The sequence below is a fragment of the Rhinolophus ferrumequinum genome, chromosome X (genome assembly GCF_004115265.2).
Source record: "Rhinolophus ferrumequinum isolate MPI-CBG mRhiFer1 chromosome X, mRhiFer1_v1.p, whole genome shotgun sequence".
Classification (NCBI taxonomy): domain Eukaryota; kingdom Metazoa; phylum Chordata; class Mammalia; order Chiroptera; family Rhinolophidae; genus Rhinolophus; species Rhinolophus ferrumequinum.
Window position 1 is genome coordinate 96090125 of NC_046284.1, and position 144179 is coordinate 96234303.

Sequence of the window (144179 nt, forward strand, 5' to 3'; positions counted from 1 at the left end):
TGACAATGGTTAGTAAAGTTACATAGTTTTCAGGTGTGCAATTCTGTAATACATCATCTATATATCATATTGTGTGTTCACCACCCAGAATCAGTTCTCCTTCCATCATCATATATTTGATCTGGATGCCTTTTATTTCTTTCTCTTGCCTGACTGCTCTGGCTAAGACTTCCAGTACAATGTTGAATAACAGTAATGAGAGGGGGAATTCTTGTCTTGTTCCTGACCTTAGAGAATAGCTTTCAATTTTTCACCATTGAGTATGATATTAGCTGAAAGTTTGTTATATATGGCCTTTATTTTGTTGAGGTACTTTTCTTCTATATGCATTTCATTAAGTATTTTAATAATAAATGGATGTTGTATCTTGTTAAATGCTTTTCCTGCCTCTATTGATATGACCATATGATAGTTACCCATTATTTTATTTATGTGGTGTATCACATTGATCAATTTGCATATGTTGAACCAGCCTTGCAACCCTGGAATGAACCCCATTTGATTGTGATGGATGTTTTAAAAGTATTATTGTATTCGATTTGCCAGTATTTTGTTTAGGATTTTTGCATCTGTATTCATCAGAGATACTGGTCTGCAGTTTTCTCTTTTTTTGTGTTGCCTTTACCAGGTTTTGGTATCATGGTAATGTTGGCCTCACAAAATGAGTTAGAGAGTATTGCCTCTTATTCAGTTTTTTTGGACAAGTTTGAGAAGGGCAGGATTTAAATCATCTTTGAATGTTTGGTAGAATTCACTAGTGAAGCCAAAAAAAGGTTTTCATCCTGCTTTCATTTCTGAAGGACAGCTTTGATGGGTATAGATTTCTTGGCTGAATTTTTTTCTTTCAATAGTTTGAATATATCATCCCATTCTCTCCTGGCTTGAAACATTTCTGTTGAGAAACCTGCCCATGTTTTTATGGGGAATCCCTTGTATGTAATTTCTCTCTTTTCTCTTGCTGCTTTCAAAATTATTTCTTTGTCTTTGACTTTTGACAATTTAATTATAACGTGTCTTGTTGTAGCCCGATTCAAATTCAACCTATTTGGGATTCTTTGGACCTCCTGGATCTAGATATCTATTAATTTCTCTCCTCTAGTTTGGGAAGTTTTCAGCCATTAGTGCTTTAAATATACTTTCTGTCCCTTTGTCTTTCTCTTATCCTTTTGGAACTCCCATAATGCAGATACTGTTTCTTATGGTTGTGTCCCATATATCCTGTAGGTTTTATTTACTGGTTTTCATTCTTTTTTCTTTTTTTGTCCTCTGACTAATTTCAAATGTCCTCTCTTCTAGATCATTTATTTTTTCTTCTGCTTTTGAAGATCTCTTGAATTTTTCAGTTCAGTCACTGTATTTTTCAGCTATATTTGTTTTTTAATTGTTTTTATTTCTTTGTTGAACTTCTCATTTTGTTCATGCATTGTTTTCCTAATTTCATTGTCTGTGTGTCCTTATAATTCACTAATCATTTATAAAAGGATTTTCTGAATTATTTTTCTGACAGTTCATAGATCTCCATTTCTTTAGGATCAGTTATTGGAGCTTTATTAGTGTCATTAGGTGGTGCCATATTTACCTGCTTTTTCATGATCCTTCATTCCTTAGGTTAGTGTGTGTGCATTTGAGTAAGTGGTGTCCTCTTCCAGACTTTATAGGTTTTGCTTTGGCAGAGACAGTTCTTCACTAGTCAGCTCAGTTTGGGGTTCTGGATGTGTCTGCTGGTAATGTCCTTGGGCAGATGGGGCTTACTATCAGGGTCTATTTTTAGGTGAGTCCACTACCTGAGCTCTGAGGTTGGGGTGTTTGTGCTGCTGGCTGTATACAGTTGAATAGGACTGCTTGCATGGCTCCTTGCTCCAGTGAAGGTTGTAGGATGGGCGATGTGGTTGTTTGGGTTCTCTGATCAAGCTTCCTATATGGTCAGGATTGGGAACTAAACAGTAGGTGGGGCTATTTATTAACATTATAGAATGGCAACTCTAGAAATCAGATTTTCCCTTCTTGGGGTTTGTTTTTGCCACTTGTTTTGGTTGTTGTTTATTGTTTTTAACTCATTTTTGTAGTCTGTATTCTTTGTCATTTGTGGCCAATGAAGTAATGTTTCTGTTATAGTGGTCAGCTAGTGATTTGACAGAATTCCTTAAACTAACCGCACCACCCTCTCCATCATCACCAAAACAGTGGTATCCTAGTTTTTGCTGATGGGCTTTGTGTGTTGGGGAAAACCTTCAACTTCCAACCAGAAAATATGCAACTCTACCATAATCTTTACTTCCTATTTATGGGGAACCTGAAGGTCAGAGAAAGCTGAGAGTTTAGAGCCTTCTCAGAATTTTTTAGAGCATGCGGCCAGCTCTGGCTATGTGCTTGGCCTTCTCGATTCTTAAGACTTTGTTGGATCTTTTCAAAGTCCTTATTCTCTTTATTTCCCAGCATTTCTTCTTAAGCTTTTCAATTCGTCTATTATTTACCCCAACTGTTATCCCTTGTCTAGCAGCTAATGCATTTAACTCTTAGTATTTTAGTATTTTAGACCCCTTGTAGCTGCCTCCAACTTGGGAGAGTTCCAAGTAAGGCAAAATAAAGGCAAGCCCTTTGAGCTGGTACTTCAGAAAACTGAAATACAGGGCTAAACAACCAACCTCAATTCTTTGAGATTGAGGTCCACTTTGATTCTTCTACAATACTACTAGAAACCTTTACCTGGAACGTGGGCTGTTGTCTTCCAAGATGCTACTGAGAAGTAAGCAGGGAATACAACCAGGGTAAGTTAAGGTTTTTTTCTTGCCTGGTTGCTATAAACTTTATTTACTTTCCAGAGTTCTGATAAAGTTGATTCTGATAGTTTTGCCAGTTTATTTGCTACTTTTGTGGAAGAACATGCCTTGGGAATTCCCTGCTTCACACTATTTTCATTGACATCACTCTATGCTTATTTTAATATGATTTATGAATATATTAAAACCATGTCCTACAAATGCAAAAAGATTTGAGTATTGAAAATATAGAAGTATGGTAATGGTGGAGATGATATAAACAAAGAATCAGAACTATTAACATTCCAAGGTTCTCTCTTCAAACATAATTTTAATAGATAGCATATGTTGGTGGCCAGTATGGTGTACATGTGAGTTAGGCATATTGGACTAAAAAGAACATTTTCAACCCTAAGCATTCTGTTACTGGAAGATTCTGTAGAATATTTTTTTTTTTTGGTGGAAAGGTGAGGGACTATGAAATTGGACAATAGGAGATGTTATATTACAGTAGTTTTCCAATTATGTTCATCAAATTCTGTTTGCAGAGGTGACTTGGACTAAGAGGGATTGACTTGAAAGATCACAGATGGTGAGGTTCCAAGCTTCCCACTTCTGTAGTCAACCAAAACTGTCTCATCTGCTTAATGTATTAGAGATCTATGAAAAGTTTTGAAAGTAGGTTTCCATTGCTATAAACTTATAAAAACCACAACACAGTGACTGATTGTCACTGTGGGACTTTGGACAAAAAGAACCTCTGTGAGCTGGACTGGAATTAGGGTTACACTAAATTAGGTAAGGTTGTCCCAGTTTTAATCTGATTGCAAAATCCCCAGGGATAAGGGCTACAGGTACCACTACTTTCAAATCCCCTTAGTATTGCACACAAGGTAAACACTTTGTAAATATCTATCATTTGAGCTTTGGAAGGAAATAAGGTTAGATAAGCCCATGGGACCAGATTATAGTGAGTTTTGAAGTCTGAAAAAACATAGTTGATAAAGTGAACATAGTTATTGAGAACAAAATGTCATCATACCAAATTTAAGGAAATAGCAAGTGGTAAGAATTGCAGCAGAAAGCCAAGCATTAAGGAAACCAGCCAGAAAGCCATTGATGTTTTGGTCAATTCAATCTTAAAAAAAAAAGCTCTCACTTTTAGGCATTTGATATGTTTGGGGAAAGGAGTTAAAAGGATTAAACACAATTCTTGCCCTCAAAGAGCTTCAGGAATGTACAAAAGGCTTAGAGAGAATGAAAAGGTGATTTCAAGGAGGGCCAAGAGATAGACGAGCAGCTCTAACCCTTCTAGCTTGAACTTTTCTGAAATACCTTAAGAATTTAAAAAAGGAAAAGAGGCAAGTCTATATGGTTACAGCGAAGTATGAAATTTTAAAAGTTTAGTTACAATATATGTGAGAATAGTGTTATCTTTAAGGAGTGAGGTATGAGGGAGCCTTCTTGAGGTGCTGGCAATGTCTTCATCTAGGTGTTGGGTTTCATGGATGTGTTAATCAATCTGTAATTTACGTAAGATTTAGAAATTGCTATATATTTTAAAAAGTGCCTTGTTATATTTTGAACAACTCTCTGGGTACTTATGCTTATAAAGTGGATACTTAGACTTATAATTAATACTTAAAATTCCTCCTTGAATATAAGTAAATAATTTTAATTTTTTTATACCATAAATATCAGGTCATATTTACGTTTGCTTGGTTAATGGCATGTCGCATCAGCTTTTAGTTTTTGAGGTAACTACACTTAAGCTTCCCTGTGGCCACAAATGTTTCTATCTTGTGCTTTCCTTTCTCATCTTCTAAATGTCAAATGTAAGCTGTTCTTCTAAGGAGGAAAAAAAGTTTCTTGGTAGCTGCAGACAACACTATTCCCAGTTCTTGACAGACTACATTACAGCAGGGAGCTCAGTCAGTCTATCCTTTTGGAGCAAGTGTTCCCATTTTGTATCATACCAGCATCATTCAAAAGTAGTACAGAAATTTCTTTCTTGCTGAGAATACCGAGGTTTTCAGCAGATAATTTCTGATTTCTTTACTGAGCAATAGTCCCTAAATTAGTAAGAAAAAATATATTTTACCTTGTTTAAAAAACCACATAATTAATAAAAACTTATGCAGCATGTTTATCACCTAACCGTAATATAATTAACACATGGTAGAAGAAATCTCGTGGGTTTAAAAATAGCTTTATTTAGCATACCCAAAATATGGAAACATAAGAAAAACCTTACCTAGTATAAACATAAAAATAGTTAAATATCATAATTTAATGTAAACCAAGTGTTTAAAAATGTGAAATATTAAAATACATGCTATTTACACAGAACCAAGTTAAAGCTATCTCCATAGTTATCATGTCAGATCGTCAATCTTGAAGTCATCTTTAACAATGAATTAAACACAGCATCTGTATTTGTACCGGTCAATAGGAAAGGAAGAAATCATTTAATTTAAACAGATATAATTCATCATGACATTCAAAGTAGGGAGGCAGAAAGTGCCAGTTCTAGGATTCCAGACACAACCGCTGCATGTGGAGGTTTGGAAACCATTCCACTGGAACACCAGTAAGCCATTCTTTCATTTAAATGCAAACTGGTCGATTCAATTTAGTTATAGCTTAAAAAAGGTACTAAATATATCTGCAAAAATAAAGCTTTATTAAAAACGATCAAAGTGAATGTAATATCAATCAGGTAAGAAAGGCAAAAACATAAAAAATATATGTTATTCCAGACAAACCCCTTTAATTATAACAAATGTTAAGAAACTCAGTTTATAAAACTAGATGGGGTAGCAAAAGAGTTTTTAAAAATGTAAAACCCAAACCAGAATCCAACCAAACCAAACAAACAAACCTAAGAGAATGCTTCTTGAAGAAAGTGGTATTTTGTTTATCCTGTCATCATGATACGGATGCTGCCAGGAGACCTGTGGTTGATGCCAGTTATCACTACGGGGTAGAGTGTTTTCTTTGACCAACACTCTAAAAAGCTGTAGTCATTGATCAGTTTAAGCTTTTGGCTTTGTTTTATAGATCAATATTCATTCTTATACTGCAATTCAGGTGTCTCTAAGAGGCAGTAGTAATTCCAACATCAGGAATTTAAAATATAAAGTTGCAAGAATATATACTTAGTAATAGCACATTCTACTCCTTTGTCTAATCCTGTAATTCTCAAGCTTTTGATCTTCAGACCCCTTTATACTCTTAAAATTTATTGGGGATCTGGATGCCAAAGAGCTTTTGTTTATGGAGCTGACATCTATCAATATTTGCCATATCAGAAAATAAAACTTAAAGTATTTATTCATCTAAAAATTAAAAAGACCATTTACATGCTAACATAAATAACATTTTAAAGAAAATAGCTATATTTTCTAAAATAGAAAAGGATCTGTGGGAAGATGGCATTGTTTTACATTTTCAACTCCTTTTTGAGAGAAGAATTACAGCGAAAAGACAATTCTTTGTAGTATTATGAAAATAGTTTTGATCTCACAGCAGGACTCCCAGGAGTTCATGGGACACACGTTTGAAAACTGCTGGTTTAATTTAAGGCTTGATATTAATGACCTAAAAAACTCACACAAAAGAAGCCTTAATTTTCATTTAAAAATAAACCAAAATATCCACACATACACAAGTCATTGGATCAAACATTCCCGCTTTCAGCGTTAACTAGAAGCCAACGATCACCATCTACTCATGGCCAAATTCAGAACAATATTGTCATTTATGTTGAGGCCAGGGCCAAGATTTATTCATTTTTAGCCCACGAAAGCTACAAAACCTATTAACTAAACACACACATCTTAGTTCCTTTTCTAGTATCTGCTTACTCCTGTTTGTACTGAGCTGGCTGTTGTCTTTAAGTTGGCACAGCCTTGGTACAGACCAGAGAATGACATGACTTTACTAATAACCCACACATTCATGTTAGGAACATGTTAGCCATGTATGGAGCAGCCTACCCTATTTCTCACTATGTGAAAGCTCTGATAAATTTTAGGGAAACGGTAGGAGAAAATTCTCCCTGAAGCACAATAAGAACAATGGTATGACCTTCCCATAGATAACTCTTCACATCTTGCAAGTTACTTTAGTGCACACCATCTCATTCGATCCTTTGAAGCAGCTGGAGAAGGGCAGGACAAAGAATCTTATCGCCGTTTCAGAGTTGAGGAATTTGAGGGTCAGTTATGGGTCTTTCCCCAGGTACCATGGCAAGTATGTTGCAGAACGGGATTGGAGTTCACGACATCTAACTCCTGGTTCAGGATTCTCCCCAGTATTTCTCCTTCCTTGGGTTCCAGGGCAAGACTGAGGGAGGGATTGGAGGGGATAGAGATGAGGCAGCAGGGTATGAAATCTTCTGAAATCTGCATTCTGTCTGCCTCATCAACCATTGTATCCAACACTAAGGAGGCTTGGGAGTAGCATAGACATTTCCCTGACTGACATAATGAATTTTCCATTGGTGCATACATTATGGAACTTCATAGGAAAACAACTGTGTTTCTTTCTGAGACAGTTTATTTATGTTGTCAGTTCATTCATAGCCTGTTCCCTCTGCGCCAAGGGAAAAGTAAAAATCCTGCAGTTAAAAAAAAATCTGATGAGAATACAAAAATGAAATAGCAACAATAACGAGATCTGTGTGAAGCTAATATAACTAGACTTATTGTGTAGTGGTAAAGTGCTGGCACAACACAGACTTTGCAATCTTCCTCCACCAATTGGAGAGCAATATAAAAATCACAGTTCTTCACTTAATGGAAAATTGCCTCCTAATCATCTTGATGCAAAGACTTCAATCTATACAAAAACATTAAGAAAATAATTTCAAGAATTTTATTTTAATTAAATTCTTAGGTGCTTGAAGATTCTGTGGTGGTAGGTGAGGGAACAGAGTAAAAGGCCATGGAACAGCGAGAAGAAAATAATTATTGTCACTAATGAGCAAAGGAGAAATCTTTATTCCCTGTCATTAATACATATATCTACTTTTGAAATTATTCTGTTGCCAGGAAATCATCTCCACCAAGATGTCAATACAAATAGCACGAGACATTCAAAGATAGTAAGCAAACACTGTTTAATTTCGCTGGGGGGAGGCAGTCAACAACAACAACAAAAAAATCCCTCCTACAAAACTCTCCAAATGCTACTAACGACCGTTGATTTCCTTGCTATATACTATAGGCAAGTTATTGTTTACTGTGCCTTCCCTCTGTCTTTCTGAGACATTTCGAAAATCAAGATGGACTGCATGCATTTTTTTTAAGGTAGATGAAGAAAAAGAAGGTAAACAGAAGCCAGTAATAATGAGAAAACATGCTAATTTCATCTTATTTTCAAAATTTAACAGCATGTTGCTATCTATTACACAAAACGTTGGTGCCGTTTTCCCCCCAATTTTGGTGAGTAAGGTTCTCTTTGCAGGATATTTAAACAGAAGTTAATGGCTTAAGACAGTTGCACATATGGTGGACTGATGTACACATACATACATATACATATATATATACGTGAATACATGTGTATACACACACAGACATATATATGTATAGCTCATCATATCACTTGAAGAACTCTTCATGTTTTTCCCTCTTCATGTATTTCCATTAGTAAAAATGAGCAGGGATAATGATTTTATAGTAGGAAACAAAACAAATAAAAATCAAATCAGAAAATGTGAAGTGGTACACTGTCAGAGTCCAATACAATAAGTCAATACACATTTATGTAGTGGTAAAGTGCTAGAAAGTTCTTTCATTAGTATTTTAAAAACGATTATAGTAAAAAGAAGTCTGCAGTTTCATTTGATGGTGGTGACCACAGGCACCATAGCAATGGCACTGGCTGAGCTGGCGTTGATGATGTCCTCATACTCTGGGGGTGGGTCTAAATGAGGTTCCGTTTCACTCCTCTGAGGGTTCACCTGGCCAGTGGCTTCCTCATAGGTTGGTGGAGGATCGCAGTTGGACAGGCGAGTCGAGACAGAATCGGAGCGCCCAACTACATATTCCAGAAAGCCTGGCGACAATCCACTGCTATCAAACACTTCATCTGGTGGGGGGGGCGGAGTGATAATATTAAGGTGCTGAGGGAAAGGGATGTGGCCTTCAGTCACTGTCTGTCTGCGAGTTTTGTTTCTGAGGAAGCATCTCCAGATTAGGAAAATGACAAGGAGGATTATGAAGAGGCCAAAGATTAATGGAAAGGTAAGGTAAAACTGAAACCAGTCACTTCCTCTGTTACTCTCTCCTTGTTTGGCTTTTGTGTAGGTGTTCCAAAACTCTTTCTGAAAATGAAAGACAAAATACATTGAAGATCAGTATGATCAAAAGATGTGAAATACCACATGAAAAAATGTCTAGGTTCTATTAACATGGACACAAACCCAAAACCAGATTTGTTGGTTTAAATGACCTACAGCCTATATTATCTGTGGCAAGAGATTACATGTAAAATCATGGCCGTCACTCTGCATCCTTCCTAAAATAGTCACAAGTCTTTCTCAAGACTTGGAGTTATTTATATTTTCAGCAATGACATTTTTTCCCCCTTATATAAATTTTTTAGTTTTCAATTACAGCTAACAAACAATATATTAGTTTCAGGTGTACAACATAGTGATTAGACATTTATATAACTTATGAAGTGATCACCCCAATATGTCTAGTACCCACCTGACACCATACATAGTTACTACAATATTACTGACTATATTCCCTATGCTGTACTTTACATCTCCATGACTGTTTGGTAACTCCCAATTTGTACTTCTAAACTCCTTCCCCTTTTTCACCCAGCCCCAAACCCCTTCCCCTCTGGCAACCATCAATTTGTTCTCTGTATCTATGAGTTTCTTTTTGTTCATTTATTTTGTTTTTTAGATTCCACATGTAAGTGAAATCATATGGTACCTGTCTTTCTCTGACTTATTTCACTTAGCATAATACCCGTTAGGGTATTATGTTGTTGTAATACCCGTTAGGGTATTATGTTGTTGTTGCAAATGGTAATATTTCATCTTTTTTATGGCCAAAAAATATTCCATTGTATATATGTACCACATCTTCTTTATCCATTCGTCCATCAATGGACATTTAGGTTGCTTCCATATCGTGGCTATTGTAAGCAATGCTGCAATGAATATAGGGGTGCATATATCTTTTAAAATTAGTTTTGGATTTCTTTGGGTAAATATCCAGGAGTGGAATTGCTGGGTCATAAGGTAGTTTTACTCTTAACTTTTTGAAGACTCTCCATACTGTTTTCCATAGCGGCTGCATACAATTCTGCCAACAGTGCATGAGGGCTCCCTTTTCTCTGTATCTTTGCCAACACTTGTCCTTTCTTGTTGTTTTGATGATAGCCATTCAAACAGTGTGAAGTGCTATCACATTGTATTTTTCATTTGCATTTCCTAGTAATTGGTGATACTGAATATCTTTTCACCTGCCTGTTGGCCATCTGTATGTCTTCTTTGTAAAAATGTCTATTCAGATCCTCTGCCCGTTTTGTTTTATTGTTGTTGCTGTTGAAATGTATGACTTCTTTATATGTTTTGGATATTAACCCCTTATTGGATGTATGATTTGCAAATTATCTTTCCCATTCACTAAGCTGCCTTTTCATTTTACTGATGGTTTCCTTTGTTGTGCAGAAGCTTTTTAATTTGATGTAGTCCTATTTATTTTTGCTTTTGTTTCCTTTGCCATTGTAATCAAATCCACAAAAATATCGCTGAGACCAATGTCAAGAAGCTTACTATGTTTGCTTCTATGTATTTTATGGTTTCCAGTCTTATGTTCAAGTCAACACCATTTACTGAAGAGACTTTGCTTTCTCCATTGTATATTCTTGCCTCTTTTGTCATAGATTAAATGACCATATAGGCGTGGGTTTATTTCTGGGTTCTCAATTCTGTTTCATTGATCACTGTGTCTGGTTTTCTGTTAATACCATACTGTTTTTTTTTACTGTAGCTTTGTAGTATAGTTTGAAATGAGGGAGTGTGAGACCTCTGGCTTTTTTCTTTCTTTTTTTAATCTCAGGATTGCTTTGGTTATTTGAGGTCTTTTATAGTTCCATAATATTTTAGGATGTTTTGATTCTATTTCTGTGAAAATGACATTGGGATTTTGATAGGGATTGCTTTAGATATAATATGGACATTTTAACAATGTTAATTTTTCCAATCCATGAGTACTGAGTATCTTTGCATTTCTTTGTGTCTTCCTCAATTTCTTTCAACAATGTCTTATGGTTTTCAGTGTACAGATCTTTCACCTCCTTGGTTAAATTTATTCCTAGGTATTTTTTTTCTTTTTGATGCAGTTGTAAATGTTAATAGTTGCTTTATATACTTTGGTGCTCCTATGTTAGGTATATACATATTGATAAATGTTGTATGTTATTGATGGATTGTCTGCTTTATTATTATAGAATGTCCATCTTTGGCTCTTGTTGCCTTTTTTGGTTGAAGTCTGTTCTATCTGTTGGCTACCATTTGCTTTGAGTATCATCTTCCACTTCTTTGTTTTGAGCCTATGTTTGACTTTAGAGCTCAGAGGAGTCTCCTGCAGACAGCATATAGTTGCATCTTGTTTTTTAATCCATACAGTCCCTCTATGACTTTTGATTGGGATAATCAAAAAAATAATATAATACCAGGTATTATATTATATTATTATATTAAATAAGACCGGGTCTTATATTAATTTTTTTGCTCCAAAAGACGCATTAGAGCTGATGGTCCAGCTAGGTCTTATTTTCAGGGAAACATGGTATTGCCATTTTATCTTTTGTTTTGTTTGTTCTATATTGTCATTGTTTATTTTCTCTTGTGTGTCTGTCTGCCATTTTAGTTTGGTGATTTTCTATGATTTTTTTTCTCTGTTTTCTCTTTTTTGTCTCTGCTCTACATTTTTGTTTTGTGGTTACCATGTAGTTTGTATAAAATGTCTCATAGATAAAATAGTCCTTTTTCTGCTGATAGCATTTTATCTTCATTTGCCTATACAGGTTCTGTCCTTTTCTTTATGTTTTTGTTGGGACAAATTGTCCTTTTTTCTGTTGTGAGTTTGTTAACAAGTTGAAGTAGCTATAGTTATTTTTAACGTGTTTTTTTCTTTTAACTTTTATGTTAAACTTTAGTGATTAAATTGTATTCTTGAAATATCTTTGCAATTTTCTGATTCTTTCCATTCCATTACTCAAAGTTTTGTATACGTTTGCTTTTTCATTTCACGTAGAAGAGCTCCTTTCAACATTTCTCGTAGGGCAGGTCTAATAGTAGTGAACTCCCTCAGCTTCTGTTTGTCATAGAAAGCCTTTATTTTTCCTTCATATCTGAAAGATAACTTTGCTGGATATTCTTAGCTGGTGGTTTTTATCTTTTCAATATTTTGAATATGTAACTCCTTTCTCTCCTGGCCTATAGAGTTTCTGTGGAGAAATCTGCTGATAACCTAACGGGAGTACCTTTGTAGGTGACTTCCCGCCTCCCCAGCTGCCTTTAAAATTCTTAAACTTTTTTTTTAAGGAGGGTGCAGCTCACAGTGGCCCATGCAGGGATCGAACTGGCAAACTTGGTGCTACCAGCCTCACGCTCTAACAAACTGAGCTAATCAGCCACCCTTTAAAATTCTTTATTATTAACTTTTGACAATTTTAATATAATGCATCTTGGAGAAGGTCTTTTTGCATTGAAGTAATTAGGTGTTCTGTTAGCTATTATTTCTTTAATTAAGCTCTCTGCTCCCTTCTCCCTCCCTTCTCCTCCTGGGATACCCATTATCCTTATGTTGCTTTTCCCAGTGGAGTTGGATAGTTCTTTTAGAGTTTCTTCGTATTTTTAGGATCTTAGTTCTCTCTCTTCTTCCACCTGAATCATTTCTAGATTTCTGTCTTTGAGCTCACTAATTCTCTCTTCCATCTCTATTTCCATTGCTTTCTAATTCATTCTTCATCTGATTTCCTGAGTTCTTCAGCTCCATAACTTCTGTTTGGTTCTTTTTTAGAGTTTCAATCTCTTTGGTAAAGTACTCCTTGTGCAGATTAATTTTATTCCTGAGCTTACTGAACTGTCTTTCTGAATTTTCTAGTAGCTTGTTGAGTTTCTTCATGAAAACCATTTTGAGTTCTCCATCAGATCGCAAACTTCCAAGACTTTAAATTTAGTTTCTGGAGAATTGGTGATACCATATTACTGTACCTTTTTCATGGTGCTTGATGAATTATTCCTCTTCTGGCACATCTGAAGTAGTGAACACCTTTCTGAGTTGATTCTATATTTCAGAGCTAGCACTTTGCACCCGCCACTAACAATTGGCATCACTGGTGCCTTGCTGTAGTGTCACAGGGTTGTGGGTGTGAACACTGTCCCTGGAGCCTCAGGTCTTGGGCACTGCTGTGGTTCCAAGAGCCTCAGGGCATAAGCACAATTGCGGCTGTGGGCACTGGGGGCTTAGGTGCCGCCTACAGCTGGAACAGCTGAGGTTGCAGGCGCTGCCACCATGAGGTGGTACCTGGGTTGCAGGTGCTGCCACCATTCTTGGAACCTCAGGTCGCAGGTGTTGCTGCTGCTGTACCAGATTCTTGGCTGCAGCCCCCACTGCTGTGTGGGCTGAAGTTGCAGTCACTACCACTGGTGGGGGGCCTGGATCTCGGGTGCTGCCATGGTTCCTGGAGCCTCTGGCCATAGGCTCTGTCACTTCTGCTCCTCTGGTTCTGCCCTGTCCAAAAGGTCCAATCTGCCCACCTGAAGATGTATGGACATCTCGGGCATCCTGGTGCGTTGTGTAAAGTATCCTATGTTGGGCTATGGATGTTCTACTGGTTGTAATTTAAAGTGGAAAGACAAAGGGAATGACTCACTTCTCCATGATGCTGACATCACTCCAGGGAATAACATTTTTAAGCATGTTTTTATGGAGACCTACCAAGTGTCTCATGTTTACTCAATTTTCTTTCATCTGCAGATGAGGAGTTCCCCTCTCACTTTTTAATCTCTCAGATCTCCATTTCCTTTCCCACCATTTAATCTTATCCACAAAAATGAACAAATATCTGATTCCAAATAATTACATAATGCTAACCTTGGATAAATACATTGAAAAGTGGCTCTTTTATATTATCCATATCACGTTGGGATAATCAAGCATCAATAATGCACATGAAAATGATTTTTTCATGGCTGGCTGGTATAATTCAATTTCTGTTTCACATGCTGGAAACAAAAAATTTGCAGACTAAAAGAAAATCAGGATTTTATTTTGAATGGTTAAAACCAAAGCTTAGACAAAAAGAATTTGGAATTTCAAAACCAGATTTTTACTTTACCTATAGCAACTCAATTAATCCTCAACTCAATTCACACCCAATAATGAAGGTATAATTCATCCCTACTTGCAGATGAGGAAATGGAGGCTCAAAGAGGTTACCTAATAATAAATCCAAGGTCATTTAACACGTAAATGTTGGAGCTGGGATTTGAATCCAAGAGGCCTGGTATCAGAGCAAACAAAAAAGTAATCTGCCTTGATGTATAAGACATTTTGAACGGGTCTGGCTACTTGCCTAGAAAATTCAATCTTCCCGTCATGTTAAATATGTAGTCAAAAGTGAGCTGGCTCATTTTATAAATTAAATGTTTTCAATTAAAGTAACAGTGATCTGATAGAAAGGTATTTACTGAGAAAGGTACTTACTGACAGATTTCTTTGGGAACTAGACTTATTTTATTCTCTAGGCCAGAGAATCAAATGAAAATTCACTTGAAATCAAGACTAATATAACTGTCATTCAAACAAATAAACCAAGTTTATGTCTCTAAAAACTAGTTCAATAGTTTTTTTTAATCTTTTTTTTTAAATTTATTGGGGTGACAATTGTTAGTAAAATTACATAGATTTCAGGTGTACAATTCTGTATTACATCATCTGTAAATCTCATTGTGTGTTCACCACCCAGAGTCAGTTCTCCTCCATGACCATATATTTGATCCCCCTTACCCTCATCTCCCACTTTTTTTATCTTATTGAAAGCAGCCAAAAGATACTCAAAGATAATCAAGCCAAATGATTCTAAAACTTGGTAAAGCACTGTTTTAGAAGGAATGAAAATTTGTTTAATGATGAAAAATTTCATTAAAGGGTCTTAGTAGTTTTAGATCAGGCTAAAATTATACAAATAATAAATGTAATCTGAATGTGCCAGAGAGGTCTGAAGCATTTCGGAAGGAAGAACCCCAAGAGGTAGATGTTTCATCACAGTAGGTGAGTTTTAGAACAAAATTCAGTACATGCAACATTCCATCAAATAATATTAGTTGCTCTTTTATAAAATATGTTTTTCTGTTTTGAATTTTCTCACTGCCATTTTTTTTATTAGAACTTGAGTGACTCAACGCCTGATGGACTCTATTCATAATTCAGAGCAGAGCTGAAAATGTTTTACAATCTTTGATTAATTAGCTCAGAACCTAACTAGTGAAGCTGGAAAATGGTTAATGTTTCCAGTGAGTATGTGTTACTGAGGAGGACCCAGCAGCATTTCTATCCAGTACTCACATGGCTTCTCCTTTTCCTTGAATAAGTATGAAGGGAAGACTATCAGAGATGAAGGACAAAAACCAGAGCCCTAATCTGAAACGTTGCCTAACTGAGAACAAGATGGGACATTCCAACAAGAGGTTGTCCAAAATTTTGAAGATTCTTTATCAAGATGGACGTTCTGGGGAAAATGGGTGGAGTGACACAAGTCACTTAACATCTTTGTGTTAATTACTTTGTCCACAGGGTAAGAATATGTGGAGATAACTTTGAGAGAATAGATAAAATGTTTGTAAATAACAATACAAAATGTAAGGCATTATCTTGAAAACTGTCACTAGGGTATAGACATGTTGCCAAGAAACAAAATTATGCTGAGTATAGCGTCAATTCAACTTATTTTACAATAAGTTGAAAACAGTATAGCTGGGGAATGAAGAAGAGAATATGATTTTGTTGGTGTGTCTTTTTACAAATAATTATGAAGATTATTATTTTGCAAGGTGACACACAGCTTACATAAAGTAAACCTCTATAATTTAGATATAATTATTTAAAAACTGTTAAGGTTTGGATTCAGCATACTTGATGGGGGATTTGATAGCTGTACTGCTGTATGAGGCAGCAGGAGGAATCTCAAGTCCCAAAATATCCCTTATGACCACTATTAAAAACTGAATGCTAAAAATTCATTCTTGAAGGATTCTGGTATAAGACAGCAACATACAAAGAACCTGAACTTAACTCCTCTCACAGATACACCGAATCTACAGCTACATATGGAACAAATTCCTGTGGAAAAAACCTAAGAAATACCTGAGCAACTCCTACACATTGGGTGAAAAGAAACAAACAAAACCAAAAACAACAAAACATTGAAGCAGGTAGGAGAGGCTGACATAAGATCTCTCTATAAACCCAATCCCCGGCACAGGGCAGTGACCCATCATCAGGTGGAAACTCAAAACCACAAGCTTCTCCCTGAATAGCAAAGCGTTCGAATCCCATATAAGGAACCCCAACTTTTTAGATCTGCACCTGAGAGATTAGCCCCCAAAACGTCTAGCTTTGAAAGCCAATGGGGCTCATGTCCAGGAGACCCACAGGCTATAGCAAACTAAGAAATGGTTCTTAAATGGTTCATGTGAGCAGACTTGCCTAGCACCAGAAGCCAACTGAAAGGCACCCAGATTTTGTATGAAAGAGGCTTACTTGTATACTTTAAAGCATTGGCCTGAAGGGCAGGCATTTAATTTAACATACATATAGGGGCCTACTGAAGACTCTCCAGGAACAGAGACCAGTGGATGCCATCTTGGCGCCCTTTCTCTGCTTTGCTCCAGATTGCTGGTATCTCTCAGAAAGGAACTGGTACGTACCCTTTTGTGGTGCCCTGACTTTTGCAGCTGCTACAGGGGAAACCTCTATATCACCTGCTTCCGGTGGCCAGTGGGATTTGCAAGGTGGTCCCACAGGGCACTGCATATTTGCATACTTTTTAAAAAACTGCAGCATAAGGCTCTGAATTCCAATCAGCCTGAATCTAGGTGCTGATTGACATCTTCTCCTTGAAGACACTGACACATCTTGGCACACCCTCAACTATTAGGAGGCAGTCAAAATAAAACAGGCTTCTCGGACAATCACAAAGATTTGACAGAAAACCAAGAGCTAGGGCAGGATTGAATGATAAGGTTTATTTCCTACAGGAGGCCACACCTTCAAGACTGGGAGAAGTGGCTGTTTTATCTAATGCACAGATACCAACACAGAGAGTCAAATGAAATGAAGAAACAGGAATTTATTACAAATGAAAGAACAAGATTAAACCTTAGAAAAAGACTCTTATGAAATGACTTACCTGATGAAGAGTTCAAAATAATGTTCATAAAGATACTCACTACTACTACTAAAAAAAAAAAATAGTGAAAAAAAAAGATACTCACTGAGCTTGGGAAGAGAATGGATAAACAAAGTGAGAACTTCAACAAAGGAAATATAAGAAAGTACCAAATAGAAGCCACAGAGCTGAAGAATACAATAACTGCACTGAAAAACATACTAGAGGAGTTCAACAACAGATAGATGAAACAAAGAAAGGATCAGGAAACTGTCACACAGGGCAGAGTAACTCACCCAATCAGAGCAGCAAAAAGAAAAAAAAGAATTGAAAAAAGTGAAGATAGCTTAAATGACTTATAGGACAATATCAAGCAGAACAACATTTGCATTATAGGAGTCTCAGAAGAAGAGAGAGAGAAAGGGACTTCTTTCTCACAGTAAACCTCTTTCACAGAAAACTTATTTGAAGAAATAATGGCTACCTATGTAACTTTACTAACCATTGTCACCCCAATAAACTTTAATTTAAAAAAAAAAGAAATAATGCATGAAAACTTCTCTGACCTGTGGAAGGAAACAGACATCGAGATGCAGAAAGATCAGGTGACAAATAAGATGAACCTGTGGGTAAAAAAGGGGTTCTATGGAAGGTGACCTCGTAGGGTGATCTGATCATAAATTCCTCACTGGGTAGGTCACGGTGGGTAGTCACACCCAGGCATATAGCTTCTTTAGTAAAAGGCTTATCTTTGCTTTAAACAAGCCCTGTCTATTGCTTCTGTGCATCTAGGTTAACACACCTTTGAAATGCCCCCTCTTTCAGACCTCTCCATCTAACGCATGACTACCCTTTCAGATGCCCTCCTGCTATAACTGTGACCTCCCTCAGGAGAATATATAATCTTGTTAACTATCCTGTAATCTGATCCCAGCCTTGCTTTCTCCCACCTTCATGTCTCCTTCCTTACATTCCCTCCTTAATTCCAAATGCATAAAAGAAGCTGCAAATTGCCCTTTGTTGGAAGCATTTTTCTCAATCTGGTGAGATCTGGCTTCTAGGCATATACTGGTTTTGGCTCAAATAAATTATTATGAAAATTCTCTACAGGTTTGGATATTCTTACGTTGACATGTCCACACCACCCAAAGCAATCTACAGACTCAATGCAATCCCTATTAAAATTCCAATGACATTTTTCACAGAAATAGATCAAACAATTCTAACGTGTATGGAACCACAAAAGACTCCAAATAGAAAAAGCAATCTTGAGAAAGAATAACAAAGCTGAACGTATCATGTTCCCTGACACTACAAAGCTATAGTAATCAAAACAGTATGGCAGTGGCATAAAAACAGACACATACCACAGATCAATGGAACAGATTGAGCCCAGAAATAAACCCACACATACATGGTCAATTAATTTACAACAAAGGAGTCAAGACTACATAGTGGGGAAAGGATGGTCTGTTCAATAACTGATACTGGATAAACTGGATAGCAACATGTGAAAGAATGAAACTGGATGACTATCTTACACCATACACAAAAATCAACTCAAAACAGATTTAAAATGTGAATATAAGACCCGAAACCATAAAACTCCTGGAAGAAAACATAGGCAGTAAGCTACTTAACATGGGTCCTGGCAATGGTGTTTTGGATTTGACACCAAAAGCCAAGGAAACAAAAGCAAAAATAAACAAGTGGGACTACATCAAACTAAAAAGCTCTGCACAGCAAAGGAAACCATCAACAAAATGAAAAGGCGACCTATTGAATGCGAGAAAATATTTGCAAATCATAAGCTGACAAAGGGTTACTATCCAAAATATATGAAGAACTCAGCTCAATAAGAAAAAGAAACAATCCAATTAAAAAGTAGGTGAAGGATATGAACAGACATTTTTCCAAAGAAGACATACTGATGGCCAATAGGTACATGAAAGGTGCTCAGCATCACTAATCATCAGGGAAATGCAACTCAAAACCACGATGAGATACCACGTCACCCTAGTCAAAATGGCTATTATAAAAAAAGACAAGAAATATGAAGTGTTGGCAAGGATGGGGAGAAAAGGGAACCCTCGTGCACTGTTGGTGGGAATGAAAATTGGTGCAGCCATTATGGAAAACAGTACAAATGTTCCTCAAAAAATGAAAAACAGAACTACTATATGATCCAGCACTCCCTCTTCTGGGTATTTACCTGAAAGAAATAAAAGCAGGATCTCAAAGAGATATCTGCGTTACTATGTTCATTTGCAACGTTAGTTATAACACAATAGCCCAAATATGAAAACAACTTAAGTGTCCATCAACGGATGAATGGATAAAAAAGATGTGGTGTATATATAGACAAAACAGTATTATTTTGCCTCGTGAAAGAAGAAAATCCTGCCTTTTGCAACAACTTAGATGAAACTTGAAGGCATTATGCTAAGTGAAATAAGCAAACAGAGAAAGACAATACTATATCACTTATATGCGGAATGTAAAAAAGCCAAACTCATAGAAACAGAGTAGAATAGTAGTTACCAGAGGCTGGGGGATGGGGGAAATGGGGAGATGTTGGCCCAAGGGTACAAACTTTGGGGATCTAATGTCCAGCATAGTCATTATCATTAACAATATTGTATTATATACTTGAATGTTGCTGAGAGTAGATCTTAAATGTTCTTGCCGTCGAAAAGAAATGGTAACTACGTGAGGTGATAGAAGTTTTAGCTAATGCTTTGGTGGCAATCATATATAAGTGTACTGAATCAACATATTGCACACCTTAGAATTACACAATGTTATATCTCAAAAAAATTCTAGAAAAACAAATCAACAGTGACCAAATGAGTTTCATTCCCCCAAAAAATTCCACGTAGGGAAATGTATTAATATAATTCAGAACATTATTAAGGGAGAAATATATATATGATAATAGTATTTGGATTGTAATTATTATTTTTGTAAGTATTTCTAGATTATTGTCTCCCCCCCTTTACAGAACCCCTTGTTTTCTCCTGGACTTTCTACTGAGTGGTTATTGGTTATCCTAGGAGGTCCATCTATGACTTAATTATTTCTCACAGGGAGCTTCAATCTACTATTATATTCATTATCAAAAATTTGACTTCAGGGGCCGGCCCGGTGGCTCAGGCGGTTAGAGCTCCGTGCTCCTAACTCCGAAGGCTGCCAGTTCGATTCCCACATGGGCCAGTGGGCTCTCAACCACAAGGTTACCAGTTCAACTCCTTGAGTCCAGCAAGGGATGGTGGACTCTGCCCTCTGCAACTAAGATTGAACACGGCACCTTGAGCTGAGCTGCCTCCCGGATGGCTCAGTTGGTTGGAGCGTGTCCTCTCAACCACAAGGTTGCTGGTTCGACTCCCACAAGGGATGGTGGGCTGAGCCCCCTGCAGCTAACAACAGCAACTGACCCTGGAGCTGAGCTATGCCCTCCACAACTAAGACTGAAAGGACAACAACCTGACTTGGAAAAAAGTCCTGGAAGTACTGTCCCCAATAGTCCTGTTCCTCTTCCCCAATAAAATCTTATAAAAAAAAATTGACTTCAGGAACTGTTACATTTTCAACACTTATATTGAGTACGGATTTCTTTTTATACCAAATTATTGGTAGAAATTGTACAAAAAAGGAAAACATAAGTAGAGCTTTTATAATTGGAGCATGCATGCCTGGCACTGGTGAGCATGTGAAGTCACACCTGTGTCTATGGAGAAGCCAGCCTAAGGCACAGTTCCTATACTGACTGACAAGGGTTAGCCTGCCAAACAGGTACTCCACTACGCCAGTTTCCAGGGCTCCAAGCTGTTACTGAGAAACCATAAACATTAACATTTGCATAATTTAAGGAGCTGACATATTTCAGATAAAGTTTGAAGACTCCATTTATTGTAATCCCTGCCCAATCCCATTTTTCATTTCTTCCATAGAGGCAACCACTATGATGAATTTTAGACCATGTTTTTTCTATACTTTTATCATACACATGCACCCACAGACACCAGGCCCCCAAATCACCAATCTCACACCACCCCACATAACCACATTGTGTATAAGGGGAAGTAAAGGTGTTTTAAGGACAGCACGCATGTTCTGAATGAGGAACCACAGGAAGCCACGCTCATGTCTATGGGGAAGCCAGCCTACCCTAAGGCTCCATTTTCCCTTATCACTGTTGCCCACAGTGAGCTTGTTAAAGAGATACTCTGCCAGATGGCTTCCCGGGTTCCCTTCTTGCTATCTTGAATCAACAAATGTTGATATTTACGTATTATAATAAATTAAATTCTCAGGTAAAGTTGAACACCCCTTTATTTTAATCTGTGCCCAATCCCTTTCCCTTCACTTCTTCCCTAGAAGCAACTGAAATCCTGATGCACCCACATTCACCAGGGCCCCACTTCACCCCACCTCCACATACCACTGTGCTTATAAGGGGAAGATTTGTTTTCTAGGGTCCCACGCAATACCTTCTCCCTCCATCTACAGAGCCAGAGCTGCATGTGGATGGGGCATGGGTGGCTGGAGAGACTCCTAGATGCTTGTTTTAAAACTCAGAAGGTGAGGGTTTAGCAAAAGAATCAACCAGAGACATTTGTTTATTTAGGAACCAAATAACTTTATTGGAAGAAATGGCAAAACCAGAAGATAATAATTTAAGTGAACGCTTTTCAAAGGCAATAAATACTGCAATGTGCCTGATCAGCATGGTGACCAGGGGAAGTCACCCAGTGGCTATAGGGCAGGCAGTCCAAACTCAGTTCTTTTCCTCACTGTCGCCCAGGGTGAGCTTGTCAAAGAGGTAGTCTGCCAAGCCGGATTCCGGGGCTCCCATCTTGCGCAGCTTGGTGATGTGGTCCCCCAGCTCTTTGATGAACTCCACCTGCCCCTGCAGGCAGTGACTGCTCAGGAAGGCGCACAGGTGGGCGTCCTTCATCTCGGTGGCCAGCTGGTGCAGGTTGAGCAGGCTCTGGTTCACGCTCCACTCCAGGTGCAAGGCGCACTCCATGGCCTTCAGGCCATTCTCCCAGCGGTTGCGGTCAGGCCTGCTGATGTCGCGCAGGCGGAGGTGGCCCCCGCGCTGGTTCTGCAGCTCCATCAGCCTCTCCGCGTGCTTCCTCTCCTGGCTGGACTGCTGCAGGAAGAACTGGGCGAAGTGCTTCAAGGCCACCTCGTGGCTGCTGAAATAGGAGGCCATGGACTCATACACGTAGGAGGCGTAGAGCTCCAGGGAGATCTGGTAGTTGATGGCGGCCTCGCATTTGAGGTGGTAGTTTTCGCTGACAAACGGGGGCGGCGTGGTCGTCATGGCTGGAGGTGCGGGCCGAGGCGAGGGCGAACGCGGCGGCTGGGCCTTGGAGTGTCGCAGGAGCAGGCGACCAGGGCAGCCAGAAGCTGAGTCAGGGGCGGTTTTCCCAGGTACCTCAGCAAACTCCCAAGATGGACCAGGAGGACGCCCTCTGCTGGGCTGGGTGGAAGGTGTGGGTGGGGACCTGAAATGAGTTCCCTTGAGGGCTGGGGGGCGGGATGGTGGCCTTTACACTACAAGGCCAGTGCAGGGAGGGGAGAGAGCTCACTGTTCCAGGGTCCATCCCAGCCTTGTGAGCGCAAAAGACTCTGTGCCGAGCACTTGGCATCGAAAAGTTTTTAGTTTAATAAATTTTTAATTTTCCAAGCACTTTCTATTATTCTGGTTATTCTCTTTAATAGCACCATGTTCTCATTTTAAAGAAATTACTAAAAATTGTGAGAATATTATTATAATTTGGATTTTTGATAAAGTTCTCTTTCCTGGTATATGTAGGTCAGATATTATATATATATATATATATATATATATATTATTCACACACATATATGTATATATACATACACACACACACACACACACACACACACGTGTAGATATACAGAGGGTGCCAAATAAATGTATACAGTTTGCGGAAGGGAAAATCTGTACTAAAATTGTAACACCCAGTATATACCGATAACAAAAGATTAGTACAAGTCACGTTTGTCTTCTACAGTTACAAGAGTTGTTCAAAATGGTTACCATCAGTGTACTTTTATTTTATTTTTTTCATCACTGTAAATTTAAAACAGTTCTTTCCAATCTTAAGATGTGTATACTTTTTTTTGGCAGCCATATATATATATATATATATATATATATATATATATATATATGATTAAGTTGGTGCAAAAGTAATTGCGGTTTAAAAGGTTAAATATAATTTTAAAAACAGCTATTACCTTTGCATCAACCATATATAGATATAGATACAGCAATATAGGTATAGACATAGATATTTTTTACTCCTGAAATAGCTCAGTTTGTTCATCCTGATCTCTTACACTTTCCTCAAATATCTTGCAAGCATCTGTGGTTTCCTATTTGGGAGTAATGGGCCCATTTGATTAGTATAAGTAATTGGCATGGATGTGATCTACAGTGGTAATGTCCATTTGTCTGGTAGGCTGGTCCTCCGAATGGAATTTGAAGTGTGTGAGTTATGCAGTGGTTTCCTTTGGTGGTGCATTTTATGGAGCTTGCAGGTAGGAGAGGGACCCTCCCAAATGCCAAAAGCATGGCATTTCACTAACATTGGAAGACTTCTGGGGATCTGTCTTGTAGGTGGTAGGTGTGCCCTTCTGTTTTCTTTCCTTTTTGCTAGGCAAGTTGGCATTGTCTCTGATTTGTTCTATTTTGGTTTCCTTCTTCCTCAAATAATTCAGTGTCTCTGGAGTGTAGTTTGGGGATTAAAGCAGATCCAATGCCAAATGGTTTTGTCCAATGTAAGTAAGGTTGGGGTAGGGTCAGAGCAGGACAGCAGCAAACAGATCAGTTATTCAAGTGGTAGCTCTTGAATGTCACAGTCCACCCAGGACCCTCTACAGTCTTTTGAATTCACAGACTCTGTTCTTGAACTTTCCTTGTATGTGCTTGCCTTTCTATTGCAGGTATTTTAAATTCTCTGGTTTTGTTGGTTTGTAAGTGTCCCGTTTCTATCGCCAAGATTTCCTCATAATGGCTGGTTAGCTATCTCTATCTTTGCCAGTTAGTATGTTGAGATCATTGTTTCTGTGTCCAAACCACCACCATAGTTCAGTTATATCATTTTTCCCTTTTTAGAAATACAAATACTCATTTTTTAAATAGTTAAGCATTCACATGACTCAAAAGCCACATACTTCTACCCTCTGTAGCCAACCAATGAACTATTATGGTTATAATCAGGAGAAGAAAGGAAGAAAAAAAAGAAACAATCCTCATGTTAAGAAAAAGTACAGAGTCATAAGAGAGGAATGTTTAGAAACATTGGTTTAGAAGCATATGATTTTCGAGGGCACATGGAACAATTACCAAGACTGACTTTATTTTTGGACCATGCAACAGGTCTAAAAAATTTTAAATGGATTTAAATCATTTTTCAGTAAGTTTCAGGTGTACAAAACAATGTACTAGTTAGACATTGACAGCCCTCCCAAAGTGATAACCCCCCCATCTACTACCCCTCTGACACTGTATATAGTTGTTACAATTCCATTGACGATATTCCCAAGGTGTACTCCGCATTCTGTGAAAATATCTACGTCTATCTATGTATGTATCTGTATACACACACACACACACACACACACACACACACACACACGGTGCTAAAAAGTGTATGCACAATTTAAGGAAGGAAAAACCTATTAAAATTGTAGTATTCAATATATACCGATAACAAAAGATGAAGATAACTCAGGTTTGACTTCTGCAATTACAAGAGGTGCTCAAAATGGTTACCGTCAGCATCCAGACACTTCTAATTATGGCAAACTACTTCTTGAGCAACACTGACCAAAGTGTGCAGTTGTATACATTTTTTGGCACCCCTGGTGTGTGTGTGTGTGTGTGTGTGTGTGTGTGTGTGTGTGTGTAATTATAGTTGACATTCAGTATTCTTAAACTTCAGCTGCAGGTTTATATCACAGTGGTGAGACACCTACATAGTCTGTGAAGTGGTCTCCCTAGTAAGTCCAGTGACCATCTGGCACCCTACATAATCTTTAAAACATTATTTATTTTATTCTCCAAAATGCATTTCCTATCTCCATGGCTATATTGTGATGAGAATTTGTACTTTCTAATCCCTTTACCTTCTCCCACATCCCCACTCTCCTTCCATCTACGAACCATCAATTTTTTCCCTATATCTCTGAGTCTATTTCTCTCTTTTTTTGGTCACGTATTCTGTTCTTAGATTCCACATATAAGTATGATCCTATGGCATTTGTCTTTCCCCGTCTGACTTATTTCACTTAGCATAATATTCTCTACGTCCATCCATGTCGTTGCACACGGTAAGATTTCATTCTTCTTTATTGCTGACTAATACTTCAGATGGGTCATGAGGTAGTTCCATTTTATTTTATTTTATTAAATTTTCTTTTTATTGGGGAATGTTGGTGAACAGTGTGTTTTTCCATGGCCTATCAGCTCCAAGTCAAGTCGTCGTCCTTCAATCTAGTTGTGGAGGGCGCAGCTCAGCTCCACGTCTAGTCGTCTAGTCGCTGTTTTCAATCTTTAGTTACAAGGGGCACAGCCCACCATCCCATGCGGGGATTGAACTGGCAACCTTGTTGTTAAGAGCTTGCACTCTAACCAACTGAGCCATCCGGCCAGCCCTCCTGCAGCTCAGCAGAGGCTCGTTGTCTTCAATCTAGTTGTGGTGGGCGCAGTTCATTGGCCCATGTGGGAATTGAACCAGCAACCCTGTAGTTAACAGCTCATGCTCTCACCAAATGAACCATCTGGCCACCCCCAAGGTCGTTCCATTTCCAATTTTTTGAGGTACCTAGATACTGTTTTTTCCATAGTTGCACCAATTTGCAATCCCACCAACAGTGCACGAGGGTTCCCTTTTCTCCACTTCCTCGCTAGCACTTGTTTTTGATTTATCGATGATGATAGGCTTTCTGACTGGAGTGAGGTGGTATCTCATTGTGGGTTTTATTTGCATGTCTCTAGTGATTAATGAGATTGAACGTTTTTTCATGTCTGTTGGCCATCTGTGTGTCCTCTTTAGAGAAAGGTCTCTTGATGTCCTTTGCCCATTTTTTTTTAGTGTTGTTTGTTTTTTGGTATTGAGTTATATGAGTTTTTTATAAATTTTGGATATTAACCCCCTCGTGGCTGCTGAAATAGGAGGCCATGGACTCATACACGTAGGAGGCGTAGAGCTCCAGGACGATCTGGTTGTTGATGGCAGCTTCGCATTCGGGGTAGTAGTTCTGGCACACGTACGAGGGCGGCGCGGTTGTCATGGCTGGAGGCGCAGGTGCAGCGGGTGCCAAGGCCAAGGTGGCTCGGAAGGGGGGTATGGGGTCCAGCGGCAGTAGGGGTGCAGGCAGTGGCAGCACAGCCTCGGAGCATTCCCAAGATGGTTGACCCGGGCTTTCTCAAGTGGGCTCTGGGGCCTGATGACAGCTTTGAGATGGGACTGGAAATGGGGTCCATAATGGGTAAAGAGGGTGAGGGAGGTTCCAGTGCTGGTGGGTGGGCAAGTATGCGAGTGCTGTGTTTAAGTTCCAACTGAGGCTGCATGAGGCAGGGCGAACTGGCCAAACACCTGGCATCTATTAAGTTTTTAATTTTGCAATAATATTTTTGTTGTTCAAATACTTTATCTTGTTCTCTAATTGATTTCTTCTACTGCAGCCTGTTCTTATTTTTATAGTCCCATCATCTCTTAAAATTCTCAGAATATGAATTTGAAATTTTTTGGTAAAGTTGTTTTCTGTTTCCTGTATTTTTTTAAATTAAATTTATTAGGGTGTCAATAGTAAAATTACATAGATTTCAGGTGTACAATTCTGTATTACATCATCTATAAATCCCATTGTGTGTTCACCACCCAGAGTCAGTTCTCCTTCCATCACCATATATTTGGCCCCCTTTTCCATCTTCTACCATCCCCCTGCCCCCTTACCCTCTGGTAACCACTAAACTATTGTCTGTGTCTATGAGTTTTTGTTTCTTTGTTTGTCTTGTTCCTTTGTTGCTTTCAGTTTTATATCCCACATACGAGTGAAGTCATATGGTTCTTGACTTTTTCTGTCTGACGTGTTTCACTTAGCATAATAATGACAATATCCATCCAGGTTGTCGCAAATGGTACTATTTCATCTTTTCTTATGGCAGAGTAGTATTCCATTGTGTATATGTAGCACATCTTCTTTATCCAATCATCTATCGAAGGACACTTTGGTTGTTTCCATGTCTTGGTCACTGTAAATAATGCTGCAATGAACAACTTTCCAGAAACAGTTCTGTTTGTTCATCATGATATTCTTTCACTTTACTCAAGTATTTTGCAAACCTTTGTCCATTAATATTTAGGAGTAAAGGGTGCATTTAGTCAGCCTAGATAATTAGCATGGATATGATCTACAGTTGTGATGTTCATTTCACTAATATGCGTAGGCTTCTCCTCAGAGTCTGAGGGTACAGGTAGGAGTGTGTAGGGAAGGCAGAGTGTGTCAATTAGGGAGTGGTGTTCTCCTTTGGGGGTACATGGCATGGTGCTTGCAGGTAACATAGGGACCCTCCCCATTGCCAAAACAAACATGACATTCCTGCAGTGGAAGACTAGTGTTTTCCCTTCTAGGTAGATGTGTCCTATTGTTTCCCTTTTGTGCAAGCTCATTCCCTGTCTTTGGAGTGTAGTTTGGGAATTTAAAGGGGTCAAATAATACAACTACTTATTGACCTCTTTAAGTAGGGGTCCGGGAAGGTCAGAGCAGGGTAGGGTAAAACAAATCTTCTGTTCACAGAGTATCTCTTTAATCTCATAGTTGACCTAGGAGCCTCCACAGTACTGTGATTTTGTTGACTGTTCTTGAAGTTTCTCCAAATGTGCTGGTGTTTTCTACTGCAGGTGTTTCAAGTTCTCTGAATTAACTAATCTAATGGCATCTTGCTTTTGCTATCTTCCAATAATTCCTTATAATTTCTGGTCTGCTAATGATCTTTGTGTGTGTGTGTATGTGTGTGTGTGTGTATAAAATATTTTTTGTGTGTTTAGCCACTACCATAATTCAATTATCATTTTGTATTTCTAAAAATGTAAATAATTTTCTGAATAGGTAATATACTCACTTGGTTCAAAGCCACACAGCTCTCCTCTTTGTAGACAACTAGTGTGGTATTAGTTGTTATAATCAGGAGAAGAATGAGGAAGAAAAGGAAGAAATAATGTTCAAGAGACAGAAGAGATTTTAAAATACAGTTGACCCTGAACATCATAGGTTTGAACTATGTGGGTCTACTTATACACGGATTTTTTCCAATAAATACTGTAAATGTATTTTCTCTTTCTTATGATTTTCTTAATAACATTTTCTCTAGCTTTATTGTAAGAATACAGTATATAATACATATAACACAAAATACGTGTTAATCGGCTGATTATGTTATCGGTAAGGGTTCTGGCTAACAGTAGGCTATTAGTAGTTAAGTTTTTGGGAAGTCAAAGTTTATATGGGAATTTTCAACTGCATGGGGTTTGGCGCCCCTAACCCCCATGTTCGTCAAGGGTCAACTGTATATTCTTTAGAAGCACATTGTTCTCAAGTGCACACTGAATATTTACCAAGATTAATAATATTCTGGGCCATAACCAAGTCTCAATACATTTCAAAGGATTCAAATCATACCAGATTAGAAAATAAAAACTATCTCAAATAAAAAAATCTAACTATCTTCCTTAAGGAACTAAATTAAAAAAAAAGTGATATATACCCAAATCAAGCAGAAGGCAGGAAATTATAAAGAAAGGAGAATTCAGTAAAATAGAAAATAAACAAAAAAAATAGAGAAAATAAATTAAACCAAACATAGATTCTTTGAGGTTAAAAATCAGATAACTCTCTAGGCAGGCTGATCAAGAAACAAAGAGAGAAGACATAAATTACCCCTATCAATCATGAGAGAGAAGAGATTACTATAGGTTATGAAAAGGGAATAATATTGCCATAACTAACTTAGATTAATTATGATTCACCTCTAGCAACTGGGTGTATTACAACTGGGCATATTATTACAAAATTGGGGATCTCTTAGCAAGAAGGGAGTAAAATGGTTTTTAGATCAGTAATCAACAGTGTCTGTATTCTCTTCATTAGCAACTTAGAATACATTAATTCAAGCAATTACTTTATTTTCTCTCCAAGAATATTGGTGGTAGGGCAACCCATAATCAAACTGCAATAAGCACTGGATTTCTAGGATAATGGAAGTAATATAAGAGGTGGTAGAGTAGAGAAAGCAAACAGAATGCTGTATGCTGGAACAAAGTATCTTTCTGCAGTAAGTTAAGGGATACTAAAATCCCTAGTAGATAATTATTTATCTCTGTTTTGTCTACAGTTTGCCCTGAAATTTAATATTTTAAAATAGAAAACAGCAAAGTGGAATGTAGCAGTTTTAATGAAAAACTAATATAAATTCTGTTTATGGGGAAATATTATTTTTATTAGTTTATCTCATTTTAGTTATTAGTACACACCTGGATCTTTATAATGTAATTTGTCTTTCTAAGTAGCAAGAATGAATCTCTGTAAGATTGAAAAGTTTCATTAACTTTAAATAGAACTAATTCTTTATCATCTCCTCAACCTCTGCAGACGACATAATGAAACCATATCAGTTTATTTGGCTTAAAGACAGCTCCCTTAAAAATGATCTCACCATGAAACCAAATAATTTCAAAATTGTCTAAAAGTTCAGGTTGCCCCTTCTCAGGTAACAACAAGAAATCTCAGCCTATCCCTATATTCCTTCCTAATTGGCCCAATTATATTGCAAGTTCTATGAGGTTTTCTTCTCTTCTAGATATCCTGCCTTGTGCTCCAAGTGTGTCAGCTACAAGGTATGATGCTCTTGAGTACTAGATTCAGAATGAAAAGCCAGGAGTTTCAACTCTAGTCAGAAATCTGGCATATCATCGGTCTTTTTTGGCACTCACAATATTGGTCTAAATATGGAAAGAATATTAACTGCTTTGACTGTCCCAATTGGTGTTGTTCTAAAGCGTTTTAAACAGTAAAAATAAAAATACAGCTGAGAGTAGGTACCAGCCACCAGTTTTTCCATTTCAATCATATCAGGGCTTGAATAAGTATACGGTGATGTGCCTTTATTAATAGCCTAATAAAAAACAGCAGAAGCAACCTGGAGGTAAATTGTTCCATTGCAAAAACCCTGGCATAACTATCACCAGTTAAATTAGGAGGGAACTGTGTTCAATGCAGAGGGAGGGGAGGGAAAACACTGAAATAGGAGACTGGGTCCCATTTGGGGCTGCACCAATCAGTATCTTACTATGAGAAAATGAGCAAATCGACAATTTATCTGTTATTTCCTTATTTGTGAAATGAAGAGCTTGACTTACTTGCTTTTCGTGGACCGTATTAGTTATAAAGATGATTGGAGCCTATTCCATCACTCTTTCTTCAACAATGAAATGGAAAGATAAATCAGCTTTTAGTCTATTCATGATGAGCAATAACGTGTATCAAATATTAGATTTGGGAATGAGATAGTATCTTAACATTCAAATAATAATGCTATTTTAAATTATGACATTAGTGTGATCCTCTAAAGCAGGGGTGTCCAAACTTTTTTCAACGGTTTTCACCAAGGGCCATATGCGGTAAAATACACAAACAGCCCGGCCACTCACTCGAGGTGAAGGACGTATTGCCTCACCTGGTTTATTTAAGTAAACGAAATATATTTTTGGAATTTGCTGCGGGCCAATTGAAAATGGATTGCAGGCCGCAGTTGGCCCGCGGGCCGCAGTTTGGATACCCCTGCTCCAAAGCATACAATTTAAGAAAAGGCAGAGCCCTCTTCGCTCTGCTGGTTGCTGTATGTGCAGTGGGAGAACAGATCCCCTGTTTCAGCTTAATGGTACCCAAGACCTAGGGTGGACAATATATGGCTATTGCAAAGTTCCAATTTCCTTTGCCACTGATTTTATTGTATTTTGGAAGTGGATAAACTGAATCTTATTTCTATGGTTACTGGTATGCCAACCATGAGAGCCATCCATGCTCAGAAGCCTTGCTCTGGGGGGACAGTGCCCTAGCACTGGGGCAAAGAACCAGTGACAGCTCCCAATATTGAAGGAATCAGCAGCAACCCACTGTAACACCAATTGATTTACAGTAGTGGTCCCACCCAGACAGGATTCTCTGAGGAGTGGGCAGGGGTGGTGACTGGTTGCTATATTTTATCAAATACGCCAGTGATTGAATAGCACACTATTTTTTTATGCATTAAAAAGAGGGAAAAAACATTCTTTCAACTAATCCACGGCATATCAGTGATTGCAAACTGTACCTCAATTTCAGAGAAGTTAAAATTGAATTAATGATCCGAGAATTAATGAAATATGGTAATATTTATTTGGTTTTGCCATCCACTTGCCTGAATACATTTATCAAAGTAGCTACTTTTTTTTTTTAGTATTCCTAATTATTTATACTTTTTGGTAATCTATTTGTGGTCCTGACTAATAGTCTACAGTACTATGTACGATGATAGAAAACATTAATAAAGAAAAAAAATTGGCATTTTCTGTTGGATCCTGTGTTATTTTACAACACCCCAGCCTCATCTTAAAATGGACGTTTTCTGACTTTCTTATTTTCCTTTTTTTGGAGGAAGAGGTTTAGTGTATTAGGATAAAGAATGCAATTCCCTGGGTAACAGGTAAGCAAACCCCTGTTCTCTGAATTCATAACTAACCTCCTCTTAGCATGCTATGGGAGGCATATGATATCATCTTTCAGATGAAATAACAGATGCAGTAAACATTTCCCAAGCAAAGTTGCTGATCTAGGGTTCTACTCAAACCCCAACTTGAATATGAAGGTTTTATTCTCCTCAGTCCCACTGGCTAACTGTAGCTCACTGTTGGGTAATGCAAACCATTTATAACAATGACGGTACTGCCTACGAAGCAGTCCAGCAGTCCGCAGCAGCAGCATGGCGGCCGACACGGCCACTAGGACCACTGATGCACATGCCAGGTTGGCTGCTCATACTTGCAGAGATTCAAATTTACCATTTCAACCCCAAGACTTTGAACTACTGGGGGGAGCTCCAAAAGAGCCAGTGGTAGGGTACCTGCAAGAAAACAACACTGCCATTTCATTCCCCGAGTTGACATCATCCACTTCAGCAGTGGACTGGCTGATGTGCGCCACTTCTGCCCCTGTCCCCATAGTAAGGGCAGGGGAGACATGAGGAAAAGCAATGGGGTCAGCAATGGAACAGACCCTTTCCAATGATTAAAATAAGGTATGAGAATCTCCAATAGGTTAGATAGATACTGTGGAAAGCTTGAGCCATGTTGCTGCTACTCTGCCCCAGGGGGCTGTTTGCCAGGCAAAGGGCCCCAACAACAAGAAAGTGAGCTGTGCATAGCAGGGTGGGAGCCAGCTGGGGAAGAAGGCACAAGAGGCCAACAGAGTCATAGCTCCTATTCCTGGAACTGTGCTGTGGAAGGCTTCTTCTAGGACCCCTTGAGGAACACAGTACACCTCCCACTCAACTTATAAGGAGGCCCACCAAAAAATTAGCGACAGTCAAGAAGGGGCCACAAATACTATTCGGCAGTAAGAAATGATGAAATACAACCATTTGTGACAACATGGATGGATCTTGAGATATAATGCTAAGCGAAATAAGTCAGACAGAAAAAGCAGAGAACCATACGATTTCACTGATATGTGGGATATAAACCAAAAACAACAAAAGAACAAGACAAACAAATGAGAAACAAAAACTCATAGACACAAACAACAGTTTAGTGGTTACCAGAGGGTAAGGGGGGTGGGGGGTGGGAGATGAGGGTAAGGGGGATCAAATATATGGTGATGGAAGGAGAACTGACTCTGGGTGGTGAACACACAATGGGATTTATAGATGATGTAATACAGAATTGTACACCTGAAATCTATGTAACTTTACTAACAACTGTCACCCCAATAAACTTTAACTAAAAAAAAGAAGGGGCCACAGCAATACCAGTTCAGTTAGAGACATCTAACCCCTTTCTCTTCCCTCCTCCTCAGACCTCAAGATACCAGAGGGAAGAGAAATGGGAAGAGGTAAGGGTTAAAGAGCAGGTCATGCCCCTCTCCTCACTCCTTGATCTTAAGGTCAAGGACTAGCAGGAGCTGGAGGAGCGGAGGAGGAAAAGGTAAGCATGAAATAAATCCAACGCTGAAGTTTTAAATGGAAGAGAGTGGATAGGAGTTTCTGTGCCCACAGTGCCTAGAAAGGTATGAGATCTGCCTGTCTCTAAGGAACAGAAGTTTAGAGTCTTAAACTAGAATGGCTACACAAGCCAAGGTCTTTTTTAAGCACATGACTCATCATTTATGTGACTGTAAACTCTGGGGCAATATGGCCATGGAACTTTTGGGATTCCACCAGATCCATTAGAAGAACTCATTCTTGCAAATTAATTCTAATGAGCAGCACTGATGAGTTCTGAAATTCTATATGTGCCCTCAGTGCAATCGTGGGTGAACAGCAGCATATTTAGAGGTTAAACAGAGCATCACTAAAACTAGACATTCTGACCAGAATGTGCAGAGTTATATTAAAACTATGGTGTAGATGATTATACAAGTGACCAAATATAGACCTGTCAGCCCCACCAGTACCCCATCTCTGAGGGCAAGTCTGAAAAAGATCACCTGGCACTGGGAGAGGAAACCTGCTGAGGTAACTTCAGGTCAAGGTTAACAGACAGCTGGCATGGGCAGGAGAGACCCACACTGGAGCCAAGTCCATTGCTTTGGGAATATACAGCCTGAAACCCTCCAAATTAAGTTACTACCATAAACCTGAAAAGAGTAACTGAGACTACATAGGACTTATAATCTACAAAAGAGCTCAACTGCCAGAGAATAAAGTTCACCATTAATTAAAACATAACATCAACAATATAATCAATAAAAATTTACTTTAAGTGATCACATAATGGACAAAATGATGCCTGCTGTAAACGTCAGACCTTCTTCATCTCTCCAGTAGCTCAGAATACCAACTGCACAAAATAATACACTTTGTCCTGTTTAACTTAAGAGATCCCAAAGAAGTAGTGAGGAAGCCTGTGGGAGCCCCAGGAAACCACCCCCATGTGGCTGAAGGGAAACTTCATATTTGACTACAGCAGGAGGATCTGCGATGGGTCTAGGGAAGATGTGGGAAGATGCGGACGGACATGCATAGAGTATGGCTGGAAGATGACCACAGTGCTGCCCCGTGTTTGCCCCCTATATGTCTATGCCCAGACTCAACTCCCACCTCCCTTCCTTCTTGAATTCCCTCATTTCTCAAAGGGCAAAGTTCTGAATCACTGGCTCCAGTGCCATTTCTAATACCATTCCACAGTCAAAGAAACAGGACTCTTGGAGGAAATGGCTGAATGTAGGCCTGGGGCAAGGAGAATACAAGATGAGCTGGAGCATATTGTAGTGGCAGAAAGTAGGGAAGTATTAAAAAAAGAAAGAATGGGAGCATGTCAAAGGGACACAGGAGCCAGTCTGAAGGAGATGTCAATAGCCAAAGCTGAAAACAGTTTGGGCAAAAGAATAAATAATGTAGAACTGGATCACAACCCAAAGCATACGATAAATATGCAAGTCCATAATGATATAAATAAAAGAATAAATAAATAGGTGAGTGCCATCAATGGATCATGAGAGGTTATGTGAAATAGGAGTTTCCCTACCAATGCCGCAGAATTCTGAGTTTCTGCCTGCAAGAGAGATGAGTAATCTCCAGAAAACTAATGGCCAACTCTTGAGTACGGGAGACGCTGAGCAGCTCTTGGAATCACTATGTCTCCCCACAAGTGACTACATGCTACCTCCGGCCATTGGCTCTGAATTCTGAGATTTCCAATGCAGTTTTGGTAACATATCCTAGTATGAAGGGGCACTGCATATCTCTTTATTCAATTTCTCTTTCAACAATTTCTACGCAAAACGAATTTAAATGGCAACACTTCGGAATGAGGGAGAGGTATGTATTATCGAAAAAGTAATCTCTGGACTTAGATCTAAAACCCTTGGATACCACTAACTCAGTTTCTAAAATGCAACCACAACTTGGGAGTGGAGCATGGAGTGCACAGGGAATAGGACAAAGACTTGGGGTGATGCACCCAGACAGGACAGTCATCCACACCCCCAAAAATACCACCGAATACCAGCAAAGCTTTTTGAGTATTCCAAATAAGCGGTTTTAGTTAAGACCACTTGCTTTACAATCTAACAAAATGTTATCTGCTGATCACCTACATTAAAATCCCAAGACTACTCATTAAGGCAGGTTCCCTGGCCCCACGGAGATCTGTGGACCCTGGACTGTGCATTTTTAAAATAATTCTTTTTATTTTGGAATAATTAAGATTTACAGCAAAGTTGCAAAGATAGTACAGAGAATTCCCTTGTAGCCCTCGCCCAGTATTTTCTAATGTTAGCATCTTACGTCGGTGTGGTATAGTTATTATAATTAATGAATTAATATTGGTTCATTACTATTAGCAACGAATTTGGATTTCACTAGTTTTCCCACTAATAACCTTTTGTTCCAGAATCTAATCCACCTTGCATTTAATCACCATGTCTCTTTAGTGTCCTCTGGTCTGTGACAGTTTCTCAGCCTTTTCTTCTTTTTCATGACCTTGACAGTTTTGAGGAATCAGATAATTTGAAGAGTGTCTCTCAATTTGGATGTCTTGGGTAATTTTCTCATGATCCCACTGGAGTCATGTTACGGGTTTGGGGGGAAAAGAAGAAAACACAGAAGCGAAGTCCCTTCTCATCACATGATATACATACTGATGCTGCTGCTAACCATAGTCACCAGGTCGAGGCAATGTTTGCCGGTTTTCTCCACTGTAACGTATTTCCTCCCACTTTCCATACTCTATTCTTTGGAAGCAGATTATTATGTCCACGCCACACTCACGAGAAGCAGAGAATTAAGCTCTGCCTTCTGGGAAGGGGAGTATTTACATACATAATTTGGAATTCTTGTGTAGTGTAGATCTGTTTCTCCTCACCTATTTATTTATGTATCCTTTTATTGATATCATTACGAACTTGCATATTTATCGTATGCTTTGGGTTGTGATCCAATACTACATTATTTATTCTTTTGCCCAAATTGTTTCAGCTTTGGCTACTGACAGCTCCTTCACGCTGGCTCCTGTGTCCCTTTGACACGCTCCCATTCTTTCTTTTTTTTTAATACCTCCCTACTTTCTGCTGCTACAATATGATCCAGCTCATCTTGTATTCTGTTGCCCCAGGCCTACAGTCAGCCATTTCCTCAAAGAGTCCTGCTTCTTTGACTGTGGAATGGTATTAGAAACACAGGTCTGCACACTCAGTGGGATTATGCAGTTTTGGTACGCAGTCAAGCTGATTCTTATGTACTTGAGAAGTTTGAGGACAGCCATTTTGGAAAGTCAAGCACAAATAAACTAGAAATAATTTGTGAAGAAAATTTCTGAAACAGTTGTTTTAAAAAATTACTACTACTGGGGGGCAGCCCAGTGGCTCAGGCGGTTCGAGCTCCATGCTCCTAACTCCGAAGGCTGCCAGTTCGATTCCCACATGGGCCAGTGGGCTCTCAACCACAAGGTTGCGGTTTGACTCCCACAAGGGATGGTGGGCTACACCCCCTGCAACTAGCAACGGCAACTGGACCGGGAGCTGAGCTACGCCCTCCACAACTAAGACTGAAAGGACAACAACTTGAAGCTGAACGGCACCCTCCACAACTAAGATTGAAAGGACAACAACTTGACTTGGAAAAAAGGCCTGGAAGTACACACTGTTCCCCAATAAAGTCCTGTTCCCCTTCCCCAATAAAATCTTTTTTAAAAAAATTACTACTATTTTCTTCATGTTAGCTCAAGATTAAAAGTTCCAAAATGCAAAGAACCCTCATGGTCCATAAAGAGGAAAAGAGAAAACAATGGTAGAGATAAAAAATTCATCCCTAAATTAAGTGGCCCTAATTCAGCACCTAAAAACTAGAATAAAACATGTTTATTGGTGGCCTTCTCTGTGCTAAGCACTAAGCTAAGTGCACATTCCCAAACCTAATGCTGTAGGTATAATTTCTCCCCTTTACAAGATATAGAAATTGAGCCCTAGAAAGGTGAAATATTTCACAAGCAATAGTCAGTAGGTGGCAGAGCTGAGACAACAAATTAGGTACTCACATGTGATTCCCCAAGCAGAGGATTTTGCTATGACATTCTGATAATTCCTGCGTATGTGAGTCTGTGTATGTCTGCTGTGTCTACCAGATCTCAAATGTCATGAGGGAGGGTCAGCTTATTCACTGTTGTATGTCTCATGTCTGCTACCCAGTAGGCACTCAGCAGATAACATCTGAAATCTGACCAAATTTCTACGTGGTGAAAATAAAAACTGCAAAGTACCATACATTTTCTCCCACTGTAGCTATAATTAGACCTGTGTTACAAATTAGGTAAAAAATTATAAGAAAAACCCCACATTACACTGAAAGCAGAGTTCTAAATTCACACAGTCCAGATTTAGGGAAGATGAAAAAAATGTATGAGTAAATCTGTTCTGAGTGATGAATTTTAGTAAACAAAAAGATAGTTAATAAATAGTCTAAGAGGTGAAAGAAAATCCCCAAAGCCCATCATTTTCTTTACTGGCAGAATTAATCAATCATGAACTTCAAAGATGAAATTGTTGTTCGATGCTTCTGAACACAGAGCAGATCCTTCTTAACATATAACAAACACTATTCTGAAATAGTTGTGCTGACATAGATCAAGGATCAGAATGTCATTTCTGTTACAATTATTAAACCAAAAGCCCTTGGGCGCATCTTATTGTAAATGGTATGGATTTAATGGGATAAGCAAACTCAGATGATAGACTTTAAACCAAAGCCCAACACCAACATAATAAAAATATTTTTAAATTAAGTCCACATCTATCAGTGAACAAGTTTGAAATCATTTCTTCCTATGAATTAAATGTACTTTGTAATATGTCTATTCGTTCATTCCTTCATTCATTTATCAAATATATTTATTTAATTCCTATTATGTACCAGCACTGTTTTACATGCTAAGGACCACAGCTATGAACAAAACAGACGAGAAATGGCTGCTGCCGTAGAGCTAACAGTTCTGGGGTGGGGGGGGAGAAACAATAAACAAATACAGCAAGCAGATGTCAGGTGGTGGTAAGTGCTGGGAAGAAAAGGAATTCACAGAAGCGGCAAAGGTTGCAATTTAAGGTAGGATACCTCCTCACTGAGAAAATGAACTTGACCTGAGTGTGGTGAGGGAAGTCGGCTATATCCACTGGGAAGAGGAAAGAGCAAGTGTCAAAGCCACGAGGCAGGACACGCGCTGTGTGTCAGGAGCCACAAGCCACAGCAAAGTGAACGGGTGGAGTGTCACAGGAGATGTGGTAAAGAAGTAACTGCAGCTGTGGTGAAGTGTGGGGTGGAGAGGCATGGGGGCCGATAGTGTAGTTCCTTGCGGGTGATTCTGGGCACTTTGGCTTTTACTGAGGGAGACGGGTAGCCATTACAGACAGGAGACTTGAAAGGATCACTCTAGCCTGCTGTTTTGGGAATCCACTATGAGAAGGGGGCCCAGAAATCATACAGTTGGCAAAGTGATGGTGGCTGAGATGTAAAGTGGTAACAAGTAGAGAGACCAGCAGGTGGCTCGATCCTCAATATATTTTCATGTTAGAACCAACAGTATTGGCAGATGGGGTGTGGGATACTAAAAAGAGAAGAGTCAGGGATGACAATAGGTTTAGGGCTTAGCAAAGACATCGATAGACGGAGTTACTACTTACTGAGATCAGAATCTGCTGTGGTAGGAGCAGATCTTTTGGGAAGGGGCCCAAATTTGTCTATGTATAGTCTGAGAACTGCGTTCAATTCAAAGAGGTGATGTTGAGTAGGCAGTCAGTCATACATGTCTGCAGTTCAGGGTAGCCCCCCAGGATATAAATAAATTTGGGGAGTCATTAGCATTTCAAGCCCCTAGACTAGTAAAACTCACTGGGGAATGAGTATAGAGAGAACAGAGAAGAGTTTCAAGAAATGAGATGATTGTTGGAGGGGGATATGGAGTGAAGATATTTTTTTTCTAGAAGGTGTGTAGGCTAATGAGAATGAGTCTGTAGAGAGGAACAGGTGATGCTGGAGAGCACAGAGAATTGCTTGAGCAATTGCTGAAGGACTAGTTCTTCTGTTTGTATCAAAGATTGATGAAATGTAGCATCCTGTCTCTGCCAGCAGGAAAGGATACATAGAAGCATTGAGATGCATAAAGGCCAGAGAGGTAAGCATTGAAAACATTGTTCACCTTGAGAGTCAATAATAAAACTAACTCAAACAACAAAAGAGGTCAGTAAGGTAGTAAGATATACAATCAACACATAAAAGCCAACGGCCTACAAAACACATATGTGATAGTGGATTTGTATTTAGAACATAAAGAACTCGCAGAACTCTAGTAAAAAAAAAAAATTCCACACAATCCAATTAGAAAATAATGAAAAGAGTGGTTGCCAGAGGTGGGGAGGGGGTGGAGTTGGCAAAATGGATGAGGGGGGTCAAAAGGTACAAACTTTCAGTTATAAAATAAGTAAGTCCTGGGGATGTAATGTACAGTATGGTGACTACACTTAACAATACTGCATTGTATATTTGAAAGTTGCTAAGAGAGTAAATCTTAAAAGTTCTTATCACAAGGAAAAAATGTAACTGTATGGTGATGGATGTTAACTAAACTTACTGAGGCAATCATTTTGCAATGCATACATATACTGAATCATTATGTTGTACACCTGAAACAAATACAATGTATGGCAATTATTTCTCAATTTAAAAAAAAAAATGTAAAAGAAAGAAAAGCAAAAGACATGAAGGGAGATTTCACAGAAAAGAATATGTAATTGTAAAATAAGCACATGATAAGTTGTTCAACATCATTAGCCATTAAGGAAATGGAAATTAAAACCACAATATGATATTCCTACATACCTATCAGAATGACTAAAATAAAACACAGTAACACCACCAAGTGCTGACGAATATGCAGAGAAACTGGATCCCTCAAACACTGCTGGCAGGAATGTAAAATGGTAATTTGTACAATGACAAATTCGATTGTCAGTGTCTTAAATAGCTACTTATATACTTATCATACAACCCAACAATTATATTCCCGGGGAACTTACCCCAGAAAAGTAAAAACTTATGTCGACACAAAAACCTGTATACAAATATTCATAGCAACTTTATTTATAATCCCTGTATACAAATATTCATAGCAACTTTATTTATAATCCCTGTATACAAATATTCATAGCAACTTTATTTATAATAGCCCCAAACTGGAAAAAGCCAGATATTCCTCAAGGAGTGAATGGTTCAACAAACTGTACTACATCCATACCATGGAATACTACTCAGTAATAAAACGGAATGAACTACTGATATATACAACAAGTTTGATGAATCTCAAGAACGTTATGCTGAGTGTAAAAAGCCGATATCAAAAGGTTCCATATTGTATGATTCCATTTATGTAACTCTTGCAATGACAGAATTACACAGAGGTGGGGAACAGATTAGTGACTACCAGAGGTTAGTAATGGTGGCAGGGGAAGGTGGGGTATGAATATTAAGAAAGCCTTTTGTGAAAATGAAAGAATTCTGCATTTTAATAGTAGTGGTAGTTACAAGAATCCACACAAGTGATAAAATGGCATAGAACTATACACACAGATTGTACCAATGTCAGTTTAGGCTACAAGGGGCCTCTGTGCATTATCTTTGCAATCTTCTGTTAATCTATCATTATCTCAAAATAAAAAGTATGAAAACACATAATGCAACCTTGAAGGTATAACTTTGACCATAGGATTTCTTAGAACTCAAATCAAAATAAATATATAGTTCTCTAATTAAAAAAAATTCAATAGCCTAGTACGTAAGTGTTCATAGCAGCTTTATGTGTAATAGCCCCAAATTGGAAACAACCCCAATGCCCATATACATACAATGACACACTACTCAGCAATAAAAACTAATGAACTATTGGTGCATGCAATATGGATACATCTGAACATAGTTTTGCTGAGTGAAAGAAGTCAGACAAAAAAGAGTGCATAATGTATGAATTCATTTATAGAAAATGCTAGAAAATATAAACTATAGTGACAGAAATTAGATCGATCATTGCCTGGGGTGGGGTGGTGTTTGTGGGGAGAGGTGAGAAGAAGGAATCATATGGGTCAAGAAGGAACTTTTGGGGATGATAAATTTCTTTACTATCTGATTGTGGTGATGGTTTCATAGGTATATAAATATATATATATATATATATATACACACACACACACATATATATATACATATATACACACACACACACGTCAAAACTTACCCAATTGTATACTTGAAATATGCATGGTTAGTGCATCAATTATAGTATGTCAATTATAACTCAATAAGGTTTTAAAAAAAAACCAATAGCTTACACATACACAAATAATAACAACTTAGAATATACCATGGAAAATAACACCCCATTTATAATAGCAACAGAGCAATACTTAAGAACCAACCTAGGAAGTGTACAAAACCTGGAGGTCTTTAATCTTGAGCTCTTTCCTCTTACCCCTGGGTCCTTCTCTACCTAACCTGAAATCAAACACCCTTTCTTTAAAACTGCCTCAGGTGCTCCTGAGACGTATTCGAGGTGCCTCCAGAACTTCTGACATCCTTTGGTTAGCACCTAGTGTTATTTTCATGGGAATGGATCCTTATGTAATGGCTACCTCTAGTAATGTAATGGACAACAGCAGAGCACTTCCACAGAATTTACACCACGGCCTTGTGTGTTTCCCGTCCCTGCTCTCCTTGAATAGCATGCAGACCACAGTAAAGAGAGGTGAAGGGGACCATTCTGACAGCGTTGGGAGGGGAGTTCAGGTTTTCTTTTCTTTTGTACAAGAAGCAAAACATTTTAAAACAGTGTCAGCATCTATTAGCTTCCTCCACATTTTCTGTCTGATTAGGCAGAGTACAGGGATGATGTCATCTACAACTTTCGCAAACAAAGCCTCCTGTAAAACAAATGCATCCCCTTGCTAAGATGATAAATCTCAGCTCAGCAGAGTCCCATGGAAATAGGACCCACAAAGACAGACCAACATTTACGGACACGAAACTAGTTCTCCTACCCACAAGGTATTCTTTGTTAGATGTCACTTTCAGAGTTCTTCACAAGGGTAATTTTTAATTGCTAGCAATGCACACCATTTGGGAATGCAGATTACAAACATACATCCAAAACATAGGCAAATCTGAAAAACTTTTTAAATTGCCAATATACTTACAGTTTTTTCATCATTTTCAAAAGCTTCTCTTGCTTCTTCAAATGTGCAGACTTCTTCTTTGCATTCACGCTCAATGTTACCCTGTCTTATTTCTTCAAAAAGTCCATTAGCTCTTCGGTAGCGTTTTAATACTGAATTGGCTTTTTCTCCTGTGAGGAAAACTAAAAGATACAACAATAAGCATAAAATTGTAATAAAAAACCATGTGGGAAATTAATATACAAGATGAAAACTGCTAGATGCTCTTTAGAAAACAAAGCCAACATCCTAAACCTCTCCAAGAAGTAACATTTAGCTCCAAACCACCACATCTGCTATCTTCCTCATCATGTGAGTGTGTCCTTTTAGTAGCAGTTGTCCTGGGCAGGGACAGTGACATAATTAACTATGTTATATTCAGCCAAGCATGGGTGTTTAAGTATAGTAACACTGATACCACTACTTATAGCCATTGCTATAAGTGGATACCCCCAGGCACTCTGCAGTTAGAGAACAGCAAGCTCATGAAAATCCGGTCTCTGCAGTATCGGTCTTTGTCCCTCAAACTAAATGCAAATAAAACTCCAATTAACCTAACAATGTAAACCCAGAGGACCTTTACTTGTATGAAAAAAAGAGGTGACAAAACAATACCAAGAAATTAAGATAAATTTGGCCATAATTCATTCCAAGGAACACTGATAATAATTTTGTTCTAAAGTCAATCACTTAAGTTAAATATATTGTGACACTTTAATATATTCAACCCCATTTCACTGTCCTTCAGAAAAATAAAATTCTGCATGATTTACAGAGGAATTTCATATAAATATTCAAAATGAACATTTATGATACCCAATAAAATAAATAAGGCAATTGTTATATGCATAGTTATGGGGAATTATTTTCATTTTTACATACATATTCATTTTAAATTATACTTCAATTACATTTTCCTTTTTTATTACATTTATTGCAGTGACATTGGTTAATAAAATTATATAGGTTTCAAGTGCACAATTCTATAATACATCACCTGTACTCATATATTGCATTATGTATTCACCACCCAAAGTCAGATCTTCTGTCACCATATATTTGACCCCGTTTACCCTCTTCTACCTTCCCCTTCCCCTCTTACCCTCTGGTAACCACTAAACTGTTGTCTTTGTCTATGAGTTTCTGTTTGTCTTGTTCGTTCACTGCTTTCAGTTTTTTGAGTGAAATCATATGGTTCTCGACTTTTTCTGTCTAACTTATTTTGCCTAGCATGATAGTCTTAAGATCCATGCATTTATTGCAAATGGCAGTATTTCATCATTTCGTATGGCTGAATAATATTCCATTGTGTATACGAGGTCTGACAGTTAAGTTTGCGAACTTGTTGCAATGACGTTAATAACCTTTTTTGATATCAGAGGGATTATTCATTATGAATTTGTACCAACTGAACAAACAGTGAACCAAGTTTACTATTTGGAAGTGCTGAAAATGCTGCGTGAAAAAGTTAGCTGACCTGAACTTTTCACCAACAATTCATGGCTCTTGTATCATGACAGTGCACCAGCTCACACAGCACTGTCTGTGAGGGAGTTTTTAGCCAGTAAACAAATAACTGTATTAAAACACCCTCCCTATTCACCTGGTCTGGCCCCCAATGACTTCTTTCTTCACCCGAAGATAAAGGAAATATTGAAAGGAAGACATTTTGATGACATTCAGGGCATCAAGCGTAATAGGATTATGATGTATGAGGATTTCCTATGACCATTCTATCTTTTGTTTTCTGGTAGCTCGGTGTCTCCATTCTTTCTTCGCCCTTGTATTTCTGTCTGTTATTTTGGTTTGAGGTATTCAATGACTTTTTCCCCCCTTTTCCTCTTTTTTTTATGTTATGTGTCTCGTTCTGGATTTTTGTGTGTGTGTGGTTACCATTTAGTTTATGCAAAAGGTTTCATATATACAGTAGTCCTTTTTCTTCAGCATGCATTTTTATCTCCATTCCCCTTTGCAAATTCAGACCTTTAACCCACCCTTTATATTTTTGTTGTCACAAATTATCCCTATTTATGCTGTCAGTTCATTTTCAAGTTGCAGTAGCTATTGCCTTCTTTTCTTTTATGTTTTTACCTCCTTTAACCTTTATGTTATATTTAAGTGTATAGTACCCTATTCTGAATAAGGGTTGCGATTTCCTGTTTCTGTCTGTCTGTTAGTCATTTACTCATAGATAGTTCTGCATCCTTTTGTTTCTTTTGTTTCAGGTAGAATAATCCCCTTCAGTATTTCCTGCAAATATACACCTTGTGGTGGAAAATTCCCTCAGCTTCTGTATGTCTGGAAAGGTCTTTATTTCTCCTTTATATCTAAAGGATAACTTTGCTGGATATATGAGGTATGATCAAACAATATGGTGAATGCATAAATAAAAAAATTATTACAGTAAAAGACACGTTACCATTAATCCCACTCAAAATACTCCCCTGTGCTTCGAACACACTTATCCCATCGTTATTGCCACTTTCTGAAGCAGTTCTGGAAGTCCTCTTTTGTGAGTGTCTTTAGTTGTGTTCTTGTGGCTGCCTTGATGCCCTGAATCATTTTGACTTTGGGGAAGAGACAGAAGTTGCATGGTGCCAGATAGGATGAATAAGGTAGCTGAGGACACACTGTAATGTTTTTATTTGACAGAAGTTGCCATATACCAGAAGCGATGTGTGACACAGAGCCTTGTCATGATGGAGGATGGTTTATGGCACACTTTTTATTTTATTTATTTATTTTTTATGGAGGGCACAGCTCACAGTGGCCCATGCGCAGATCGAATTGGCAATCTTGGTGTTATTAGCACCATGTTCTAACCAACTGAGCTAACTGGCCACCCCATACGTCACACTTTAAAACACACCATCTCTTAACTGTAGCTCACACCCAACTGACTGCACTGAACAAGCTGAAACTTGTCACACACTGTTACTAAGGTTCGATGTGCCACTTCCCATATTGAAGATCCCTGCCTTTCTGTTGGATGGCACTCGGCAGCAGCATTCACTGTATTTTGTGATCACAATGGAAAGGCTCCATGTTATACATTGCTCCTAGTATGGCAATGTCTGTCAAATAAAAACATTACGGTGTGTCCTCATCCACTTTATTCACCAGATCTGGCACCATGTGACTACTGGCTCTTCCCTAAAGTCAGAATGACCATGAAAGGTAAATGTTTTGAATCAATACAGGATATCCAGGCAGCCACAACAGTGCAAATAAAGACACTCACGAAAGAGGACTTCCAGAACTGCTTCAGAAAGTGTCAAGAACGGGGGCGGCCTCACGGCTCAGTTGTTTGGAGTGTGAGCTGTGAACAGGGTTGCTGGTTCGATTCCCACATGGGCCAGTGAGCTGCGCCCTCCACAACTAGATTGAAGACAACGAGCTGCTGCTGAGCTGCCAGAGGGGTGGCAGGATGGCTCAGTTGGCTAGAGCGCGAGCTCTCAACAAGGTTGCTGCTTCAATTCCTGCATGGGATGGTGGGCTGGGCCCCCTGCAACCAAGATTGAAGTCAGTGACTGGACTTGGAACTGAGCTGCACCCGCCACAACTAGATTGAAGGACAACTACCGTATTTCTCTGAAAATAAGACCTAGCTGGACCATCAACTCTAATGCGTCTTTTGGAGCAAAAATTAATATAAGACCCGGTCTTTACATTATATTATGTTAGATAAGACCCGGTCTTATATTATAGTAAACTAAGACCGGGTCTTATATTAAATTTTGCTCCAAAAGACGCATTAGAACTAATGGTCTGGCTAGGTCTTATTTTCGGGGAAACACGGTACTTGGAGCTGATGGGCCCTGGAGAAACACAATGTCCCCCAATACCCCCTCTCCCCCCAAATAAATAATTTTTAAAAACGTGGCTAGAATGATGGGACAACTGTGTTTGAAAAGAGGGGTGTATTTTGAGGGGGATTAATGGCAATGTGTCTTTTACTGTAATAATTTAAAAAAAAATTAAACAGTCACCATATTTTGTAAATCACATCTCATGTTATTCTTGGCTGGTAATTTCTCTTTTTCAATAATTTTAATAGTTGACTGCACCCCCTCCTAGCTTCTAGAGCTTCTGCTGAAAAATCTGATGATAACCTAATGGGATTTCCATTATAGGTTACCATCTTTTTTTCCCTGGCTGCCTTGAGAATTCTGTCATTAATTTTTGACAGTTTTAATATAATGTACTTTGGAGAAGGACTTTTAGCATTGAAATAATTAGGTGTTCTGTTAGCTTCTTGGATTGAAGATTTAGTTCTTTCCATAGGTTTGGGAAGTACTTGTCAAGTATTTGTTTGAATAGGCTCTCTGTTCCCTTCTCTCTCTCCCTTCTACTTCTGGTATACTCATTAATTCTTATATTGCTCTTTCTAATGGAGTCAGATAGTTTTTGTAGAGTTCTTTCATTTTTTTTTTTTTTTACTCTGAAGTGTCTCTCTTCTGCTATCTGTGTCATTTCCAGATTTCTATCTTTTATATTATTAATTCTTTCCTCCATCTGGTCAGCTCTATTTCCTATGCTGGCTATTTCATTCTTCATCTTTTATTGAGTTCTTCAGTTTCAGAATTTCCATTTGGTTCTTTTCAAAAGTTTCAGTCTCTGGTAAAGTATTCCTTTTGTTTGTCAATTTTATTTCTGAGTTCATTAAACTACCTGAGTTTTCTTGTGTCTCACTGAGTTTTTTCAGAACTGCGATATTGAATTCTCTGTCATTTAAATCACAGATTTCCATCTTTGTTTATTTTCTGGAGCTTTTTCATTTTCTTTTTGGGCTGCCTTGTTACTTTGGTTGTTCATGGATTATTTCTCTCCCTCGGCATTTATGGGAATGAACTCTACTTTTTTTTTTTTTTTTTTTAAGGAGTGATAACTCTTTAGCAGGTTGATAAGAAGAGGTCTTTCCTTTGTTTTCTAGTAGGTGGCTCTGGAGCATAAGAGATTCATTTTCTCTTGCACTGCTCCAGCTTCTGGGATCTCTGCTGGGCAGTCAAAAATGCCTTGTATTCCTCAGGGAGGTGGGTCTCTCCTGTTACCAGGTCACCTTGGTCTCAGGGCACCAATCCCATGAGAAAATGTGGTGGGCAATGAGGTTATAAGCCTGTGAAAATCCCAACGCTGCCCCTGCAGCCAGAGGCAGTGCTGCACTGCCCAAGACGTCCTAGATGCCCTTGCTGGGATCAGCTGTGATGGCTGGGGACCGAGTGCATTGGGAGAGTCTGCTTGTGCATTTGTGGCTTTGCTCTCTTCCCAGTAATGGCAACTGACAAACTTCAGCTGCCTCAGCCCTGTATCTCCACCCCTTCACTGGGATTAGCCTAGTGTGATAGTGTGTGTCTGCCACTTGGGAACTGTCTCTCCAGTTCTAAGGGCTGTAGATGATCTGCTCTGTAACCCGACACTTACTGCTAGTTTCTTCTGGGGCCTGCTGTTATCTCTGGGAAGGTGTGGGGAGGTGGCCAGGCTTCCTGGCTTTGTTTTCTGCCTGGCAATGGAGGCTACTAGAACATAGCTGTCGCATTTCTGTGTTCTGTCTCCGCACAGATCATTGGATTCAGCCATATCATATGCTGATCACTCAGGCAGGAATGCTCAGGGGCACAGACAGGGCACTTGCAGCCCGATTCCTCCCCTCTCCTGGGGCTGCAGTGAGCTCTTGGCTGCATCTGCGGCACCCATCTCTGCTCTTTCCCTTCCCCCCCTCCCGTTTGCTCTGATTAGCCCACCTTCAGATGTTACGATGTGTGGATCTCTCAGACATATTTGTGTGTGTATAATCTCTGAATTATAGCTGTTCAACTTGTTGTAACTTCAAGGGGAGAGATCAGGGGGACCTCTCATGCTGCCAGGCTTCCAATTACATTTTTTCTAAAAGTATCATGATTGTTTGGAGAGATAAATACAATGGTACCAGAAATTAATCTCTGCTAATGCAAAGAAATTAGAAAATTCCCTAATCTTACAGACTTCTGACTAGAAGAAGGCACATTACAGATCCTCCAAGATGTTTTGAAAACGTCTGTATTTGCAAAGAACATTTTGAAGTAAATGAAAAACAGTAAATGCTCTTTTTAAAATGGCAACAATAGCAATGAATTTAAGGTTTACCTCATTATAGAAATGTGTATTTCACCTTATAGAAGATAATGGATTTATTACTGAGGATTCTTTAAAGTATCCAAATTGATACCAGCTAGATGGCACCTATACTAGGTTGAAAACTGTAATAGGCCTTCCATAAGTGTTTCCTTCCTTCTGTACCTCAGAAGGGTAACCATCTATAAAAATTAATCATAGAGTGATAAAACATCATTAGAAAAAACCTTACCAAAAAAAATTATGGTAAATGCTATGAAGGAAACTAAAAGGAAACTACTGAGTTGGAGAATACCAGTAGAATTTTCTAGCAGTGCTTCTCACAGTTTAGCACCATCAGAATCCCCAGAGGACTTATTATCAAAAGATTGCTGGGCTCAGCTCCCAGAATTTCTGATTCCATATGTCTGGGTGGGGCCAAGAAGTTGCATTTCTAATAAGTTCCCAGGTAAGTCTGGTGCTGCTGGTCCCTCTACTACAGTTTGAGAACCACCCAAATGTGAGTTCCTTAGAAAACTAGTTTTGAGAAGGCGTTTATGGAATGCTGGGATTAATATATTTAAAAAAGATCTTTTACTGTATGACTTTTTAGGGACCTTAATATATTTAATATATATCTATAAATCTCCAGAAAAGGAACATGACACATGCATTTGTCATATTTATTTGAGTACAGCACACTTTTTTGAGGGACAGTTCACTGAATTAACAACTAACTAGCTACTGATTTTATTTATGCCCTCTAAAATGGCATATGAGTCTCTTCTATATAACAAGGCCAACTAACACATGAAGACAGTAACTAATTTTGCTGGAGGCTTCTCTTTTCAAGGATAAACATGTCTGGTCCCTTCATCTGTTGGTCATGTAAAATGTATAGGAGTCTCTGCACCATCTTTAGCTCATAAAATACAATGTCCTACACTGAGTGCAATATTCTATGTGTGGTCTCACAAGTGCAAAACTGATCAAGACTGTCTGCTTCTTTGTTTTAAAATACAATAGATATGTTAATGCAGTCTAAGATATCCCTGTCTTTTGGGACAGCTTTTTTGAAGATAAACCAAACAAGTAACACTAATATATTTTTTGGAAGTTATAGTTTATTTTTTAAATTATTTTTTTCAGTTACAGTTGACATTTAATATTATTTTATATTAATTTCAGGTGTACACATGGCCAATAAACATATGAAAAGACGTTCAATGTTACTAATCATCAGAGAAATGCAAATTAAAACCATAATGAGGTATTATTTCACACCTGTTAGAATGGCCATCATCAATAAATCAACAAACAAGTGTCCGCAAGGATGTGGAGAAAAGGGAACCCTCGTGCACTGTTGGTGGGCTTGCAAATTGGTGCAGCCACTATGGAAAAACGGTTTGGAGGTTCCTTAAAAATTAAAAATAGAACTACCTTATGACCCAGCAATCCTACTACTGGATATTTATTCAAAGGAATCCAAAACACTAATTTGACAAGGTATATGTACCCCTATGTTCATTGTAGCACTATACACAATAGCCAAGATATGGAAACAACCCAAGTACCTGTCAGTAGACAGTTGGATAAAAGAGATGGTACATATATACAATGGAATATTACTTAGCCATAACAAAGAATGAAATCTTAACAATAATGTATTTTGAGCTTTTAAGAGAAAAAAACGAAATTCTCCCAAGACAAAATAATTTTCTTATACGCTTTCTACATGGAAAAGGGGGAGTGTCAAGGACTGCAGCTAACTCTTGTAACCAGAAAGCAGGCTAATTCAGAAGGTTAAGCAACTATGAGGTAATGTAACAGGACTCAAATCTTCTAATCCCAGCCTAATCAATATCCCAAGAGCATTCCACAAACATCTACTGTATATTTCTTACAATGAGAGGCAAGGTAAAATAACAGTGAGGAATGCAGATGGAATAAGCTGGCAAGTAGAATTTATCTCACTTGTCAAATCTGGTCAATTAGAAGATACCACCTGGAGTAAGAATCTGACCAGTAGGGAAGATAGTGTTATAGATTAGTTATACCTGCCATATAGCAGGGAACAGGAAGTTGTGGCAGAGTATTTGCCAGTCCTCACCAAAGTCATTTGGAAATCTAATGGACGATAACAGAATTAGGATATTTTCAATGTGGAAACAAAATAAAGGGGAAAGTGGCAGCTTGGATCTATAGGATTAGATTAGACTATCTCTTCCTGAAACACTGGGCAATTTCCATGATGCAAGGGCTTTCCATGTGTTTGGACTTCTAAAATAAAGCAATGATGTTTGAAACTGAAGTTGATCACTTCCCTCTGCCTCCTTCTCATCAAATTGTGTGAGTTAGCCAACAGCTGTCAGGAATCATGTGTATGCCTTCATCAGAGCTTACATGATGTGACAAGTATACAGAATGTAAATGTACTTTGAGAACACATCACTGAGGTGTTATTCAAAACATGTACTTTTCTCATTAAAAAGAGTAAAGACAAACCTAAACTGTTTTCTTTAGATTCAGTTAGGAAACATCCATACTAAAGAAAATATTTAAAATCTCAGACTGATACACAAATATCCAAAACATAAGTATATTTACTCAAAAACATAACTACTTTTACATAATTTCAAAATAAATAGCTGTCACCCATGCTTTCTCTTCAAAACAAAAGAATAAAAATAGATGAAATAAGATGGCTTCTCAAGGAACTCCCCAAATTACTGCCTTAAACCAGAGTATACAATTGTGTAATATATTTCTTAATGCACTGCAGGATACTAAGACTCATATTTTAATGCCAAAAATCTTTAGCCAAGTAAAATCATGCCCATACGTTTGCGAAAAACAGTAGATGATAAGGTCTGAAAATTAACACCCACTTGGAAAAATCTCTACTTTAATTCTCTGATTTTCTCACATTGGGTCTTATTTCAATAAAGGAGTCACTATTTAAAGTTGCAAATGTTTACATTTTTCTTTTAAGTGAACAAAACTCTTTTCTTAGGACTTATTTGCTAAACACAGGCTATGTACAATGACAACATGACAAGTCACAAAGATGAGTAGCAGATGGCCTCTGCCCTCAAGGTTCTTCAGTGCAAGAGATAATGAAGATAAAAGAGATACAAAGAGCTCTAAAGCAAGACTGAACATGGTAGATGTTTTTTGAGATCAAAAGGCAGGCATATTTCTACTGGGTAGGTGTGTTTGGGGGTGGGGAAGAGACGTGGAGAAGGACCCCTGAAAAATGTATTTGAGCTGGCCTTTTAAAGATTGGGTCATGCAAAGATGACAAGGAAAGACATTCTAGGAAAACAAAACAGTGAGTGAGGACTTGGAATTGAATAAAACAAGGGTCAAAATGAGGAACAGTGAGCTGGTCAGTAGGGCCGGAATATAAGATTCAAAATAGGAAGAGTAGGAAATGAATCCAGAAACAGGCTAATAGCCATGTCATGACACTTACTGTTTTGGTTAAAAATAGTTAAACTATTTGATAACATTCAAGATTTTAGACCAATACTTTAGGGAGAATAACCTAGAAAACTGTTATATATAAAACAGATTCGGGGGTAGGATGAGAAGAAAATGGAAGGCAAAAGGCCAGGTAAAAGGCTACTTACAACGGACCAGGTTAAGAAATAATGAGATCATGCATTAGAAAGGTGGCAATTGGAATGAAAAGAAAGGGACAGACGTGAGATACAGATATTTGGTGATTTCTTTGGCAACTACATCCACCACGCACCTTATTCCTCGGTCAAACCAAATCTTACCATTTTCCAAATAGGCTTTTAGAAACACCGTCCCCAGGTTCTACTCCCCACTTCATTAGACAGAGCTTATAGACTCTCAGTATTTATGTATACTTAATTAATTAAACTGTATTATACTTTTTGGTATACCTATCTGGTTCCCCCTCAAGACTAGGCTTCTTGAGGGCAGGACCCACGTATTATTAATATTTTGATCCAACCTCTACCTTTCGTAACATCTACTAAAGAACTTGATATAGAATAGGATTCAATAAGCGTGGAACAAATGAAAGGTAGAATGGAGAATCTTGAAGGCTGAGTGACTAGAAGGTGGGAAGCTATGGACCATGCCTCTAATTATGAAATAGCACCACAAAATTAATATATGATTATGAAATAAATACACTGACAGCAAAGTTTCTAGCGAGACAGCACTTGAACATCCTTTTTTAATGCAAGAGAAACTACCTTTTGAAATTTGTAGAATACCTTTATTTGTGTTCCCCTTGGAGCAGACATTTTTTTTTTTTTGTTCTGTAAGAACCATTTGATTTCCCCTAATAGTTGTGCAGAGGTAGAGTAACTGAACACCTACTGTTCTGGGAAGAGGACATAGCCAGCTTTTTGGCTTAGCAAGGAACTAGCACCTTGATTCCCAAAGTGAATACCAAAGCCCCCCAGGGTGCTGCAGCAAATTCATAAAGAATGAGCAGGATATTTTACATTTTTGAAGGAAATGTATTGATACTAAATATCTGTTGGGCACCACACAAACTACTAGCTTAAGGTAGCTCACAGTGTAAAAGAAAAACAGCAAAATGGAAGTGGATACTGTCAAGAGAGCAACGTAAAATGGAGCCGGGAGGACTCCGGGAAGCTGAGCTAACTCACTGCCTTTTCCATGTGAAACTAAACTTTTAAACTGTGCTAAACCAAACAGCTACATCCTGATACTGTTCCTGGAACTGGCTTTGCATCACTGATCTCTCTATAAAAAAATAAATTTTTCACTTAGCAATAGACATAAGCAATTAATCATGTATAGCACAGTGTTAGTCTGCTTGCCAGCACCAATCAAGCCTTTTCAAACCAACTTATGTAATCCTTTCAAAAGCCTCCATTTTTTTGTCTTTATAAACTGTCTTTTTCTTTCCTCTTTGGAACACAGTTGGGGTTTCCACCCCAAATCGGTGTCTCTCGGATTGCAACTCCTAAAAAAAAAACCCCAAATAAAGCTTTTGTTTGCCTTGAAGTTCTTGGTCAAAATTCATTGACAACAGTTTCATTAGATAATTCTACATCCTTTGTGAAGCTGGAGTTTGGGCTGTGATAAAAAAAAAAGTGCTGTGTGAAAAATCAATGTGGAATAGGAAATGGAGGTAGTATCCTCCTATATCTATTATCCTCCACTATCCAATCTGAATCCAAGGTCTGAGAAGTTGTGCAGTGCCCAACACGCACATATATCCCATGAGTAAGTAACTGCAGGGCTACTTAAAATTTAAATAAAAACATTGTTTTCTTTCAATTTATGTCTATTATTTTTCAAATGGCTACTAAGCTGTCAGGATATAAATATTTATTAAGTTGTTTGGACCTAACTACTTAATACATAGAACTATTGAGTATTTCTTTCAGTCTACGGCTGCTATGAAAATCACTGTGACAACTAAAGGCACTGTAAACTCAGAAAATTTGGGAACCTTTGACCTAGAGATACTGGAGACAGATGGAGTCTTGCCACTCTCTCCCAAATCCATTTGGTACACCAAACTTGAGTGGGCTGGGAAGTTCCTTCTGTGAGAAAGGAGACCAAGATCCCTTTTGAAAGTTCAAAATTACTGAAACTTGCCAGATGGATTATTGCTGTCCTGATAAGAGTTACAAACAGCTGGGACATTGGGAAATCAGCTACGATATACTGTATTATGGAGTGAGCACAGCTGAGTGAAATGCTGGGTCGAAAGGTGCTCAGCTGGGGCAAACTGCCTCAGTTACTGTAGTGATTCCCTGGAACCTGAAAGCCTGGTTTGGGTGCCCTGCTTTTGATGTGAGACTATATACCAGCAACAGTGGCAAGAACATCAAGAGCAAGAGAGAATGGGGACTTTCTACACATGAACCTAGTACTCCATTATGTTTTCTTTAATGCAAGAGTCAGGGCCTATTCTTCTAGACCTAACAGAGTTCTGGAATTTCTCATAGGAACAGAGTGGGGCACGGAAGGAAGACAAACATTCTTGCATCACCACGGGATGTGGTTGTTTAATTTGAGTAACGAATGGGATCTTATTGGTATCCCACGCTTGTTAAGTGGTACACATCAGTTACACATTTCAAAACTAAGAGAAAGAGTTGTTAGAGCAAATAGCTATGTGAGGCAAGCAAAAACCCTAAGCTTCCCTTCTTCACCTGTAAAACTGTAGTAACAGTCCCAAACTCGTAATTATAAATGAGGTCATGTAAATAAAATACTTGGTTCAGGACCTGGCAAAGAATGCATGCTCAATAAATGGTAGCATGACTTGTTGTCACTGTTATGGCTACAGTTCTTCCGTGAAAGGGAAAATGAGATTTACCAAGCTGAGAATAAGAATGCCCTTAGAAAATATAAAATAAATGAGTAAGGAGAGGGTTAATTGGCAGCGAGTCTGTATGCTTCACTCCAAGGATGCCAGGCAGTTTGGTCCACTCGGTCAAGCTTGAGATGAAATGTACTAGAGCTTTATAAAGTGCTGTTTAAAGTCTGAAACGCCCGTGGAGGCACTCGGTACTAGCTTGTTTACACTGTTTTGAAAATGTATAGACTGAGGTTTGCATCTGCTTTAATTGCATATGCAGCCTATTTTCAGCTACATGACCAGTGGGGTATCAAAGATTCTCAGTGATCATGGCCGTGGCTTCCCTGAAACCAAGGTTATCTTGCACATAACCTTGGTGGTTCACAATTAGAAGACAAAGTGTGCCCTGTGTGACTAAAAATGGCCTTAGGAGCCATCTTTCTCCTGTTGCATTGTACCTTTAGCCATTATTAAAGCCTTATGAGAGTCTCATATGTCCTTTCAATTATCTAATGTCGTGTAGTGGCTACAATATACTTTGATGATTCATAAACATTTGAGGGAATATCATAAGATTTTAAAATTTCAGAAATTCTTCAGGAAGTAAATTAAGGCCTATTTCTGGTTCTTATTTGTAAGAACCTGATATTTGTAACAAACTCATAAGGAAGCATCCTTTACTGTAACTTATATGCTTACTTTTATTAGCTTCAATTTTGGTCAAATGTATGTTGATAGCCTATCATTATTAGAATTTTAACAAGAGACCACAAAGAAGTTCTTAAGAATAGATTAAGAAATGAAAATTACATATATGACAGATATATATGTTTAAAGAAGCATGAGTAGCTACAACAAAATACACTAAATAATTATTTTCTATTGACTTTTAGGTTATTTGATAGTTCAGCATTTTACAATAATCATTCTGGATATCAATGATAGTAATACATCACTATGCAGAAGTCACTCAAATAAATCCCATCTCAGGAACTTATTAGGTTCGTGCAAAAGTAATTGCGGTTTAAAAGGTTAAAAATTGGGGAAAAAACGCAATTACTTTTGCGCCGACCTAACAGAAACAAACAAGAGATGGCCAAAGTCCTGCATTATAACTTATCTTGTGCTTTTACCTACAGAGGAGCTCCAGCTACCTTAGACTAATCGGGGATCAATTTATTCAACCTTCATCCACAAGCCTGGCTGTGAGACTCCAAAGCCTCAGTGCACATTGTTGCTGAAAAGCAAAAAGGGCAGGGCTAGGCTGAACTATATCAACACATTGACAGTAACAAGAAGTGAAAGCTCATTTAATATGCAGGCAAGGGAAAAAAGAGACAGGCCCTTCCAGAGTTATTTAGAGAAGGCTCTAACCACCCTCACACTAACACCTCCTGAAGCTGTAGGCAAAATGGGGAATCTGAGCCACCAAGAAAGGACCATATGATGTTCAGGATATTGTTTAGGAAGGTAGTACATTATACGATTTTAGAACTATTTCCATAAAATAGAGCTTTTAAAAAGCTTTTAGACACCTATTAAAAAGGTGAACATCAGCAATCTGCAAAATGTATTCATTCAAACGGAAAGTGTGTTCCTAGACATTACTGTGTAAATGTTGGTGTACCAGACTGAATCTTTCACGAACGAGTCCACATGCTAACCAGGAAGCTATTTTTCCCTTCCAATAGAAATCTCTAATATCCTGTTCAGTTGTGAATTTTTCATAAAGACTACAGAACATGGTAAGCTATCCCCTTATTTGAGCCTTCTGTTTGTCACGTGAAAACTGCCTTTGAGACTATCTTGGTGAAGTCTAAGAAAGCCAACATCCGTTCACCACTGTCACCATCCTTGACTGAGACAAATGAAAGCACACGAGAAGAGAACAGGGTGGCATGGTGAAAAGGTCCTGACTTTGGAGTCAGAATATGCAGATTCCTGTTCCAGCTGTGGCACTAAACTGGCTGCATGAGTCTGCATTTGTTGCTTAATTTATCTGGGCCTGTGTCCTAATTTGTGAACTAAGAGGTTGTATGTGATTTCTTAGGTCCTTTCAATTATAACTGTGAAGAGTTTTGTAACTGGAAACATGTTTGTTCAGTGGGAGTATTGTATCATACCCAAATCCTTTGGGGATGTGAACACACTATTTTCCAGCCAAGCAACCAACATCCCCCAAACAACAACAAACAATAAATAAATAAGCAAGAAGAGAAAATAACATGGCACTCTCCCCACCCAACCCTGTGCTCAGATTTATATTTAAAAAAACCTTATGAAGTGTCACACTCATAATTTCTTGTTTTCTTGCTTCTAAGCCATTTTGATACTACTATTTTGATAGTATTATTTACTCAGTTGTGCATACATACAATGCCTTCAGTATTTTTTTCTGCTGAAGTAGGTACTAAATAGTTTGTTTTTTAAATCACAGACTGATGGAAATAACTTTCCTTGGAAAAACAAAGTCTCAAATTTTAGTGACATTTCACTTAGTAAAAAACAAAATCATACAAACTAAAATGATACTATTTGGATCATCCTCCTATTACTTAGGAAGGTAGAAAAAACAGATTATTTCTCAATTGTATTTCACCACGACAACCTATTTGTGGAAATGAAAGGTTAATTTTTTTGATAGCAGGTGGATTTATAATTCAGAATTTGTTGTATGGTGGTGCTCATGTACCCAATCAGGTTGTCACAAACTTGCAGCTTAGTTAGAATGGCATGTAGTGTATGTGTCCACAGCAATAGGGAGCTGAAATCCATTCAAGAACTCAGATATTTAAAAAATAATTTGAAGTTACAGTATTGAGCTAGTGATAGTGAGTAGTCACAGGCTTTGAGAGAAGAAATAATTGTTATTAATAGCTTTCATATCCTGAACCTGCTTCTTAATGACAATGTGGCAGTTATGATCACTACCTAAGACTTTAATAAAAGATATCCTTATGCTACCGGAGTTATGCAATGAAATGGCCAGATGGTAACAGGCAGGTTTCCGGGAATAAGTGTGGAGAAAAGGCCAGAAATGGATTTCTATAAGAGAGAAGACAAAGAGATAATGCACATCTATAAAGTCAATATTCTTTAAAAACAAAACAAATATGGTTCCCTCCAAAGTGAGTCTTACTAAGTCAATATGGTTTGCTTAAAAGCCAAATTTTGGATCGCATATTCAGATGTCTCTTGTCTAATGATTTTATGCTTCATAAGGAACAATGAGATACAGAGAAATGGTCTAATAGTTTCTCCCACAAATTCTCTTTGAAGAAGTCTTACGACTTAGAATTCCTTCTTATCAAAAAGTATGCTTTATGAAATAGGAGATGACAGCAATCAAGCTACTACCAATGACAGCAATTGATTTAAATGTATGGTACTCTAACACATGATATTTATGGGCTGGGGCTGTGTCTTACCCACAAGAAACAAACAAATAATTCAGAATTTATTGTATGGTGGTGCATTAGAAAATCGTCTAATTTGCACAAAATTAAGCATACAATCAGGTGGAACCATGAAAATAGGAGAATTTCAAAGATGGGTATTTCAGTCACTAGTGCCTCAATTATATCAGCAAGAATGTCATTAGTCTCAGTGTTGACAGTTGTTACAACCATAAAACTTTCTTTATAGTTTATGGGCCCTATCTACACTGATTAAAGTTCTGTCTGGAAATAACTATAACTAATAATCACTATTTAATAGGAAAAAGGCAGGTGAATAGAAATCACCAAATATGAAATACAGTTTTAAATACATAACTGTGTTATAGTGAATGCTTTACAACTTGTCAACACAGACAGCGTGATATTATCTATATGATAGCTAAATTAGCTGTGATCTAGACCCTAGGAGTAGATAAATGTCCTGATAGAACACATACTACATATAATCAAAAGGCCACATTCCCGAGGTGGCTATTCTATTCAGACAGCATTCAAAGATAGCATTCAGCTTTCTCTCCTGCCCACAACAGCAGAGTATAATGTATTTAAGAAATGGAGTCTCATTGACAAATTAGTGACTTTGTTAATTAACACATGAATTTCAGAAATGACTTTTCACTGGTGAAATCAATGTTGTTTATATGTGAACTTGTTCTAGAAATGATGGCAGAATTCAAACTTTTGCTTACTCTGTCTGAAGGGGAGGTGCTATTCACCAGAAGCACCTCGTTTTCCTCTCTTCCTTCATGGTGGCTCCTAAGACCCCTATAGAAATCCTAGGGCATCACTGAACACACTGGAAACCACTGATCCACTTCAATCCCTTCATTTTACTAACGAGAAAACTGATTGCAGAGGTTACCTGCCTTAGCCAAGGATATAGCTGCTTGATTATAGGACCAGACTACACCTTGGTTTCCAGAACCATATAATATCCTCCTTTAGACTCAAATTACTTCTATGAAAAACAATGTAATATGTGAATTGCAGCTTATCTCTAAAGATTTCCTTTCCTTTATTCTAAATCAGTGGTTCTCAACCTTGGGCAATCTTGTACCCCAGGGAACATTTGGCAGTATTCCAAATGTTTGGCCAGATACATTTTTGGTTGTCACAACTTGGAGGGGTGGGTGCCAGTGGCATCTGGTGGGGAGAGACCAAGGATGCTGCTAAACATCTTACAATGCACGGGACAACCCCCACAACAAAGAATTACCTGGTCCAAAATGGCAATTCTCACTCCCAGGTATATATCCCAAAGAATTGAAAACAGGTATTTAAAGAAAAACTTGTACATCAATGATCATAGCAGCACTATTTATGATAGCCAAAGGGTGGAAACAACTCAAACGTCTAGCAACGGATACACGGATAATCAAAATGTGGTATAAGCATACCATGGGATATTTTTGAGCCATACAAAGGAATAAGGTACTAATACAACATGGATAAACCTAAAAAAACATTATGCTAAATGAATAAAGGCAGACACAAAAGGTCGCATATTCTATTATTTCATTTAAATGAATATTCAGAATAGGTAAATGTGTAGAGATAGAAAGCAGACTACAGGTTGTCAGGGCCTGGGGAGAGGGAGGAATAGCGACTGACTGCTTAATGGATACGGGGTCTCCTCTGGAGGGGATGAAAATGTTTTGGAACTAGATGGCTGCATAACACTGTAAATTGTACGCTTCAAATGCCACTGAATTGTATGCTTTCACATGGTCAATTCTATGTTATGTGAATTTTGCCTCAATTACAAAAAATGTCAGTAGTGTTGAGGTTGAGAAAACATTCTAAACTTATGTACCGAAGGTTATTTTCCACTTAAATAGAGAAGTCAGAGAGAATTGCACCAAAGACAAAAAGCATCAAGCACTATAATGAGTTAAAAAAAAAAAAGTAGCCTGACCATTAAAGAGTTAGCTCAGTTGTTTTTTGTTTTTTTTTTTCCCCTTGGTGAGAAAGACTTGCCAGGAAAAAATAATGGCTGTTGTCAGCCCCAAGCAGATTTGTATTACTCTTATAAAATTAGGAAGCTAAGGATTTATGATAAATTGGTGACATCATCTAAACTGCAGAGGCATGAATATGCTACGGTAATAAAGAGACTCTCAGATTTAATATAGGCCAGAAAATGAAATAATTGATCGTCTTTAAATGTGTGCCTACACTTGAACTATAAAGCAGGGAACTGTCAAATAAAATTAGGCACTACATTATGAGATAGTCACTTTACAAAGCTTGTCAGTGTGAATATTCATTCCCCGTTTGAAAATATGGAGCTGTATGCTCAGAGTTTAAGTTTAGGATTGGCCTTAACTGAACAGTAGCTTGGCCATGAATCAAAGAGCTTAGAGATTTACTGTGGTAGCTATAAACCATTTTTCCTTCCACGAAGTCTTGATAAGTGACGGGACATGTTTGGGTTTCTTCGGCTAAAGGAACCAGGGACCCAAAGGAATTATGCTGCTACGTTGTTATAAAAAACAAAGACTGTACCTGGCAGCACTGCCACTGTTTCTCTATAGCATGGCACTATGTTCACACATACTAGAACATCAAGGGCATGTTACCATTCAGTATGGAAAATGGAGATGGAAACTGACTTTTCAGATTAAGATTTGATAGACTTGGGATTTTCTTCTAGGCTAAGTAACAGCTATTTCCGAAGACTAAATACTGGAAGAGGAGAAACAGAAAAAATGCTAAAGTATCTTCATCTTTTTATTTTAACTATTCTCCACAAATAAGACCTGTCTGCTTGCTATCATTCAGCTATTCCAGATACTGTTTTCTATCCAACAAAGTAAAATGAATACTTCTGAAGATTCATGGTGAAATTTTATTCGTATTTTGTAAAAAGAGAGTAGGAGCATCATGTGGTTAGCTATCATTGAGACAGCATGATGAATTTTTTCCAGAAGCTCTGTTCCTAAAGTACACAGTGAAATTAGCCATCAATAACTGCGTATTAGGCTAATAAATACCATCAATTGCTGCTATAGCACTTAGAGCATGCAATAAGAGAAGTGTGTTCTGACAAAGGAAAAAATTCAGATGGAAAACAGCTATGTTTTAAAAATTAAATTCTACTCGAACATTGTAACAAATACAATAACCCCAAAAGTTTTCAGCAAGAAAACTCCCAAGAAATTGCTTTGCGGATTACTGCAATTTTTGTCATTTTGTCATGAATATACCAGTTGCTCAGGGGTAAGGGGAGATGAAAAGGTAGAATAAAGTTTTAATTTCCATCTGAAGATGATTAAAGATAAAAACTCAAGTATTACATGTGTAATATGTTGTGGGCCTATACATACTTGGACACATTTGTAAAATCCTCACATTCTCTTTTTGTAAAAATGTTACTTCTCTACTAAAATCTTATATGTAATTTTATTTATGCCGCTCTTTTTTTGTAACAGCATCTCCCCTTGTTGTCTCGTACTATTCTGGTGTTCCATGATGTATTATTATATATATCCTTTGTGTTAAGAAAAACCATAAAGATAGAAATCTATCGATCAAGAAGAGTGACTTTCACCAGGTAAGTGGCGTCTTAGGCCCCTTACTTGAGGTACTTCCCAGTGTGGGCTGTGGACAGCAAGCCTTCTGAGTTGAATTATCTCACTACCTCCCTTGGTGACTGCCAATAAGTACTGCTGCCTCTGCAGCCATTGATCCCCACTGCTCAGAGGATTTTGATATTTGAGGCGCTCCACTATCTGATACACATGTGTTTCAGCTATCACCACAAATGGTGAACACAGCCATTTCTCTTTGCCCTTCTGTCCCGTTCCCTATGCTGTGAAAAATATATGAACATCATCATAAATCTTAGAAAATATTTTCTTCCACTCCTGTCACAGCAACAGATAGCTCCCAGGTTTTTTGTTGTTGTTGTTGTTGTTGGTTGGTTTTTTTAAGGAGAGCGCAGCTCACTGTGGCCCATGCGGGGATCGAACCGGCAACCTTGGTGTTATCAGCACCACACTCTAACCAACTGAGCTAACTGGCCACTCGGGATCCCAACTTTTTCATTGACTTTTATACACTGCTGATGACTAGGACATTAAAACCATGGTTTATTGGAAAATAAAAGCTAGATATGACATAAGTAGGCCTAGGTTTGCATTTTGGCTCTCCATTTACAGGCTGTGGACTTTAGATAAGACTTTCACAACTTTCAGTTTTATAATACACAAATTAAAGATAATAACTCCTATTTACATCACAGGCTTGTCTGACAACTCAAATACAATAATGTAGGGGAAATATCTGTGACTTATGAAGTGCTCTACAGATGCTTGTTAATATCAAAATAATTATATATTCTTAAGAGTCCGAAATAAACACTAAGCCCTCGCTCAGAACTCACACGTAGTAAATGGGATTTCCATGCCACAAACAATGGACACTGGTGGTAGCCTAATAAGAAATTAAATACACAAGTCTGTCCTCATCTCACCCCCCACCATTTTTTAAGACTTTGTCCATAATTTTTTTTCATGTGACATAAATAAAAGAATACTTCATCTAACACATATTTATAAATAATTTCTTCATCTAATATCAAAGAATACCAAGAGAAATTCAACTCAATTTTAATTTCAATGTTTCACCTATACTGTAAGGTTTTCCAGCTGTGTTCTTTGTTTTCATGGCTCCTTAATGAATGAGGCTTAGTGCCATGTCTTTGTGATATTTTCCTCTGCTGCCCCTTTGTATGACACATTGAGCTATGTTTGTGAGAAGCTTTGCCAAATCCAGTAAAAACTTCATTGTACATTGCCAAAAAAGAAAAAAATGAGCTCACAGTAGCATCTTTTCTTTTTTCACTCACAATGTCAGCAATGAACAAGAGTAATCAGGCAAACTGTGTGAAGCGTGGAGAGTAAAGGATAAAGACTTTGAGATCCAGGATGTTAAGGATGCTTTTAAAGTGCTCAAGACAAACAGTTGACCACTTTACAAGCTTCCATGTCTTTGTAAAAGTAGCATTTTTTGAAGCACTTCCCTTATCTCATCTCCAGGCTGGAAACATGCCCATCTTGCAGATTACATTACCAGGCCCTGTCCTTTAGCAAGCACTCTATTAATTGCCTGACCATTTAAACAAAACCTTGCTGAGGTACCTCTGAAAGTCAGTACCTAATGATCTTGCTAATGACCTGATGATCATTCTGAAAAGGAAGAGAGGAAACAAGAAGAAATGTGTTGTCCTGTCTTGGTGCAGCTCTCTTCTCCATATGGCCATGATGAAATCCAACAATCAGAACACTTCTCCAAATCCACCAGAAGCTTGAGATTAGGTGAGGACCAAGCCACGATGAGTTATTTTGGAAGCTTCTGTTGACAACTGACTTGGGGTTAGGACATGGCATGGGTTAGTCCCAAAACTTGGACAAGATTTTTAAAATTTATTCATTGCTTTAAAATTTCTAAACTATCAGAGATTGGTATCTTTTGTGAAGGTTGGGAAAGACTGAGAATCCCTGGGGCTAATCAATCTCCAAGGGAAGCTCTGGAGAAAACAGGCAAAATCTGACTCAACAAGGTTCAGGAAGACAGTTTCTATGATTGATCCATCATCCTTGGGGCTGCCCACCAGGGCCCATACTAAGATGGGGCAAACAAAGTGCCTAGAGCACAAAACATAAGGAGGCACTCTTTGTCACTTGGACAACCCTGGTCCCAGCCCTGCTGATCAAATAACTTCATTTTAACTGTTAAAAGAACGAAGCAATGAAGATATACTTATTCGATATGGACAGCAATGAGCAGATACCACTGCTCTCTTCCATTATACTTAAGAGTTCTCAACACACTTTTCATATGTATTATCACATTATGCCAACCACAACTTCCTGAGGCGAGACGTGCAGAATATATTAATCCCACCTCAGATATGAACAAACACATATAGGGAGCTCTAGGATTTGATCAAGGTTGTAGAGGTAGAAGTTGAATTCAGGCCTCTGACTCTCTACAGTACTCTTCTCTCTATACTACGTAACACCAAGTCTCCCTGTGAGGTCCTTTACAGCATCTGATTTTATGGTCCACATTGATTAGGATTATTTATGAAGCCACTAGTGGTTGGTTAATATTAACTTAACAATGAAATGATGTTAAATTTGTCTATTACCCACTAACTATAAATAGCCTTATGAGAAAGGAAAAATAAACAAAAGAAATTTTAATGGTTTTTGATGCTAGGCTTTAACATTTTAGGGGAAATCGAAAGCATTTATAAATCGACCTCATAGATGAATTTTTTTAACGCTGTCATTTGTTGCATAGTAGAAGCATGTTTTTTGTTTATGCTATTATCAACGAGGCTTAGCAACCACTGGAAGCATATGGGTAACTTTGCTAAGAGTTGTAAAGAAACTGGGATTAGGGCAGGTCTATATACCGTATTAGGTTGGTGCAAAAGTGATTGTGGTTTTTACAATTATTTTTAACCTTTCAAACTGCAATTACTTTTGCACCAACCTCATAGTATCAAGTTTGAGCCTTCTCTCCTTGTACTGGGAGATGTCCAGAAAAGAGTAGCAGTAAATAAAAAGACCCTTGCCAGTAAGCAACATGTAGTCTGTTGGTCTTTCTCTGCACAGCCCTGCTTCAGACAAAAACTTTCTAACATTAACCAGAAATACAATATCGGTGTTCACAAAGAAACCCTTTGAGTTACAAATCTAATTTCCCAGATATAATGGATTAATATGGAGAGAGTCAAATTATTTAAAAGCAAAGAGAAACTTACTCCTTCCCATGTTTGCTTGTGGTCTCCGGCAGGTCCCTAGACGGTGATTCCCTGTAAAAATGCAGCACATACACACAGTCAGTCACAGAGGCTGAGTCCCTACATCAGATAAGTTCCACTGAAGCTGATGAGGTCCACATGAGCATTTCATGTCAGTGCATTCCAATCTTACCCCCTTACATAAATATTTTCTCCACTGCAAACAGATATCTAACCTCAGAGAACAGAAACAGCATTTTGGAAGCATGAGCTCTACATAAACTTACTATGACCTTGTTTATGTAGCATTAGTTTCTGCTCTTGCCAAATAAAAGTCGTCAAATTGGTCCCATGCGTATCTCTTAGGAGAAAGCAGTGATATCAATAAAAAAAAAATGGTGGAATAAAACTCCAAAAGGCCCAATTTTAATAACCAGGCTAGCATGTTATTAGTTTGCCTATCACTGACTTCTCCTCAATGTCATTCTGTGACACATCCATACCCTTTATAGTGTAACATTTCCCTGAATGGTGTCAAACAGCAGTATCCCTAATTAAAGCAGCCCATAGAGTTATTACCAATAAACAGTATGAATCAATAACCATGAACTACTGACAATGGAAACTTTGGAGAACAAAACCCCCACATTGCAAATGCAGGAATGCCTGGAGGAGAGGCAAGTCTGTTTTTAAAAGATGAAAATACATACACAGAAGCTAATTCATACCATACTGCTTCATTTTCTTACAGGGTTGAATCATGGAATCACCACAGATTTATTGTTCACCTGCCACATTCCCAATGTGGAGCTAAGCACCAGAGAGGCAAAATTATAAGAAATAATGTATCAGTCCATTAAAGAATGTATAACCTACTTAAAGCTAAGCACATACAGGAGAGTTATGTCATCAAGATGGCCACATAGATCATTCTGGATTTCAGTCCCTCTCAGAGGAAGATCAACTATCCACAGACAAAACACCATTGTGAAAATCCCACACTAGAAGGGTAAGAGGACTACATACACTCTGACACAGCACCCCTTCTCCATACTGACAGTGCCAACCCGAGAGGGCCCCTTGGGCCTATAGTTTATACAGTGGGAAAAGAGAGGCCCAAGGTGGACATCCAGCTCCCCAAGCTGGGTACGCTTCCCAGGAGGCCCACTCAGGTCTTGCTTCATGGAGGTCACTAGAGGAATCTGCAGGGCTTTGATGGAGAAGGGAGGTGGGGCTTACAGCAAACAGTGCTCAGTCAGGTCTTGGCACGGCATTTCTGCTTGCAGCAGTGCCTGAGCAGAGATCCCAGCCAGCAGCTCTGGCCATCTGCAGAGCTGAGCCACTGGCTCCTCCGGCTAGGGAGCTCAATTGGCAGTTCTGCCTGATTTGGATCCCTAGTCAGTGGGCCATATGGGCAGTGGAGCCTGTTTTACCAAACAGAAAGGGAAGAAAATTCCCAGCACTGCCCAAGTGTTGAGCGTAGCCTTCAGTCCCGCCCACCGAGGAGGCCCAGCGAGAGAACTAGAGCAGCCATGGAGCCCAATCCTATAGCCCTGCTCGGTCAGGGAGCCAAGTTAGCCGCCCCCCTCAACTGTTAAGCATAGCATGGGGCCCAGCATAACCAGGGAGTCTGAACAGTGACCCTGGGCAACACAGAAGCCCAGCCTATGGTACCAGGAGAGGCAGAGCCCAGCCTACAATCCCACCCAGCCAGAGAGCCCAGCCTACGGCCCTAATAAGCAGAGGAGGTCAGCTTATGGCCCTGCCCAATTGCTGAACACAGCCTGCAGCCTTGCCTAGACAGGAAGTCCAGCCAGTAACCCTGGCCCAATCACGGAGCATAGCCTATGGCCCCACACGAGAAGAAAGACCAGCCAGTGACCTTGCCTGCCAGTTGAGCACAGCCAGTAGCTTAGGTGATCACAAAGACTGACATGCAGCCCCGCTCAACTCCAGGGCACAGTCTGTGGCCCTGCCTGATCCCAAAGCACAGCTTGAGGCCAGGTCAGACTACTAACCCCTGCCTGCAGCCCCATCTAAACAGAGTCCAGGCAGTGGCACCATCTGGTTGTGGAGCACAGTCTGAGATCCCACACAACCAGGGGTAAGTGCAGAGCATAGCCCATAGCCTTGCTCAATTACGGAGCTGAACTAGTGGTACCATCCTGCCAGGGAACACAGCCTGAGACTTTACCCAACCAGAGTGATCAGCTAGTGGACCCATCTGACTTGCAAAGCACAATCAATAGCCCCACCCCAAAAATATTATTACTTAGTGGTCCTGCTTGAACATGGAACCCAGCCAACAGGCCAGCCAACTGCACAGCCCAGCCAGAGGCATCCCCCCAACCTCAGAGCATGGGCAGTGGCCTCACCCAACTACAAACCCCAAGAACCAGCCCTGCCTGCCCATGAAGGCTGCCAAATGACCTGTTCAGTATCCCCAAGCTGTAGTGACTGGTGAAGGTCTTTCCCTGATGGAGTGAACGTGCAAAGTTTGAATGAGGAGGCCACTTAAATCAATGGAGATACTAATGCAAGGAATCAAGGATCACAAAGAAACAGGTAAATGTGACACTACCAAAACAAATTAATAAAGCTCCAATAACTGACCCTAAAGAAATGGAGATCTATGAGCTATCTGAAAAGGAATTCAATGCATGAACAAAATGAGAAGTTCAACAAAGAGATAGAAACCATAACAAAAAAAAAGAAATGTTAGAGCTGAAGAGTACAATGACTGAAGAATTCAATGGAACAAAATGGCAATGGTAAGTGCTTATCTACCAATAATTACCTTAAATGTAAATGGATTAAATTTTCCAATCAAAAGAAACAGAATGGGGGGTGGCTGGATGGCTTAGTTGGTTGGAGCGTGAGCTCTTAACAACAGGGTTGCTGGTTCGATTCTCACATGGGCCAGTGAACTTGCAACCTCCACAACTAGATTGAAGACAACGAGCTGCCGCTGAGCTGCATGAGCTCTTAACAACAAGGTTGCTGATTCAATTCCTGCATGAGATGGTGGGCTGCACCCCCTGCAACTAAGATTGAAAACGGTGACTGGACTTGGAGCTGAGCTGCACCCTCCACAACTAGACTGAAGGACAATGACTTGACTTGGAGCTGATGGGCCCTGGAAAAACACACTGTTCCTCAATTAAAAAATTAAAAACAAAAACAAAAAACAGAATGGCTGAATGGATTAAAACAAACAACAAAACCAAGATTCCCAACCATATACTGCCTACAAGAGACTCACTTTAGCTTTAGGGATACATATAGAATAAAGTACAGGGATAGAAACAGATATTCCAAGCAAATGGTAACAAAAAAAAAATCTAAAAAAAGGAATAGTAATAATGACATCAGACAAGATAGACTTTAAGCTAAAAATAGTCAAAAGAGACAAAGAAGGTTATCATACAATGAAAAGGGGTCAATTCATCAAGAAGATAAAACAAATACTAATGCAACTAAAAGGAGAAGTAAACAGCAATACAATAATCATTGGGGATTTTAATACCCTACTATCAACAATGAATAGGTCATTCAGACAGACTTTCAAGAATGAATAGATCATCCAGACAGAGAATCGATCAGGAAATAGTAGATTTAAACAATACTATAGACCAAATGGAAAAAAACAGACAGATGAGGTCAGACAATTAAGTTTGTGAACTCATCCTAGAAAAAGTGCTACACACCTCACTGCTAAATATCACTATGGTCACGTTTGAGGTACTCCCCTTGGGAAGTTATGCACCGATGCCAGTGCCTAGTCCACCCTTCAAAGCAATTTTGGAACTCTTTTTCTGGAATGGCCATCAGAGCTGTTGTCCTATTACCCTTGATGTCCTGAATGTCATGAAAATGTCTTCCTTTCAGTATTTCCTTTATCTTCGGGTAAAGAAAGAAGTCATTCGGGGGCCAGATCAGGTGAGTAGGGAGGGTGTTCCAGTACAGTTATTTGTTTACTGGCTAAAAACTCCCTCACAGACAGTGCCGTGTGAGCTGGTGCATTGTCGTGATGCAAGAGTCATGAATTGTTGGTGATAAGTTCAGGTTGTCTAACTTTGTCATGCAGCCTTTTCAGCACTTCCAAATAGTAAACTTGGTTAACTGTTTGTCTAGTTGGTACAAATTAATAATGAATAATCGCTCTGATATTAAAAAAAAGGTTAGCAACATCATTGCAACAAGTTCGTGAATTTAATTGTCAGACCTCATACAACCCATCAAGATTGAATAAAGAAGAAATAGAAAATCTTAACAGACCAATAACAAGTAGGGGTATGAAATCAGTAATTAAAAACTTTCAACAAAGAAAAACTCAGGACCAGATGCTTTCCCTGGTAAATTCTACCAAACATTTAAAGATATCATCCTTATCAAACTCTTACCAAAAATTGAAGAGGAAGGAACACTTGGAAACTCATTTTCTGAGGCCAGCATTACCCTGATACAAAAGCCAGTTAAGGACACTACAAGAAAACTACAGGCCAATATCCCTGATGAATATAGATGCAAAAATTTGTAACAAACTACTAGCAAAACAAATTCAACAAGACATATACAATATAATAAAGGCCATATAATTGAAGCCCACAGCTAACATACTCAATGAAGAAAGGTTGAATGCTTTCCCTCTAAGATTGGGAACAAGATAAGGGTGCCCACACTCACCACTCCTACTCAACATAATACTGGCAGTTCTAGCCAGAGCAATCAGGAAAAGAAATAAAAGGCATCTAACCTGTAAAGGAAGAAGTTCCCTGTTTGCAGATGACAAAATTTTATATATAGAAAATCCTAAAGACTCCACCAAAAAACTGAATAAAAAAATTCAGTAAAGTTGCAGAATACAAAATCAACATACAGGAATCAGTTGTGTTTCTACACACTAACAATGAATTACCTGAAAAAGAAATAGACAATTCCATTTATAATACCATCCCAAAAAAAATACTTAGGAAAAAAATTTAAGGAGGTGAATGATTTATATACTGAAAACTGTTAAGACACTGATGAAAGAAATTGAAGGAGACACAAATAAATTGAAAGATACCCCATGTTCATGGATTGGAAGAATATTGTTAAAATGTGCATACAACCCAAAGCCATCTATAGAGTCAATGCAATCACTATTAGGATTCCAATGGCAATTTTTACAGAAATAGAAAAGAAAATCCTAAAATTTGTATGCAACCACAAAAGAAAGACCCTGAATACCCAGAGAAATCCTGAGAAAAAGCAAAGCTAGAGGTATCATACTTCCTGAATTCAAACTATATCACAAAGTTATAGTAATCAAAATAGTATGGTACTGACACAAAAACTGACAAATAAACCAAAGGAACAGAATCCAGAACCCAGAAATAAACCTATGCACATAATGTCAACTAATATTTGACAAGGGAGGCAAGAAAACCCAATGGGGAAGAGATAGTCTCTTTAATAAATGATGTTGGGAAAACTAGATATTCACAGTAAAAGAATGAACCTGGACCCCTACCTTATACCACTGACAAAAATGAACTTGAAATGGATTAAAGACTTAAATGTAAGACCTGAAACCATAAAACTCCTAGAAGAAAACAAAGTAAAAAGCTTCTTGACATTGGTCTTGGCAATTATTTTTTGGAAATGACACCAAAAGCACAAGCAACAAAAGCACAAATAAATAAGTGGGACTGCATCGAACTAAAAGCTCTGCACAGTAAAAGATGACCAACAAAATGAAAAGGCAACCGAAGGAATGGGAGAGTATATTTGCAAACCATATATTTGATAAGGGGTTAATATCCAAAATATACAATGAACTTATACAACTCAATAGCAAAAAACCCAAATAACCAAATTTAAAAGTGGGGGATGGTGGAAGAGGGTAAAGGGGGTCAACTAAATATATGGTGATGGAAGGAGAACTGACTCTGGGTGGTGAGCACACAATGTGATATATAGGTGATGTATTGTAGAATTGTACACCTGAAACCTATGTAATTTTACGAACCATTATCACCCTAATAAATTTAATTAACAAAAGAAAAAAAAAAGCAGGAGAAACTTTGAAACAAAAAAAGGGCAATGGATCTGAGTAGACACTTTTCAAAAGAAGACATACAAATGGCCAACAGGTACTTGGAAAGGTGCTTAACATCACCTGATCTGCATCAGGGAAATGCAAATCACAACCATAATTATATATTACCTCACACCTGTTAGGATGTCTATTATCAAAATGACAGACAACAAATGCTAGAGAGGATGTGGAGAAAGGGGAACCCTTGCACTCTGTTGGTGGGAATGTAACCCGCTATAGCCACCACGGAAAACAGTATGGAAGTTTCTCAAGAAATTAAAAACATAGAACTACCATATGATCTAGCAAGTTCACTTTGGGGTATATATCTAAAGGAAATAAAAACCACTATCTGGAAGAGATTTCTGTACTACCATGTTCATTGCAGCATTGTTTGACTATTGTCAAGACAAGGAAACAAATATCTACTGATAGATGAATGGATTAAAAAATGTGATATATATGTGTATACACATGTTTACATACCCACACAATAGACTATTATTCAGCCATAAAAAACGACAGATCTGCCATTTGTGACAACATGGATGCCCCTTGAGGGCGTTATGCTAAGTGAAGTAAGTCAGACATTGAAAGACAAATACTGTATGATCTCACATGTAGAATCCAAAAAACAAACTCATAGAGACTAAACTTGTGGTTGCCAGCAGTGGTGGGAATGGGCAGAATAGGTCAAAAGGTCCAAATTCCCAGTTTTAAGATAGAGAAATTCTCAGGATATAATGTGCAGCATGGTGACTATAGTTATCAATATTGTCTATTTGAAAGATGCTAAGCGAGTAGATCTGAAAAGTTCTCAAGATACACATACAAAATTATAACTATATGAGGTGAAAATCTGTTATCTAACCTTATTGCAGCAGTCATTTCACAATATATACTTGCATCAAATCATTATGTTGTATTTTATATACCTTAAACTTACACAATGTTACATGTCAATTATATTTTAATAAAGTTGGCAAAAAGAGAAGCACATATGAAAGTCAATCAGGGAATAAATATGAGACTAAGAACCGATAACTAGTTGTGTGACAATAGAAAATCATTTTTTATCTCAAATTACTTGCAAAAGAAGGGGGATGAACTCAATGAGTGTTTCCCAAATAGACATCCAGCAGGATATTAAAGGTGTATTAATTAAAAGTAGGGCTCTGATCAAATAAATGTAAGAAATGCTGTCTTAAGGTTAAACAGGTATCTTCATTATAAGACTTTTCAGAGCCTTAAAAATGCTAATTAGCAATGTGACAAAAGTATAGTCTCTCAATGTATTTGACTACATAATCCTTTTTGTGAGCAATCAATATTTCTCAGGAGTCCTAGGAATTGAAGCTCAGTTTGGGGAAACTGGACAAGCTAACTGCCGAAACCCCTTGAGCTCTGAAATTTCATTATTTTCTAACAAGGTATTAATTGTATGGAACAAAGTTAACATAAAGTGAATCAAGAAAGAAGTGAAGGGGGCTGGATTCTCAGAGCATTTTGGAGCCAAAAGGAACTTTTGAAATCATCTAATGATTTCTCATCACCCCACCTTTTATTTAAAGCAGCAGACCACTCTCAAATCTTATGCAGAACACCAATACATAAAATGGGTTAGGGCTGAATTCTTCAGGTTGATTTGAGGTGGAGATTGATTTGAGTCTTCAGGTTGATTTGAGTCCACCCACTGGGAAGCAGAGTTTGAAATCCAGTAGGGACCCCTGACCCTTCAGATGAAGCTATTCTGGGAAGGCTTTATGAAAGACCTGGAAGACTCATACATATTTGTCTTTCACTGTTCCTAAGTATCATCACAATTTTAACTAACCCACCTAAGTCAGATAAATAAAATAAGCAGTATGTAAAGAGAAGTATAAAATCTTTCTCACCCCAGGAAAATTCATAAGAAAGTTAATGTACTAAAAAATAATCCCTTTATAAGTGAGAAGCCATGAAAGAGTTAAACCAAGGGAGGTCATGGCTAAATCTGGATTTTAAGGATATTCTCCCAGCAGTAGGGAAAGGAATTTGACTGGTGAGAGAGAGTACAATGTGATGCAAATTAATCTGGTAGGACTTCTCGTTATTTTGTTTTTTATTTTTAATATTTAATAAAGTCTTTTTGAAAAGAATCAAGCCATTCTCAGTTGTGTCAGGGAACCACAAAGGAAAGGATTGTCAGGTATGGGCCAAAATTTTCAAAAAGGACTTGTCTCTCCAGCGGTCAACATGGTGGAGAGAACAAGCAGCTCTCTTCCAGGGGAAGATGAAATGAAGGAGGCAAAAATCAATATTATCTGTCATCTGCCTCACCCAGTATTCCAGTAGTAAACTTCCAAAGATCAGAATTGTTTTAAAGAAGACAACTTTCTTAGAGACATGGGGTTCACAGCATACTGCTGATATCACCCCCAAACCCTGAATTCCCCACTTCCAGGTTACCTCCCCGCTTCTTCTTCTATTGCCAGGGTTTAGCCTGCTCTTTCCACTCTGATCGTCTGTTGCTCTATTCTCTCTCTTTTTTGCTCAGCTGGTGTGTGTGTGTGTGTGTGTGTGTGTGTGCGCGCGCATGCGTGTTTTCATTCTAGTTTTTAAGAAAAGATTTTTATCAAAAAATAGCTAACATACAATATTATATTAGTTTTAGTAGTATGCAATAGTTATTCAACATTTGCATACCTAAAGTCCAGCAGCCATCTGACACCGTACCACGTTATCACAGTATTATTGACTATATTCCCTATGCTGTACATTACATCCCCATGACTTATTTGTTTTATACCTGGAAATTTGGACCTCTTGTTCCTCTTCATCTTCTCCCCTCACTTTTTAAATTTTTCAATTACAGTTGAAATTCAATATGATTTTATATTAGTTTCAGGTGTACAGCATAATGGTTAGACATTTATATAATTTAAGAAGTGCTACCCCCTGACTAGTCTAGTACCTACCTGGCACTATACATACTTAATACCATATTATTGACTATATTCCTTATGCTATACTTTACATCCCTGTGACTATTTGTAACTACCAATTTGTACTTCTTAATCCCTTCACCTTTTTCACCCTATCCTCCAACTCCCCCATCTATCACCCCAATAAAGCTAGTACACATCTGACACCATACATAGTTATTATTAGAATATTATTGACTATATTCCTTATGCTATATCTTACATCCTCATGACTACTTTGTAACAACCAATTTGTACTTTTTTTTAAAGTTTATTGGGGTGGCAATTGTTAGTAAAATTACATAGATTTCAGGTGTACAATTCTGTAATACATCATCTATAAATCCCATTGTGTGTTCACCACCCAGAGTCAGTTCTCCTTCCATCACCATATATTTGATCCCCTTTACCCTCATCTCCCACCCCCCATCCCCCTTACCCTCTGGTAACCACTAAACTATTGTCTGTGTCTATGAGTTCTTGTTTCTCATTTGTTTGTCTTGTTCTTCAGTTGTTTTTGGTTTATATACCACGTATCAGTGAAATCATATGGTTCTCTGCTTTTTCTGTCTGACTTATTTCGCTTAGCATTATACTCTCAAGATCCATCCATGTTGTCACAAATGTTCCTATATCATCTTTTCTTACAGCCGAATAGTATTCCATTGTGTATATATACCACAACTTCTTTATCCATTCATCTATCGAAGGACATTTTGGTTGTTTCCATGTCTTGGCCACCGTAAACAAAGCTGCAATGAACATTGGAGCACACGTGTCTTTATGTGTAGATGTTTTCAGATTTCTTGGGGTAGATACCCAGGAGAGGGATTGCTGGGTCATATGGTAATTCTATTCGTAATTTTTTGAGGAACCTCCACACTGCTTTCCACAGCAGCTGCACCATCTGCATTCCCACCAACAGTGTATGAGGGTTCCTTTTTCTCCACAGCCTCTCCAACACTTGTTACTATTTGTCTTGTTGATGACAGCCATTCTGCAATTTGTACTTCTTAATCCCTTTCCCTTTTTTACCCATTCCCAGTGCCTCTCCCCCACCCCTGTCTGGTAACCATTAAAATGTTCTCAGTATCTATGAGTTTGTTTATGCTTTGTTTATTTTGTTCTTTAGATTCCACATAATGTGTTTCCCAGAAAATAAGGCCTAGCCAGACAATCAGCTCTAATGCGTCTTTCAGAGCAAAAATTAATATAAGACCTGGTCTTCTTTCACTGTAAGACCCGGTATTTAATATAATATAATGTAATGTAATGTAATATGATATGTAATATAATACTTGGGTCTTATATTAATTTTTGCTCCAAAAGATGCATTACAGCTGACTGTCCGTCTAGGTCTTATTTTGGGGGAAACAGGATATAAGCGAAATGACATTGCATCTGTCTTTCACTCTCTGACATATTTCACTCAGCACAATACTCTCCAGGTCCATCCATGCCATCCCAGATGGCAAGAACCCATTCCCTTTCCTGGCCGAGAAATATCCCATTGTATATATGTACCACTTCCTCTTTATCCATTCATCCACTGACAGACACCCAGGCTGCCTCCAAATCTTGGCCATTGTAAACAATGCTGCAGTGAACACATGGCTGCACACATCCCCTTGAAGTAGCATTTTGGGTTTCTTTGGATAAATACCCAGAAGTGGAATTACTGGATCCTTCTTTGTCTCTTGTCATAGCCTATGTTTTAAAGCCTATTTTGTCTGGTATAAGTATTGCTACCACAGCCTTTTTTTGTTTTTTCACTTCCATTTCCATGAAATATCTTTTTCCCATCCCTTTACTTTCAGTCTGTATATGTCTTTTGATCTGAAGTGAATCTCTTATAGGCAGCATATGTAAGGGTCTTGTTTCACTGCTCTGGATTTATCCAGCCTAGCATTAAACACTCTCTACAACCAGGTTCTACCTTCCGTTTAACAGTTATATAGCACATTCTACTCAAACAGGACTCTACTCATCCTTTAAATATGTTTTAAACTGTTGCAATTCTATGCCTCTGCTCTTTTTCTCTGCATTAATCTACATCTACTAAAATTCCATTCATCCTTCAATATTGGTAGTGAAGCTTTCCTTATTACCCGAACAGGAAGTAACCTCTTTTTCCTTTGAACTTTCATACATGGAACTTAAGTGCTATCCCCATACAGACGTGCATACTTTATAGTATCTCTCACTGCCCAGTTCTCAGAGGGTGAACAATTTGTCTTCCACATTTGTGTCTAGTTTGTGCAGGGCACTAGAACATTCCTAATGAGGGTCCTAGTGGCCTACACAAACCAGAATTAGGGGAAGCTCTCACACCAAATGTGTTCAGGTGTACAATGTTTGCCTATGTTTCCTTTAGTATAGATCAGTGCATCAAACTCCTATCATTTACGTATCACCTTAATCAATTTTATCATTTTTGCTAAATGTATCTGTTGTCTATAGTTACTTAATGTTTATGTTTTTAAATTTCAGTATCTATTTTAGCCTTGTCCTATAAAATAGTATATGAAAGCATGGGCTTGGTATGTTATTAATATATTTTTCTAATGCATATAAAATGCATAACTATTAAAGTCCTAGAATGTTTTCAAGGTTCCCTCCAGTTATTTTGCATATCACAAGAAGTATACTTTGTGGAACACTGTTTATTCCTGTCTTCAGTTAATTCAAAACACTTGGTGAGTGTCTTTTTAGTTGCCGCCCACTGTTCTATTCTTTAGGAACCCTTGTTTTCAACTGGGGGCAATTTTTTTCCCGATGGGACATTTGGCAATGTCTAGAGATATCTTTGTTTGTCACAACTGGTGAGGGATGCTGGTAGCATCTAGTGGGTTTGGGCTAGGGATACCGCTGAAAATTCTATAATGCACAGAACAGACCCTCACAACAAAGAATTATCCACTCCAAAATGTCGACAGTGTCAAGGTTGAGAAACCAGGCTTTAGAGAAACAGTGGCGTACAAGAGAGACAAATTATCTGCTTTTTGGGAGCTTACTCGAGTAACAGAATGTTACAGATGGTGTTCTCTTCCATAATATTCAAGTAAGATTCATCAGAATACAGTTTTCAGGATTTCTTCTCTGTGGATTTCTTACATATGGAAGGCATGCTGGCACTGGGCAAATTTCGCAGTATTATGGCCTCTTAAATAACGGCAGGTTATACACACCCTGACATTAGTTCCACCAACAGGTCAGAGTACGGGCTTTGCCATAAACATAGCAGGGTTTGAGGCCTGCCCTGTCATTACTATCTGACCTTGGTAAGTTATTTAAACTCTTTATGCCTCAGTTTCTTCATCCATAATAGGGTTATCAAAGGTAGCCTTAATTTCACAGGCTTCAAAGGAGAATTAAACGAGAACAGTTAGAACAGTTCTTGATAATGATAAATGCACAAGAAGGACTTACAAGGATATCAAATATTTTCTTTTCCCAAAATGTCTTGCTTCCATCTAGTTCTGGAGGTTTAGTTTCTAGTTGGTCAATCTGGTTCAATACATTAAGTGTAACTATTACTACTTAAGACAAAGGTAGTATAATGCATATTTTTATGAGCTGAATTTTTGAAAATAAAATTTGATTTTAAACTTTTAGCTTCAGCTGCATGTACTATTTAAGTTTGAAATGTGTGCTGTCAGTTCTGTAAGAGCTTCTTTTCCCATTTTTGATGTCCCTTACATGCACTTGCCTAGCCTTCCAGTGACAATTATAGCCTGGAAACTCCTAATCCTGGTAATGATTCTTCTTCCAGTAATTCTCTGAGATTCGATTATATCTAGCTCCTTATTAGTTTTGAAACACTGCAGGCTACGTTTTAATTTGTAGAGAAGCACTTCAATGTCGGCTTTATTTTTCAGCCACACGGCTCTCTCATGGCTGGTTAGGTAGGTCAATCACTTCACTATCCTCCACTCGGCTCACACTGTTACAGTAATTTGCCGGTCTTAGCCTCTTGCTCTTCTCTTCCCCCAAGTCCCTTCTACGTTTTAAGGGTAAGAGGGCCTAAGGGCCTTGTGGCACACTCTAGAGATGAGATGGAGTCCATTCTTCCGTCAATGGGTGTCTCTTATAGCCCTAGCTCTCTTCAGTTGCCTAAGGACACTTCTGTAAAAGATGGGTTTATTTCACTAGGTTTCTGAGTGCCTCCCCTTTGCACCTTCTCTTCTTCTACCTCCTTCAAATAATAAAGATTCACCTGTTCTATGTTGTATGTCTACAACAATAAGGCACTTTCACATACATCATTTTATCAGTGCTTGTAACAGTCTTATGAGGTAGGTACATAATACCTACCGATAAATGATAAAACTAAATTTCAGAGAAATTGACTTATTCATGTTCACATAACTAGTAAGGACATCCCAGGATTGTTTTTGTTCTTTTTTTAATTTATTGGGGTGAAAATTGTTAGTAAAATTACATAGATTTCAGGTGTACAATTCTGTATGACATCATCTATAAATCCCATTGTGTGTTCACCACCCGGAGTCAGTTCTCCTTCCATCACCAGACATTTGATCCCCCTTACCCTCATCTCCCACCCCACCCCCTTACCCTCTGAGGATTGTTGTTTTTAACTTATCAACATATTCCCATCAAAAGTGCTCATGTCATAACTGTAACATCAAAATACCTTCACAGACACACCTGTGTAACTGACATCCAGATCAAGATTCAGAACACATTCCAGGATTTTAACCTAGTGTTTCTGACGCCAAGTCCAGTTCTCTTCCAGTCACGTACGTAGTCATTCAACAAATATTTACTTCCTGCTACATTTCAATAATTTTGCTAAGCACTTGGGGGTTTGACGGTGAATAATACAGATGTGATCCCTGCCCTAATAGAGCTTAGAAACTATAGGGGAGTCGTAATTTTTAAAATTATACATAAAGGATCTTAAGGTATTAGAGGGAATTAAAGAACTTCAGTATGGCTTCAGTATGGCAAGAAAGAGAGAAACGAGAGGTTGGAGACAGACAAATGGTCAAATCCTACAAGGATTTCTTGGGGGGAAAGTTTCGATTTTATTCTAAATGTATTGGGAAACCATTAAACAATACCCCTGCATTCATAAAACAACTTATTCCCAAAGAGCTTGCTTAATTCTTCAATTACTCTAACTTTTAGGTACTTAGTATGTACCATTCATTTTGCTAGGCCCAGTAACCTCAATGTATAAACATAATAACTGAAATAGAGGCTTGAGAAATACGTATCTAAATGTATCAATATTATGTACTAATATTATAAAACAAATTATAGAACCATATGATACCAAATAATTTTTAAAATTAATATATGTATATATAAATATAAATATTTATAGATGCTACAGATGCTGTTCCTCCCAGTGATCTATACAAGGCAGCAGCAGCATATGCAGCGCTGTCATATGAATTCCTTAGATACTCACCTTTTAGAATGTGGAGAGTCAAGTTAAACAAGTTATGCAAAAGAAGAACGTATACTTTGTTTTAATGTGTTGTCCAGTTATGCTCAGATTTGGGTGAAGTAAAATGTAGCAGATTCAGCACAGTTATCTTTTCAATTAAAAAAATATATACCATTCAAATAGACATTGTGTTTCTACTACTGTGTTTCCCCGAAAATAAGACCAGGTCTTATATTAATTTTTGCTCCAAAAGACGCATGAGGGCTTATGTTCAGGGGATGTCATCCTGAAACATCATGCTAGGGCTTATTTTCCGGTTAGGTCTTATTTTCAGGGAAACAGCGTATATACCTAGGTGCTGGGGATATAGCAGTATACAAAAGAGACAAGAGTCCCTGCTCTTATGAAAGTTACAATCTAGATGAGAAGAAACAATTAACCTGTGTTTATTTATTTAAACAAGCAAAATGTCTAGCATGGTAAATCGTGATAAATAGCAGTACATACCAGGGAGAAAAAAATTAAGACAGGAAAGCACAGGAATTATTTAAATGATGATTGTTTAAGACAAGCACTTTAAAAAAAAATACTTGTCTTTTAGTAGTTCATCAATGACACATCTGTTGGTGTATATCAGGAGTTAGCAAACTTTTTCTACAAAGGGCCAGAGAGTAAATATTTTAAGCTTTGTGGGCAATATGGTCACAACCAATCAACTCTGCTGTTGTAGCACAAAAGCAGCCACTGAAATGAATTTGTGTGTGGCTACATTGTAATAAAGCTTTGTTTATGGATACTGAAATTGGAATTTTACATAGTTTTCATTTGTCACAACATTTTCTTTTAAAAATGTTCAGCCATTTAAAAACGTAAAAACCATTCTCAGTTCGTAGGCTATATAATAACAGGCAGCAAGACATTATTTGCCAACCCCTGGAATACTCAGTGAAATGGCTTACTGAATTTTCATTAATCAACAAGTCAAAAGAAATGTAAGTAAGCCTAGGATAAACATTAGTGAAACATAAAGATCCAGCACTATCAATAACAACAGTTAGAAAATTCTCTAATAACTTTAAAGTTAGAGATATTAATTTTATATGATAGTGGGACTTATAGTTCAAGTACACAATAAAATATTAAAGATAATGGGGTAACTATCTAAATAAATCATGCTAAAACTATAGAAGTATTTCAGTGAATAAAAACTAAGCCATTGCAAACTATATAAAATAATCTAGATGCCCTATAAAATCACTTGATGAAGTCACTATATTCCCTAACAGAAATACTTTATTTCACCCAGTTAGGTTTCAATTATCACTTCTATCCCAGTAAAACACAAAGCTATCTATCTGGCCTTGGCCTTTCCCCTAACTTCCACAATTCCAAATGCCTTAGAGAAATCTCCACCTTGATATTGTGTCACCACCTGAAGCATCATGAATCTAAAACCAAATATTTTCTTCATTACACATATAAAGTAGCTTCCCCTCTAAATTCCATAATTATTGGTAATGATATCTTCATTATTTCATTCAACCCAAGTGTTGTGGGATATTTTAAAATATTTAAAGTTTTGTTTCTCCCTAAGAATTCACTTTTTTTTTTGCCTTCTTTCTTTACTCCTTACCTACCACTTCCCCCCAAAGTAGCTAAGCCATTCCATGAGCATTACTTCAAGTGAAAGATAAGCTTGGGTCAAAGAGAAAAAAAAAAAGGTTTCCTAACTTGGTCTTCCAAGGTGCTTGGGGAGAAAACAAAAGGTCTTTTAGCAGAGACATTATGATGGAAGAAAATAATGAGAGCAAGGATCCCCCCTTCAATCCCATCCACTCATTCCCTCTCTCAGGCTAGAAAGGCTCCCTGGGTTAAAGGGAGAAGTCAGTGGGGCCTAGGATAGAAGGCTCAGAGCTGAAGGAACGAAACACATTCAAAACGATGGGCCATTTTTAGTGAGGGGCATTGCTCGAATGCCCAGAAATCCCTTAAAGTGGATTTAGCATTAACAGACCTTAAGAGCAACCATATGGGCAGAACCTTTCCTGGTGGTACATGGTGAGGGCTCCTCTTAGACAGCAGTCATCCCCTTGCTGATGACCGCCCTGCTACTAGAAGGATGCCTATCCACGCCTAAGGCTTTATTCAGTCCCCATCCAATTTGCCCCAGGTAGGAAACCCTCTTTGCAGCTTCCTTGGACCGAAGAACAACAGGGCCCCACACACTCCATGGGGCTGATGGTGATGAAGGCAAGCCCTGTAGTTGGAATTAGCATGATGACGGAGGATAGGTACTAGTAGCTACTAGCCTGATTTCTTACACCATAGATGAGTGCTGTATGTTTTCTGATCTTCATATAAATGGATTCAAAGTGTATACTCTTGGGGTTCGCTTCTGTCGCTCAACTTTGTGAACTTCATCTATATTGTTGCATGTGGATGTGGTGTATTCATTCTCACTGACTCTATATTAGATATATATCCCTATTTATTTATTCATTCTCCCACTCATGGACATTTGGGTTGTTTCCAGGTTAGGGATAGTAAAACACATGCCAATTACATGGGTTTAAAACAGAGGCAGCATCTTCAGCTCAAGCTAACATAACCCATCAGTAAAACCTACTCACTCCTCCCAGTCTTTCAATAGTCACCACTACAAAATCTAATCATGTTTCTTCAAGTTGATAGTAAACTTCCCAAGGACAGGCAATATCTCAATTCTTTGGATTTTTCATAGGATATACACTGAGTACGTATTCCAGGAATAGCTATTTTACATGTATAATCACTACTACCAAAGTGATCACTAGTGACTGTTAACATAGAAATGCAAGTGGCATTCTAACATCTTGACTTATAAGGTCTTGGAATTTTTTAAAGCATCCTATTTTGGGTGTCTCTCAGCATATGAAAAGTCCCTAAGATATTATCTAGGTAATAAAGAACCTAGCCTTAAAAACGTCTCTTTCCTCACCGTTAGCAAGGAGCTCAGAGCAAAGTGATACAGAAGTAGGAGTAAAAGAGGTTAAGTGCTCGTAGGATATTTGAACACAGGGCCCTATCAACTCATAGCTTTACTATCATCAGGAGAGACTGAGAGCCTAGGCTATGAGCATAACAGGCCAGGAAAATTAACACAAAACACACGAAAACACAGTGCTTTGTTATCAGACTATGTATATTAATTCCTTTACACTTTGTAATTTTATGAGTTAGGTATAGGACTATTATTAGCACTAGAGGTACAGATAAGGAATTTGATACAGAATAGTTAAGCAATTTGTCCAAGGTGCTACTGTTTGTAAAGTGGCAGAGCTAAGATTTTTAACCCAGGTAATCTGGCTTGCATATTCTTGACTTGGGGCGGGGGTGAGCGGGAGAGGGCTGTTCTTCTTCCAAATGAGGGAGAGTTCTATAATTTACACAAAAAATTAGATTGAGCTATCTGTGAGCATATGTAATTATGGATTTTGAAGGCATTTGATTATATATATATAAATAAAGCTTTTCAGCCATTTAAAAGGATGAGAAGAGGATTATTATAAAGGAACAGGAGGAAACTTTTTGGAGTGATATTATCTTGATCGTGATGACAATTTCATGGGTATATACACACATAAAAGCCTATCCAATTGTACACTTTAAATATGTGTATGCATGTCAATCGTATGTCGATTACACCTCAATAAAGCTACATGCAGAAAGGATGAAATAGATCTATAGATGAGCCAATCATTAAAAAAAGGATGCCGACAATGTAAGTGGAGAAAAAAATATGACAATATGCTTGATATAATTTGCTAAATACATATATACACACGTAAATACACATAAATGTTATCTGTGGGTTTTTTGTTTTGTTTTAGCCTGTGGTAATACAAGGAGCTTCCACTGAGGCGTCTGTCAACAGGCCCAGCTGACATCTGGATAGCAACCTCATGAGAGACCTTGAGCCAAAAACACCCAGCTTAGCTGCTCCTGGATTGCTGACTCTCTGAAGCTGTGTGAGATAATAAATGTTTATTATTTTAAGCTGCTTGGTTTGGGGTAATTTGTTATGTAGCAGTAGATTGATAGCACTTATTACTCTTTTATATGAAGTATTAAAATATAGCATATATACAGAAAAGTGGACAAATCCTAAGTATATACCTTACTGAATTTTCATAAAGTGGGCACACCCATGATCAGTAGCCAGATCAGGACACCAAACAGAACACTACCAGCACCCCAGAAGCCCCCCTTGTGGCCCCGTCCAGTTACTACCTCTCAAAAAGGGTAGCCAGTAGCCTGATTTCTTACATCATAGATGAATTTTATGTGATTTTGAACTTCATATAAGTGGAATAACAGTGTATACTCTTGGCTCTAGCTTCTTTTGCTCAACCTCATGTTTGTAAGATTCATCCATATTGTTGCATGTGGTTATAGTTCATTCTCACTGTCGATTCCATGTTAGGTACATATGCCTGTTAATGTATTCATTTTATCATTGATGGACATTGGGGTTGTCTCAAGTTTAAGTTTATTATAAACAGTGCTGTGAACGTGCTTGTACATGTCTTTTTAGGAAACTCTGTACCTATTTCTGTTGTGTATGTGCCTAGAAGTGGAATTATTGGGTCATAGGCATGCCTATATTCAGCTCTACTCATTACTTGATAAACAGATTTCCAATGTGGTTGCACCACACACTATCTGAGCAGCCGTAGAGTGGAGTTCCAGTTGCTCCACATCCTTGCATTCCCTTGGTATTGTCTTCTTCATCTTTGCTATTCTGGTGGGTGGTGGTGGTATATTTTCCTCATGAGTAATGACGTTGAACACCTTTTTGTATGTTAATCAGCCATTAGGACATCTTTTGTGAAGTGCCTGTTTTAAATCTTTTGTTCACTTAAGTAAAGATTACTTGTAAGATAAGTAAAATGCCGTGATAACTTTCTAAACTAATGGGTTCTCTGTGATACTATGAAAGCAAGTGCCTTCGAGCAGCAGTCCACAGTCATCAAAAATAAAAAGATAGAACTAATAGCAGGAATATGGTTAGACGCCTCTTCTAAATCTAGAACTGCTTTGAGAAGAGAAACAAGGAAAACAGGCAGAAGGAACCTGCATCGTAGGAAGGAGACAAGAAGGGAGAGGCCATTATGAAGATGATGCACGTGGGTAGGATTTGCATCGTTTTGGTGAATGGTACGTACAACACACACAGGATGTAGCTCAAGAATCATGTTAGACATAATCACTGTCCAGAAAAGCTTTTCTGAGAAAAACAAGAACACAGATCAGATGGGCTTTAACCCTATTATATAGTGCTATATAAATCAGGGCAGTTCAGTGCCAGTAGGAATAACAGTAAATATTCTGCAAATGAAAAAGTATATCACTGATAAGTGTGGTCCCATTACATCACACTTCTCAAGAGAGGAAAATTAGTAATTTATATATATCCTAGAATAGCCAATAAATATATACTCACCTTCCTTTAACCTCACAAGCCTACATTAAGCTTTATTTGTTTTTCTTTTATGAGTTACCAGAATGTACTACAGCATTAGCTACTTATTTTTAGTTTACTGATTAAATTTTAATAAGACTCTTCAGATAGCAGAACAATCTGTTAAAGAAAGTTAATATTACTGGACAAGATCAATGCATAATGGATACCATGTGTGAGTGAAAAAGTAGAAGAAAAAACAAACGTGGCTTTGGTTGTATTATCTTAGGCATACCACAGCACAGAATTTTAGCCCCAAATGTAACAACCTGGTGCTTTAAACGTAATCATATAAGAAGTTCAGGTAGTATAATATTTTTAATTAAATGAAGTCCGATATCCTGAATAACGTTAAGAGCTCAATGTTTACAAGTCTACAAGAAAAAAACAGGTTCTCACATTTTTAATACTCCGAATGTCCTACTGTGCACGCGTATCATAAAAAATGGCATTGAGATATCATCACAAATAGTACATGGAACAAATCTGATACACCTCTCAGGCTTTAGAAGGAAGAGTTCTATGACATGTAATAATGTTGCATCACTACCTAACAAAGCATATCACTGAAGTGAACATGTTTCAAGGATATTATATTAAAGCTACTAGGAGAACCAAAATGTAATGGTCTGACACAGACAATTAAAATATTAACCTCAATTCTAAAGAAGGTATATTTTGCAGGATGAAGTTCTTAAGTAAACAAAATTTATATCTTCTTAAATAAAAACTATTTCTGTGTAAAGGTCCATTTCCTACAAGTATCACTCAAATTTTTTAAAGGAAATTTGTCTCAAGAACGAAATGCTAAGTGAAATAAGTCAGACAGAAAAAGTCGAGCGCCACATGATTCCACTCATATGTGGGATATAAAACTGAAAGCAACAAACAAACAACATAAACAAGCAAAAACTCATAGACACAGACAATAGTTCAGTGGTGACCAGAGGGTAAGGGGGAAGGGAGAGGTAAAGGAGGGTGAGGAAGGTTAAATATATGGTGATGGAAGGAGAACTGACTCTGGGTGATAAACGCACAATGGGATTTATAGATGATGTATTACAGAATTGTACACCTGAAATCTATGTAATTTTACTAATCAATGTTACCCCAATAAATTAAAAGTTATAAATAAAAAAATACAAACACAAAAATGAACAAAGTTAAGGTGATAATGCTACACAAGATCACATTCTATAAAAGCATGAGTATGGATTTGTTTGTAAGGTAAAATAAAAAGGCCCATGCAGAAACACGTTTTTTCCTTTCCAAACTAATATCTTCTAAGAAGAGTCCAGACAAAAGTCATAAGGAAGGATTCCTAGGAGAAGCTATTACACTGATGTTGTTGGGCAACACTGACCACATAGGTCAAAAAAAAAAAAATCTGAAGATAGACAACGCTAGGCTTGTACTGTCGCTATTGTTTTTAAACTCTACTGATCAACATAACTGAACTGGAGAACTATGAATGCTCAGACAAAAAGCAGATGAGAAAGAAACCAAGGTCCTGGAGAGTCCAGAAACCAGAACATGAGTTTAATCATATTTGACTAGGAATCACCCATCCCCAAAGGGAGATTTAATTTCATAATTATGTCCTATTTTGTTTAATGCTGGCAGGGATCATGCTTGATGCTATACCCTAATACTCATCACTATACTTGACACATTCTAGACATGCACAATTTCTTGAATAAAAATTTCTTAAATATTGTATTTTAACAAGTTGAGTTCATATGATATTCCATTTTTTAAAACCTTTTTCATTAATACATTGTAATAATCTTCTTAGGAAATTAAATATTTCATAAACATTTTTCGATTGTTTTTTATTATTTTTACTTTTCAATTACAGTTGACATTCAATATTATTTTATATTAGTTTCAGGTGTACAGCATAGTGGTTAGACATTTATATAATTTACAAAGTGATACCCCCAATTAGTCTAATACCACCTGACACTATACATAGTTATTACAGTATTATAAACATGATTCTTTTTTTTAATTTATTGGGGTGACAATTGTTAGTCAAATTACATAGATTTCAGGTGTACAATTCTGTATGACATCATCTATATATCACGCTGTGTGTTCACCACCCAGAGTCAGTTCTCCTTCCATCACCATATATTTGATCCCCCTTACCCTCATCTCCCACCCCCCAACCCCCTTACCCTCTGGTAACCACTAAACTATTGTCTGTGAGTTTGTGTTTCTTATTTGTTTGTCTTGTTCTTTTGTTGTTTTTTGTTTATATACCACATATCAGTGAGCAGTATATCTTTTTAAATATAAATTATTCTCATGTCTGATTATTTCCTTGGAACAGATAAATGGGAGGCATGAATTTAGACATCTAGAGATAGCGCATTCTTATCCTTTGGGGAAAACAAGTATATATTACTGGGAAAATTATAGGAGGTTAGCAGCTCTTCACACATGTGTAAATTAACTTAATCAGGTTGCTTCTTAATACCTCGCTGAAATAGATGACAAAAACTGGAGTTTTCCTATGGTAAAGAAGGTATAGTTACAAGAAGCAGAGTACAGCATTAGGAATAGAGACAGTGGAAATGTAATGGCTCTGTGAGATATCAGGGGGGTAGTAAATAGGGGGAAGGGAGTTATCATTGTGTGAAGGATATAAATGATAAATGTCTAACTATTACATTGTTTTGTGCACGTGAAACTAATAATATGTATACACACACACACACACACACACACACATATATAAAAGAAGAGATGGTACGGCAGTGAAAGAGATGGATCATATAAGGTGGGTGGTGAGTGTGGGAGAATTGATCCTGACCAGGGAATAGGCACTGGGCTAGTCCTTCATTTTGTTACTTCATCAGCTGTGAGACATTTCTGAGACTGTTCCCTTCCTCTGCTATAAAAGGCTGAAAACAACAGACTCGGACAAGCACGAGAGTAAAGGGCCGAGATATAACTTATGCACACCTTGAGGTATTCATTGGAGGGATTATTGTACGCATATGATCACTTGTTGCTTTACCTCCCATGCTGTCTTATCTAAAATTTCAACAGTTATAGATTTCTGGATATCACCATATTATGCTTATAAGTAGGCCAATGACAACATAGCACAGAAGCAATGTACCCTATATTTGTATAATATATTTAGAAACTGACCCACTAAAATGGTTTCCTAAAACTGCTTAGATACAGTCGAAAACACACCAGGCCCAGTGGAATGCCTGTGCCAAAGGAAACTCACTGCACCCGCCTGATCCAAACAAATATCCTCATGGCCAAACAAAACTTAAAAGATCTGACTCACTCTGCTGGTCCTGCTCCAAAAAAGAGAAGCAGCCCTGAAAGAAATGCTGATAAGCAACCCCATGGACCAAGAGAATTCAGAATATTATTCCATTCTAAATAATTAAGGGTGAGGGACTATAGTTCATCTGGGGGAGCCTTGGCCCCCTAAAAATTACCACTCCCCAGAAGTACATTGTGGAAAGCTTGCCAAGTTAGTTTACCAAATCAGTATAGTTCTGGGATCAATCAGTCAAAACAAAAGAGGATGTTTATTATGATACAGTGATAGCTAAAAAGTAACCTCAAAACCTTATACTGGAGTCCAACTGTCTGGGGACAAAACACTAAAGATTCTGCTACTTGGGTGGCAATAGTCCATTTTTCTGGACTATTGTCACTGCAGTACTCAATTTTCAGGTGGGTTCAAATTTCTCTATAAATTCTTTATTCCCCCCTAATACACAACTATTTATCAGAGTTGAGGTGAGAGAGAAGAGGGTACAGAAGATTTCTTTCTGTTACCCCAGCGCTGCATCAAGAGGGACCTTTACATCATTTTACTTGATCTGCACATTAGGAACCCTGTTGAGTTCAGAAAGGTGAATAATATACTTGTCAAAGCTTGGTTTGGTTACAGAGTGGCTACTTAGTAGAACCTGTAGCACATTCCAGGTCTGATTCTTACTCTAATGCTGTCCCCACTACAGTACGAACCAAGAATGTCCCACATTCTTCATTTCATATTTCCCACAGTGGACTTTCTAATATGAAAATGCCAGTTTTTGCAACTTGCAATTAAAAGCAATAAATACAACTGCATGCAAACCTGAATCAGAGGTCCTAAAACAAGGTTGAAATTCTAGCGTGTATTCTGGCCCCATTTATTTGCTTTTCCACTCCAACAAGAATCCTACAAATCAAGTCAAGCTAGCTCTCCACAAATGCTATGTATTTTCCCAAGCCTTTGTTCACACCATTTCCCTTAATTTAAATATGATGTCCCTTCCTTTTGGCTTCTTTGAATCCGAATGCCATTGTTAATGACGGTATACTCCCCCACCTCCTTAGAAATATATCTCTATCAGCCCTGCAGGACATAATCTCTGGGTCCTTTGCATTTCTATAGCATTCAAATGTGTAGTACTCATTTGTCAAATATTAATCTCTCTTGTTTGCTTACCAATTTTCTAACTGTGTGTGTATTGTCTCTCTCTGACTGCAAGCTTCTTGAGCGATGAGGCCATCACTTGGCCTTTCTACACTGGATAGCATCCAGCACTCAGCTGACACAGAGAAAATACCCAATAACTGATGGCTCAGATACCAAGTTCCCTGAACAGCCTGAACAAACCAGCTGCCTACCTCACTGTCTTTCTTTCGCTATAAACTAAACCAGTCTTTTCATTTTCCATTTTACCCTTTAACTTTCTTTTTTTACTTTAACTGTCCATAACACCAAACTAAATGACATGTTTTAACATTGGACTGACTACAGATTCTTGCATGACATGTATGGGGAATGTTTTCTATTTGCCAAACTGATATATTCTTAAGGCAGACAACTTGGAACACGCATAAATGTTCATTGCTGCTTCATAATCCATTATATAAATATTTATCATTTATTTAACAGTTTTTATTGGCGTTCAATTTCTTTATGATAAATAATGTTGATAAATGTACCTACCTACATTTTTATGCACATCTCATTATTTTCTGATTAAATTTCTAGGGTGATTGATACATATATTGCTAACTTGCCCTCTATAAAGTTTGAAGCAATTTCATTTCACCACCAGTGTACAAAAGTGCTTGTCTACAGAGAGTGGTTGCCTCAGGTTGGTTTTAGGGGGGTTGACAGGGATAGAAGGAGAGAAGAAGGAAGTGAACCAGATTAGGAAGGGTTAGGTCTTTTAAAAAGTGGGCATTCCTAAAATCTATGTAACTTTACTAACAATTGTCACCCCAATAAACTTCAATAAAAAAAAAGTGGACATAGACGTTTTTATTATATTGGCCTCACTACTTTTTGGTATGCCTAATCTTTTACAATTTAATAACAAAGTTTTGAAGACTGCATATTCCCCATACTCGTCAGCAAATATGAGTATTTTGTTTTCCAAATTTGTGAATTCAATCCATAATTTACAACTGCTTGATCACAAGTCAGGTTGAATAGATAACATATGATGTATGGTATGAGCTCGCTATATTCCTTCTCTTGTGAACCTATAGCTTTTGGTTAAAATATTGTGCTCTCTCCTCTTTATGGGTGTGTGCACTCTGTTTTTAACTGCATAAAGAACATTTTTTCTCAAATAAAACTTCTACCGAAAAGCACTACCCTCTAAATAAGATCTTTATATGTGTGGCCCTTATTTGATTTCTTCCTTCTTATACAGTATGTGGCCCTCAAAGGAAAAAGTTTCTCCACTACCTAACTGAATATAAATTTCCTAAAAGCAATGAAAACATAGAGAGGCGTACAGAAAAGTTCCTGCCTTTCCTAGAACAATTAAATGGAAGGCCTGTGGAAGAAAGCTTGATCTCTGAGGAATGGGATTTGTCTAATAGATATGAACTGCAGGGTTTCCCTGTTGCTGTGGTAAGGACAAGGGAATTTATGGCTAAAAACAAATGCTCTCTATTCAGATAAAGAAAGAGACATTAAAATTCACAACTATCTATCTATAGTCATGGGATGTAAAGTACAGCATAGGGAATACAGTCACTGGAATTGTAATAGCTATATACGATGTCAGAGGGGTAACAGACTCAGGGCGGGGGGTTATCGCTTTGTGAGGGGTGTAAGTGTCTAATCATTATCTTGTTTACTACACCTGAAACTAATATAATAAAAAAAGAAAAGAGAAGAAAATTCACAACTATCTCGAGAAAACAGGAAGGAGGATCCTAAGAAAGCTATAGAGAATCAGAGCAGGGAGCAGCAGTAAAGATTAGAGGGTCCTAAGGGTCCCCAGCGGCCCTCAGCTTCATTCCAATCAGCTTAAAGAAGAGGATACCCAGGAACTCTTTGTTGATAAGAAAATTAAATAAACTCACACTACAAATACGGAGACCCATCATGTGCTGTAGCACCTCTCTCTAGCAAATGCAATTCACAAAAGGAGGGAGGAATTGAATGCTGAAGGACATCTAGAAATCACAGAACGCTAGGAAGCAGAAAGATGATTCATGGAGTCCGTCACTTACAGAGTTAAATCGTTTCCATACTGCAGGGGCCAAGTTCCTGGAACCACATTCTCTTGTACTACCGCTGATTTCTATCTCTGACCATATCCTACATCTTAAAAATGGCCAAAGTAAGTTTAATCTGAAACCATGAGCCAGACCACACTTTTAAAATAGATACAAAGAATCTGAAGAAATAGCAAAGAAACGTATTTTTGTCCTTGAGACTTAAGATGGTAAGCCTACTGCTAAAATATGTTCAATGTGTGACATAATTAATTGGACATGTGCTAGGACATTTTTGAGGGAGACCTCAATCATGAACATGACATTGTAGACTACCTACATAAAGGCCATCCACAATACCTTTGCTTCCTGCCTTTTTGTAGCAGAAGGGCTGGAAAAGTTCTCAGACTCCCTTGCAACTAAGGGTGGCCATGGGCCCATTTCTAGCCCAATGTGTGATGTAAGGGGAAAGTCTTTATCAAGGACACACTTCTGGCAAACGCTTCTGCCATTTTCCCTCTTTCTTCCTGTGTGGAATACAGATGCAAGGTGTGCAGTATAGCCATCATACCCTCATGAGAATGAGAGCCACATGCTAAGCTTGGTCAATTGGAAAAGCTGAAAAATATGTGTCCTTGAAGACATCCACCCTGAACTGCCAACCTCCAAACTAACTTTATGAGATAACTACATACTTGTCTAAGCCTCTATTAATTGTATTCCCCACTACTTGCAGCCAAACTCATTCCTAATAATGTACCAGGGATCAACAGACAAATAGTACCGTTTCCCCGAAAATAAGACCTAGCCAGACAATCAGCTCTAATGCATCTTTTGGAGCAAAAATTAATATAAGACCCAGTCTTATATCATATATACCATATCATATCATATCATATCATACCATATTATATTATATAAGACCCGGTCTTATATCATAGTAAAAGAAGACCAGATCTTATACTAATTTTTTGCTCCAAAAGACGCATTAGAGCTGATTGTCTGGCTAGGTCTTATTTTCAGGGAAACACGGTAATTGAGCTCTCAACTGTAGTAAAAAGAGGCATACACATAAAAATGCAGTAAAAATGTCACAGATGCTATAAAAGAAGTAAAGGATACATTAAAGGAAGAGTGGTTAGGTCAGTTGCACCCAGAAAAGATATGAAGGCTTCATAGACAAGGCAACACTTGAGAGTCTAGAAATATGTAGACGTGTTTGCCACGAGCAGTAGGGAAAGAATATCCTGACTTACCCTCTGTCCAACACTGCTATCTCTATTCCCATGCTAAAACAAGAAACCTAGGACATGGCAATACTATGTAATTTCCATCCTTCCAGCAAAAATTTATAAGGATTAACCACAGCCAAGCACTGCGCCAGGATTCAATGATTACTCAAATGACATAAAACCTCCCCTCATGTTGCTTACATTATAATGGAAATTTTCAAGGCTATCTCAATAAAACAAGTAGTCACAACTCAGTGGCTACATAACTCTATCTTAAATATGCTGCTGTATTTGGCCTATCAGAAATCTGATTTTCCAAGTCTTCCAAACTAAAACCTACTTTCGTTCCATATCACGTAGGAATCATCTTCCTTCTAGAGTAAAGGGAAGGACATCATGTTGTCATTTGTGATCCTTAAAAATCTCAGTGCAATTACAAACCTGGCAAAGATCCCAGGAGATCAAATCGTTCTATTTTGTAACTCACAGCTTCAAAGCCTCCAGGGACAATCAGGATCCAAGTACTTAAGAAAATTACCTCACCATCTAATCAGCAGCTTGAAACTGCTTCTGAAAGGTCTAGCTGCAGCTTTAGCTACCAAGAAAGTCAATCTTAGGGAAGGCCCATCCCATATACCAATTTACTTACTAATTTGAAGAGAAAATTCTCTTTGAAAAAAGATTTCACTGAATTTCACATCGGATTTTAACACCTCATGTTGCTTACTCTGAAACAGACTTCCTCCATGTCCATTTTATAACACAGACACTGTGAAACCTGAAAAAAATACCTTGAAAACACAGTTCCTTACCTCCCATTCAATTGAAGCATTCACCTACCTCAGAGATATGAGAGTAAGACAAAGGGTAGTAATGAATGTGGTCTGGTATAGAACCAAAAGGAATGCAACTGGGTGCACAGAAGAATCACACAAATTTGTTAAATTATAAATGAATCTTTCAGAATCATCTGGAAAAAAACTGAATCCTGCTGGCAACATGCATGAATATCCATAAAAACATTCTTTAGCCTTACTTTACCTTGTTATTCTGGTCCATGATTGGTTTCACATTTTTAGTGCGCAATCATGCAATTAAGGCCTCAACAAAGCAGCTTCAGGGCACTGGATTTCAACCCAGGTTACCTGAGTAAGAAAGAGGGGGCATACAGGGGGATTTGCAGCTATGAGTCACTTGAGCTAACAGCAAGATAGGTACCACAGACCCATAGAAGTCCTAAGCCGGTCCACAGCACTAAGTAAATGCAGACCTAGAGCAGAGCACTGAAGGAAGTTTCTGAATTACGATGCTCAATACTGGGATTACTCTCAGCAAAACAATTCCACACTATATCTCTTTTATAATAATCACACTGACAAGTCAGTACCAAATCTTTAACTGTAGGGATAGACCAGCATGGCTGCTTTGATCTCGTTCCCATTTGATAGTGGCTAGCACCTACAGTACAGCCTATGATTTACTGTGATGATATCAAGACCCCATGGAACCTCTTGGATGTGAATTAACAAGACGGTGATGAACCAAAAGTATTGTGAGTTGTATTTAGATGAATTTTACAGTCTGTGTATAGACATACTCTCCAGAACACTTTCACCCTGATATTAGGGGAACTTTCTTTGCTATTCTATAGCCTAAATTCCTTGATGATTTCTATAAACCTCCTAATTACTATATACATACTTACGGTGTTCAAGTTAATAATCTCATTTACTTTGGCTATTGTATGAGGTAGAAAATACAAAATGAACTTTAACTACCTAGCTCACTATTCCCTACGTCCTTCAACAAATGAATTGGACAGTAGTAGGAAATAACCATTACAGGTATTCCCCCCGAACAATTCATTTATATAACACTATATAAAAAAGTATATGTGGGCAAATTAAGCTTTTATTTAAAATGGCTTACAATGTATTAGCTGTGTATCTATTTGGTTGGTGCAAAAGTAATTGCGGTTTAAAAGGTTAAAAATTGCAAAAACCACAATAATTTTAGCACCAGCCTAATACATGAGTACAAGAAGAAAAATACACATTTTTCTTTAATCTTATTTAATCTTATTTCTGAGATAATCAAAATGTTCACTCTTAGCTAATTTATTAATAGTAATTTATTATGGTGAATCCATAATTAATAGTTTCAAATATTTACTAAATACCTACGACAGGCATTGTACTAAGCAAAGTAGAATCTAGGATCTGGCTCAAAACAGTCATAAGTAGGTTTTAAAAAATCTCCAGGCTTTGTGAAAAGTTATTCTATCTTCAACACAACTTGGTGAGGTGGGATCATATAGGCTGCTCATAGCCCCCAAAGGATTCTGCTTATCACTAACATGTCCCCCTCCTCTATTCCCATTTGTATGGAAAACAAGAGGCCAGGACATCACAAGGTTCTATCTTATTAACATTCACTAAAGGCACACATGGTCTTGATTTCTAAGAGGTTACTCAGTAATTTTATTTTTGTTCTCGTGGAAATATTCCTCAAACCTTTCTATTTCTGGCTATGATAAACACAGAACCTATAGGACCTTCTCCCTCCTCTGCACACATACACACAGAAAACAACTATAAAATCTGACTATAATAGAAAGAGAAATTAAATTAAGGTACTGGGCAGTAAACAAAAGCATACAGACTCTCAGAGGGAGCTCAAAATTTTTAGAAGGAATAGAGACAGGAAGCTACACAGACAAGTTTTCATGACCACGGCTTTAACCGGGGGACTAAGTGCAGCATTTGTGGAGAGGGGGCCCACATGGGGAAAAAAAAACCCAAAACATTATTCTAGCCTAAGGAACCAAAAAGTGGAGTTGGTAAAATGCTGAAGGAAGAGGGGGAATCACAGAAGGAAGACAGCTGGAGAGAGAATTCCCAAACTCTGTCTACCCACATCTCTATGTGAACCCTGAACCACGATGGTAAAGAATAAATGAAAAGCAATAGAACAAACTCTGAATTGAGACTACAGCTGCAACCCAGAAGGTGTTTGTGAGTGAAGAGAAGCAGACAGACATCGGTAGAGAGTGTGCGCTCAGTCAGAGAAGGTGAGATGGTGTGCCTTTTACTTTTAGTCCAGGACTACATGCAGTCCAAGTGCTCACAGCAAAAAATATCAAAAACCCAGTCATTCAGGCCTGGAAAACCAGATACAAAGAATTCAGGAAATCATGAGAATTGAAGAGAAAGAGCCAAAGAGAAGATGCCTGAGCACAGATTAGCCACAATGACTAAACTCTGAACAATGCTTGCACAGACTAGACTTTTAGCAACCCATCCAAAAACAACAGATCTGAACAAAGACAAGAGCTACTGCACAAGAAAGAGTTAGCTGTTCAAACCCAGCCAAGAAAACTAGCTGCGAAAACAAAGGAAATAATGCTTATTGGATAAAAATAACATAGTTTAAAATCTCAATTCAACTTTCATAATATTCAAGATATACTCCCAAAGTGCCCAGCATAGAAAGAATCCGGTAACGGGCTAATATCCAAAATATATAGGGAACTCATACAACTCAACAAGAAAAAAACAAACAACCCAATTGAAAAATGGGCAGAGGACCTGAAGAGACATTTCTCCAAAGAGGACATACAAATGGCAAATAGACATATAAAAAAATGTTCAACATCACTAATCATCAGAGAAATGCAAATAAAAACCACAGTGAGATATCACCTCACCCCAGTCAGAATGGCTATCATCAACAAGACAAATAGTAATAAGCGTTGGAGAGGCTGTGGAGAAAAAGGAACCCTCATACACTGTTGGTGGGAATGCAGACTGGTGCAGTTGTTATGGAAGGCAGTGTGGAGGTTCCTCAAAAAATTACGAATAGAATTACCATATGACCCAGCAATCCCTCTCCTGGGTATCTACCCAAAAAATCTGAAAACATTTATCCATAAAGACACGTGTGCTCCAATGTTCACTGCAGCTTTGTTTACAGTGGCCAAGACATGGAAATAACCAAAATGTCCTTCGACAGATTAATAGATAAAGAAGTTGTATATATACACAATGGAATACTATTCGGCGGTAAGAAAAGATGAAATAGGACCATCTGTGACAACATGGATAGATCTTGAGATTATAATCCTAAGCAAAATAAATCAGACAGAAAAAGTAGAGAATCATATGATTTCACTGATGTGTGGTATATAAAACTGAAAACAACAAAAGAACAACAAATGAAGAAACAAAACTCATAGACACAGACAGTAATTTAGTGGTTACCAGAGGGTAAGGGGGATCAAATATATGGTGATGGAAAAAGAACTGACTCCGGGTGGTGAACACACAATGTGATATATAGATGATGTATCACAGAATTGTACACCTGAAATCTATGTAACTTTACTAACAATTGTCACCCCCATAAACTTTAATTTAAAAAGACAAGAAAAAAGGTGAATGAACTGAAAATCAACCAATCTTCCTAGATCCAGCAGAGGACTGAGTTCACAGGGCAAACCACTGCCCCCCAAATTGTAGAGATGACAGGTGGCTACAGAAAATCCAAATTACCAAAGCAGAAGCCCAGGAACAGAAAACTCCAGAACCAGTACCAGGTTATGAAAACCTAAAGTGTAGTTGATTGCTGGAGGCTCAGTGTGGACAAGTTTAAAAGTTAAAAATTCCAGGGGAGACCCATCTTAGGGGGACCTTCACACTTTTGTGAGTTTTATCTCCAGAAGCCCTACCAGATCTCAGTGAAGATCAAAGAAAATTCCCTCAGGCTTTCAGCAGGAAGAAGGGAAAAGTAACCATTTTGTAATATGCCCAGAACATTCTGTTCTTCACAATGCCTGCCCTCAAGAGAAACTATTTACCAGAGCCTAACCAACCTTGGGAAGTGAAATACCCAAATACCCAGTTGGCTCTAAACCCCTCTAGCCTTCTATGTGAGGTAAATATCCAATTCCAGCCCCCCCAGTTAGCCTAAGGGGGGGAAAAACAAAACATACTGAGAAGCAGTTGTGAAGGTCACAGCCCATGGGCACAGGATCCACAGAGACCCAATCTTAGGATTATAGAAGACTTCCTCTCTCCCACACCTTACCACCACACCAATAGGACTCATGTATAGTAACGGGGGGGGGGGGATACAACTGAAAGAACTGCACACCTCAGACCTTAGTTAAGAAATCCCTAGGAGAACCCAAAGACAACAACCCCTAGGGAGTCAAAAACAAAGACACTAGAGGAAATTTTATCCTCAAGGCCTATCTTATTTACCTCAATTTCTTTTACCCAGTATATCATGTCCAGTTTTCCACAAAAATATCAAGGCATAATAAAACAAAACAAACAAAAACCCCAGTGATGGGACAGAGAGAGCATTTAGAACCAGACTCAATGTGGCAGAGATGTTAGAATGATCAATTCATGAAAACCTCAGCAGAGAAATTGGAAGTCTCAGCAGAGAAACAGAAACAATAACATGAAAATTTTAGAATGAAAAAATGTAATTTCTGAAAAAAAGTCACTATATTACCTTAACATCCAAATGGACAAGACAGAGGACTGAGTTAGTGAACTTAAAGATAGATCAATAGAAATTGCAGAAGGTGAAGAATAGAGAGAAAAATTGAAACAAAATGAACAGCAGCTCAGGGACCTGTTAGGTGATATTAAACAGTCATAAAGAAGTGTAATTAGAACAGCAGATGAAGAGGAGAAAGAGAAAATATCTGAAGAAATAATGGATGAAAATTTCTCAAAATTCATGAAAGAGAAATTCATAGATACAAGATACAAAATAAATAAAAAGCAGAATACACACAGAGAAGCCCAGCCAAAGTACATAATAAACCACTGTAAGCTAAAGATAAAAAGCAAATCTTGAAACCAACAAGAAAAATGACATATCACAGTCAAGGGAACAATGATCTAATGATTACCTTCTCATCAGAAACCATGGAGTACAGAAAGACGAACAACATCTTTAAGGCCTTGAAGAAAAAAGAAATGTTAACCCAGAATTCTATAGCCAGCAAAAATATCACTGAAGAATGAAAACAAAGATATTTTCAGATAAAAGAGAATTAAAACCATTAGTCACTGGCAGACCTGCTCTATAAGAAGTACATTTGTTGGCAGCAGACTTACACTGTAAGAAATGCTAGAACTTATTCAGATGGAAGAGAAATGATACCAGATGGAACTGGAATACTGGGTATATGAATGAAAAGCATCAGAAATGGTAAATGGCTGAGTAAATGCAAAAGACTATTTTTTCTTGTTTCTGAGGCAGGATAAGTAGCCTAAGAAATTGACCACTCCCTTCAGGATACAACATGAGGCACCTCACTGGTTACACAAGTAACAAGTGACTATATCTGGCACCTGCAGCTGGAGAAAAACAAGAACCAGTTTCATCCAGCAAGGCTAATCCCTATGACCAGGACCTGACCTTTAGCTAATTTTAATGTCATTATAATCTCATTTACATTGCAGTTAGTACGACTCCCATCATGCATGTAACTCCATGAAAATTCTGGAAGAGCGAAATAAGGAAGAGTGGGAAACTGAGGATCCCACCTACTGGGAGGAAACTGACAGGTCAGGTCAATGGGACGTCATCAGCTTCAGGCCCCTGCAGGTAGAAATACCCGTGCTCAGGACTTCTTCAGGAATGCTCATTCTTTGAGTTTGCCCGCATTTCCCTCTCACGTGTGTACTTTCATTTCAATAAACTCCCTGTGTTTTCCTGCATCTGTCTCACTCTTGAATTCTTTCTTCTGCACAGACAAGAACTTGGTCACTGCTGCTCCGGGTTGAGTCCTCTCTTGGACATCCCTGTGGGCCTCTGGTGACATCTCCTCTAACTTACTTTATAAACTAATAATTGTTTAAAACCAAAATAATAACAGCGTCTTGTGGTGTGTGTGTACATATAACTATAACAAAAAGGACAGAAGTGTGGGCCTATAAGTTTGTAAGATTTCCATGTTTTACTTGAAGTAGTACATTATTAACTAACGTACTCAACAGTAGATTATTAACTAATTGAGTGTACTGTGAAAAGTTATGTTTATATATTGTGACCCCTTGGTCAGCCACTATAAAAGTAATAGATATAGATTTAAAAAGTAGAAGAAATAGATGAAATAATAGAAAAAATAGAATAGAATTATAAAAACATATTCAAATACTCTACAAACAAGGCCAGAAAAAAAAAGAGAGGGAGGAAAAACAGAGATGTGTAGAAAATAAAAAATAAAACCTTAGGCGTAAGCCCAATCACGTCAGTAATTACATGAAAGATTATTGGACTAAACACTCCAGTTACGAAGTAGAGATTGTCAGAAGGCAAAAACAAAATAAATACACACACACATGTATACACTGTTTACAAGACACTCATTTTCAATATGAATACAGGCAAGTTACAAGTGAACAGATGAAAAATATATACTTTGCAAAGAGTAAACAAAAGGCTGGTATGGACATTAATATTACAAGACAAATTTCAAAACCAAATGCATTACCAGAGATAAAAGAGGACTCTTCATAATGTAAAAGGGCCAATTCAATAGGAAGGCATCATCCCAAATGTGTATGTACCCCAAAACAGAGTTTCAAACTATATGAAACAAGAATTGACAGAATTGTAAGGAGAAATAAATAATTCTTTAACCATAGTTGGGGACTTTAATGCTCAGCAATGGACTGTACTGGGGGTAAAAAATCAGCAAAGACAGAAGGAAGATCTGAACATTATCAGCCACTTTACCTAATTGTTGTTCATAGAACAATAGACACAATAATGGCCGAATATACATTCTTTTCAGGTTTACATGGCATACTTTGCAGGAGAGACCATATCTAGAATATAAAATAAGTCTCAATAATGTTTTAAGTAAGAAGGAAATCACACAGAGTATGCTTTCTGACCAAAATAAAATTAAATTAGAAAACAGTTTTAGGGCACATAGGACCACCCTCAATTTGATTCACCAGAAGGATTCAACAGTAGGTTAATATTTATTTATCACAGCAAAGGGTACAAAGTAAAAGCAGCAGGAAAAAGATATGCATTGGGTAGAATTCAGACAGGTCAGACACAGGCTTCTTATACATGCTTTCTCTCTCATAACAAAATACAGGAACATGTACAACATATGTCTGCCCAGGGAAGAGCACAAAAAGCATTTGAATCTCGGTGTTCATGGCTCATATGGAAGGCTGGTCATGTAGGCATATCCTGCTATGGTAACTGAAACTCAGGACCCCAACAATGAAACCAAGTACACATAATCAATCTGGATGTTTGTACAAAGCAATTCTGACAAATGGGTACATCATGGTCTATTGCTCCTGGTGTACAAAACAAAATCAACCATTAACATTAAATCATCCAAAGGGCCACATTCCCAGGGGTTGTCCAAGAGTCAATCATGTTTCCGGGTTCCCTTAGAGACACGAAGGAGTTAGCAACCAGACCTGCTGTGTTAACATTTTCCTCACAGATACCAATATAGAAACCAGGAAAACCATACATATTTGGAAAGTAAACAGTAAAACTCAATAATCATTGGATCAAAAAATAAATTACAGGAGAAATGAGGCAATAGTTGAACTAAATGGTAATGAAAATACAACATTAAAATCTGAAACGTAGTTAAAGTCGTGCTTAGAGTGAAATTTATACCTTTACATGTATATATTAAAAAAGATCATAATACAAAATCAACAAGCAGAAAAATTTTCAAAAATATATAAGTAGAAATTACTCTCCATGTTGTCTTCTATTTTTCCCAGATTTAATACCAGAATAGGAATATTTTATGGATGCTTGTATGGTGAAACATTTATTTCCTTGGGAACCAAAACGCCATACACCGAAGCTCCCACTGGATCTCTGAGCAGAAGGCAACCACCTCCTGAGCAGCAATGCGTCATTTAAAGTACACCATTCTGAGTAGGCCCAAACACTGTGATTTTGCTTTGTTTCCTACCACACTTAGGGGTGTGTGTGTGTTTGGGGGAGAATGGGGAGCTTCAGAATTTGTGTGATCCTTCTTGTTGTATAAATTAAGACTTTCTAAGAAGCAGGTTTTGGCGTTTTCCTTGGCCTGCCGAGGTGAGAAAAAGATAATTCCAATAGAAAGTCCTGGCTTCTGTCCACCTGCAAAATGGGGTCCCCATTCTTCCCAGAGACAAACACAGGTTCCAAGAGTATCCCACGGTACTATATAGCAGCTGAGTGTTTGGCCAGTGGTAGCTCCACTGTGTCACATGGTCAAACATTCCCAAAGCAGCCACACAGTGGCTCATAGGGCCACAAGTCTTACGACTGCTGTTTGGTTGGCTTATCATACTTCCATGGTTTCGGCTGGTAAGGAGACAGCCAGCTCACATGGATTTGGACAGTGTATTATTACGTAGACAGCAAAAGCAAAATCAGCAAGGTGTCAGTGCACTGAGTCTCTAGTCCCACATAGTGATATCAAATAGGAGTGACCGGAGAACAGATGGTCCAAGGGATGTGGCATGGTGCTGTCAGGAGCACTTCGAACTAAACCCAAGCAGTTTTACGGACTTACCCAGATACCTGCTGTTATACCCCACAAGGTACCAGGCAGAGAGTCCTGCACTCAACTGAAACTACGAGACGGGGGGAGACATGGCCTTATGGCAGTATCCCACAAGGTATGGGATAAGAAACTGTCGCATGGCAGCTCTTCACCAGGCCACTTATCTCCCCTTGCTCCAGGAGGAATCACAGGGCATTTTGCCAAGACTTGAGTCAAACTACGGTCAAGCAATGCCCCTGGGCCTGGATGAAAGTGTGCAAGGTTGCCAGGGTGCTGTACAGAGAAGCTTTTCTATAATATGCTGAACTTATCTACTTCTCTGGAAACCAGAAGTACTAGAATGATATTTCATGCCAAGATTTCTGAAGCACTTACTAAAAGGGGACACTGACTATTTCAGCTGGGCCCTGAATTAGGTAAAAGAAAGTGATGGTGGAACAGGGTGAGTGTCAAGTTTTTAACAGAATATCCTCTGTCATCTACCCATACAGGCTAATGGAATTAACCACTCCAAATACAGGCAGCCTTGAAGCAGGAGGCCTATTTGTGGGAAGTATGTTTAGTGTACAATGAAGGACGCGCTGTACCAGCTACAGGACTTCTGTAACCACTCACCTTTGGTTCTACAGAAGGATACTGTCAAGGGTCTGGTAACACCCCCTGGAATTAAGGCTGCTGCTTCTAGTCACACAGAGTAAGGTCAGGTCAAAGGCTATGGTTCTAAAACAACTGTAATCAGAAACATCTACCCCAGACAATACTAGAAGCTTGAGCTGTAAACAAACCCGTATCAGAGCTCTCTGAGACAGTGTGCCTTAGCCCCGGCTAGACAGACAACGAGTGATCGTACAGCAACTAAGATTTTCCTATGCAGAAATGGAAGCTAGAAGCGCACTAACTTTTGGTTAGTTTAATAGAATCGATAGCTTCCATCAATACTACATAAGGAGTTCTATTAAACATTATTAAATAAAAAAATAAAAATAATGAAATACTAGTTATAAACTTCTCTTTCATATCCCTAAACGTACAAAAGGAACACTTAAATTTCTTTGCCAGCATTATACTGGGACAACATCTCACTTAATGAAGGCTGTTTGAAGATAATTCATACACTGTTTTAGACAAATAGGTCCCACCCAGTGTGTGATGAAGGAGAAAAGAGAAGAAAAACCACATGTTATTGTAGTAATGTAACAGGAAAGAACGTAACACTATTAGTTGAAGTCAAGTAACTACAGCACAAAAAGGGGAAAGCATGGATAGTCCTAGAGAAGTAGGTAAGAGTTAACTGTGAGTACTGGACTGGAAGTAACAAGAAAAATAACTCACAATACACCTTATGGTCTATTATCCAGCTACGAAAGAAATGGACAAGGCGGGGGGGATCCATACAAACTTTGAGAGAGTTCTGTAGATGGAAAACCGCAATGAAAATTCAAAATAACAAAATTGTCTTCACTAATTAAGGGCTATAGACAGACATGGGATAAGCTAAACCTATAATGCAGTATAAACTCTCAATGTAATTTACTAAGCCATATGATTATTATAGCCAATTAAATGTTAGACGAAAAGTAATAAAATTTTAATCCCAGGACTTGTATTTTAGGAAAACTTTGGAATGAGACTTGTTATAAATGATAATCAGAGTATTCTCTCCTATGTTATGCTTGAGAAAAGGAGGTAATGAGAAAGAAGCCTCCTTCTCTCTCTTGCCATCCCTGCTTGCATCAGTAAGGAGGAGCGGAAAGCCAACTGGCACTGAAAAGAAAGGAAAGATAAAAATCTTCTTTGGAGGGGGTGATGCAGACTACTGTTAGCCCCTTCATTTAGGGGCCTCAACTCTAGGACAAGCACTATGAATTCTCCAACGAAGTGGTGAGGAGAACCCCGTGTGGTTACATTAGTGCTTATACTTAGGTTGCTTTTTTATCCAAAGGTCTTCATTCTGAATACAGAGCTCCCTTCCCCCTTTACAAATATGGGACACAAAGAAGCAGCAACAGATATATTTGTCGGGTAATAGGCAGGGAGAGAAGTTCTGTTTAAGACATTTTAGTTTAAGGTAGATAGTCTTTTATATGACCCTGGATCTTCAAGGAAAAAATATGACTGGGTAGAGCTATGGGAATTGTCCGTGTGCAGAATGAAACTGAAGTCATGGGAATGGATGGCATTATCCAGGGAAAGGGCAGAAGTCAAGGAAAGATGTTTAGGGAGTAAATGACTGAGAGGTCCAGTAAGATGAAGTAGGTAAAGGAGGTCCTCTTTTGGTAGAAGAATTCATTGTATAATATTAATTACTCGATGGGGGGCGCAAAAGAAAAAGCATGTATTAAAAATCCATCTTTTCTCACCAGAACAGTAGGTCTATGACTCAGATATTTGTATGTATCATCATGTTTGAATAGTACAGTGGATAACCTAATGAATTCAATATTGGAATGGATAATCTCATCAATTCGACAAATATTTTTTGAGAACCTACCATATGCCTGCCACTTTGTTAAGAACAGGGAGATGACGCTTTCTAACTAATTCATATGGTATCCTCTCATTCATTCATTTGTTCAACATTTATTAAGCACTTAATGCTTACTAGACCATGTTTGATGCTTGAAATACACACATAGTAAGTGTTCAATATGTATTTTCTCTTCCTAAACACAGAGTTTCACTGTGTGTTTACTGTATAAAACTGAGAATGGGAAGAGGCAACCCAAAAGCATGCTTCATGCAATAGAGCCTCCTGCTAAAAGTTCCAAGATTTCGTGTCAGAGAGACACAGATTAGAATTCCAGTTCTACCACATGCCCCAAACTGACCTCTCTGAACTGCAGTGTTCTCCCTATAAAGTAGGGATGTTATATACCGTACAGGGTAAAAACTTAATGAAAGAAAAATATCTGGTACTACATAGAAGGGCTATTGTCATTGCTGTGTTATTAAGGAAGATAATCCATGTGTTGTAGTTGCTTGATAGGTGGGAAGAAAAACTAACTCGGGCAATCTTCTGAATCATGCACTCACTACACTCTTGTGAAGGGCAGATCTACCAAGAGTGGGTTTGAGTTTCTGAGAAAAAAACAAAACCCCATTCTACACAGAATTTGCCCCAGTCCTGTTCCTGGTCTTCAGAGGGCCCCTACATCCTCTTCCTCTTATCAGCCCTGTTGAAGTAGACTGAAGTCCACCCACTCTAGTGGCAAGGAGTCTAGGACTACGCAGTATCCTGATGCCTGGTGCTGGAAACCCAGTAGATAAAGACAATATAGATGCTTTGACCCCTGGCTAATGAGGCTGAGAATCTGGCAGAAAGCTATTATAGCTACACTTAAATGGTTAAGAACTGAAACACAAACGAGGAACTCAAAAAAAGTAGACTCCAACTCAGAAAGGTTAGGCACATACAACCTTTGAGAAAGTGAATAGTTGGTCTACGGAGGTAGTTGGGGCTTTCTAGAAGCACTTTGAAGGGTGGTGCTGGCAAGCTGGAGGCTTTTAGTATTTGTAGGTGGGCAGATTTGGCTTAAAGGACTGGTAATTAATTACAAGGGAGACCAGTAAAAAGGACATGATTATAATGTTAGGAAAGAAGTACTAAACCCTAAGCTGGGACAATAGCAGTGGGAATGGACTATTCAAAACTTTGCAAAGGTTAATTCTATAAACCTGGAGAACATTCACAGTTTAGAGAAAGAAATACAAAGTAAATGCTAATAATAAATATTAATGTGTACATTTGCATTGTAAAGAAACTTTAAAATTCAAAGAACATACTGATTTTTGCAATATAGCTCATATTAACGCAACAGAAACATTTGTATTTTTAGAATGACTGCTTATGAGCCTAAAGAAATAAATTGTTTTTTACTTCTATATGTAATAATATTTTCTTGACAAATCTTAGGGAAAAATGAGTGAGATACTGAAGTATGATAAAATTACACAGGAAAGTAAATATATCCTTGTCAAAATCTTTATTCTGATCCCATGAGTAATGCTAACACCGAGAGAAAAAACTAGGAATATATTCCATTAACTTTTTTTTTTTTTGCAGTGACAGCAAATTTTAAAACTAGTCATATGTTTCAAACTTTGCCAGCTTTCTCCCTGAAGCAAACATGTCAGAAAGGATTACTGTGGCAAGTTAGTCATATGGATTTTTTTTACAAAATTGGAATGCGTAACTTTAGAAACCAAACCACAAAGAACAGGCACACTGGAGACGGACTGGAGCAGATACATGGAACATACAGTGCTTTGAATAATAAGGCTTTGTCAGTCAAAAAGGAGGAGTTTCGTTACCTTGGACTCCAGAAAATAACACATGTCTTCTAAAGATGCAGTTTTAAAAGAAGGGAAAAAAATAGAACACAAGGAACTTAGTCCAGGTCAGAAATGTAAAATACAACAGATTTTCCTAAAGAAATCCTAGGCTCTAAATTCTGAGGCACTGAAAAATGTACTTAAGAAGTTCAAATCCTTATTTATATTCTGGCCCATTTAACTGCCCCGCCTTTCAAGACAAAAACGAGTACTATCAAAAAGTCATCATCAGTATGTGAATGACCTTGAAAATAAGTATATCAGTTATCACCACCCAATAATGGAGAAAGTAAAGCAACCATTGAGCATTTTTAAGAGCTCTGATTATCCCTGCTTTGTGGCACTTCATTTGACTCTCACTTCATTGTGCTCAATATCATTCTTGAGAAGTATTTCTTTCTATTTTACAAAGGGTAAAGCTAGTACACACACCCTTTACACAGCAAAGGTGGTCAATAAATGCTGAATTAAAGCTTGACATGTCTCGTATAAAGTCATTTCCTTAGGAGACTCTAAAAGTCAGCTTGCACTGACAATACTATTTCTATGGTCCCCAAGGTTTTCAGGATAATCAAATCACTGTGTTATTTGTGGGAAAGGTGTTGCAATACTAAGAGGTTGTCTTATAAGCCCTATAAATAGGGGAAAAAATCTAAACAAAACACTGTAGCTATTATTTCCTGTCAGAAGCTCTAAAAGAAAGCTTTATATCTTGTCTGCTACTCCCATACATATACAAGTGAGCACACACATACACCAATGTGTCCTTTTTAATCTTGCTATACCTAAAAATTACCTGTACAGAATAAAGTTGACAAAACCTTACCTACAACTAAAGATGCAATGCGCAAACTTTTACTGGACTATGTTGCTAATACATTATTCAAATACTATCTTTAACTTACTATATTGATGGCAATATTCATTGTAAACATGAAATGACTTGTTTCCTCCTAGCTCCCAATTCTGGAAAATGATATTGACAGACAATTAAAGGACGGTTTTCCATATTTTTCCTCATCCAGGAGAAAACCTAGATAGTAAATTACCAACTATTCAAAGCATATTAAGCAGTTGAAAATGGAACAAACGAATGCCTTATCATTACTCCAAGTATTATCTATGGAAGAGAAACATCAGCATCACATGGGAGCTTGTTAGAAAGGCAGAATCTCAGGCTCCACCCCAGACCTCCTAAATCAGAATCTGCATTTAAACAACATCCCCAGGGGATGCATGTGAACATCAATGTTTAGGAAATGTCAAACTAATGGATTTATCCCACAACTGTAATGACAAGCAAAAGAAGTATGTATATATGGATGATCCCATTTATATGAAGTTCCAAACAGGCAAAAATATTTAGGGACAGTTAGGTGGTAAAGTCTCAAGAAAAGCAAAGGAGGACTTAAGGTTCCAATCTGGTGTGTAAGGAGCTTAGAAGTTGCAATTCTCTCCTAACAGCAACAGCAACAAAAAAGGTGACCAAACTTAAAAAACAACTCTTCTGAAATCTATCAGAGATATGAGGACACAGGGTAAACTCTGGCCCCCCAAACTGGAGACAGACAGGCAGATACAGAGAATCACAAACTTCACCAAGCAGAAGACCAGGAGCAGAAACCTCAGAGGGAACCAGTGCCAAGGCAGGAACACCTGAACTGTAATTGATTAGTTGCTGAGGCACAGTATAGACAAGTCAGAAAGTTAAACTCTTAAAGTGGACTCGATCAGTGGGGGGTGGGGTCACACTTTTGTGAGATTTACCTTCAGGAGCTGGACCTGGTTCTCACATTAAATACTGAAGAAAAATCCCCTTGGGCTTCTGACAGCGGGAGGGGGAAATGAACCATTTTGAAATATGCCAGAGCATTCCACCAGAGCATTCCGTTCTTCTTAATAAGGGCTACCCTCAGGAGAACTATTTTACCAGAGCCTAACAAATTAGGGTTTTATCATAGCCTAACCTATCCGGGAGAAATAAAATATACAACTCCAGTGCCCTCTAGCTATCCTGTACCACTTAGAGGGGGGAAAAACTGAGAGGCACTGGTAAACTTCACAGTTCAGGGGCACAAGTTCACCAAACACTGAGACCAAATCACAGGACTAAAGAATGCTTCTCCTACCTGCATATCTTACCACAACATTATTAAAGACCTATTTACTGCAGTTCCTTTTATTCAGTACGTTGTGTTCATTATTCAACAAAAAATTGCAAGACATACAAAAAGGCAAAAAAACAAAAACAAAAACAAAAAAACCCCACACACTTTGAAGAGCCTGAACAAACATCAAAACCAGAGTCAGATATGACAGGAATGTTGAAATTATCACATCAGGAATTTTAAAATACCAGGATTAGTATGCTACGGGCTTTAATGGAAAAAGTAAACAACATGGAAGAACAGATGGATAATATAGGCAGAGGAATAAAAAGTCTAAGAAAGAATCAATCAGAAATGCTACCAATTAAACATACTGTAACAGAAATAAAAATGCCTTTGAGGGGATCATGAGAAGACTGGACATAGATGAGGAAAGAATCTCTAAGCCTGAAGATATACTAGAAACTTCCAAAACTGAAAAGAGAAGACTGAATATCCATGGACTATAGGACAACTACAAAAGCTGTAACATATGTGTAATGAAAATACCAGAAAGAAGAAATAGAGATAGGAAGAGAAGCGATATTTGAAGCAATAATGGCTGAAAATTTTCCCAATAAATGTCAGAAACCAAATCACAGATCCAGGAAGCACAGAGAAGGGAAATAGAATAAATGCTAAACAAACAAATAAACTACGAGGTGTGATCAACAAACACGGTGAATGTTTCAATAAAAAAAAATTATTACAGTAAAAGACACATTGCCATTAATCCCCCTCAAAATACTCCCCCTTGCTTCAAACACACTTATCCCATTGTTCTTGCCACTTTCTAAAGCAGTTCTGGAAGTCCTCTTTCATGAGTGTCTTTAGTTGCGCTGTCCTGGCTTCCTTGATGTCCTGAATCATTTTAACTTTGGGGAAGAGCCAGAAGTCACAAGGTGCCAGATGCAGTGAATAACGTAGATGAGGACGTACTGTAATGTTTTTATTTGACAGAAATTGCTGTACCTGAAGCAATGTGTGACAAAGAGCCTTTCCGTTGTGATCGCAAAATACGAGTGCCATCCAACAGAAAGGCAGGGAGCTTCAATAGGGGAAGCAGTGTGCTGAACCTTAGTAACAGTGCATGACAAGTTTCAAATTGTTCAGTGCAGTCCGTCGGGTGTGCGCTCCGGTAGAGAGAAGGTGTGTTTTAAGGTGTGCCATAAATCATCCTCCCTCATGACAACACTCCGTGTCATACATCATTTCAGGTATACAGCAATTTCTGTCAAATAAAAACATTACAGTGTATCCTCATCTATGTTATTCACCGTATCTGGCACCTTGCGACTTCTGGCTCTTCCCCAAAGTCAAAATGATTCAGGACATCGAGGCAGCCACGACAGCACAATTAAAGACATTCACGAAAGAGGACTTCCAGAACTGCTTCAGAAAGTAGCAAGAATAATGGGATAAGTGTGTTTGAAGCAAGGGGGAGTATTTTGAGTGGGATTAATGGCAATGTGTCTTTTACTGTAATAATTGTTTTTATTTAAACATTCACTGTATTTTTTGATCACACCTCGTACTTCTAGGCATATCATAGTTAATCTGTAGAAAATCAAAGATTAAAAAAATCTTTAAAGAAGCCAGAGGGAAAGCGAACACCTTACCTATAGAGAAATAAAGATAAGAATTACAGCCAACTTTTCTTCAGAAACCACACAAGCAAGACGGGACTGAAGTAAAATATTTATAGTGATGAGAGAAAAAAAAATCTACCAACAGAGAAATTTGTACCCTGAGAAATTATCTTTCAAAAGGGAAGGAGAAATAAAGACTTTCACACACACACACACACACACACACACACACACACACAAATGAGGAAAATTGTTTCCCAGTAAATCTGCTAGCAAGATATGTTAAAAGAAGTTCTTCAAAGAGAAGGAAAATAATATAGGTAAGAAACTTGGATCTACATAAAAGGAAGTACATTGAAGAATGAATAACTAAAGGTAAAATTAAAAAACTTTTATTTTATTTATTCTTACTTGATCTAAAAGATAAGTTTGTTCAAAATAACAAAAACATATTTAACTATGTGTATACACACACACATACATAATATGCTTAAGTATAAGTGAAATGAATGAGAATGATACAAGGAATGGGAGGGAGGTATTTGCAATATTTTGTTATTATGAGGTACTTGCATTTCCTATGAAGTGGGACAGTATTATTTGAAAGTGGAACTTGATTAGTTGCAAAAATATTTTGCGAACACTAGAGCAACCATTAAAAAAAATAAAAAAAAGCATAATTGTATGCTAAGAAATGAGAGAAAATAGAATCATATAAAATGCTCAATTAAAACCACAGAAGGCAGAAAAAGTGTGGAAGACAAAAACAAGAACAAAGAACAAGGGCAATAAATGGAAAACAGTAAACAAATATGGTAGATATTAATCCAGCAATATCAATAATCCCTTTTCATGTCAATGGTCTAAATTCATCAATTAAAAGACAGAGACTGAGTGGGTGAAAAACAAAACCCAATTACATGTTATCTACAAGAAAATGATTTTAAATGTAGACACATATAGATTAAAAGTAAAGGGATGGAGAGAGATATACCATGCTAATCAACAGAAAGCAAGAATGGCTATATTAATATTAGACAGAGCAGACTTCAGGGCAAGGAAATTGATCAGGGATAAAGAGGATCATTACGTAATGATACAGGGGTCGATTCTCCAAGAAGACATAATCCTTAATGTGTATTCAGCTAACAACAAAGCGTTAAAATATATGAGGCAAGAACTGATAGAACTGCAGGGAAAAATAGATGAACCCCTTATTATAGCTGCAGACTACAACACCCCTCTAACAGAAATGGACAGATTCAGTGGCATAAATTCAGTAAGTACACAGCTGAACTCAACAGCACCATCAATTGGATATAACTGATATCTATAGATTACTTCATCCAACAAGAGTAGAATTCACATTTTTCTGTACCTCAATGGAATACTCACAAAGACCACATTCTGGGACATAAAATACACCTTAGCAAATGAAAAAAAATAGAAATCACGTAATGTCTGCTCTCAGACCACAACAGAATTAAACTAGAACTCAATAACAGTAAGATAACTGGAAAATCCCCAAATACACGGCAATTAAACAACTCACTTTTAAAATAACAGGAGTCAAAGAACTCTCAAGAGAAATTTAAAAATATTTTGAACTAAATGAAAATACAACTTATCAAATGCTGATGGATGCAGTGAAAGCAGTGCTTAGAGGGAAATGTATAGCGTTGAATGCATATATTAGAAAAGAAGAAAGATCTAAAATCAACAAAGTTTCCATCTTAGAAAACTAGAAAAAGACAAGCAAATTTAATTCAACATAATCAAAAGAAAAAAATTATAAAAATTAGAGCAGATATCAATGAAATTGAAAATGAGAAATCAATAGAAAAAAATCAACAAAAGCAAAACCTGATTCTTTGAAAAGATCTATAAAATCGATAAACTTCTAGTCAGGCTAAGAAAAAAAGAGCGAAGACCTGAATTAGTTTTTCTCTGCTTCCACTTCCTGCCACGATTGCGCAAAGAAGTGGTTCTTAACTAGGGTGCCCATCAAAATCTCCTAGAATTTTTTCATGCTCAGGTTCCACACTCTGAAATTCTGGTTTGATGGGTTTACATTGGGCGGAGGGACACTAAATATAAGTATGTTGGTGAAAACAGCTCCTTAAGAGAGTCTAACGCATACCCCAGATTAAGAACCACTATCTCAAATACCTGTCATATTTTTCTGGTGATGATAATGACAATTTTCCACCAACTGAAGTATATAATTAAATCAACCCTCTGCACCTGACACACACCAAAAACAAAAAGGCTCCTGGTCACCAAATCCAACTGTGTTCTCTTAGACCTATCCTTTCCAAACTTTACATGATACATGATAAAACCAACTTTAAGCATAGTCCTCTCTTAACTTTGATAACTTTTTGGTCTTTTGGTCTCCCCTCCCTTTCTCTCTGCCAACTTGTCTGAATGCCATCTAGATCAGTGCCACTCAGTGTGACCTGAGAGCAAGCAGCATCACTATCATTTAGAATCTTGTTAGAAATGAAAATCCTCAGGCCCCATCCGACATCAGAAACTCTGGGGGTGGGACCCAGAAATCTGAGAATTCTTGTGATTATTGTGCACACTGATGGTTGAAAACCATCGTGCTAAGCCACCCACTGAAGATACAGGAGAGGAATCTACAAATATAGGACTGGAGCTCCACCAGGGTAGGTGACGTCAATACATCCACATTTTGAAGTTCATTGCTACTGAAATTGTTTCTCATCAGAAACAGCAATTACAAATAAAACTAGTTACTATTTTTAGGGCAATTAATATGTGCTAGATATTATGGTACGCTGTTAATATTCCTGATCTCACTTATCAGATAAGTATTATAATTGTCATATTACAGATGAGGAAACTGACACTTAGAGAAAGAAGTTTAGTATGTTGCCTCCAATGTCATGCCCTTGACCACCATATTATTGTTTCTTGCATAGATTTAGTGGGAAAGAAAGTCTTGGACAGACCCTAAGAAGAGGACTCAGTGGAAATAACTGAGGTTGACTGGTCAAAGAATTCGAAGAAATATGGGAAGGAAGTCTAAGTGAGTCTAAAGACCAAAGAGAATGTAGAACTTTTTTTTTTTTTTTTTTTTTTTTTTTTGCAAAAGTGCTTTAACATTTAGGTGGAGCGGGGATAAATGAAGTGATGGGGAGGAAACAGAAGTTACTAATAGTTATCCGCTTTGTAGGCACAGACACCTGGACTAATTTTTAAACTAACCTATCAATTCCATTCACGTATAAACCCAGTGATCATTTGTTTATAATATTCTATCCAATGGGTAAATCCTTTCAGGGAGTGAAATCTAGGTGTGGGAATGATGAGCTTGAGTGGTAAGGAGCAAGAGGAAGATAATTCTTGTTAAGAGCCAAAGGTGATTGGAAGGCCAGTGATCCTGGTGGAGTTCAGAGAAATGGCAAACACAGGCTGGCAAAAATAGGCCAAGCCTACCAAAGGCACTGTAACATGAAGAGACCCATTAGCCAAATGCACAAACCACCTTAAGATTTAGAAGGACTATAATACAACTGATTAGTCTCTATAATTGGTGTAATAGGTTACAGTTTCTTTTTTTTTTTTCCTCGTGTCCCGGCGTTTGAGGATAGAACCGGCGGACTGGAGGCCGCCGGCATCGAAGACATGACACCGAGGGGGCCGGAGCCCTTTCCGTCTGCCTCCATACATTACGGGGATCGAGACCGCACACCCGATCCCCGCCAAGAAGAGGAGGGTAGTTTCTTTAGTTATACTAGCCTTCAGAGGATACTGTCTACCCAGCTTAATTCACTTTTAAATTCCTTAATTCCAACAGCACCCTATGTGTGTCTTTCTACAAATGACTACTCTGTTTCATGTTACCTTTTCACTAGTTTCAATATGAGAAGTTTACCTTTTTTTTTAAATTTGGTCTTTTTCTGATGCTTATTTTGCCTATATCTGCAAACTTTTGCACCCTTTTTAGACAGATAAACCACAAACTAATACATGGGAACATATTTTCATACTTATTTCTTATCTACACTCCAAAGAGTGTTATTCAAATATTAAATATAATTTCAGCATTCTGAATTTCTTCTATTATCCTATGAACTTTACACGATACATCTTTCTAACAGCACTTGTTAACCTCTAATCATAAGTGCATTTATTAGGCAGTTACTACATACCCAGAAACTCTAGGTATTGGTGTAACAGAGAAGACTGAGGTTCTAGTAGCAAGTGAGAAATAAGGCCAGAAGTATCAGTTTAACAGAAAAGGGTGTGATCAATTCATTCTAGGGAATTTGCCAAATTTTTCCAAGAAGTGAATTTGGCTGAGTCTGAAAGGGTAAATAGGAGTTCATTTGCCACTGGAAAGGGGGAAAGGCATCCCTGACACCTCCTTCTCTGAATTTGGTAATCTTAGAGGCATTTAATGTAAAATAACAGGAAAAGAAAGAGCAACATGACAATAACACAAGAAGAAATCCTGTTCACTTCATGCACGGGTTGGAGAGGAATTGTGCCTTTAAATATATTTCAGATGTGAAAGTAAATGTTTATAAAATGGGATTCACAATCAAGGGAAACGGGTGGAGGAGGAGGAAGTTAAATTTTTGTTGTATTAACTTAAACAAATGAGTAAAAATATCAACATCTATGCTTAAGAACATATATATTACTTTTCATAAAGATCCTAAGTTGTTGAAAATGAAAGCCTTGGAGCCTTATCCAATATTACAATATTTGCCCTAGTGTTTTATATTCCCAGTATCATTTTTAAGGGTTCTAAAATGGGTCTGCCCAAGAATTTGGCAGCGCGCACACGCACGCACACACACACACACACACAAATCCACTCTTGACTGAAACAATCAACAGCACCCTAATCAACTTTTCACTTATCCTGACTTGTGCATCTTCACATCCTTCAAAGGCTGGCTTTATTTATACTATGGCTATCACACGGCATTAATTTAGCTCTAAGTTTTGAAACTCCACCTCTTCACCCTTTCGTTCAATTATTTCCTCTTAAATACCATTAGTTTCGCATTTCTCCTGAAGGAACACTTAAATACATCAAACAGACCAATTACAAAACCAACGGCTGCAGCCAGAGTCTGAACACACACACGCTAATTTCATATCGTATCCCTTTCAAGGCTGTTGCTACCACTGATCAAAAATTCAGTGGACTAAGAAGAAGGAAAAAACTAAGAGAGGAAGGTTGTTCCCTTCCTTCCACTTCCCCCAGGCCTGGCCCCCCTCCCGCCCCGTTCCCCCGCCCCCGGGGCCGCACAGCGATCTCGGACGACACCCCCTCCACCGACCCGCCCCCGCTGTCACCCGCCACTGTCTAGAAAACAGTCCTAGCCTTTGTTAAAATGTCCCTGAGCACAATGGACCAGAAGACGGACACATTCTCTGAGGCCGGGTGAAGGAAGGTCACAAGAACGCCACGCTCTCCTTGGCACTAGCCTGGGGAGGCAGCCCACGTCCCCGAAATCCCCTCACCGGCGACAAGAAACGTTCCTGGCAACTCTATACTCAAGAGACGGTAGCGCGGGGGAAGGGATGGCCCGGGACGACGCTCAGGGGCACCAAGCGGAACGTACTGAACTTGAAGCTGGGACACCCTCCAGCGTCCTAAGCGATCCAAGCCTGAGTACAGACTGCCAGCGTCTTGGAGCCCTTTCCTTCAATTTTTCGTCTTACATATACCCTCACCCGCTCCCGCCACCACGCACTCAGCTCTCCACGCGGCGGGGCCGAACACCCTCAGGCAGCGCGGCGAACACCGCTGCCGCTGCTCTGGCCGGTTTCCTTTTACGGGACCGAAGGCTCCCGGGGCAGTCACCCGCACACACCCCGAGCCCTTCCCGGACGCAAGGCTGGAACCTAGTTCTTCAGCTGCGAGCCCCGCTTGGCCACCTCACTCACCCAGCGCCCGGCGCCGCTATTCCTCTCCCTGCGAGCCGCCAGCCGCGCCTGCGCGCTCCCACCTCCGCCAAGCCGAGTCGGAGCCGGGAGCCAAGAGCGTTGGGGCAGGGCTGTGGGAAGTGGAGGGGCCCGGGCGGGGCCAGGAGAGGAGGGGCGGGGCCATGATGGGTGAGAAACGGAGGGGCGGGGCCTCCGCCGCCTAAGTCCGGAAGACCAAGAACTCGGAGCGACCGGCTGGACCTTTCCACTCTTGAGGTCTGTTTGTAACACTGGCGGAGAAGTCGTCGAGGCTGCTTGGTGCACCCCTACACTCACCCTCGGGAAAGCCCGCTTGGCCCCGCCAAGCTAACCAGCCCCTGGGGCCACCATGCCTTTCCCTGGAGCCACCCTGGATCCTCGCCAGCCTTTCAGTCTTCTGCATGCCTATCTCCCCACACTCACCCGCCCACCCCACATTTCTCCTTATCGCGCGCAGCCGTCAGCCCTCCAGAGGTGAGGGGCTTGTGCAGGGCATCCCACTTAACCTATTTGCTGTGTGGGAGCCCAGAACGTGGCTGGTGCCCACAGTTACAACTCAGCCCTTTCGCTGAGAACAAACTCTATTGCTGCTGTTTCTAGACTCTTAGTAACAACAATTTGCTTTTTCTCTTAAAAAGAGTCTTGTACAAACGTATCGAATATCTTGGGAAGAAGAACACATGTTGTCAAATAAAACCCATCTTTGACCCTGCTATTTAGGCCACCTTAGAATTTGAGCCTTGTAAAAATCCTTCTGAGAAACAGAATATTCAGTCAGTGTTGTGTGGCCTTTGCCCTAATGGTCTCAGGTTTTCTGGCATTTAGCATTTTAAGAAGCCTAACTTGATTATTATTCCATGCTGCATGCGTGCTTAGTTTTAAATTCTGTGATTTTCTATTTAGAATCTGGTCAGCTGTGGGATCTCACATACCTTCAGATCAGCTATTAAAAGAAACACCTGAATGAATCCAAAGTAAATTGGCCTGTGGGCCTGAAATGATTTATTCCAAATTATTTTTCCTTTCTTCTTCTTTTTACTTATGATGGAATCGAGAAACATTTGGCTTATTAAGAATAAAAGAATTGCGACAGAGCCACATCAATAGTCCTTCCCAGCAACTTTTTTGACTGTGACAGGAGCATTTTTGGGAAGAGCCTGGTAATCACCGTTAGAGAGCTTAATATCATGAAATTCTTCCCATTAACTTTTGTGGTTCTTCCATTTGTATATTTTAGAAACCAGACATTCTTCAACTCATTTCTATTTCACATTTGTCAAATAAGCATAGGGGGAGTGTACTGAGGACAGATTGCAAGAGGGTATGTATATTGGTAAATGTAGACACAGACTCTGAAGGATGATGAATCTGTAAGTACCAGGATGTAGGATCTTGTCCTATTCATTTCATTAATAAAATGTTTCAGATACAGAAGATGCTTAAAAAAAAACCCACTGGGTTAATAAAGGTAATTTTTGCATTCATAATAGATGTGTATATGTTTGTTAACTTTCATTTGATTACTGGGTTTATTTATTTTTCTTTTTTAAATTTATTGGGGTGACAATTGTTAGTAAAATTACATAGATTTCAGGTGTACAATTCTGTATTACATCATCTATAAATCCCACTGTGTGTTCACCACCCGGAGTCAGTTCTCCTTCCATCACCATATATTTGATCCCCCTTACCCTCATCTCCCACCCCTCTCCCTCTTACCCTCTGGTAACCACTAAACTATTGTCTGTGTCTATGAGTTCTTGTTTCTCATTTGTTTGTCTTGTTCTTTTGTTGTTTTTGGTTTATATACCACATACCAGTGAAATCATATGGTTCTCTGCTTTTTCTGTCTGACTTATTTCGCTTAGCATTATAAGGGTTTATTTTCTTATTTCATGTTTGAGTTTGTCAGGATATTTTGTTTGAAGTGACTGAAAGTAAATTGAAGTGGCTTAAGCAAAAAGAGAAAGTTATTGTGTAACCCAAGTTGCAAAAGGCTAAATCTATGATTGGCCTTAGGAATAAATGGAAGCAGTAACTGGAATGCTTCAAATTCCAGGTTAGGCTCTCAACCCTGTCTCTCTCAGACAGGGTCATTCTTTCAGAACCTCTGAAAGTCATGTTCTGTAGGCTTAGAACCATGGCTTCTGACGAACTGTGCGTGGGCTCATACCTACCAAGTTGTTACCAGATGGAATGTGCCTCTCTTCCCTCAGTTCTGATTTCTACAACACTAGATAAAGAGCACAGTTGGGTGAGATTGAGTAACATAAACATTCTTGGAGAGAAAGTGCATGTATGATATAAGAATGATAGCCCTTGTGGAACCACATACATGTTGGAAGAAAAAATGAAGAGAAAATTCTAAATGAAAACAGAGGGTAGGGGATATGCTTTTTAGAAAAGTGCTGGACAAAAAAAAAATGTTTGACATGGAGCAACTGTATTTAAGGAATACAGCCTTGGAATTATCTTTTATTTCTCTCTCTCTTATTCAAGTATTAACTAGTCTTCTTAATAATGTCTCTGTAATGGTTTTCTGTGGCTGCTGTAAAAAAAAAATTACCACAAACTTAATGGCTTAATACAATACAAATTTATTATAGCTCTAGAGGTCAGACGTCTGAAAGGGTCATACTGGGCTAAAGTCACGGTGTCAGCAGAGTTGAGTTCCTTTATGGAGGCTCTAAAGGAGAATCCTTTTTCTTGACTATTTCATATTCTAGACACCACCCACTTTCCTTGGTTCATTGCCCCCTTCCATCTTCAAAGCCAGTAATGACATTCACTCTAACACTGACAATTGTGCCTACCTCTACCACATTTGAGGACCCTTGTGATTACATTAGGCCCATCCAGATAATACAAAATAATCTCCTTATTTTAAGGTCAGCTGATTAGCAACCTGTAGCTTTAATTCCTTTGCCATGTAACATAATATGTTCATAGGTTCTAGGTATTAGCACACAGACATTGGGGTAGGGTGCATTATTATCCCTACCACAATCTTTATTTTCATAAAAACAACAGAGTGTAAGGCATTGGTTCCCAAACTGGAGCACTTGTAAAAAATACTGACTGATGTCTAGAAATTACCCCAATATATTATTTAATTGGCCTGGAGTCCATTGGCCATCTAAACACACACACATACACACACACACACGATTAGATCAGGCTGGAGAATCTCACTATGCTGGGCCCATCAGAGAATTTCCCTGGAGATTTAGAATGCGGAGGAGGAATTGGTAACACTGGGTGTCTGGACCTATAACATATCAACTCAGAAGCTATGACATCAGGAGAAGTAAGAATAACAAGCCTGGAGAATATGGAAGAGAGAGGAGACAGAAAGAGAAAAGAGGTAGACAAAGTAGAGCTAAATCTAAATCTTCAATGGCTATCTGCCTCCTGGTTACAGTAGCATTCTTACCCTAGGCTTCTAGGAGGTACCACTGCATTGTTAATAAGTCTCTTATTTTACTGAAGCTAGCTTAAATTGTTTTCTCTTGCACAAACCCCAAAATGTTTTAATACATAACGTGAACTTAATTTTCCCCTAATTAACTTTTTTACAATATGCCTTATTTAAGAAATAAAGCCAAGTTTAAGAACCAAACTGTCAGAGTTGGTATTCCAAATATCCACTTCACTGGCACCCCATCTCCTTGTTATCCCATGTTATTCCACTCCTTTTTCCTCTTAGTAGTTACTCAAAGGCCCAGAAGGGGCCTCACAACTTACCTTAGCCTAATCCTCATTCAATAGTCCAGTCTCCCTAAGGAATACCAGTTGGGGGTAGATCCAGTTCTCTGTTTGACTGATATCAAGGAACTATTAATGACCTGCAAATCAAATCTCTAGTCCTCAACCTTCTCCTAGTCTTTTTTTAAAATTTATTATTATTATTTTATTATTATTATTATTTTTTAATTTATTGGGGTGACAATTGTTAGTAAAATTACATAGATTTCAGGTGTACAATTCTGTATCACATCATCTATAAATTACATTGTGTGTTCACCACCCAGAGTCAGTTCTCCTTCCATCACCATATCTCCTAGTCTTTAGATCTATAGTTACAACTGACTAATGGATCATTCCTCCTCAATTTATAACAAATGAAATTCAACTTTTCCTCGAAATTGTACCTTTCCTCCTGCATTTTCTTTCCCTCCTAATGAAATCATTAAGCACCCCATGACAGATTAGAACTGGTAAAGTCACTCATGACCTCTTCGTTTCAGTCCTGTTGTTCATTCATTCTACCTCATACATGTTTCTCATAATAATTCCTCTTTCCTGCCACACTTCAGATTCATTATCAATCACCTGACCTATAACATGGTCTCCCAACCAGTTTCCCTGTCTTCAGTTTCTCCCAATTCCAATCCACCCTTCTCAATTCTGCCAGATGTATTTATAAACACAAACATGATCAAGCCACTGTCCTTCTTAAAAACATTTCATGACTCCAACCCACTTTAACATAAAATACAAACTCCCTAAGCACAATCAAATTTTCTAATTATCTGGCTCTAGCGCATCTTTGCAAACTCATTCCCTTATCCGTCATATACATCCTAAGCTATTCTCTGTATTTGCCTTTTTCATGCTGCTAGGACTTTTCTATTCTCTCTGTATGGCAGACACATTTTTTTTAGGCCAATTTTTATGTTTTATTCCCACAAAGCAGCCAGGGGTGGGGGTGCTGGGCCGCGCAAGCCAGGCTGGGCTTTGGGGCCTTCCTCCTGCAGGAGTGCACGCCAGGTTCTCGGGTCTGCTCCACCAGCAGGCTGGTTTCCAGGCAGACTGTCATGGGTGCCGGGTGGAAGCCTCCGAGGAGCACAGGCAGTGGACTCAGGCGGGGGCACACACTTGTGGGGTTACAGGTAGCAGGGCAGGTCCTTCTCGATGACCAGAGGCTCTTCCATGGGACCTTACCACTTCACCAAGCAGCCATCCTTGTCAATGAGGAATTTGGTGAAGTTCCATTTGATGGCATTTCCCAGGATGCCCCTCCCCTTGGGCTGGACTTTCATCCACTTCCACTGGTGAGCGTCGTTTGATTCACACAGATCTTGCTGTACTTATTGAATTTGACGTTATAACCTGCGGCAAACTCTTTGATCTCGGAAACAGTCCCTTCCTCCTGCTTCCTGAACTGGTTGCAAGGAAAGGCCAGGATCCGGAAACCAAACTCAGCGTATTGTGTCCAGGAGCTGAATGTAGTTTACTGCAGACACATTCTTAAAGACCCAGCTCAAAAGGCACCCACTGTGTAAGGTCTTCTTAGTGTCACTTCCTGCAAAGTAAATTAGTTATTGCTACTCTCCTGGCTATCCTAGTACTTGCATCCTCTTTATTCTTAAGACTTATGCTTTAATGCATTTATGCCTGAATCTTCCTCTTCACTGAGATCTCTTTGAGGGGAGGGACAGTGTAACTCTAACATTAATCACAAAGCCTAACACATACTAGATCAGGAAAAAACTCTTGTGGGAAAAAAAAGGAAGAAGGAGATTCCATGCTGTCTTCTGCACATGACTTGCCAGATAATTTTTCATTCCCTTGTGTTAACAATCATTTCACTTATTAGTTCTCCAACTTCCAATCCAATTATTTATACACAACACCTGTTTCAAGATCTGGTTCAAACAGTCATGTCCAGAAAGAGTTTAGGGGTGCACACCCTGACTGAGCCCCTACTCTGACAAATCCTTTCCTTTAGGACTTTTCGGCTAAAGCTCTGTGTTTAATTCCTACTGATGATATAATTTTAGTTTATCCTGACTTTTTCATATTGTTCCTTGTGCTTACATTTTTAACTTTTATGTGGTCGGTAAACTGCAAGAAAGAAAGGTTTAATTTTTGCATTTCTTCTGTATCTTCTCAAAAAATCTTGGTAAACATATGGGTAGCATGATAGATTATATGATGTGCCATAAAACCAGGGTCTATAAACTTAAAAGGACTGAAATCATACAGAGAACGTACTCTGACTATAATGAAATTAAATTAGAAATACATTGTATCTAGACAAAATCCATATATTTGGAAGTTAAATAATATAACAATCATGTTTTATATGCTAGCACACAATTGGAAAATATGATTTAAAAACAATTTGATTAACAATAACTTCAGAAAGCATAAAATGATTAGGAAAAAATTTAACAAAAGATAAGTAAACCCTCTTTATTATAAATTAGAAAACACTGCTGATAGGAATTCAGCAAGACCTAACTAAATGGAAAGATATACCATGATCATGGATTAGAAGACTCAAAAATATTGAGATATATTTTCCCCAATTTTGATTTTTAGAACCAACACATTCCCAATCATAATCTCAGCAGACTTTTTAAAATTAAATTTATTGAGGTGACAATGGTTAGTGAAATTACATAGGTTTCAAATGTACAATTCTATAATACATCATCTATATATCACATTGTGTGGTTACCACCCAGAGTCAGTTCTCCTTCCATCACCATATATTTGACCCTCTTTACCCTCTTCTACCACCACCCTTCCCCCCTTACCTCTTGTAACCACCAAAATGTTGTCTGTGTCTATAATTTTTTTGTCAAATTGATTGTAAAATGCATATAGGAAAATAAAGTCATATGGAAATACAAAGGAAGAATCTAGATTATCCAAAGCAATTTTGAAAAGGAAAAACAAACTTAGAGGACTTAGTATAACTGACTTTTAAAACCTACTATAATGTCATAGTAATCAAGACAGTGTGGCATAAAGATCAATAAAAATATCAATAGAATTGAATAGAGAGTCCAGAAATGTCCCCACACTTCTATGGTCACTTAATATTTGAAAAAGTAGCCAAGGCAATCCATTGAGGACAAAAAGGGCTTTTCCATGAATAATGCTGGAACAACTGGGTATTCATATGAAAAGAAATGAAGCTTGATTCCCACCTCTGAGCATAAACAAAAATTAATTTGAGATGGAACCTAAATGTAAAAAAGTAAAACTATAAATCTTTGATGTGAAAATAGAATATAATTGTGACTTGGGGATAGCCAAAGATTTCTAAAACAGACAAAAATTAATAACCATAAATGAAAACAATGGTAAATTAGACTTCATAAATATTTTATAACTTTTGTTCATCAAAAGATATCATTTAGAAAAGTAGTGAACAATCTTCAGGCTGGAAAATTTGCAAAACATATATCTCACAAAATATTGGTACCAACGTATGTACAGAATTCTTGAACCCAACAATAAAAAGAAAAAAGCAATTGAAAAACGAACAAAAAAGTTGAGTAGAACCGTCACAAAGGAAGAGACACAAATGTCCAATGAGCACATGACAACATGTCCAACATGTCCATTAGTCATCAGGGAAATGCAAAATAAAATCACCATTAGCTAGCTAACAAAGCACACCTACCATTTTAGCCAGAATTGAAAAAACTAACACCATCAAATGTTAGCGAAGATAAGGAGCCACTGAAACATTCATCCATTATTGGTGGGAGTGAAACACCATACAACTACTTCAGAGAAAGATCTGGCAGTGTCCTCCAAAACCAGATATATGCCTACTCCATTAGTCATCAGGGAAATGCAAAATAAAATCACCATTAGCTAGCTAACAAAGCACACCTACCATTTTAGCCAGAATTGAAAAGACTAACACCATCAAATGTTAGCGAAGATAAGAAGCCACTGAAACATTCATCCATTATTGGTGGGAGTGAAACACCATACAACTACTTCAGAGAAAGATCTGGCAGTGTCCTCCAAAACCAGATATATGCCTACTCCATAACCAACAATTCCTCTCATCAGTATTTACTCAAGAAAAATGAAAACAAATTTAAACAAAAAAGACTAGTACAAGAAGGTTCAAAGTAGCCTGAAATTGGAAACACGGATGTCCACCAGTAAGGCAATGGATAACAAACTGAGGTATCTTCACACAATGAGATATTACTCAGCAAAAAAAAGGAATGAACTACTGAAACAAGTAACAATGTGGATGAATCTGAAAAAAATATACTGAGTGAAGAAAGCCTTACATGAGTATATATGATTCTATTCACATGAATTTCTAGAGCAAGCACAAGTCATCTATGGTAGGAAAAAAAGAGAATGGTAGTTTCCTGTGGAGTGTTGGGAGACTCGGAAGTGGTAGGAGGGCATGAGATAACTTTATGAGGCGATATTAACATTCTGGATTCTGGTTGTACAGATTTGTGCATTTGTGCAAACTCTTTGAATGGTACAGTTAAACATTTGCATTATATAGAAATTTTACCTCACAAAAAAAAATACAACCCAATATTAAACTTTACTTCTAGTGTATTTTAGGGGAAATATACTGATGTATACAATGTACTTTCAAATGCATTAAAAAACGTTTGGATTGATGCAAGGCTAGAGAAATGAATAGTTGGATAAATATGATAAAGCAAATGAAATTAAATGTTATTTGTAGAATCTAGGTGGCGAGTGTTCACTGTACAATTCTTCCCACTTTTCTGTATCTTTGAAAAATTTTACAGTAAAATGTTGGAAAAATACTCAGTAAAATGTGGCATGTTTAGAATTTAAATAAGTGAACTTTTGTTTTGCTATCCATGTTTTTGGCTGCAGAATACAAGTTAGTTACATAATAACTGCCATTTATGTGGAGATTAACTTATTTAAATCTTTAGATTATCTAGGCAACCAATATTCATATTTCTTAAAAGGTCTTAAGGTGAATTTCAAATTCTACTATATACCTACAAAATTCAGTCTGTCCACAAATCTCTGTAAAAATATACATGAGAGAATATCCTCTGATTTACTGTCATGATGAACAGACTGTGGCTTTACATTTCTTTTTTCAATTAAAATTTATTGGGGTGACAATGGTCAACAAAATTACATAGGTTTCAAGTGCACAGCTCTATAATACATCATTGATATACTGCATTGTGTGTTCACCACCCAGAGACAGTTCTCCTTCCATTACCATATATTTGACCCTCTTTACCTTCTTCTACCATCCCCTTACCCCCTTACGCTCTTGTAACCACTAAACTGTTGTCTGCATCTATGAGTTTTTCTGTCTTGTTTCTCTGTTGTTTTCAGTTTTATAGCCAACATATGTGTAAAGTCATATGGTTCTTGACTTTTTCTGTCTGACTTATTTTGCTTAGCATAATAATCTCACGATCCATCCATGTTGTCACAAATGGCAGTATTTTATCTTTTCTTATGTCAGAGTAGTATTCCATTGTGTGTATATACCACATCCTTTTTATCCAATCATCCATTGAAGGACACCTTGGTTGTTTCCATGTCTTGGCCACCATAAATAATGCTGCAATGAACATGGGAGTACGTATATCTTTATGAATAAATGTTTTCAGTTTTTTGGGTAGATACCCAGGAGAGGGATTGGTGGGACATACGGTAATTCTATTCTTAATTTTTTGAGGGATCTCCATACTGCCTTCCATAGCAGCTGTACCAATGTACATTTCCAACAACAGTGTATGAGGGTTCCTTTTTCTCCACAGCCTCTCCAACACTTGTTATTATTTGTCTTGATGATAGCCATTCTAACTGGTGTGAGGTGATATCTCACTCCATTGTGGTTTCAATCTGCATTTCCCTAATAGCTAGTAAAGTTGAACGTTTTTTAATATCTCTGTTGGCCATTTGTATGTCTTATTGGGAAAAGTTTCTGTTCATGTCCTCTGTCCATTTTTAATTGGATTGTTTGTCTTTTTGTTGTTGAGTTGTATGAGTTCCTTATGTATTTTGGATATTAGCTCCTTATTGGAGGCATTGTTTGCAAATATCTTCTCCCATTTGGTTGGCTGCCACTTTCTTTTGTTGATGGTTTCTTTTGCTGTGCAGAAGCATTTTAGTTTGACATAGTCTCATTCATTTATTTCAGCTTTTACTTCCCTTGCCTTTGAGGTCAAATTCATAAAACCCTCTTTGAGCTCAAGGTCCATAAGTTTAGTACCTATATTTTCTTCTATGCAGTTAATTGTTTCAGGTCTTATGTTTAGGTCTTTGATCCATTTTGAGTTAATTTTGGTACATGGTAACAGATAGCAGTCCAGTTTCATTCTTTTGCATGTGGCTTTCCAATTCTCCCAGCACCATTTATTGAAGTGTCTGTCTTTTCTCCATTGTATGTTTTTGGCTTCTTTGTCTCAAATTATCTGTCCATATTTATGTGGGTTTATTTCTGGGTTTTGAATTTTATTCCATTGGTCTGTGTGTCCGTTTTTCTGTCAATACCATGCTGTTTTGATTATTGTTGCCCTGTAGTACAAGCTAAAGTCAGGGAGTGTGATACCTCCAGCATTGTTCTTTTTTCTTAGGATTGCTTTGGCTGTTTGGGGTCCTTTGTGATTCCATACAAATCAGGTGATTTTTTTGTTCTATTTCTTTAAAAAATGCCATTGGGATATTGATGGTGATTGCATTAAATCTGTATATTGTTTTGGGTAATGTGGCCATTTTAACTATGCTGATTTTTCCAATCCATCAACACAGAATGTCTTTCCATTTCTTTGAGTATTCTTCAATTCCTTTTAAAAATGTCTTATAGTTTTTAGTGTACGGGTCCTTCACATCCTTTGTTAAGTTTATTCCTAGGTATTTTATTCTTTTTGTTACAATTGCAAGTTTATATTTCTAATGTCCATGGCTTGTTTAGATTACAACTTTCATTGTATCACAGAGTAATTAAAAAACATAATCTATCAATCATCCTCATGAATTCAGTAAAAAGGATATGTAAAAAAATTTCATTTGCAATAAATGTTTTATGCATCTCACTGATGTGAAAGGTATATTTTAAATAATCCTTCATCACATTCAAGAAATGTGAAATGAGTCATCATTTATTACAACTGGGCAGTACAGAGCCTCTTGGAATATACTAGGCAATAGGGATATAATGCTTATCCTCAAAGAACCTGAAAACTAATAGAGAATGTTCTTATTGTATCTAATATGTGACTGTAATAACACAAATATGACTTCAAAATCGTGAATTTTAATTCAATGCAAAATATGAGTGAAGTTTTATGGTTAGGTACCTCAGTATTTTCAGTGCCAACTTTATTGTTATATTTGGGAACACAGGAATGAATATTTCCCTTATTGCCTCTAAACATAAAGTAAATCAACTTATCAACTTATACACACACACACACACACACACACACACACACACACATATAAATCCTTTACTATATTTGTAATTTATTTAAAATGAACAACTGAAATTTGGTAATATATATTCAAGAAAATATATAAAAGCTTTAAATTATAAAATTTTAAATTATGTAAGACATGAAAAATAGGAAAAACTCTTATTCTAATAAAATATATCGGGGGTATGTATATTATCATAGCTGTCCTTGGAAGCCATTCAGGTACACTGCTCAGATCTTCCTTCAAGAAAGAAAATTGTTCAGCTATAAGGAGCTACCGTGTTTCCCCGAAAATAAGACCTAGCCAGACTATCAGCTCTAATGCGTCTTTTGGAGCAAAAATTAATATAAGACCGGGTCTTATATAATATAATATAATTAATATTATATGATACAATGTAATATAATACCAGGTCTTACATTAATTTTTGCTCTAAAAGATGCATTAGAGCTGATTGTCCGGCTAGGTCTTATTTTCAGGGAAACAGGATATATCACCTTCAGGATGCATCTCAACTTTGGGTGGTGGTGGTGTGGGGGGCTATGCATGTTTCCTGGGCAACTCCCACCAAGTGATTGGGCATGGGGTACTACTGGCGCCTGGCCATTCCTGCCCAATGTAGGACTCCTTTAAGGAGCAATCTTTGCTCTGGGGCTCCCTCTTGGGTTGCCTGCGACTCTATCAGATCTGCATTTTGGTCTCAGGTTTTCCCTGATCTGCTTCCTCTCTACTTTCTTTTCAAAAGTGTCAAGTCAGCATCTCAAGCTCAAGGTTTCTCTGCTGGATCCTGCTTCCTCCTCCATTTACTTTTCACAGATATTACTTCTCCCTCCCCCCAAACCTCTTGTAATCCAGCTTGTCTCCGAGTCTGCATTCCTGGAGAACCCACAGATGTGCACTCTGCAAGCCCTAGCTTCATTGAATTTGGATAATGTTTTTCGTGAGTAAACAGTTCTCAATAGTTGGGGAAGGACAATCAATATTTATACCATATAGCTAATATTGGAATAAAAGCTAAAATAATTACCATAAATATAAATTATACTTCTGCATATTTTTCTGTTCCCACAGTTACTTGTTTATGATGAGACAGAGTGAGTACTACACACAAGGTATTCACAGACCCTACACTTGTCACGGGAGGACCTAACCCAGAGCAGCACCATACAGGAAAGAATTCAGGAACAAGACAGATACAGCAAAGCTTACTTGAAACGAGGAAAGTGTGGGCAAACTCAGAGAAGAATTGCACTAAGAAAGTCCTGACCTAGGGTATTTATACCGCCTAGAGGCAGGTTTTGGTAACATCCCATTGTAGCAACTACAATGTAAACGAGATTATAATGACATTATAATTAGCTAAAGGTTAGGTTCCTGTCATAGGGATCAGCCTAGCTGGAAGAAGCTGGGTCTTGTTTTTCTCCAGCTGCAGGTACTGGATACATTCACTTTGTTACTAGCACCAAGCACCTCATGTAGCTTGGAGGGGGGTTGTCAATTTCCTAGGCTTCGTGTTCTGCCTCAGATCTTCAGATAAAAGAACAAGATCTGTGATGAGACATTGATTGACTAGGGTGTGATACCTGGGGCTTTGCCCTAATGTACCAACAATTCTTTAGAGGCTGAAAAGTTGTAAATTGTAACTTTTAAAAACAGTTCCCTTTCAATGAGCTAATGCCACCAATTCTGACACTTATTCCTTCCTGCTAGTCTCCCTAACCTCCCCCACAATAAATGAATAAGAAAATTATAGCTAGTATTTGTTGAGCACTTGTATGCCAGATAGTGCTATGTTCTTTACATATGTTATTCCATGTAATCATTACTTCTAACCAAAAGGGTTTGGTTCTGTTTTGCAAATAGCGAATCCAAGGCTAGGAAAAATTAAGCATTGTGCCCGAGGTCATGGCTGGTAAGGCTCAGGGCCTAGATTAGAACCCAGAAAGTGTCTGGTCCCAGTTCACTCTAACAGGTGAAATGTCTTCACTTTAATACATGGTAGAGCTGGAACTAGAATCCAGGCCTTCTGATACCTCTCTTTATGTTCTTTCGTCTAAACCATGAGTATCCCTTTTAATGCTTAAAGTTATGATTCTTAATCTAAGATTATTGATTGAATCCTGAATTTCTTGAGTCAAACAAACATCCAGCTTTCAGACAGAAAAATAGAGGCAACATTTAGTAATTTTTGCTCTCTATTTAGTCTGTATATTTGTTGGCCACTTTGTCTTCAGATCTAATATATCTTTAGTTTCATCACAATCTGAGTGGATTTTCCTAAATCTATTATAGCCGGGAGAAGAGGGGTCAAGTCTCCTTTTAATCCTTGGGAAGTAGTCCAACAGCGTCCCATCTTAATAAATATTACTGTATGATATTTGCCTCCTTCCTATTTAGTCTTCCCTTTTGAAAAACATCAGTAGATTTTGGGGTATTTTTCCCCAATCTGATCCAAAAAATGGGGAACATTTTGTCCCCAAATAATTACAAATTTCCAATATAAGACATTTGAGAAAACCCAATTCCTAATTACTAAAACACTGAGATGATTCTATCAGAAGCAACCTGGGATTCCACTACCTTCTTCACTTCAGCCCTTTATTATCTAACCAGAAGTAATTATTAGGTATTGTAATCCTGAATAAGAAAAAGGTAATTCTGTCTCTTTTGTCAGGAGGTAGTGATTCATTTCCCTCATTTTTGGTGGGTAGGCCCGTCTGGGTGATGCAGGGCAATACAACAGGCTAGGTTTCAGGATAGTGCTGACACTATCTGCTTCAATGTGATCCTGTGATGTAAGATAACAACAGAGATGCAACAGCATTGCAAGGTTTGAAAGCAGAGTCAAACAGAATCCCCCTGTACAAGGTACAGAAGGCAATCTCAATTTGAACAGATCTTGGCTCTTATTATATAAGGTGAATGGTGTGTGGACAGTGAAGGGCAGAGCCAGAGTGGTATAAGATGCCCTGGGCCACAGGCAGATTTTATTGTTTTAGACTCCTAATCTTAAATACATATACATATACATATTCATTCACACACACACACACACACTGAGGATGCCAAAGAAATGTATACACATTTTAAGAGATGTTATCCATGTATTACCTTTCGAAGTTGAATTGAATTACGGTAGCAATATGTAGTATGACGTTTGCTCAAAAGATAGTGTTAATCAAATGAATGCTAGTGTCACCATGCGACTGGCATGACAGCAAAGAAAATGGCAGAAGCACGGTTGTCATTTGAGGAGCACGAGACCATTTTGAAATGGTACTGGAAATTTGAGAACGTTGTGGAAGTACAACGACAGTGGAGGCGTGAGTCTGCAACAGAACCTCCAAATGCCTAACAATTGCACGCATTAGTGGTAAGCTTGAGACGCATGGTACTGTGTGTGATGTGCACAAAGGAAGATCCAGGAGGCCTCCCATGGTAACAAGTCCTGCTTCTGCTGCTGTGGTGTTGGAACAGTTTACACGCTCGCCACAGAAGTCTACCAAACAATATGCACGTGAGACAGGAGTTAGCAGAACAAGCATATGACATTTTTATAAGAGCAAAATGGAAAGTTTTCATCCCAAGATTATTATTCTTAAAATGTGTATACATTTATATATATATACATACATATATATGTGTATATATATATATATATATATATAAATGATTGAGTAAAGTAATACTTATATATTGAATTTTCATAGGATTTGGATCTTATACGTGTGTTTTTAAGCTAATAATTTACAGAAAAATAAACCAGCCTGTAGGAGAATCCCTCATCAGAAGGGATTAAGATTGGAATTAGTTTAATTGGCAAGATTGGCTAAAGTGGAGAATTTAAAATTTTTAACATAAAACTACATTTGCATTTAATTACCAGTCTTTTGACATAAAACCCAGGACACTTCTTTGAATATGGCTCCACCAGTGTATGATCCAGATAGCATTCTTGAATAAACCACATATATAGTAGCAGCAATAGTATTAATAGTAATAGTTGAGCACTTACTCTGTGTCAGGCACTTTTAATGTTGCCAGTATCTCTTTGAGGTAACAATTATAATCATCTTCATTTTACATATGAGGTTAAAAATTTGCCTAAGATTGCACAGTCAGTAAATAGTAGAGATAAGGTTAAAACACAGGTTGTCTAGCTTCCACGTTTATACTCTTAATCAGCCCAATATCATCTCTAATTTCCATTTCTGGGTGTCTTTAGAGAAGGACTTTTAAGAAACTAAAGACATTTGTGAAGCAACCTAAGTAAAGAATCCTTCCAGATTTTTATGATTTTTTTCAGAACTTTTAAGTTGTCTCTCCCATACATACTTTAACATCAATTTTTATTAGTCATTCATTTGCTTTAAATCTTTCCAAAGCATTTTCATCAAAACAACAGGTTTCTTTTCCAATTTACATTTCATCCGTTTATGAAATATCTTGTCAAACTATGGAATTAAAATTATACATATAGAATTACAATATTTGTGAACAAATTATGGATGTATAATTGAAATAAATCAGTTTGGAAACAAACACAACTATTCGTAGAGCAGACAACCTAACTGGTGGGACCAGAAGTAGGCATGAGTAGTATTGCCCACGAGTATTTAATGTGCTGTGGCATCAGTATGATTTACAGTTGAAATAGAGATCTATTAATTCACAATTCCTTCAGGAGGAGGTCAGTTTAAGAGAGTTTCTGCCATCTTGAAATTTCATCTGTGTTTTACCACAATCACAAGAGATAAAAAGTAATCGTGTCTCACAGCCTTTGGGCTAAGACTGAGTGTAGTACAAGTAGTATAGTGACACTGTGTATCTCAACAGTACCTTCAGATGATTCTAGAGAATATGTAGTATTTTCCATTTTTATTAAAAGTCTAACATGTCAGATATTTGACTTCACATATATGTTTTTATATATAGACTTTTATATATGAATATATCAATAGCTTTATATATATATAGCCTTTATATATGCATATATATGAACATGTGTATATATACAGCCCCTTTATTTAGCTTTCAGATCTATCCAAACTGGCTTGCTGTACAAGTTTCCTATAGTTACTGGGAAAAATTGCCACAAATTTACTGACTTAAAACAACATAAAAAGTCTAAAATCATGGTGTTGCAAGGTTGTGTTCTTTCTGGAGACTTCAGTGGAGAATTTATTTCCTTGCCTTTTCTAACATTTGGAGATCACCAGTATTGTTTGTTGAATAGTCCCTTTGATCCCCTTCCTTAAATTACTCTAATCCCATGCTTCTCTCAAACCTTTTGCTTCCATTGTCGCAATTCCTCTTCTGTTGCCAAATCTCCTTGTTCCTTCCTAAGAACCCTTGTGATGACATTTAAGGCCCACTTAAATAACGCAGGCTAATCTTCCCATCTCAAAATCCTTAATCATATGTCCAAAGACCCTTTTACCATGTTAGATAATATATTCACTGGTTCCTGGGATTAGGATATGGATATCTTTGGGGGTCATTATTCAGCCTACCACACTTAGCTTAATTAGAGACTGAAGAACTAATTTCCAAAAGGAAACTGAGAAAACTAATCAAGTCAGTGTTTTAAACAGGGATGCCTAAAGTGTGAGAAATTAAGCAGTAGTTTAACTTTTAAAAGCCATTTAAGAACTTTGGTAATGGAGATTTTCAGATTGAATTCGAGAATTTGTAGCATACATGGCTCATTTCTTTTAAAAACAAAATCTATTTAAAGCTTAAGGGAAAATCCTCCCTCCCACCTACCTTCCTTCTTTCCCTTCTTCGCTCTTATCTTCTTCCCAGTCTCTTCCCTTCCTTCTCTCAGTTATATTCCTCTATAAATTATTTAAAGGTTCTATATAAGTTCTTGATCTTTTACAAGTTATTTCTTATTCGATTTTGAACTCAATAATAAATAAAACCCCAGCTTGAATATGCATCTTTCTGTTATCAATCCTAAATGAAAGGGCAGTACTTATTTGAAAAAAGATGCTAGACTCACATATAAAATATATAACCAAAATAAACAGAATACTTTATTTTTCTTGCATTCAGTGAGGAAATTGCCAGATTGCTCTTTCCCAACTTGGGCCATAAAATTAGATTAGTTTTACCTCATGCTGTTTATTTTCTGTGGGGAAGAACACTCTGACGCACTTTGGCTACTCTGAAGTTCCACAGGTCTCTTAGGGTTAATGTTATCAGTTTTTCTATATTAGGGGCTTATAAGCTATCTCTCGATTTTTTTCTATTGAGGAACTAGCACTAGGGGTTTCTCTTGACCTCAGAGATTTTGCTTGTGGCCTATCATTTCTGTTCTTTCCTCTTAAAATAGTTAGAACAACACACTTTTATAGTATTTTTACTCCTTTTCATTCATTTAGTTGTTCTATGCTCATCTAATGTCAATGTCTCAAATCTTCCATTCTCTCTATTTCTACAGACTGACTCCTCAGCTAACCAGCTGTTCATGACTTTTAGTGGATTTGCTCTTTAGCTACTTACAAACATCATTAAGTTTTCAGTGCAAAAGTTTTCTCAGTTGTGAACAGTAATTGAATGATGAGATGATGAGCGATTTTTTCTTTTGACGTTTTGGGTTATTTTTCATAAATTTTGTATTGTATAAATTCTAGAAAATACTGTATATAATATATAACATAATATATATTAACTAAAGTAATTTACTTATAACACATTACATATAATATATAATTCTAGAAAATACTATATATTACATTAAAAATAAAATAATATTTTGCTAAAATTATCCATTGTGACAGAGATATTGGCTCTTTCAGAAAATAGTTTTTGATAATTTCTGCACAAAAATACTGTCTTGTATATAGAAGTCTCTGTCTATTCCTGTATCTTTTAGTTTCTCTCTCCACTTTTTTCCCTCTCTGTATATATTTCTAAAAGGAGCTAAAAAAATAAAACCCAGTATGTTAAATATTTACTTAGCAAAATTGAGGAAAGAGTTTAAATTTAGATAGTTACAATAATATAAGGAAACCCACCAGATAAACTATGAAAGATCAGCTAAGATATTCTAAGTTTAAAAAAAATTAAAACCCAACTATAACAATAAAAAACCCATGCATAGTAAGTCCAAAATCCATTGCAAGAAATATTTTTAAAGGGAGAATCAATAATCAGTGGAGAATCTTTCAGCCTTTGGGATTCCTGGATGGATTACATGTAGGCTTTTCCCACATGTTAGGGCAGAGCCCCAAGAGAGAAAGTAAAAGCCCAGCCCACTAGCCTCCCTGGGGATAAAGGGCACTCAGCATGAAAGCAGTCCTAGCTGCACAACCCTCAGTGGCAAGTCCCCAGTGCTCCTACCCTCCATCAATGATGTATTATAGATGCCTTCTGGTATGTAAAAGCTACATATACTATATCTCTTATTGTATATCAACCACACATTCTATATTGCCCTTGTAATATACAGAAGGTTATACTGAGAAAAGGGAGAGGAAATAATATTTTCCAAAATACTAGAAACCCCTAAAATATCATTCTGTCTATAAATAAAGATATTACTCTTCATTATAAGTAATCCCCTTTGGTCCCTTTGGATCAACTGCATAAATACCTTTCTGAGGTATTCTTGGTCCTATCAACATTCTTGTAATATGCAAGAAGTAGCAACTGTGGAAAGAAAGTGACATTTTTCTCCTATTTACAAGAGAAATGTGGAGTAAAAACATATCTTTTTTCCCTAATAGCCTTGATTAAAAGCAGAATGTGGCACACACAATGTATGTGTTCACCATACAATTTTTTTTTTTGCTGGACATAGAAAGAAAACATTCCCAAACTCCCTTTCAGATAGATTGGGACCATTTCACTGAGTCATAACCAATGGGATATAGACAGAAGTGGCATGCCATTTCTATGTCTGGCTATAAAAAGCCTGAATGCAAGCAACTCTCTGGCTCTTTCTTTCCTTGTATCAGAGGTTATGCAAGCCACATGTTTACATGGCAACATCACAATATAGTGGGGACCTGGATCGCTGAATCACTAAATGGAAGAGAACCACTGCCAACTCACCTCAGACTTGGAGGGAGGAAACTTGTACTAAGGTCCAATGTCTTTATAATGACTTAGAATCAAGGTCACAGTCTTTGTATTTACTTCTCACCTTATGTCTTCTGTAATGCCACTTATTCTTCCTTCAAATATCCTTAATTTATAATATGAATTTCCAAGTAATTATCTTTGTATTTACTTCTTATTTTTATTTTACAATCTTTTGAACAATTCTATTTTGTTTCATATATAAATAGTTTATAGGAAAGTTATCTTTGGTAAGTTCTACTTTATTAGCTTGATTCTTTTTATTATAACATCCCACTAGTAAAAACCCCATAAAAATTTTACAGTCACAAGCTTACTTTACAGTTATAATATTTGAAATCCCATAGAGCTATAAAGTTTTGCTATTAGAACAATGGAGTAATTCTACTAGAGCCAACCCTGCCACATGAAACAACAGAAAATTCTGGAAAAAATACCAAAAAAAAAAAAAAAAACCCACCACAAAATAGTGACTGAGAGGCAAAGAAGAATAAACAAAAATAGGTAGATCCTGGAGGGGATTTGAAACTTGGAAAAAGGACCAGGGCACAGTACCAGTTTCCACCTTTTAGCCTGAGGACAGAACAAAGATATCTCTTCATGGAGTGGCTAAAACTCTGATAGAAAATCTGCAGTATTTCTGGCCTGAAGAACCAAAGAACAGAGTCTAAGGCAACTACAGCCACTGGGAAGCAAGGGGTGGTTCTAGAAAGGAGACAGAGAAGGAGTGCACCAATTTCTCTCCATAAGCTTTACTCAATTCTGTGGCTGATCCCTGAACTACACATGTATTGGGGTAGGCTGAAATTAATACAGCTAACTGTAACAGAACTGAAGTTTAAGATGTTGAGACCTCAGGAGATTCAGATCATGCAGTTAGAAACCAACCAAATGATGTACCTGATTTAAAAACAAATATACAAACAAAATATAATAATCAACTCTTCAGAATAGCCACAGCAACCTTAAGAAAAAAGAACAAAATTGGAGTTATCACACTACCTGATATGAAACTATACTACAAAGTTACAGTAATCAAAACAGCATGGTACTGGCATAAAAACAGACACATAGATCAATGGAACAGTATAGAGAGCCCAGAAATAAACCCATGCCTATATGGTCAATTAATCTATGACAAAGGAGGCAAGAACATACAATGGTGTAAATTCAGTCTATTTGATGAATGGTGTTGGGAAACCTGGACAGATAGATGCAAAAAAAGATGAACCTAGACCACATTCTTATACCATATATAAGAATAAACTCAAAATACATTAAAAATTTAAATGTAAGACCCAAAACCATAAAACTTCTAGAAAAAAATATAGGCAGTAAACTCTCTGACATTGCTCTTATATTTTTTCTGATATATCTCCTCAGGCAAGGGAAACAAAAGAAAAAAATAAACAAATAGGACCACATCAAACTAAAAAGTTTTCACACAGCAAAGGAAACCATCAACAAAACAAAAAGAAAGCCTACTGAATGGGAGAAGATATTCACCGATGAAACATATAATAAGGAGTTAATATCTAAAACATATGAAGAACTCATATAACTCAACACCAGAAAAACAAACAATCCAATTAAAAAATGGGCAGAGGACCTGAAAAGATATTTCTCCAAAGAGGGCGTACCAGCAGACCCAGGAAAAGATGCTCAACGTCACTAATCATCAGAGAAATACAAATTAAAACCACAATGAGATATCATGTCACACTTGTCAGGACGGCTATCATCAATAAATCAACAAACAATAAGTGTGGAGGAAAGGGAACCCTCATGCACTGTTGGTTGGATTGTAAATTGGTGCAGCCACTATGGAAAAGAGTATGGAGGTTCCTCAAAAAATTAAAAATAGAACTACCTTATGACCCAGCAATTCCACTGCTGGTTATTTACCTGAAGAAATCTAAAACACGAATTCAAAAAGATATATGCACCCCTATGTTCACTGCAGCACTATTTACAATAGCCAAGCTATAGAAGCAACCAACCTAAGTGCTCATCAATAGATGAATGGATAAAAAGAGGTGCTACATATAGACAATGGAATAGTACTCAGTCATAAAAAAGAACGAAATCTTACCATTTGCAACAACATAGATAGACCTAGAGGGTATTATGCTAAGTGAAACAAGTCAGACTGAGAAAGACAAATCCATACGATCTCACTTATACATGGAATCCAAAGAACAAAATAAACTAACAAACAAAACACAAACAGACTCATAGATACAGAGAATAAACTGATGGTTGCCAGAGGGGCGGGGGTTGGAGAGCTAGGTGAAAAAGGTGAAGGAATTAAGAAATACGGGGCCGGCCCGGTGGCTCAGGCCGTTAGAGCTCCGTGCTCCTAACTCCAAAGGCTGCCGGTTGGATTCCCACATGGCCCAGTGGGCTCTCAACCACAAGGTTGCCAGTTCGATTCCTCGACTCCCTCAAGGGATGGTGGGCTCCGCCCCCTGCAACTAAGATTGAACACAGCACCTTGAGCTGAGCTGCCGCTGAGCTCCCCGGATGGTCAGTTGGTTGGAGTGCATCCTCTCAACCACAAGGTTGCCGGTTCAACTCCCTCAAGGGATGGTGGGCTGTGCCCCCTGCAACTAGCAACGGCAACTGGACCTGGAGCTGAGCTGCGCCCGACACAACTAAGACTGAAAGAACAACCACTTGAAGCTGAACGGCACCCTCCACAACTAAGATTGAAAGGACAACAACTTGACTTGGAAAACAGGCCTGGAAGTACACACTGTTCCCCAATAAAGTCCTGTTCCCCTTCCCCAATAAAATCTTTAAAAAAAAAAAAAAAGAAATACAAATTGGCAGTTACAAAATAGTCACGGGGCTGTAAGATACAGCATAGAGAATATAGTCAATCACGTTGCAACAACTATGTATAGTGCCAGTTGGGTGCTGGACTAATCAGGGGGATCACTGTATAAATTATATAAATGTCTAACCACTATGCTGTACACCTGAAACTAATATAAAATAATAGTGAATGTTAATTGTAACTAAAAAAAAAAATAATAATTTTTTTAAAATGGGAACACAACTGAAAAAACATCAGCTCTTCAGGAGACTATAACAGAGTCTAGAGTATCCATGACATAACATGCACAACATCCAGAGTAAAATGCAAAATGATAGAATAAAACAGGAAAACGTGGCCCAATTTTTAGGAGAAAAGCCAATCAACAGAGAATGATGCTAAGATAACCCAGTCGTCTTAATTATTAGGCAAGTATATTAAAGGAGCTATTTTAATTATGTTCGGGGAAGTAAATTAAAAAATACCCTCACAATGAATGAGAAGAGTCTGAGAGTGTGGGGAGAAAAATATAAGTAAGGAGTGACTGATTCACTTCCCTTCCTTAAAGGAGTTTAAAGTCTTAGTAGAGTATTTTGTGAATACTTAGTAAATATACAATAAAATAAATACATATTTATTTTAATATTAAATATTATAATATTTATTAAAAAATAAAATGAAACAAAGGAGTTCAAAGTCTTAGTATTTTGTGAAGCTATATCAACTCACCTTTATTATGAGAAATATGACACAAAATATAAATGTTTCTGTTACAAATGACTTATATATTCTAACTGAACCGAGAGTATTGGAAAATAATCCTTTTTATGACAATAATAAATTCTTTGATAGACCATAATTATTTGTCACATCACTTCTATTTCAATGACAGATCATTTCAATGGGCTTAAACATTACAATTAGAGTAACTCCATGCCAGTGATAAAAATCTATTGTCCTTAAAACTATTTATCATTCTTACTATCTTTCTTCTTTTATTCCTATCTTCCTGCAACTTGCCCTCAAAACCCATTTCCCCTCAGGGCCAGTGTTTTAAATTCTCTTCCATTAAGAAATCATTTTGTTTGCAGGGGAAAAAAAGCTAATTATAAAGTGGTATAAGTGAGTGGCAAAGGCCAAGACAAGGCAGCAGATACTAAGGATGCATAAATGTCACAGGAATCGTAGAGGAAAGGAAAAGAGTTTCGAGCCATACTCTCAATGGATTAAATCTCTTTCTTAAAATATTACTCATTTTCTGGAAACACCCTGTGAAACTATATGAAATGTGTTAAACGCTATCATAACCTTACCTTTGACACATTCTGAAAAATCACATTTCTTTTAAAGGATGAGAAAAAAATATAGTTATGCTTAGAAAATATACATTGCATTACTGTTTTCCAACATTTTGTATTGCATTATAGTTGCTTTTCACAGCATATTTAGGATGCAATTGGCCATTTAATTCTATATGATGTCAGGCATCTTTTCTTTAATGTGATGATCTCAATGAACACTCTCCTTTGTTCTTTTCTTTTGTTTTCAATTCCATTCAAAACATATCATGGGAATATTTTCCTTCCTTTGTTCACAAATATTTAATAGCCCTCCGACACCTAAAAAGAAGAATAGACAAAACACATAGTGATGTTGTAGCGCAGGTAATGTCAGTGTAATTTTAAAAGATGACGTTAATTAATAACATGATCCCTCTCTATCTCTGCCCACTTTCTCCCTCAGCTGATAGTTTTGGAAGAACGCAGGAGATCTTCCTATGGCTTCATAGATTTTTTTTTCCCTCACAATTCTCAGAACAAAGAATAATTGTGCCCAAGGATAAAGGAACAATGACATTTCTGCTTATTTTTCTGCTGTGTTCCTTCCCTGCCTTCCTGCTTCCCTTCCAGAGTTTCTTACTGTGTAATATGTTTGTTGCAAGGTGATATATTGAGATCACAGACTGCAAATATACTTGGAGTTTTATTTACCTTGTCAGAGAACAGGGACGAGACGCCAAGTCTTTCAACAACTTTCTGATGAAATACATTAACTCAGTTATGCTTTTAAAATTAAAGCCTGTGGAGAAAACGCCTGTGGAAAGTGGCTGTGCCATGGGTCTCCAAGACCACCCCCACATTTGGAGATTCACTAGAAAGCCTCATGGGACTCAGCATATAGTTGTACACAGGGCTAAGGTTTATTCACGCTATGTAGCATGGATAGACAGCCAGATCAAGAGGGGTAAAAGACATAAGTAGAATCTGGAGGAATCTTGTGCGGGCTTCCTTTTGCTTTCTTCCTCCCATGTCAGTTAGAGCACACTCTTCCCCTAGCAACAAAAATGCAGCAACACGTGTGTGATGTTTCTGCCTAGGGAAGCCCATTACAGACTCAGCAGCTGGGGTTTTTATTAGGGGGTGGTCATGTAGGTACCCTCTGTCAATCATGCATCAAAATTCCACACTCCCAGATGGAAAGCAAGAGTTTAGCATAAAGCAATTGTTTGCAAAACCAGTTTAGAGACAGTGAGCCACCCTTAACAGTTCTGGGAATGGTGGGAACCCTCCAGAAATCCAAGCTCCCAGATGCCAGCCAAGGTCCAACCTTATGAACAGACCATTCTTAGGATAGCAGTCTCAGATATGGTATTTTAACTCCTTTCTGCACAGTGACTAACCAAGCTAGCCTTCCAAATAGAAAATTCACGAACACCAACAATTTACCTAAAAATAAATGCCCTTTATACTATAGGCTACCTACCTCAGCAAAGTTATTGTAATAGTAATTTATTTTCTGGTCATAAATATAGATTTTCCAATGTAATTTATTAACTTATCTTTATGAAGGGAATGTAAACTGAAAAGCCACAATAAAAAACAATTGATCTCACATTCTTCTGTCAACAGTTTCATTAACCATCTGGTCAAGATATTCAATAAATGGGATGTTGAAATTAATCTGAGTTAAAATATAATTCTTCTCTGATCCTACTGAAAACTAAAAGCCTATTATGACACTTTGGCTACTATACATCTGAAGATTGATGTTTAATAGGTGATTTGGAACTACTATACATTCTTTGCTGCTCATCTCTACATTTAATGAAGAAGCCTTTGACATACCTATCCGTTTAACTCAGTTTTTACAGTTATTTTACCTTTAACATTAAGAATTCAACTGCTTATCTTTAAGCACAACTATTTTTTCATTCTTTCAACCAACAAATCCTGCTACTCACAACTTACATACTCGAAATGGAAATATCATTGTATTAGACTCATTCTTCTAGTGAGTAGATGATAAATGACTCTTTGGGGAAAGTGATACATACCCAGTCTTATCTCAAAACCATCCTATTTCACTTTGTGGGGCTTGGTCAGAGACTGAGTATAGAGTGGTATTCATGAGCACTGACGCTGGTGCCAGGGGCACTGGGATGTAAGCACGCTCTCTGCCATTTACTGTGTGACTCTGGTTAAGTCCCTTAATCTATCCTCACTCTCCAAATGTGTAAAATAGGGAGGAAGTAACAGCCCCTCCTTCTGAGCACTGAAAGGATTAGATAAGTACATAAAACTTAGTATATTAAGGTATTGTTTTTTTAAAGATTTTATTGGGGACGGGGAACAGGACTTTTATTGGGGAACAGTGTGTACTTCCAGGACTTTTTTCCAAGTCAAGTTGTTGTCCTTTCAATCTTAGTTGTGAAGGGTGCTGTTCAGCTTCAAGTTGTTGTCCTTTCAGTCTTAGTTGTGGAGGGCACAGCTCAGCTCCAGGTCCAGTTGCCATTGCTAGTTGCAGGGGGCACAGCCCACCATCCCTTGCGGGACTCGAGGAATTGAACCGGCAACCTGGTGGTTGAGAGAACGCGCTCCAACCAACTGAGCCATCAGGGAGCTCAGTGGCAGCTCAGCTCAAGGTACCATATTCAATCTTAGTTGCAGGGGGCGCTGCCCACCATCCCTTGCGGGACTCGAGGAATTGAACTGGCAATCTTGTGGTTGAAAGCCCACTGGCGCATGTAGGAATCTAACCAGCAGCCTTCGGAGTTAGGAGCACGGAGCTCTAACCGCCTGAGCCACCGGGCCGGCCCCAAGACATTGATTTGATGATGATGATGATGATGATGATGATGATGATGATGATGATGGTGACTATGAATAAGCCAGAATTGACTCGAAATGCAAACATTGACTTGTATAGATAGTATTACCAATGTTAAACTAAAAAATAAAAACAAAAAACTATAGTCGATGATTACAACCTAGTAAACTTTTTTTTTTAATTAAAGTGTATTGAGGTGACAATGGTTAGTAAAGTTGCACAGGTTTCAAGTGTACAATTCTGTAATACATCATCAACCTAGTAAACTTGATAGACCTTCTCAAAAACATACTTCCTAGTCAAAGTACATTTTTAAGGGGTTATTTTGGATTAAAGCAATTTGAATACATATGTGCACACATTTAACACCAGGAACAAAACACATTATAGAAAATGTACTTTAGGTGTTATATATCTATGAATTTGGAATAATACAAACAACTCAAGAAAAAAAATCTCACTTATCTCTCCTTTGTCCTAAGGTGAGAATGAGACTGATTTTTTTATGCCGTTCTTTCCTAGACAATTAAAATATTTGAGAATCATATCATTCTGCTTGTGGTTATGGTTTTGGAAAAGTATACTAATTACATAAACAATAGAAACTGAAAAAATTGAATTTATATAATTTGCAGTTAAAGTTGAGATGATTCATTTTAGGTTGATTTGTGTTTTTACACTGTTAAAAATTAAATAGTTTTAATTATTTCTTTTGAAGCAACAGTTTATAGAGCTTATGGTTTTTAGAATATGGCTTCAAGCCCTGTTAAATTTACGTATAGACATTTGACTTGCTTTAGCCAAAGGAATGTGAGTAGAAGTGGCTCATTTCTGGGATACAGCTTTAAAGAGCCAGTACATGATTTGCCTCATCTCCTTTTTCATGTGTCATGGTAACAGCACAGCAACTCTCCAGATACTGGCTGCTCTATCTGCCTAAGTCATCCAAGAAGAGAGCTATGGTGTAGGGACCCTCCACATGGCAGACATGTTATGTGAGCAAGAGATAAGTCCTTGCTATATGTTGCTATAACACTGGGCTTTGTTACTGCACAACACTTTGCCTAGCCTAACTGATACAGTCTCCACATTGTGTCGGAATGATTTAAAACTTGTTTTTGCTAGTTTCTACTTTTTGCATTTCTGAATGCTAAAAGGCCACATTTCCAGGTCATTAAAGTAACTCTTTGTTATTCTTTCATTTTCCTGGCATTTTGTTAGTGAACCCATGGCCAGTGAGAGAAGACAGGAGGTACTGTACATGCAGATGTGATGTTGCATTTGGAGGAATCTCAATATTTATTTCATCTCCAATAAATAGTCTCTCTCTTCTCCTGTA

At 37.9% G+C, this 144179-nt stretch overlaps 2 protein-coding genes and 2 non-coding genes across 5 annotated transcripts; all 4 read right to left on the bottom strand.

Moving 5' to 3' along the window:
• Positions 1-7864: 7864 nt before the first annotated feature.
• On the bottom strand, positions 7865-116737 carry PRRG1 (proline rich and Gla domain 1). Of its 2 annotated transcripts, none has more exons than XM_033118710.1 (4): positions 116608-116737; positions 65380-65430; positions 42714-42874; positions 7865-9090 (listed from the first exon to the last, which is right to left on the bottom strand). In XM_033118710.1, exons 2-4 carry the CDS (start codon positions 65387-65389, stop codon positions 8605-8607), a joined length of 657 nt encoding a protein of 218 aa, XP_032974601.1. In that variant the 5' UTR covers positions 65390-65430; positions 116608-116737; the 3' UTR covers positions 7865-8604. The 2 variants fall into 2 exon arrangements, with proteins under 2 accessions (XP_032974601.1, XP_032974611.1); XM_033118720.1 differs by lacking the exon at positions 116608-116737 and adding an exon at positions 116415-116597.
• Positions 21967-22536, bottom strand: LOC117029440 (ferritin heavy chain-like). Its single transcript, XM_033118731.1, has one exon. It carries the CDS (start codon positions 22516-22518, stop codon positions 21967-21969), a length of 552 nt encoding a protein of 183 aa, XP_032974622.1. The 5' UTR covers positions 22519-22536.
• TRNAI-GAU (transfer RNA isoleucine (anticodon GAU)) lies at positions 62555-62628 on the bottom strand. The gene has a single exon. It is a non-coding gene; the product is annotated as a tRNA-Ile (tRNA).
• On the bottom strand, positions 114270-114418 carry LOC117030404 (small nucleolar RNA SNORA57). Its single transcript, XR_004424386.1, has one exon. It is a non-coding gene; the product is annotated as a small nucleolar RNA SNORA57 (small nucleolar RNA).
• Positions 116738-144179: the final 27442 nt, after the last annotated feature.

What these genes read in the sequence shown, in the direction of transcription:
- LOC117029440 (XM_033118731.1), bottom strand. Translation starts at nt 22,518, where the DNA reads ATGACGACCACGCCGCCCCCGTTTGTCAGCGAAAACTACCACCTCAAA.
- PRRG1 (XM_033118710.1), bottom strand. An exon ending in TTGAAAATGATGAAAAAACT is followed by an intron (nt 9,091 to 42,713) that starts GTAAGTATATTG and finishes TTTCATTTTCAG; the next exon opens with AAAGAGTTTTGGAACACCTA.